Genomic DNA, 144,179 nt, shown 5'->3' on the forward strand with positions numbered 1-144,179 from the left:
CACACCTGGCGTGAGATTACCGCTGATTTAATAAATGGAGCAGACGCGGTGCTCGCTCTTAAGTCATTTGCCGCTGACCTAAAAAGTCTCGGATCGTCTATAGACCTTGATGTTCGTTTTCCGAAGGGATCATGTTGAAGTTTCGGGGAAACTCCTTAGAATATATTTTAAATTATCTACACATTATAGCTACTAAAACTTCATTTGTATCAGTAGAGTTTTTAAGGCAGTGTTATAGCCTTTGAAACAAACTTCGTATTTTGACCTAATACCATAAACTAACACCCGATTGAACGAAGGCGATTTTATGCTATAATTATGAAAGAATTTTTTAGAGGTTGACCTCAATATTTAAAAAGAGACAAATATATTATTTAGTTATTATCAAAAGAAATACACTTACTTACAAAACTTATTATCAAAACGAATACACTTAGGAATTACAAAACTACAAAAAAATCGATCATTTCCAAAACCACAACGTCCGGTCTCAATTTTAATCTATATAAAAGGTTAGGCACATCGAAGATTTTTTTATGCCGAGATAACAAAAGCGATCCCAGGCTAGATCTCCATTCTGACGAGAGAAACCAATAAAGATAACCGATGTAGGGTCCGGACGAACTTACATTTCTCTGTATCTCGATGTTTTCGTGCAATTTAGTAAATCATATCGACGTTTTTAGCCGCTTCTGCGTAATGGGAATTGCGTGTTTATATAAAATGTTCGTGAATGTTTCATTGAAATGCATTTAGTTTGAACGATTTTATTTGAACCTGTAAAACGCATTATTTAGATTCCGGCAATTGTTTGGTTTATATAAAATATACTCGACAGCAGTGGCGAAGCGTCCATTAACCCTATTGCTACCGGCTTCCCTTTTGTAAGCAAACTGTTTAATAAATTATATTATTAATAAATAAATAATATTTATAGCATAGTGTACTGAAGTCTAATTAGCATTAGTATTAGTACTTTATTCTGTGTCTTCACTTTCGCAAATTTTCACCCTTCGCCACTGCTTGACAGTTATTCCGATGTGATTATTTTTATTTAATTTTAAAATATTCGAGGACCTTGGCATTTTGCCTGTCATGCCACTCTATTACACCACTGTGCAGTACGAAGTCTTAGATATTCTTTTAGAAGCCATGCATTATTTGGGTTTTTAAAAAGTTCCAAATGTTCGGAAATTACTTTTGATTTCGGACTCTATCTACGGCTTACAATTCGATGAACAAAGCGGCAATGGATGCTTGTCTGATGGATTACGCAAAAAATTATCGAACATTCATCGCATGGAACTAATGAAATTGATCTTTGTGTTGAAACTTTTATGGTTATGTTTGCTTAGTGCTTAGACTTGTAGAATTGTAAGCTGCTTAAAATGCTGCTAAAAAGAAGATTCCGTCAAATTCCTTATGCAAAGTTTCTTATTAGTCAGGATATATTTTATATCCGCCCGGATAGCGACCACCGTACACAAGGTGTTAAAACCAGCTATAATGACCAACGTAAATGTGTCGCGCTCGGGATCAGCCTGTGTATATCTGGTTCCAGCAGGCCGGCATAATTGTGTCGACTGCCGAGGGGTAATCATCTCTCGTAAGTAGACATTATATTGAACCCACTCCACTTACCATCAGGGGATGCACAGGGGTCATATTGCTGCGCCCATTTAAAAAAATAAGATCATAAAATGTTTGAAGTGGATACCTAAGTTATGGTACTCCTCCATATGTGCTGTAATTATAATATCTGAATGTAGAATATCCTAGTTCTATGGTTAAACGTACCTAGAAGCCTGAGATACAAGTACAAAATACCTACATACGGAATACAACCAAAAATATATTCAAAGTATAAAATTGAATATATACAGCTATTTTTATTAAAAATTGATACAATTTCGGTGTATCATTTTGTGGGTTGTCATTCTTCTCTCTCGTGATATAAATATTTTTGAAATCATTTAATATCACACCACAATTTATTAAACGAATCGTGTATTTTGGATTCCATTAATTATAAAATACAGATGTTTTTAACATTTACAGCATTACAAACATCCACTCCGTACGCAGTCGCAAAATAAAACAAAAGAACTTTATTGACAAATCACTAGTCCCTAAGGCCTTACAAAAGCTTGTAACCTAAATTTTTCTTTGTCCTAAATAATTATTTTGCGCGGAACCCACGGGTCGTAGAGTAAACACAATTTGCACCCTAAGACAGAATGTTAATAAAAACGGTAAACAAAACTTAAGAAGAGAACTTTGCCGGCAATTAGGGCGGGTGCAGGAAAATCCGGCAAAGCTTAGGTCTTTTCGGTAGGACATATTGCAGACGTGGGTAACCTTGTTTGTGTAATGTGTAGGCAATATTAAGATGGATTTTCTGGGTGGAAGGTCTTTTTATGTTTGCTCATTCTTTAATAACAATAGTTTAATTTATTTATGTATTTAAAAAACAAGATTATTTGACTCTCATGCCTTGAAATCATTCACTGTCATATTACTTTTAATTTTATTTTATTTCGAGACAAGACTTTTACGTTAACAGAACGAAGTTATTTCATTAATTTATGATCAGAAACAATAAGTGCTATCTATTAATTTATAACTGAACCGAGTAATGCTAAAATAGAGCAACCAGTTATAACCAAAATATCAACCAAAATTTGGACTACAGCTGGTTTTTTTGGATGCCAGCTGGATTTTTTTAAGTTTAGAAACAATTTTTGTGGATAGTTAATACTTCTTTGTGTCTAATATAAATAGCTCTTGGCGTGTTTTGTTGAACAGTAAAGTATAACATTTGGATTGATTGGTTAAATATTAATAACTTATTTTTAGATTATTGTGTGTTAATACATTTTGTCCATAACTGGGTCCAATCATACCTTACCTAAAAGACTTCACATCAAATGCCTGTGAAAAAAACCATCTTTTTTTTCTGTTTTATTTTTTCATGGGTATAATCCTCTTGGAATCTCAACTACCACCTACCACAGTTAGTGGTAAGCAGGATCTACCGAATTTTTACCAGCTAAAAACCCCATGTTGGTCTCCATCTGCACTTGGTGAAGCAGCAACAAAATAACGTACATCACATTGAATATCGACACAATCGTTTTACAGTTTCCATTCACGCCTCAAACAGTTCAGATGCCGTAACAAAACGAGCATCTATCCCTCAGGAGTACAGCTCAAACATTTGATATGTCCGACAACTCCACAGATCCTTCCGGGGCTCGGGGACGTATTTCAATACAACTATTTGCCAGTTTTGTTTAGTTTTCATATTGGTTTTGAATTCTGAGATTGCTTTTTGGCATAGAATGGTATAAAACTCCAAAGAAATTAATATTATTTTGTCAGAAAAACTATAAAAATTGAACTAAATTCTCGAATATTCTAAAGATTTAAGTAGTTCTAGTTAATGAAGATGTTTATATAAAAACAGAAACTGATAAAGGCATTTGAATATAATCTAGCACAAATAAAGACTAAATCCTAATTTGTATTTATGTAGATATGTTTTATATTTCATAAATGTAACATCTTATTTATGTTTTATATTCTTACACCCACATTATATCAGTAAGCAATTGCTTGCCGAAATATATCGCGCAAAAACTTCCAAAAGCGTTGAATTGAAATTAAGTATTTTTGAAATAAATACCACTAGTGGGTTATATTTGCTTGTTAGGATATATTTTATGACTTAATAAAGGTCATAGGAACAGATACAGGCCGCTTTTGACAGGTCCGTCTGGAAATCCCTAGGGGAGACCTATGTTCAGCAGTGGACTTTAAGTGGCTGATGATGATGATATATTTTATATTCGTCTGGAGATCTATCTAAATAAAACAATTGAAATTAAATTCTCTCCCGACAATGCTGTGAGCTCATTCTGGATAACTGGACCGTCAACAGCTAAGAAATATGGGTAGATATTGTAACATTGACTTCTCGGACTACCAACATCTCAATCTCCCTGTGACTATGAAGGCTGCAAAGTCTTCGAAACGTCACGACAAATTATAATATAAAATACCGCGATAAAATCCAACAAATAGTTTTATTTCAACTTTCAAAAGACTGACTCGGCGGCGTAGTTGTACTGCCCACGCGGTACGGCAGCGCTCTGAGGTTTTGGGTTCGAATCCCGAACCAGGCAAAGTGCTATTTGGGTTTTTCTGCTCGGTACCAGCCCGTAGTCTGAAATTTGTGCCCGATATGCCGATAGGCACGTCCCCTATCACATCATGGGACGGAACACAATTGGCGAAAAGTAGGTGCCTTGGTTGCACCTCTGCATACCCTTCCGGAGATAAATGCGTGATTGTGTGTGTTAAAAAATCTTACGAAGTAGACTTTTACAAGTATTGTTGCTAATCTAACCCTCTCATAATGGAAAACTTCAGTATATTTTTCCAAATGGGACATCAAAAAAACTGTATGAGAAGAATGAGGATCATAAACACATTGTTAGGAAAATTGTTTGTTCAACTAAGCCACGAAAGAATGCCCACCTGACAAAATTAGGTCATTATTAGGTCAATGGCCACCTTGAACTTTGTGTTTGCGTAGTTTTCTACGTGAACACGGTGCCAAGATTTATATTTTTTTTTCTTTCAGTATCTACAGAAAGCTTGTTGTAATAGTCGTATTTGTTAAAAAATCGTTGTAAATATGATACAGAGATATTAAAAGAGTTATAATGGTCATGTGAATGTCACATATTGGATTTAAAAAGAGATAATTGGTGGCATTTGCCTTCCTGGAATGTCGCCTCTATCCTTCATAGGTAACGGTTCGTCACGGAGATGCCGACTGTTTCAACACTTTGACATTTATTGCCGAAAACTATAATAGTAGTAAAATGTAATTTCTCATGTCAAACTTATTGAATAGACTTTGAAGAAACCATAAAAGAATCTAAAACTTACTTTACAAAACTAATCCATATTTAACACTTAATACAGAACTTTAAATAAAAATAATTTTAACAAAAAATTAAACCGCCTTCAAAAACCACTCAAAACCAAAAAATAATTTCATTAACAGTTATATATTGGATACCAATTTTGGAGTCGGTGCCTAATTAAAATTGCTAGTTAGCTATATTTGTAGCATAGTCCATCTATGAGCTAAATTTCTTTCAAATCAATTAAAAGGAGTAGGTTTGCCTGTACTACTAACAAACATACACAGTGAAAGGTGTAATACTAAGCACATGTATGGTGTTTCATCTTTTTATTTCCTCTTTTTTCGAGGCAGGGAGTGTAATACACCCACATTTGACCAGCTACATGTAACAGGGGAAGAATTTGGGTAGTGTGCAGTTCACAAACTTAAATATTTCCTTAATAGCTTCCATTTGCTGTGCTGCGGCGGTGTGTTTATCTTCGGTGACGATCTGACTTGCTGACTTTGTACGCTGGCAGCACATTGTTTTCGTATATTCGTTAATGTATTTATCTAGCTTAACTAGCAATTTTAATTAGGCACCGACTCCAAAATTGGTATCCAATATATAACTGTTAATGAAATTATTTTTTGGTTTTGAGTGGTTTTTGAAGGCGGTTTAATTTTTTGTTAAAATTATTTTTATTTTTTGCTTTTTGTGTTAGTAAAAATAGACTGTCTTTAATGGCATAGTTGTGTTTCGCTCACGATACGACTATCGCGCTGTGGTGTTACACCTCTGCCTACCCCTGAAAAGGGGAAAAAGTGTGATGCTATATATATGTATGTATGTAAGAAATAGAGTCAACTAAACCCAACACAAAAACACAACTAATGTGTTTCGCTCGCAGTACGACTATCGCGCTGAAATGTTACACCTCTGTCTACCTCTGAAAAGGGTAAAAGGTGTGATGCTACATATATGTATGTATGTAAAAGTGGAGTCAACTACACCCAACGCAAAAACACAACTAATGTGTTTCGCACGCAGTACGACTATCGCGAAGAAATTATACGCCTCTGCCTACCCCTGACACGGGGAAAAAGTTTTATGCTATATATATTTATGTAAGAAGTAGATTCGAGGAAACCTAACGCAAAACCACAACTGATATCTTTGGCTCACAGTACAACTATCGCGCTGTGGTGTAACACCTCTGCCTACCCCTGAAAAGGGAAAAGGTGTGATGCTATATGTATGTATGTATGTAAGAAGTAGAGTCCACTAAACCCAACACAAAAACACAACTAATGTGTTTCGCACGCAGTACGACTATTGCGATGAAATAAGCCTCTGCCTACCCCTGACACGGGGAAAAGGTGTGATACTATATATATGTGTGTAAGAAGTAGATTCAAGGAAACCTAACGCAAAAACACAACTGATATATTTTGATCATAATATAACTATTGCGCTGTGGTGTTACATCTCTGCCTACCCCTAAAAAGGGGAAAAGGTGTGATGCTATATACATATATGTACGTATATAAGAAGTAGAGTCAATTAAACCCAACCCAAAAACACAACTGATATGTTTCACACACAGTACGACTATCGCGATGAAATGTTACGCCTCTGCCTACCCCTGACACGGGGAAAAGATGTTATGCTATATGTATAAGTATGTGAGAAGTACAGTCAACCAAATTCAATGCAAAAACATAACTAAATACGTCACAGGAAAGCTAAATTCGCGATTTCGTGTTCTTGGATGACATAATTATTCTAGTTTTTTTTATTTTAAAACCAAACTACCGAAGCGATCTTGAATAAAATTTTATGGGACCAATCTGGAGAGAAATTCTTTCGAATAAAAAAAGAATTTTCCAAATCGGTTCATAAATGAGCGAGTTCTGAGGTAACAAACATAACAACATAACAACTCCTCCTTTTTTTTGAAGTCGGTTAAAAAAATAACAAAATTCGAACTCATTTCTGAGACATTCATTTAAGTTTAATAAATTCCAAATTTGATTTTGACAGCTGACAGTTTGAAAACAATCGAGTGATGGACATTGGAATATAAAACATAATCGAAATTAAAGTTGAAACTATTCGATATAATTAAATTCAGAAATAAATTTACTATTTATTAATTTTAATAAGATTTAACTTTAACTTTGAAAGTAATTCGAGCGAAGAAATTTACTTGACAGATGAGGGTTGCGTAAAATATAGTGAAAAATATGGTATTAAATTATTAAAGAGTAGGTTAAGTATTTCTGTCAGTCATTCCTATTGGTCTGTGTCGATTTTGACAATAGGCGGCATAGGCTGCGGCCTAGGAGCAGCATAGTTCTTTTTATTGATCCTGCAAAATAGACAGAACACGGCACAAACTACAAATATTTAACGTAAGCATAAATTTGGCACTGATACAGAGATATTTTGGAGGAGTAATAAAATGAAGTACGCTGCTCCCTAGGCCGCGGCCCAAACCGCCTCTTGTCAAAATCAACACCACCCTGTAGGAATGATTGACAGCAGGGTGTCAATAGATAATAAACCGGGAAGCCTAAATACAGATAGAAAAATACGTGACATAATATTATCGTGTGGTTTCAGTTGTCTTTTTCTAGATTTCTGATTGGACTACGTCACAGACTTGCAGTAGCAGACTTTTAAATGTAGGTATTAAGAAACTAAGATGATTATACAGGAAAGTAGCAATTGAACCAATAAGGAAGTTGAATAGAAGTTGAAGAATATACAGAAGCCGGAAAGTAAGCTAATTTATATTAATTTAATTTAAAAAGTGAAATGAATTCGTGTAATCTTAATGGCTGGCACAGCTACAATATCTATTATAATTAGGCTTTCTTATCCGCAATTAATTTGGAACACAAAAAATATCTTTTGTGGTAAGTTCAAAATTAATAGGGTGGATAATCCACTGATCTTTGCCTACATTATCTTAATGCCTTAGTACTTTAGGTTGACTTCACTCATCGAGTTCACTGGACAGTAAAAAATCTATAAAACCTCATTCACAGTAAAGAAAGCTAAGTTTAAACGTAACTTAATATATGAAACTATATTGAGAATTAAAAAAAACTTCTACAAATAAATTAATAAATAGAGCATTTGCACACGAATTTGAAATACCGGAATGATACTGTCTCACAAAATTTATTATCACTGCGTATTGGTGTTCGAGTGTTACTTGTTACCTCAGAGCGGTATCTACGGTACTTCTTTGGCTCTCGACTTCGCCCGCGTGAAGGAGTTTTCCTGGATAAAAATCCCTCTTTACACAAAATCATTATAAATTATAGTCTTTGCATAATTCTGCTATATAACCAATATTACTGTAAACTTTCATCCAAATCCGTTCAATAGTTTTTACGTGAAAGAGGAACAAACATACATCCATCCTGACAAACTTTCGCATTCAAAATATTAGTAGGATTAGGTCTATTGTACCGTGTAATTCAATTTCACTAGTACCTATTAAATACTCAGTGATGTAACACTGACATATTTAAAGACCTTTTCACTTTCAGAATAAATTTTATAAAAGTTTGACTTCTAAAATAATCCAGATAATCTCAAATAACTACAAAGTTACGAAGTTTTTGATCCCTGACACACCTGCGTCACCCTAATTTTGAATTTCAAACTTTCAAAAATTAAAGTTGGTGAAATGATTTTCTATTTCATTGCTATTTTGTATTTTATGTCAATAGTATGTAGAAATTATGGTCTAAGGTGTTTGCTTCAGTATTTATTAGGCAAATAATTATTTTTGAGTATGAATACAATTCTACCTCGGTGGCGTCGTATTACAGTACAATTGCAGTACTGGGTTCGATACTCGGATTGGGTAAAGTGATAAATATTTGATTGATCCACTCAGTACCAACCCGGAGTCTAGAATTTGTGCCCATTGTGATAGATGGCTTTCATCACATCATGGGACGGAATACATAAATATTGTCGCGTAGAACTCCATGTCCGAGATAAAAAGTAGGTTATAACAAAGACAATCTCTAATGAGAGATTTTTTTGAATTTTACCAGCAGTTCCAGATTTCAAACAAACAACAGTGCCTTTAGGTTTACTTATTAAAATGCATGAACAATCCTTTAGCATATTAAGTCTCCGCCGTTTCTTTAAAATAATAATACATAATATTAATATCAGCCCTGTATTATATATTGCCCCACTGCTGAGCACGGGCCTCCTCTACCACTAAGAGAGATTAGGCCTTAGTCCACCACGCTGGCCTAGTGCAGATTGGTAGACTTCACACACCCTCAAAATTCCTATAGATAACTTCTCACGTATGCAGGTTTCCTTACGATGTTTAACTTCACTGTTAAAGCAAACAATAAACAACAAAGAATACACACATAATTTTAGAAAAGTCAGAGGTGTGTGCTCTTGTGTTCTGAACCTGCGGACATTCGTCTCAGCAGTCCGTTCGACACCCAACTAGACTGTCGCTGCTTTTTTTTTCATTATAAACAGACACAATTTTTATCCAAACAAGCTCCATCTTCCCTCATCTAATACCCATGAAACAGTTCTGTTTGTACATGTTTGGGCCAGCGTCTGCATTCATATTCATGAGCCGACGGCAGCCGCGCCGTTCTCTAACTAGAATCCGTCACGATAAAACGACCGAATCCCTTGTCTTGTAAAATAGCTTGGGATTCGGTGGTTTAAGGTTTGAAGGATTAGGGAGCTTAGGTTATTGATATCAGAGTTTAGTGGTGTCAATATTAATGGTTCAGGCTCAATTCCTTAGTGAAGGAATACAAATATAAAGAGTTTTTTAATTCCAAACACAAATATCCATATTTGGAATTTAATTGGAATGGAATCAAGTTGTTTAAATAGGATTAATTATTTCTTATGTTTATTTATTAACATTTGAAATAAAAGGTTTTTTCGGATTTTATCGCGGTTTTCTATATTATAATTTTCTTCTGACGTTTCGAAGACTTTGCAGCCTTCATGGTCACGGGTCGGGACGCCTGATTGATAAATGGGATTAAGTTTGGTCAAACTTGGGTACATTTGATTAATTTTTATGTACCATACGTGTTAGAATTTTTTCTTATAGTATACGTCAACAGACGAACTATGCGGTCAGATGATATGACGAGTAAATTATCCACACTACAATATCGGAGGATTCCTGGAAGGTCCAGGAATAGGGTTTAGAGAGACGAAGAAGGTCTTTGACCATCTAATGTGGACTATAATACTAACTGTTGAGTGCACTGAAAATTAAAAACAGATATATAAAGCTCACAAAATTTCGAACTCCGGGTACGCTAATCTTAAAAATATTTTTATTCTACCAAAGTTCAAGAAATATTTTCAATTCGGTCATCTTGTAACGCGCATTAATCTCAAGAGTCCGTAATCTACTACAGTTGAAAAAATATCTCCAATTCACTGGTGGTAGGTCTCTTATATGTGAGAGTCCGCCTGGGTAGGGACCATCGCAATGTCTATTTCTGTCGCCAAGCAAAAGTGTGTAGTCACGGTTTTGTTCCGGTTTGAAGGACATTGTAGCCAGTGTAACTATTGGACATAATAAGACTTAACATCTCATGTTTCAGGATGGCGAGCGCAGTGGAATACCATTCAATACTTTGTAATTCAAGGTGATAGTGTTCCTACTGTTTATGGGCGGTCGTATCGCTTACAATCACGCGAACTGAAAGTTCGTCTCGTCATTTAAAGCAAAAAAAATATATTAAATTCGGCCAATATACTTCAAATACAAAAGAGCAAAATAAAGCCAGATCTACATTTTCCATACGATTTGCACACTGATGGCGTTTATTAGTATTGTATAAGATCAGTACTTTGACGTTAAGATTGTCATTTGGCAGAGACGCAATACAAGCATATAAGGCCATGCACCGTCGCTTCCGACCGACATACACATCCAACTTAGTTGTGGTGAGGGTACGTTATAAGTGGTAGCGGGGGCGGGTATAAATTCTACGATTTACGTCTTATGAAATTCTTAACTCTAACTGATAGACAGCATGGCTGAAACTGGTGGTTGTGATGAAAATTTGAACAAGATTCGCCACGCAAGTATAAAATAAGGATTTTCTTTTTTTAATATTGTAATGCAAAACAACCCCACTGTAGCTGATGGTAGGTGAAGTGGAGTCCAGATAGACTGTCGAAGAATGAGATATGATTTCCCCTCTCACAATAATGCCGGCCTGTTTGCAGTTTGATATACACAAGCTGATCCCGGATCGCGACACTATCGCGACTATTTGATTAATTTCGTTGCAGGATAAAGACAAATTAGCGTTCCTTGAGACTCGCCGAGCTTCACGACTTGGTGTAATAAAATACGTGCTATTATTGATTTTGGCTCATAGGAGTTGTAGTGCTGGGTGTGAAGGCGGGAAAGTCTCTACCATTAAAGTAGTAGAACAGCTATTTACAATAATATGAAGTTGTAACCAAATTAGATAATACTGCAATGCAGCGAAGCGACGCGACATAACAGGGCCAAATATTCTTAAGAGTTCAATTTTAAGAGACATCGCACTACACGACAAAGGCGAAACGACGACGCAGCCAAATATTCTTTAAATGAAATCATAAGAGACATTTCATTTTACAAGGTAGAACGGCGAGGTCAAATACTGTAAATGGGTAATGGGTTGACGCTCTGCCTTCCCTAGTGTGTTTTTAAGTCTTATCGTGGAATTATTCTATTAGAAAAACACGAATTATCCAAATTTTACTTGATCAGTCCTTGTAAACTGAATGATGCTACAAAATTATTTAAATAAATGTATTATTCTATTTCAAAAAACGATTATATTTCAGGTGTTTTTGATATTTTTCACGATGGAACACCAAGCAAGTAATATTAAAAGAAACAACACCCACAACCAGAACATCCAATTTTTACCAAATGCGTTCCGTCCATAATGAGATACGGGGCGAGTCTGTTGCTATTTCGGCAATAAATTTCAGACTCCGGGCCGACAATGACAGAAAAAACCTATATCGATTTGCTCGACCTGAGATTTGAATCCAGGCCTTCAGAGCATTGACGTGCCACACACGCAAATCTACCACCGAGTCAGTTAAAATAAACACACATTTGTACCAACTATGAGACAAGAGAAAGCCATAATTACGAGAGAAAAGGATCCATTAAGACCCAAAATCATAATTACATTCAATGTATAAAACGCTACACCGCACAATATGGCTGTGTGCGTCGCCACATTGTAAGCGGGTCATGAATTTGAACCTCGGATCAACATCGGTAGTGGTACGTCTTCGGGCTTAGGCGAGTATATTCTATTTTACGTCGCCCATCAAGTTCCACCCTCCTGTATACTGCATATTGGTAACACATTTTGTTAAACAAATATAGAATGCGACAGCGCGATTTGGTTCCGAAAAATGAGTTTGTGCAGAAAGGTTGGTTTCAAATTATTATGTTTATATTATGAGTAGTATATAGTTAGGATATTTTAATATAAAATTATAATTAAAGATACTTTATAATCTAAAAGAAAAAAATATAGAACTTTAAGTACTAATTCAAATAATGTTATATTAATGTCACTAAATATTAGCGAAGTTTTACAGAAAAAACATCACGAGGAGGAAGCCTAAACCAGAGAGTTTACTGAGAGCTGTAGTAGACGAATCTCGTGACCAACAATGGGACAATGTATTATTGTATTAAACAGGGCTGATATTATATTTACAAAAAATCTCAGAAATAAATATGAAATCTCTTTTGAAGTAGATATACCTAACCAAGCATATTGCTTACAAAATAGTTAAAGCAGTAATTTTATTATATAGCAGCTCAGAAGGGATTTGTCACTATATTGACAAGACCAATATCCATCAATAGCCTATCACCGTCCACTGTTGAGGGTAGGCCACTCTTAACCTATTTCACACTCGCCATTATTTTAGTCTATAAGCGAGTATGTACAGGTTCATTTTGACATTGCGTTTCTAAATGAAACCACATACTTATCTACTTGGAAATGACACTTTACAATAAGTTACTTTAGCCGAAAATTTTAAATAAAAAGGTGTAAGTTTCGAACACAATAAATATTATTAAAACGTAATTTTAATTTTACGCGCCCTTAAACCACTCCTACTACTGTTAGAAGATTCGTTGCAGTGGCAACATCATACTATCAGTCAAAAATATACCCATGCACACGCCATATTCGCATTAAATTAGAAAATGATCAAAAAATCACAAAACTAAAACCAGGATTTTTCGTGAAAGTATTAGTTATTAATGGATGATTTTTGGCAATGTTAGCAAAGGTGAAGACAAGTATATGGTTTCATTTAGTAACGCAATGTCAAAATTACCCTGTATATATATAGATATATAGAGATCTATATAGATACACACTAAAAGAAACTGTAGTCACTGATATTTGACAAAATTTTCGATATTTAGACAGTTTCAGTTAATAAAGTACTCGCTCGAATAAAATACTAACAAAGTTTGAAATAGACTAAGTGAACGCCAACATCCGTCCGCTACCCATCGCTTTCAGACCAATATACATTCGTTTATCTGAGTGTACCTTCTGCCTAGCTTTTTTTACGTCGCATCGGGGATCTCGTTGTTTGACGTGTATTATATCGGATATAAATGTTGTTTTATGCACAAACTGGGCGATTGGATGGCGTGCGGGATCAGCTTTAAATTTATATCGTGTAAAAATCACGTCACGGCTCAAACTAATAAATAATGCGTTGCTTTGTTAAAGTTACTTAAACAAGGCTCGTGTGGATAGGGGTTTAGTTTTGAATACTTTTTAAAGTTTATGTTAATAGCTTTGTATTGCTGGTAATGCATGCAATGCGAAAGATTGTTTGATTGATTTGACGTTCGACTAAAGACAAATATGTTTGTCGGATTTACAATAATATAATTATTAACTAACAAGTTATTCTACGTATATAATTATAAATACGATAATATTTCTGACTTATGTTGTGTGACAGAAATGTGTATTTCCAATTCAAATTTAAGAAACCAAAACTACATTTGCTTAAACTATTTTGGAAGTAAAATGTATGAAGATTGCTACGTTATTGTTATCGATCTTCTCATCCTCAACTTAGTTGCTTAAGGCTTCAGATACTGGTGATATTATGGTATTAATATGTAAATTTTATCCCTCAAATGCTTTGAAATCCAGACATCCTTAGTATCCAATTGAGTACGAAGAAGGCGGGCTCAATTAGGGTCCCGCACGCTACGGGCTAGTCCCAATTAACTAAGCCGCACCCTAGGGAACAGTTCTCTGTATTCGCAGGGTCTTCGTTAATTTGTTTTGATGAAACCTATTATTCTTAACGAAAATGTTCTTATTGTTCCAAACCATTGTGCTGGAACAAAAGTTGTATTGAACTCGATTGAGGAAAAATGTTGAGGCTTATTTTTGGTTAATGAATTAGACCTAAATAAGTTCTTTGTAATCTAGTAATTGATGCTTTTAATGAATATTGAAAGTCTGTATTGTAGTTACTTATTTTAGGAATAACTATGAATAATATTCACCTGCAAAATACAATATTGTTAAATTTATTTCTTTATTAATTCTAGTTAATGATCACGCAAATAATATATACTTATAGAATTGAGCTATTTATGAAATAGAATGGCGAACTACGACTTAAATCCTGCAGTACGCCAATGATATTTTAGAATATTTGTGTTTTAGGGCGTTAGAAATCACAATGCATTAGTTGAATTTTACTTTATTGTCGATCTGGGCTATACCTAATCATTTCCTTATCTAGGGCACGGAAAAGGCTTTAGCAGAAATAAAGTGATGACCAAAAGAGTGGATGGAATGATTTTTGGGTGTTAGGGATTTTATCATTTAATTTAGTATAGAACAATCTGCAAGCATCAAATCTTTATTTTTATTCTTATTCTTGCATGAGCTTCTTTACAGGACTGGGGCCTTATTCTCGATCCCGCACGTTATTTTAAACAGTGTGTAACAAGCACGTAACACAACACGTGATTTGAGTATAGAAATTTCGCTTACAGAATACCATTCGACGCACATTTCTCGAAGATAACATGACACGACCGCGTTACGCGTTTACACTATCGTACAGAATAAGGGCCTGGATGCAAAAATTCAGCTCAAAGAAAATTTCGATTAGCAATTAGGATATTTCTATGCCTGCCTCAAAGGATAGTTGACTACTTATTTAGATACAATTTTCCAGAATTTATAATATCCAAAATCTAACGGAGTAAGAATTTTCTACATCCGCGCCATAATAGATAATGTATAAACCTTTAAAATTTGCTGGAAAAAATAGCTGTCAAAGGAGTGTAATAGCAAACTGTGACCTCATCGAGAATCACCGACCATAATCCTGCGTGCGTAAGAAACAGACAGCACGACAGCCAACACGTCCCCACTTTTGCTCACTATAATATTTCAAATATGGTTTTTTTTTTAACCAATTTTGTTGCAAATTTTACGGAAGAATTTCTCTTCAGTAATAGTTTCGGTAATATATAATATAATGTACAAAATCCGACATATGAAACTACATTATTGCTTTTTTAGATTTCGTTTAAAGGACTCAATGTCATAAGATGGTTGGAACATGTATGCTGGTTGGCTGTAAACGGACATTTAGAAAAACAAATAAGCACTAAATATTACTAAAAATACGGGTATCCGTAAAATACGGCTTTACTAATGGACTCATCTTAGTAGCAGATGCTATTCCAGTTCTATCTAGAATTTATTTCACTATTTAGGAAAGAAATATTGCATCCGCTCTTCAGCTTAAGTAAATACAAATTTATAGTTGTGAGAGCGAGGGTTCGAATGTCAAGTCTTGGATACTAATCTTGATAGAGGTAAATATTTACTTAAATATCCGTTCTATAGTTGCAATTCCAAGCATAAAGCGATTTGTTTAGAATTTAGGCAAGAGAATGTGTGATGTCAAAAAGCTATTAAAGTTAATTAGGCCATGTTCTTATCAACGGTGCGTTAACCGTATTTATAGAAGCTAAGTATTCGAAATTTATATTAAAAGAAAAGTACACAATAACAACACTAAATGACGCCTTTATCTCCGAAGGGATAAGCAGAGGTGCGACCAGGGCACCCACTTTATGCCGTGTGTGTTCCGTCCCATGATGTCATAGGAAGCGAATTACCAAATAACTAGTATTAGAAATAAAACTTTTAATCCGCATCCATAAAACACGATTCAAATAGATAGAAAATGGTAGAAACTGAATATTTTAACAGTTCACCTATAAAGGACTCAATAAGATCACGCGATTGCTGTTGACATCCGTGAAAGCCTTTTTGTCACACCCGGATATTAAATCACGGATTATCCGGAATCACGGGACCAATCTGGAACCGACTTGCCTGTAATCCGGACTTAACGATTGTGAAAAAATCCGGTCGCTTGACCCGGATAAAGTCAACTCATCGGAAGTTGGCGTCAGTTTAAAGTTATTTTTTATGCAAACGAGCGGCAGTTTTTTTATTCGGAATTACGGGTTTTAGCCGATCATTGGTCGATGTTGAGAGTTTTATATTGAAGGTTCGGTAAAGCGACTTCACTGTAATTACCTGCACCTGGTAACCTAAGAAAAATGTCAACTGGCCAGAGACTACGACTGGATCCTTTAAGCGTATTCAATCGGTGCTCCTGGCGAGACGAATTTCTGCAAGTTCGAGACCCAAGGGCACACACCTTTGACTTTTCTAAATATTATGTGTGTATTCCTTGTGAATTATCGCATTAACGGTGAAGGAAAACATCGTGAGGAACCTGCGTACTTGAGAAGTTCTCTATAGGGATATTGAGGGTGTGTGAAGTCTACCAATCCGCACTAGGCCAACGTGGTGGACTAAGGCCTAATCCCTTTCAGTAGTAGAAGCCGGTGGGACAGTATATAATACAGGGCTAATATTATTTATATTTTATTTAATCGGTGCCCTCAAATGCTACAAGATATAAATCTTACTCAAACAGTACAAGAATTACCATTACAGTAACACCTAAAATTATCAAAAATCTTTAATTAAAACTCTTGAAACTTAAGACCTACCTTTTAATTCCGTGGACCCTTAGACTTATTTATGGTCACCGATACCCATCGCGGGTTGTTTATTGACCTTATAAAGGTCTGGCGGGAACATTAGAAGGATCCCGACCTCCCGAGATAACGGATGGTGTAATGGATCAAGCTTGAAACGGGTTGCGTTTTATTTGTTGCCATAGATTTGTTTGAGATTTACAAGAATAGTGAATTGTTTGGTGCGATGGTTGAGAACGTTTGGTAAAATATAAATAAATAGACTGTCGGTGGCGTAGTTTTATTGCGTGCGCTCTGAGGTCACAAGTTCGAATCCTGGGTCAGGCAAAGTAGTCTTGTTTTTTTTTCAGTATCAGTTCGGACTCTGGAATTTATCCCTGATATGGCAAGAGGTCTGCCCCATATTGTAATAATTAAATGTTCTCATGTACCTTGACTTATCATAAGTGCAACCATGTTCGCCTACGTGATGAATAAAGCATTTTTATTTTTTTTATTTTTTATTTTTATCATGACGAAATTGGGTGCCTTGGTAGCACATTTGCTTACTGCTTCGGGGAAGGCGGTATGTGTCTTTTGTAATTAAATGTTAACCTTAAAATGTTGTGCATTTAATCCTATCATTACTGTTATGTTTTATTGGAGCTATTTATAATGTAACAACTACTGGTTGTCCTAATTATAAATAAATAAATAAATAAATGAATTTTGCTAATACTTTTATCGGTTTCTTATTAGCTACTTTGTCTGATCATTCTCGCAATAAAAAAATGCCTTTAGCACTCTGGGACATTGTAGGTTCCCGTGGTGAAAAATCAAGCCAATAATTCCAGAGATTATCGCTAAAGATTATTTTTACTAGGTTTAGCAAAATGGTGTATTATAATACTTCAATATCAACTTTAATAAGGCCCATTTTGAGTTTCCTAAGAAGCAGGCGCGCAACTGAAGCATATGCGATTTCTCGCACAAATTAATTATTGATTAATTTAATAATATTATGTCATGTTTACATTAAACATACATGACGATAATACACAGTATATAAATATATTGCTAAAGTACATAAAATATTGCTGGTGGTAAGGTATAGCAGTATTTTATATCCGCCCGTACAGCGACCACCTTACACAATGTGGTAAAACCTGCCATAGTGGCTCACGTAACTGTGTCGTGTTCCGGAATCAGGCTGTGTATATCCGGTTCCAACAGACCGGCATAATTGTGTCGACTGTCGAGGGATAATCATCTCTCGTCAGTCGACATTCTATTGGACTTCACTCCACTTACCATCAGATGCATTGGGATCACTTTGATGCGCCCTTATAAAAAAACAATAAACCTAATTATATTCGGGTCAAAATCCCTATTATGATCTGCAATATTTTATCTCAAGCACATTTTTTAAACTACACTCAGTCCAAACTCATTGCCCTTGATTAAAAATATGTCAGCGACCTAAAAATGAATCCAGATCCAATTAATTTAAGGTCCATTATACTACATACTCTCTTTAATACTATCACAATAAGTACATATCTATTTACTTTTTAGGGTTCACTATAGGATCACTATAGGGTTCACCTTATAGGATCTCTTTGTTGTCCGTCCGTCCGTCCTTCTGTCAAGACCCTTTTTCTGAGAAACGCGTGGAGGTATTAAGCTGAAATTTACATCAATACTCAAGTCTACTGTCCCTTGGAGCTGTGAAAACATCAAACTACTAAGCCAACGCAATCAAAAGATACAGCCGTTTATGTCGCAAATTTTCGAAACTCGCAAGCGAATCAAAACCTACAGGGTACTTCCTGTGAACTCAGAATCTTGAAATTTGGTACGAAGCAACGACTTATAGCACATATAAAGGAAAAATTCTGAAAACCTTAAATGTTTAGACCTATGTCTTTAATTGATGCTCCTCCAGCTTTCCATATTGTAATGTTATGGATTTCATTTTGCAATAAAAATACCATAACTATGACTCGATTGTCGCGATGAGTGAACTTTTACTTACCTACAGGCTTGTACGGAACCCTTGGTGTGCGAGTCCTACTCGCATTTGTTTCCCTCTGTATTATCTATATTTTTATTTATTTTTTTATTCTTCTAATACAATCCACTAGGTAAAGCCCAGCATTTAGTGTTGAACTGGAACCTATTCGGCAGTATCATGGGATGCACGTTGCCCGAACCCACTATGTTTGTTTTCTTGTTATAAATGTTTGTGAGCGTGCCAGAATATTGTGCGAATAAAACCTTTCTTTCTTTCTATAAGAACTTTTTCCATTCAACGTATTAATCAAGTCTTCACATAGGATCGTTATCTGCCTCCAGACGGTATTAATTGCTGGTTAATCTTTCATTGCGGGCTGTGTCAGTCGTCTATTGTAATCCTCTGGAAGCAGATCGAATGTAATTTGAAATTCGGTTTGCGGGGTTGAGACGTGATTGGGTGGACTTAGAATTGATTTTAGGTTAGTAAGATTATTTATATAAACTATAGCGTGAGGTCACTTTGTCAGCGGTTAGTTTCTGAAATTACATGGCAGTATCTATTAGTATATAAAATTTTAATGCCATGTATTATTATACTTATTAAATTAACTCTGATTCCCTTGAAATCAGAATACAATGATCTGCCACATTTTGTCGTCACACCTATACCATTTTTATATCAGACTACTTCAAACTTCATTTGGATTAATTTGAAACGAACTACACCAACCGGCTCACCATGCAACTCATATTTATTCTGCGGAGTATCGTTAAGTCAAGTAAAGTTGTGTGCAAACACTCCTTTCGAAAGGCAAATTCCGCAGATTAACTTCATGTTCCATTTGTCATACCTTTGTTCCGACGAATCTACAGCGGAACGTTTCTCGACATTTTTCGGGGCACACTTCGTGAGCTGAATTTTGTTACTTTGATCTATGCTTTGTCATGGACATTATGCTTTACTGCGTTCAGCTTCAGATGAAAGATGAATGTATTTTTAAGATAGACCCGTGCAGTTATTAAGTGACCTTTCATAGTTCTTGATATTTAAGACCAGATTTTGTTAATAGTTAAGGTTGGACTGCGGTATTAACTTAAAATAGTGTTAGTAAAACATCATAAGAATTTTGTATTGATAATGCCTCTATTTCATTTCTTCTAGCAATAAAAATTATCTTCATTTACTTTCGAAGTGCAAGTCTAGTGCAACATATGTGATTTTCGTTTAGGTATCTGTTAATTATTTATGTTACGTAATTGATAAATACAGATTAATATTCAAAATCCTTATAGATTAGGAAGATATCTCACATATTTGTCAAATTAAATACGATCGAAGACGCTCAGTCAATTAGGATTGAGGCAGTAACTGGATTATCACAAGACAAATAGACCGCCAACGGCAATTTATTTTACATAATCCATGTTTACAAATTCAGACTAAAATCATTAAAATCTGTTACATTAAAGCGAGCTCAACAAATGATTACAACGTTTATAAGTGGTTGGTTCAACCCCGACGATCGTGTCCTAGTAGAATAACAAATATATGGTATAGGAGTATGTTACTTACTTCCTCAGAAAATCTTAGTTCGGATAGAGAGAATTAAAAATATAAATTTGAATTTATTAATCTTTTTACAACAACATCGCAAATTTATTCCCGGAGGGGTATGCACAGGCGCAACCAACCCATGATGTGATACGAGCCTATCGCCATGTCGGGCACAAATTCCAGACTCCGGGCTGATACTGAGCAGAAAACCCAAATACCACTTTGCCCTACCCGGTATTCGAACCCAGGACCTCAGAGCGCTGCCGTATCCTGTATGCAGTACAACTACGCCACCGAGGCAGTCTTTTGATTTTTGCATCGAAAAACTCCTCTCGAAAGCCACTGGTTGCATCAAACGCATCAGCAAAACAGCTATTTAAATTGGTTCGCTATAAATCAGGCATTACACGTCTTATTTCTGTCTTCTCTGCCTTTTTCTTGCATTGCTAAGTCTTCCTTTTTTAATTTATTTATTGGCTCTCAAGTACTGAAGTTTAACCATCATAACTTATTAGTTTCTTAATAATCTTTGTTACTTCTATTACTCACATCCTAAAATATGTTTCCAATTTTTAACATCACCCAATATTTTTTATCCTTTGCTGGTATTGCTAAATATATCCACAAAGCATTCTGCTTCGACAATCAGTACTATATTCTGACTACTTACTCCGCCCTCTATCAGAAAAGTAAAAATATCAATTCAATGGCGTGCCCGCACCAGTGGCATGTTCTCATGCATTTATGCATTGTATTATCATAGATTTAGTGCCATCAGTATCTGTTCCATGACTGCGAGTCGCAAATAAATGTTTTATGGCTATAGAGGGATTTCGAGATATTCCGAATGTAAAATATAAATGTCAACGAATGCTTGGATTTCAGCTTTTGTTTGTTATGAGTTTGTTAACGTAGAGGATGGAGATTCGTGTTGATTTGCAAGTATTTGGATTTTAGTATATTTTTTAAACGGACTCGGCAATGTGTCTCCACTACATCTGATCTGTGAAGTGAGGTCCAATAGAATGGCGACTGACGAGAGATGATTACCCCTCGACAGTCGACAAAATTATGCCGGCCTGTTGGTAAGGGATATACACAGGCTAATTCCGGAACGCTACGCACTTACGTGAGTCACTAGCGAATCTTAACACCTTAAGTACGGTGGTCGTTACCCTGGCGGATATAAAATATATCCTACCACCAGCATAGGTATTGGTCCTTTAAGTGATAACGTGGTATGATTAGGTAAATAAATGTTTATACGAAATGCACATTACTTATTTTTTAATTAACCCAATGAAAAATTAAGCGAGATTTTCAGTCGTCTCATGATATGTATCAGAATACCACATAATAATTTTCGTTTTATTCGTTTTAAGCCGTTATCACGGGACAAATTATGCTTATTAATACTTATATTATTACAGTGCATAGTGATAAGCCAATGTGTATCTTTTTTTAATAAATAAAATAAATAAATTATAAATGCGAATATAATCTGTTTTAAACCGCTAAACCAATTGCAATGAAATTTAGCATGGGGCTTGTTTGGGTGCCTGGGAGGAATATAGACTACATTTGGTCCCAGAAAAGTACACAATAGCACTTTTTTCCCGAGAAAATTATTTCGCGAGCGGTCCGCGAGCAAACCCTAGTAAGTAATAAAATTAGACTTATGACATAAAAAGTCTTGTTTATAAACTTGTTTTAGCGTTAAGAGGTGATTAAGAATTGATTAAGTAGCTGTAAAAACATCACCGGCTTCCTAGTTTAAACCTTATTAAGAGGCAAGATGACGGGTTTTGACTTACAGCTGATCGACTAAATTTGTGTCGTAACTAATCATAGCTTTGCGATTTTTTTATAAGTCAGAGTTTAGGGTAATAATATATTAAATGACCTTGAACTTGGATTATTTAAGACAAAAGACCCAAATAAATTGATATCCTTTCAAAAGTTAACTACAGGCCTATCAAAGGGCAAATGCTGATGACATAAAAATTAATGGCCCGGAAGCTATAACGAATATAAAGAACTAATAAAATATATAACCATTCTCCGATTGAAGGAGCCGAATACATAGAAACTTTGGTGACGTTCTTTATATGAAACTTGGGTACGTCGATGATTTCCTATTTCGATAAAAAATATTCTGTGTATTTGGGGTATGGCATAATACAGCCCTGTATTATATACTCGCCCACTGCTGGGCACGGGCCTCCTCTACTACTGAGAGGGATTAGGCCTTAGTCCATCACGCTGGCCTAGTGCGGATTGGTAGACTTCACACACCTTCGAAATTATATTTATTTCGTTGTATAGCATAAATTATAATGTGGGCTGTGTGTCTCGGATGTATGCAGGGCGTGCGCAGGGGACTGCCACTGTTCTCGGTGCCGCGAGCTCGCACCAACTTATTACATGTACGCGAGCGCTGCGTGTACTCAATGCTTTGTCAAACCACATTGATATATTTTCATGTTCGTTGATGGCATTCACAACGGCCATTTAAGTAATAGTAAATAATAACAAAGTATTATATTTATTGCATTTGAATGACACGACGTGTATGACACTCTCCTGAATAGTAGCAACACCATACTTAATTTGAATAACAAAGTACTGCGTGACGTTCCACTGAGCTCGTAACCCTGAGAAATAAGATGTTAAGTCTCATAATGCACAGTAATTACGCTTGATACAATGTCCTTCACACCCGAACACAGCAGTGCATGCACTCTGCTGCTTGGTAGAAATAGACATTGCGGTAATAACTAACCCGACAGCCTCTTTCAGAGACCTACAACCAGTAGGACTTATTTACTCCTTTTATTTAAATGACGCGTGCACTCTGCTACTTGGTACAAAAAGACATTGCGGTGCTAACTACCCTGATAGCTTATCTGAGAGAACTACAACGAGTAGTACTTATTTACTTTTATTATTTGAATGACGCTGTGTCTCTTGCATTTCTGGTTCTAACATCCAGAGATGTCTTCCCTCAGTGCTTATTTCTCGTAGATAAAAGAAAGCATTAGCTACGTTGTAAACACTTATACAGTTAAATTTAAAATAGAAACAATTCTAATAATTCATTTCCCATAAATAAATCAGACTACAGACAGGTCTAAAATAATCACTGAAACAAATAAGCCGGAATATACCTACAGGCTCCATCGAAAGCAATTTATTCTCTTTCTTATACCCATATTCATAAAATCGAGATTCTGATAAACAATGTACAACACCTGTGCTTGTAAACAAATACGACAATAATCGTAGTTTTCCGCTCGCGGGAAATATATTACTTTATCTACAGGTGTTATTGTATCAAACTTATTTTTTATGAAAACTTCTTTTATTTTGCGGGGTTTAGGGTTTATTTTATGATATTGGTTCGGTTTTGTTCATAAATTATTTAGTCTGTTTAGAATATAGGTATATGTAATAGGTTATTGTATATAGATATGTTATTGACTAAATTAATATTCAGTTGAACAGCCAACTGCGCAGCTGTGTGTGTTAACATAGTATTACTTAGGTGTTGTATTGTTGCGATTTCCTATTGACGAATGCATTGGTATTTCCGATAACGCTAGCAATATGTTATATGGTTGCTTTTAATAACATTAGAGTAGAATAAAATATATTTTATTTAACATTAACGTATAATCTCATAGTTCTAAGTGGTCCCATCAAAATTATTTTTACTTTACCATTATTAATACAAAATGATTTAACTATATAAATTATTAGGAAAACACTAGTTAATGTTAAAATGCCATAAAATATATTCTTTTTTAGACGTAAAAATCTTTATTACATGAAATGGATAATAGTACAATGTCGCATGAAGGAAGCCACATTAAAAATATACGTAAAAATCTTAACAAATTGGTCATATGAAATAAATAATAGCATAATATCGCGTGACAGAAGCTGCGATAAAAATATATTTCGCTATGATTTCACGTCAGTTTGCATACAAATCACAACTACAGTTTACTATGATTCACATATAAAAAGAGAATGTATTTGGAACGCATTACAAGAGGCATTTACTCGAATACTATCAGTATAACCGTACGGAATATGCAGAGAAGTTTAAAACGAACATCAATGGGAGGGTTCTGTATAATTCTTTTTAACTGCATAGATAAAGAAACAAAGTATCCCATAAGATCCAAAGGTACACTTAGTGTTTTTTTAAAAAAAAAAATTATTGACTTAGTAGTGCAAATAATGCCAATATTATGAAGATGAGTGCAGTTTTCTGTCAGTATTTTACTATATATACTACAGTTTTTATAATGTCATACGGCCTACCATTACATGTACGATTCCTCGTTTTCACTCGACTTACTCTTATGATCGTTGTTAAAAAAGGTAAAAAAATATCCTTATTCTATCAGGTAGGCATAATAGTGTCGACTGGCGAGGGATAGTCATCTCTCGTTCACTATTAACCTATCAGTGGCGAGGGGTGAAAATATACAAAAGTTAACCTGAGAAAAAAAAATCCTTAACTAACATATCGCGGTCAATTTAAAAGAAAACAAAGACTAAGAGAAACGTACGTAAACCTTAAAGGGAAGCCGGTAGGAATTGAGTTTTATGGACGCTTCACCACTGTTACCTATCTCGCTGCTACTTTACTTTTAATTGCCGTAGTCACTGCCCATATAAAACACGTTACTGGCGGTAGGTGTCTCATATGTGAAAGTCCACCTGGGTAGGTATCACCGCAATGTCTATTTCTACCGCCAAGCGGCAGTGTGTAGTCACTGTTGTGTTCCGGTTTCAGACATTTTACTCTGTGTAGCTACTGGACATAATAAGACTTAACATCTCATGTCTCAGGATTGCGAGCGCAGTGAAATACCAGAGAAAAGTTTATAATAATTTAAGCTGTTGAAGGTATTTCTACTGTTTCTGGGCGGTCGTGTCGCTTACCATCAGGTGCACGGCAAGCTCGTCTCGTCATTCTACGTAACAAAAAATACTAAGCAAAAAAACATCATGTGGTTCCGTCCAAACGGTACCCTAGCACCATTGACGCACTCCACAGGATTTGAACGCCGCAATTTATTGGTTAGTAAAAATTTACGATGGTATTTCCTTTGAGCTGACTGCGATGTGTCAAGCCTTAATGTCGCACCGATGGTAATGACGAGCCTTGAATGCGGCTTGCAATATTTTTATAAAGAGCGGTTTCCACTGATTTTTGCTATTTTGTTTTATCAATTCTGTGTGTTGATAAAAGGCGTATTTAGACTTTTAATATAAATAGTAATATCAGTCGTGTATTATATACTGTTCCACTGCTGGGCACGGGCTTTTCTACTACTGAGAGGGATTAGGCCTTAGTCCACCACGCTGGCCTAGTGCGGATTGGTTCTTTTTTTTTTTTTTTTTGGGAACTGCCTCGGTTATCGCCGGGGGTACCCTGCTAAAGAGTGAGGATAGACTTCGCATTCTTATAGAGAACTGTTTATATATACAGGGTTTCTCACGAAGTTTTACTTCACCGTTAATATTATGTTAAAATATTATTATAAACATTCTGTTCAGATCGGGCATTAATACCAATAATATGTTAAAATATTTAAAAAAAGAAATATTCTAACTACAACGAATATCAATTCCAAAGTTTAATAATCGCCGTAAAGGTCTTTAAAAAGGTTTTAATCCTTCCTTAATTGTTTTCTTATCATTTAGTCAGAATAGAAATTGCTCTAAAATTTTTAAGCGATAGTTTTTCAAAAATAAAAAAGCATTTTTGTTCAATCTTGTCTGACATTTTGTATTTTACGCCCTTTGTAATATTCCATATTATTAGGAGAAGGTATTTGAACTTTATTGACAGTTTTCGGTTATAAATGACCTTTGTAGAAGACAATGTGAATGTAATAATGTCGTTGGACTTTCATAGGTCTATGGTGAGTTTCTGGATTTTTTTTAAACAACGAAATAAGCATAGCGCTGTTCTGATGGGTATAGAAAGAAATTACACTACAATACGGTACAAAATTATACGAAATATATATAACTAGTTATACCCGCGGCTTCGCCCGCGTGGAAATCAGTGTGTTACGAAATTTTTCGCGCGTAAATCGCGACCCATGAGATTTTTTACAACCACGTGACCTCTTCAATAGTAATCGTTATATTTCAATTATTAGAAGAAGAAAATAAATATTAGAAGCGGCGATAGCCTAGTTGGGTGTGGAACGCACTGCGAAGACGAATGTCCGCAGGTTCAAATCCCAAGGGCAGACACCTCTGACTTTTCTAAAATAATGTGTGTATTCTTTGTGAATTTATCGTTCGCTTTAACGGTGAAGGAAAACATCGTGAGGAAACCTGCACATCTAAGAAGTTCTTTATAGGAATTTCGAAGGTGAGTGAAGTCTACCAATCCGCACTAGGCCAGCGTGGTGGACTAAGGCCTAATCCCTCTCAGTAGTAGAGGAGGCCCGTGCTCAGCCGTGGGCAAGTATATAATACAGGGCTGATATTATTTTTATTATTTTATTATATTTCAATTTACGTAATGTACTATGAACCTAAACTTTACTCAAGAATTGCACTATGTTTTAGTAAAAATCGTACAAGAATCCGTTCAGTAGATTTTGAGAAAATCAATTACAAACAGAAAAAGGGACTTTGTTTTACAATAAGTATAGATGTTAAAGCCGAAGTTACCCAAGGTGATTTTCTCGCTTGCGGCTTATTATTTTGCTATGCAATAATCTATTACGTAATGTAAATAAACGGTGCGACTGTCGCCTCTCGAAAGCATTGCTCCATAAACTCTCGTTGGTGTGTAAATAAGGTTCAAATTTCAAAGTCACAGCTTGTAAATGGCTGTGGTCGCAACGCGTGCTTGTAGTTGCAGAGTCATGAGATTTTCAATACGAAAATAAAGAAAAGGAAGTGTTGGGTCAGAAAATGCATTCAGCGAAGTAATGGACATAAGACGCACAATCAGTTAGAAGAAATAAAAAAAAGGTCGTTAGTAAATATAATATTTATTTTTGTTACAACTTTAGTTTTTGTCTAAAGTAAAACATATAATAGTTACATGCAATGAAACACGCAAAAGTCTTTATTTAAATTAAAGTAGAGAAGATAATTGCTAGAGGTTCTCAAATTAGGCTGAGCTTGTGTTTTGAGAAATCAATTAAAATTATATAATATAATTAGTTAAGCGCAAGTTTCGGAGCGTCTATATTTTGTATCAATGTCTATGAAGGTATATGTTTATCAGATTTTTATTGCTTTGTATGACTAGTCCAGCTGGCCGTTCGCCTGATAGTACGACCGCCCATAAACAGTAGAATCACCATCCAACACCTTGAATTACAAAGTATTGTTTGGTATTCCACTGCGCTCGCCATCCTGAGACATTATGGTCTATGGTATTACAGGTCTTATTGTGTCCAGTAGCTACACCGGCTACAATGTCCTTAAAACCGAAACACAACAGTGACTACACTGCAGCTTGGCGGCAGAAATAAACATTGCGGTGGTACCTACCCAGGCGGACTCTCACATGTGAGAGACTTGTGGCGGTACAATCGATGCATACACCGCCATCTTGTCAACAGCGCCGGAACTGCAAGAGGATCGATGCAGTTACGCAACTACTGTGATATCACACAGCAATCACGATAGATGGCGACGTCGATCCTGAATCACGCTTGCACAATTTGAGCGACGTGTAGAATATATACCACCTCCGAATAGGAACTGTCGGAGGGGTCGCGGCCGGTCAGGCGCAACATCTGCCTGACTGGAAATTTTCCCCTTCCATAGAGGAACGTAACCATCTGTTCCTCTACAGTGGCGTCTACCTTTACGCCGCTAAAGACTTACCACCAGTAATCCTTATATAAAGTATTTCTAAATTTATTTCTATCCGTTAATATTAGCAAATCAAGAAAATACGTCTACATGTTGTAACATATGTTCAAAACTGTCCTCGAATTTCGCCCTTTATTTCTTAAATATTGAGGGTCATATTGAACTTCCGAGAAACCTTATACGAATTATTCCCCTGTACCTAGTCAACTCTTTACATTTCAGTACAATTCACAAATACGGCAGCCGTTTGATATCGGTCTCGGTGTTTGATCCTCAATTCTGCACCCTAAAGTGGAAGCAGTATAACTCAAAAGGCAAAATTATTGAATAATTTTTAAAACTCAATATTGGATTTCGATTTTCTTGTAGGTTGTATAATAAAATCGGTGTAAGATGTACAAAAGTCATTTGTAATATCGGGACGTATCCTTAAAGTGACCATTCATTACTATTTTTTTATCCCTATTTAAGGAGATTTGTCGTATGTTTGATGCTGATAATTTCAGAGTTGATTATATAAGATCTGCAGCAGTATGAATGAGTATCAGGTGTAATCCCACATGAGTAAAATCAGCATCCAATACACGTACATACGTATAATAATATACACGAAAACATTTTTCTCAAGTAAAAGCCATTGAGCCGTAAGACCGGTAAATCCAACATAACCTTTCCACTAATCTTTCAAGTGGATGTAGTGATAAGGTTCTTTTTTCCACAAAAAAATATTTAAACTGGCTATTTAAATATGTCAACTTAATATTTTTTTAGGGAAATGTTAGTTAACATTTTTTTTATTGATGTATTTATACCGATTTTACATTACAAATAAATTCTAGCAAATTAATATTTTTTCAGTTACATCATTTCAATCAAAGGTTCAAATGGTTACAATGGGACTGTTCGCAGGTGACGTGTTTCACGTCAGAAGACTTGTGTGGGACGTCGTCAATTGTTTGTTACATATTTATTTAGGTCTACTTTACGACGGATACGATTTAATATTGCCACAGGGGCCTTATTCTCTATCCCGCACGTTATTTTGACAGTACGTAACAAGCACGTAACACAACGCATCATGTTTAGGGCTATAGAAATTTGGCTTACAGAATACCATTCCACGCACATTTCTCGAAGATAACATGACACGGCCGCGTTACGCGTTTACACTATCATACAGAATAAGGGCCCTGTACGATGAAATCTGACAGCGTTCTTCATGAATTTATTGTTTTATAAAGGAATTATTGCTTACTATGTATTGTTAGTGGCTTCGGACTAAACAAACCGCTACAGAAATCTCTAAAAATACACCTAAAACACAATTGCGCCATCTTTTTAAAAAATCTACTTATAAAATTCCATTATTTTAAGATACAAGTTAACGAGATAAAAAGTAATGTGTTAATCCAGGACATATTGTATCCTTGTGCCCGTTCTTTTTTTTTTCTAGGTTAGGTGTTTCTACTTTTACCGCTTACAAATATGTAAATATCTAAACATACTAACATGTTCACTTTTCAAATTTATAATAACAGATTAACATACATTTATACTGGAAAGACACTATTAGCGATAGTCCGAAATTTATATTTGAATGTGAACCTGTTAGTGGATGTCCTGATTTGACAGTGAAGGAAGATTTATAAAACTAAATAAATATTAAAATAAACGAACAAACATCACGCATTTATCCCTGAAGGGGTACGCAGAAGCGTAACCAGGGCACCCACTTTTCGCCAAGTGCATTCCGTCCCATGATGTGATAGGGGGTGAGCCTATCTCCATATTGGGCACAAATTCCAAACTTCGGACTGATACTGAGCAGAAAAACTCAAATATAACTGTTACCGGCTCCGTGATTCGAACCCAAGACAAGTAACAGCATTGGGGTGATGGCCCTGTAATTAGTATTAGTTAGTTAATGAATAAATCAAATTTTGCGAATAATTCACGCCCGAATAATATGAATTAAGAGTATACCAAAAAAACCTGTTTATACAATCGTGTTCGTACGCATTCGTTTGTATTCGGTCAGTATCTAAATATGAGGTAAGTGTTGCCTCAGGGCGCGGGAGTAGGAGGGCTTCGTATCATGATGAAAAATAAATTAATGTTTTTTATATTCAATATTGTTTTAAATGTATCGGTATAATATTTTCATAATCCGATTTATTGGAATGTTTTTAAATGAATTTTCCAAAGAAACATTAATTAAATGAAAAACATTTTTCAGATTTAATATATATTTACATTTCCACGTACGTAATAAATATTTACCATCACATTGGTGCGAGTAAAATTAAAGCTATTATAATTATTTCCTTACAGTTTCATATTATTTTACATTCCTCGTATTATAATGTAGACCACAAAATATTAATAAAATACTCAAAATATTTTGTTGATAAAATAACTCTTCCCCGAAGCACATATCCAGTCAAACTATTCAGATCAAAGACCCTAAAAATTCCAATATTTAAGTATCATATGAATTATTATAGAAAATATAAGTTATGTAATAAGCAGTGATTTTAGTACATCATACTCCTTCAATAGAGCTGGGAATTTGCGTGTGGCACGCCAAACGTTCCATATATTGTGTACTCACGGGAAGATATTATGTCCCAAAACGCTGCGTTTAAAAAAACGCTGTTTGGGTACTTTAGGTTAAACGTAGATATTGTTATTGTTTTAAAATAATTACATATCATTCTTTTTGAAAAAAAACACATAAGTTGATGGACGATTTAGTAGTTCGCGTAAACATAAGAAATCATTATGATTTTGTAGTTGTAATTATTTTTGGTAAACTATTGGTGTAGAACTTCAACATTTTAGTTTCCATGATAATGCCTATAATATATTGTACTAATATAATTAATTTTCTGGAACTTATAAATTTATTCCAAAAATCATTAAGAAGCAGCAAGCATTATTATTATTAGATAACCTGTTGAACAAAACACATTTTTTATACTTGTTTTATTGCCCTAGTAGGCAAAGGAGCAAGAGATCCGCCTGATGGTAAGCAGCATCCGCCGCCCATGGACTTTATAATGCCAAAGGCACAGCCAAGACGTTGCGTACCGGGAGTTAAGCATTCTTCTTAAAACTCGTTTAAAGAAGGACAAGTTAGAGAACTCAGGAACACCGATCCTAGGAGTTCATTCCAAGGTTAAACTTTACTGCTCTTAGCGCCCTAACGTTTATAGTTGGTTTACCTAACCGTATGTTTGCAAGGGTATGCATGTAAAGGAATTTATCCAACTGAAGTTCAGTGCTAAGCGAGCTTTTGTGCGTGTACACGCGTTGATAATGTCACGAGAATGTTTCCATCCAATATACATTATGTGCTGGTAACTGGTATCCTCGAAGGTCAAATCGGTAGGGACCTTGAGGGCAAGAATTCTCTGTCTGAAGTACTTGGTTAATAATATATTACTTAAATATAAGAACGACAAGATCGTTACATGAATAGTTTTTGTATACAAAGGTTTGACTGTACCTCAAGGAACCCTTATTAGGATCACTTTGTTGCCTATTTGCCTTCTTGTCGCGTTTGTATGGTTTTTTATAGCCTTAGTAGGCAAACGAGTGTGTTCTCTGTTCGATGGTAGATAGTATCAAGGGAATCACCTAGGGGGGAGCGGGGTGACGGGAGAGGCAGCTCCCTCCCCAGAGATTCTAAAAAAGTTGCCAAATGTAAAGCAACCAAAGTCCTCTGACTTCATTTGCTTGATCGATCATTCCTGTACTTTGAAACTCGAATGAATTTACCAATTCCATTCCTAATATTCCGTACGCTCACACTCTTCTCTAATATTCCGTACCTTCTTTACTTACCCATTCTCCACATCAACTTGCACCCCTTGCCTCACCTGGGCCACCGGCTGGCGACACTCTTGGGCGGTATCCGACGCTTATGAACTTTAACCATACCAGGAGCATAGCCAATCCGCTTCTTACCACTATCATCTATACCTATACTTATAATAAATCTGTATAGAGATCAATTTTGTACATAAAATATATTTCCAAAATAACTATCAGGGGGTGATTAGGGATCGATACTGATGCCAAAAATGCAATTAGTAAAATTTTTGTTTGTCTGTCTGTCTGTCTGTCTGTCTGTCTGTATAACCGTTATAGAAACAAAAACTACTCGACGGATTTTAACGAAACTAGGTACAATTATTTTTCATACTTCTGAGCTGGTTATAGTATACTTTTCATCACGCTACAATTAATAGGAGCAGTGAAGGGAAATGTTGGGAAAACGGGAGAAGTTACTCCATTTTTTAAGCTTCCGTCGCGTGTGCAATCTTAATGGTTAAAAGTTCCTTCGATTTCACCAGGATCCCATCATCAGACCCTGACCGGACAATCGGACCACCTGCATACTACCATACATTAAAAAAACATCCCGAAAAATTGAGCACCTCCTCCATTTTTGAAGTCCGAAATCCACGCGGGCGAAGCTGCGGGCGGAAGCTAGTTGCTTAATATTTCTCTGATACCAAGCAGCAGTCTACAAGGACTGTTTGTGTTCCAGTATAAAGATCAAAATCACATGGTTCATCATATGGGTTTTATAACCAATATTGTTTGCTGTCTTGAAAGCTTCGGTGGCGTAGCTGTATTCCAGTACGACTGCAGTGTTGAGGTCTCGGATTCGATGCCGGGTCAGGTAAAGTGACATCGACTTTTTCTACACTGTATCAGTCAGAAGTTTAGAATTGTGCCGTATATGGCGATAGGCTCGCCTGCTATCACATCATGGGACGGGATATACACACAACTGAAACTACGTGCACCAGTTGCGCGTCAGCCTACACCTTCGGGGATAAAAGACGCGAGTATATATTATTTACCTAATGATGTTAATGGTATACCGAAAATTCTTCCGCAGGTACAATTGTCATAAACCATCTCTAACGTCACATAGCCTGCTTTTTTCGTGACCTCCTCCATATAACATAACAACAGTTCATGGGATTATAGAGGTACTTATCATTATACCCTATAAACCGTGCGGAATATCCACAAGTATTTGAAAGGGTCAACGTCAAACAACCAGATGGTCGTAAAGCTATTATGAAACTTTGTTGCGATATAAAAGCATGTTGCTATTCTCGTAGAAGTGCAGAAAAGAGCGTATAAGTAGATCTCTTGCATATATAGACTTTAGACTTGTAGATTTAGGGTTTAATTCACATTTCAGGAACTATTTTGTAATATTTTTTAATCAAGTTGTCTGGTGTTTAGTTTCTCAGAGAGGGTAGACGTCAGCACCTAATGAAAAAATATCTTTCTATAATCATTACGCGAATAGAATACAGTACTAGTCTATCCGCTAGTCATTCTCATTCAAGATGTAAACGTTAATGATTGGAAAAATTGATCTTGTTTACTATCCAACGTGTCGAAATCAATATTTGGCAAATTTTTTACCAAGCACATCATAGCTACTGCACTGCACTCGATGGTAAGTTCGATGTCCAAACAGAGTTTCGAATGGCAGTAGATGGCTATCTCTTACCATTTGACACAATCATGCCAGCCTTATTCTTCATACTACAGGAGGATCTAGGATTACAGAAAAGACGGAACACGTGTACAGACAAACTATTCCAAAGCCTCATGGCGCGGCAAAGAAAAGAGTTGGTGAACCTCAAGCTGACTTTCAGCATTGAGTTATAACTAGCAAGGTCCTCACTTAAAACGACAAGGAAAGAGAATCATTTACTTCATATCTTTGCATAATAAATAGCTATAGTTAAGTAATTTCATTGCAGTTATGTGCATGGATGCAACAGCGCGCTTGTATTATAGAGGCCAGCTGTGAACAGACACTCGTTAAGCTGATTATCCCACAGGTGGTTTGAATAATGTCATATCATCTTAAAAGCGTCTACGTAACAAGAGCCGCGTATGTGATCTAGCAGCAGGCACTTTACCTTATACAAATATGGTGTCGTTTTGTCTTATATGTCTGGTACCTTGACAACGTGTGCGCGGAGCCTTATTATTGTCTCTCTGTATTTAATGTACTGGTGGTAGGTCTCTCATATGTGAGAGTTTGCCTGGGTAGGTACCAACGCAATGTCTAATTCTGCCAAGCAGCAATGTATAGTCACTGTTGTGTTCCGGTTTGAAGAACATTTTAGCCAGTGTAACTACTGGACATAATTATGACTTAACATCTCATGTCTCAGGATGGCGAGCGCAGTGGAATACCAATAAATGCTTTGTAAGTCTGGGTGTCGGATGGTGTTTCTACTGTTTATGGGCGGTCGTATCGCTTACCATTAGGCGAACGGCAATGTCATCTCGTCATACAAAGTAATAAAAAAAAATATTTATGGAAAATAGTTGTCGAAGCGTTTATTCCTAGGTCAGTCAACACTTTTTTCATGCAGACACGGCAAAGTCTAAACCTGATAGTAAGCGAGAATGATCCACATAGCTTCGACTGATATGAGACAATTATCCCTTAGCATTTGACACCACTGTCGGCCTGTTTGAAACGGGGTATACACAGGCTGATCCCGGAACGCGACATACTGAAGTGGTCCGCTTTGGCGAGTTTTACACGTAGTGTACGGTGATCGCTATCCGAGCTTATATCAAATCGTATCGTAAATGTGTATTTAAAATGATTTGAACTAATCCCAGATTAATCGTAGAAACTAATCCAAATCGTGCACCTTGAAAACGTATGCATCCGCCTCCCATTTATTGCAGATCTTAATTCTATTCCAATCGCTATAAAAAAATAAAATAAAATACTTTATTAATCACGTAGGCGAACAAAGTTGCACTTATGATACGTCAAAACAATGGTTAAGAATAATAATTATTATTTATAGGTAACAATTAAAATTACTTATATAACTATGGATGTTTTAAAAGGGATATACGATAACTAACTATGACGTTATAGGAAGAATAAACCGAACAAAATAACTCATCTGTCAGCATCTCTATTTATTTAAACGTTTTTATATAATAAAGTACAATAAAGATATAAATAAATTAAAACTATTTTAGCTACATCATACTTACTATAATGAAGATTGTTGAGATTCAACGCTCGCCAGAGCTATAATGCACACCGGAAAATGCTGGAACGAATCCCCACACAGGTTTTTTACTAATGGACGTCATTATTGTTTCATCTTTGCATTACCCAAAGGTTGACTGATAGAAAATACCTCAGGCATTAAATCCACCTGAATACATATGTATATAAAGTTTAAATAAATAAATTATTCTATTCGGTACAAAATTATTAGGTAACCACGAAAATTTTGTTAAATTCTTCTCAGTTACTAACATAAACCTGGATCGTTTGTTTGTTCGCAAAAATCAATAAAATTACGACTACCAGTATTAAATTTTTTTCATTAAAAGAAAGTTACATTATCATTAGTTGCTATGAAGTATTTTTTAACTCAGGAATGGAATATATCATGGACGAAGCCAGCTAATTTAACTACTCATAAATGTTACGACAAAATTCTGAAACAAATGAATTTACTATTATTTTATTTTATAATTTCTTGTTGAAATTGCATAATTAGCGTCCACGGCCCGTAATAGCCTCCATAATTATATTTAATAAGACATTGTGGCAAAATTATGCACAGCGAGCAATATAAATGTCTTCCTGCGATGCAGTAAGCTTTAAATTTACTGGATATTAAGCAAAGTGAAATAGTGAACTTGGTATAAAATATAGGCGTAGGGTGTTTATATTTTCTTAAAATTTTTTGCTAGTTCGAAATCGTGTCTGCACTGAACCAATAAATGAAACAGTGGTTAAAGATACGTATGTCTGAGGGCACCACCACACATAAAAATAACATCAAAAATTTTAGAATCACAGAGCATTTCGGGGCAATATATTACGCTCGTCACCTTAAAATAAAATCTTACGGACAATATTTTATTATTGATTGCTTTATTAAATATGTTTTGTTACATATATAATTGGATGCCAGAATCCGCCACCAAAAGTTGGTGCTTATATTTTTGTGTTTATAGAGTAGTCTTTCATGAATTAGAGCATACGCCAAAGCTCACGAAGCCCGTTCCTTGGCTTCTTAACTGTTTACCGAGTTTCACAAAGCATTGTGTTGGATTTATGTAATTTATAAGCTAATTTTCTGATGCGTTATCTATTATAATAGTGTTAGGATTTTTTTAAATAATTTTAAAAAATCATGAAATTTCTTCATTTCAGTAAATAATATCAGTACAGTATTATATACTCTCGCACTGCTAGGCACGGCCCTATATCACTGAGACGGCTTAGGCCTTAGTCCACTACGCTGGCCTAGTGGTGGTAGCGACGGACTTTATATACCTTTAAAATTCTTGTGGATAACTTCTCAGGTATGCAGCTTTCCCCAAAATGTTTTCCTTCGTCTTCGTCGTCGACTTTGCTATTTACAATAACTGCTGTTAGATCTTACAATAAACTACATAATCACACCAAGAAGGAAGTTCAATGATTGTGTTAGAATATTCCAGCCGCCAGCATCGACTCTTAGCTATTCCTGATACAAATTCGTGAAAAACACATAAAGAATTTAAGTTTTTCTTCGTAATACTCCCACCCGTTCTTGCAAAGTAACTCAGTTTTCGAGAAAACAATATACCTGAACAATATGTATATATGTATATGTATATGTATAGCATTAACACCTGACTTCAGTTAATAAACACCCACGTGGTGAAAACAGTGGCGTTGACCTTTGTGGAATGAAATTGGTTTCTCAGGTTAATAATCTATTGAGTTTGAAAATTTCACCTTACAATATTATGTTTTAAGTTGGTTTTTGAATTTTTGCAGGATTAAGTAAGTGGGTCATTACTTGTTTCACACCACCTGTTCTTATGAATAAGCTACTTCATTATGAATGTCTAGCTTGCTTTCGTCCGCCGGTCTAGGATCCGTTTAGTGGTTTATGCGTTTAACGTTTGCGAATAACTTTACAATTTTGCATTTATACTTAGTATGATGGATAAGAGAAGGGTATTGTAGTTATTTTTTTGTAATTCAGTTCCTTATTAATTACTAATCTTTATTACGTAACGCTAACGTTTATTTTTCTATACTTTTCTCCAGTAATAGAAGAGGGAAATATATTTTTTTGTTATCGCAGAAACTGTCTGAAGTTAGCGAGTGTTTCTGACTTTTTATTAAATACAAATGCATAGGTAGCATTATTTTTTCTTTATAATTAAGCAAACATTTTATGGTTTAAATTATGAAGAAAATTATTGCTCAGAATACAAAATTATATACCTACCTAGGTGATTTGAAATTTTGAGTTCGTTCAGCTATTTTTATAACTGAAATAAAACTTAATGTTTGTATATGAAACCATGAAATCTCAAATATTATTTAAATTACCACCAATTCGTTTCTTCTTTCAAAATCAGTTCAAAGCTAGAAAGTAGATACAATATACAGGGTCATTTTGACATCGCTTTACTAAATGAAACCACATATTTATCTACTTGGAAATAACACTTTACAATAAGTTACTTGAGCCGTAGATGTAAAATAAAAGTGTAAGTTTTGAACAAAATAAATATTAATAAAAAGTAATTTTAATTTTACGCGTCCTAAAGCCACTACTACTACTCTAAGAGAATTCGTTGTAGTGGCAATATCATACTTTCATTCACAAAAAAACGAGCGAAACGGCGTGCAAAGATAGTTCTAGTTAAATTACCTTACACTTTCTAAGATACTCTGGGACTTTATAAAAGCCATCTGTTGCCAAAGACAAGACACCCACGCTCAGTAAACATGTAGGAGAAACAATTTTCTAAATTGCATGGCCACTAAGCGTAGGCCGTTTCATTGATATTATAAAAACAAGAAATTCAAAAGTCTGCTGCTAAAGTACTTACATTATATATTTGTGAAGTAGGTGAACCACGTTTCAACGTACGCTAGGACATGTCCTTGTGTGTAAATTAAATAAAGAATAAAAGAGATTTGGTATTTGGTTTCATTCAACCGCGCTAAATGGCGACGGCCGCGTTTTGTTTTGACTTACCTAGAGGACGATATCACTCTGGCCATTCGCCGTAAAAACGAGTTCCTGAAACTCCTACGCTCTACAAGGCCGCAGTTCCGTCCTCACCGCGTTTCCCGTCCCCCCCGACCCTTCTAATAGTTCCGGCCCGCGTGCCGACAAATACGACAAAGGACAGATTGTTAGTACGCTCTTCCCTAATCGATGATGTCTCCATCCTCTCTTAGTGGCCTTCCTGAGCATGGACACATAATTTTTCGAGAGTTGCGAGTGCCTAAAGCGCTCTATCGAATGACCGCTGTGTTAGTATGAGCCGATCTTTGTCGGGCTAAGAAACAAAAGCTAAGAAGCTAAGAAACGTATAATAAGTTAAAGAAAAAAAAATGTTAGTTCGTTGGGTATAAAATAATTATCATAAATATTCCTACTTTTTTACGTTCTATATACACGAGATTGTTACACAGGTGAATCCTACAGATACAGAGTTAAAGTTCAAAATGTCCCGTTTTGAAGAACTCCTGGCAACCCTATTCTGAAGTCAATTGGCTTATCTAGCTTTTTAGCTACATTAGTATTAGGACTTGAGAGGGAATGGTCTGATCTAGCAGATCTAATTTGAAATTATTTGAAAGCGAATTTTGGGTAATTTCATTCAGGTGGGCTCAGATCCTCTCAACTTGTACCAGGCACTGAGACCTTTTCACAGGTTTCAAGTAAATTTTATTTGACAGTTATCGTATTAAACAGCTAATGTAGATAATACTTATTTTATTACCATTTATTTCGGAGTATAGATAAGAACGTGACTTTTTTATTTAAATTTAGAGATAGAAAGAGACAAGAAAGATCATGCAAGAAAATTCCTTTATAGATCATCTAAACAGACACAAAATGACGGCGTGCGCATTATTTTGCAAATACTATGAACGGGACAGTTAGTTGATCTGAATTTCTAAAATAATTGAATTATAGAAATGTGAACTAATTAATCTTTGCTTCAAAAATTATCCTATTTTAATCATCTTTACATAAAAAACTATTGGAACTTTATATTGTAATTTGTACGCTAGTGAATGGACATTCAAACGAAAGTTTTTCCCTAGCCAATTACTTCTTGCTAGTAGATCAAGGAGTTCCCCACCGTCATAAATGAGTATAATTACACTAGATTTAACTTCAACTTTTGTAACCAGTGTCGAGTTAATTCCAGTTTTACATCTGTTAGTAAGTTCTGGAATATTTATGCGTCAAGAGAGTATATTAATCTTTGTTCGGAAAGTGTTGTTGCTTACTATCTTGAAAATAGTTTTATTGTTTTTTTCAAACTGCCATTAGATGTAAAGTGATTGAAGAAAGAATTCATTTGTAGGGTTCCGCAACTAAAAAGGAACCCATATTAAACTTTTTGTCTGTCTGTCGGTCTGACTATACTGTTATTCTCAGAAACGCGTAAAGCCATCAAGCTCAAATTTTCATTTATTTTCCTGTTGTAAATAGTAAATTACTTTACAGTTAAGCTCCTGCGTTTATGAAAGATATTTACTGGTATTAACTGAGTTATAGGAACTGCCCAATATTTAAAAAAAAAACAAGGAATTTGTTTCTCTCTCCGGTGCATAAAGTCTTATTTTCCTTTCATCTGCCTTTGTCTAATTATTATGTGGCATAAGAACAACTTAATTTTTCAAGTATATCGCCGAATCTACTCAGCTTAGTATTACGATCACCTGCTTTAAAGTCAACACTCACTAGGAAATCCTGATCAAAAACGAATTCCAAAATTTACGCCCTTGGTGGAGGAGAGGTAATTTCGGGGGGACTAAATATTTGGAAGGACTTTGGGGGTAAGAAAGTATCCAATGTAGAGCGAAAATACACTATATTACTAGTTTACCTTAAGATTTTTTTAAGTAGAAAATCAGTAAAAAATGGACTTTGGGGGTAAGAAATTATCAAATTTAGAGCGAAAATACATAGTAAAACTTGTTTACCTAAAGAACTTTTCACATAGAGAATCAGTAAAAAATCTTGTGTCCGGCACTCCATTATTTTGCTCTATGTTTGGGGGTTTCTTAACTTAATTTGGGGGATTAGAAAGCAGTCATTTGGCGATACTTTCTAACTAGACCATTCACTCATTACATAATATTTATAACATGGCTCTGTGTTGTACCCATAGCCAGCATACCAAGCACAACGGCCCGATCTACTACGGCCTAAGTGCAGAAAAAGGAGCCCCTGAATATAGAACATAAAACATGGCTCTATATTTAAGCATTTCGCTGTAGAAATCATCCATCGACAACAGCAGGCATACTCAACATGATGTGACCCACTTTTACTATAAAAACAATCTCGAATATTCTTACGTTGGGAGCTCGTTGTAATGATGAGCTGTAGCAGGTTGAATAAATTTTGTTTGACCTCCTTAGAAAGAATTTGCATTTTAAAGAGGAGTCAATTTGTATCACTGTTTTTATGGAAATTTTAATACTTAAATGCGATATTATTATAGTGAAAATATATAAACTATGGAATATAATTTGCTTACTTATTAGGTGAGAAATACCCTTCTATGTTCTATGTAGGTGTTGTTTGCAGCTTCGTTCACGAGCAAGATGTTGCCTGGAATTGTAGTCAAACTATGTATGATCCCAGATGTATAGCAGTGATAAGTAACCAAACAAACTAGTTTTCGTAATTAAAGTTATTGAAGACATTCTGCAACACGTTGTAAACTATTTTCTTTTTATTGCTTTAAATGACGATACGAGCTTGCTATTCACCTGATGTTAAGCGATACGACCGCTCATAAACAGTAGAAATACCATCCAAGATTATTTGGTATTCCCCTGCGCTCGCCATCCTGAGGTATGAGATGTTGGTCTTATGTTCAGTTGCACAGGCTACAATATAACTAACAACTATGAATATCTTAATTACATATATAAACTCACGCCTTTTTATAGCGTTTTACAAAAATATTACAAATAACTAACAAATGATGGTTATATATTTTGTAAGGAAACGTTCTTAAACATTATTTATCGCGGGATACAGTGACCTTTCCCAAGTAGCTCACGTATGAATGCGTGTTGTGCCCAGAATACAAATGTGTGAGATAGCGCACGCAATTTAATTCTACCATTTTGTCACTCGACGATATCTTAATAGCGGTTTGTGTAAAAATGGTTGTTTGTAAATGTTTACACGTGTGAATTGAAGTTAAATTACATATTTTTGTGAAAGTTTCTAGTAGAGATCATGAAGAATATTATTAATTTTATTAGCTTCAATAACTTGATTGTAACGTGTTTTTTTTAGATACCTCAAGGCATATTATTATGTCGTAATGGGGCCTTATGGTGAACTTACCTTATAATTAAAATAGTAATCACTGAATTTGGTCCACAAATCTCAGAGCAATTTGTGTAAATACATACACGAATTGAAAACCTCTTCTTTTTTATAGAAGTCAAACCAAGCATGCACCAAGGGAGAAATTGTAATAAAAAAATTATAATAATGGGTTAAACTGCACTATAAATTATAATAAAACATTATAATAATGTGTTAGTTTTCATACTCTAAATTTCCTTCGCCATCTTACGTAACACATTTCATAAAACATTGTTTGATTTAGGTTTACGTATCATCCAAAACAAAACAAATAAAACACTTAATATAATGAAATTTTATTTCCCAATAACTATATATTATCATAATCAATGTTATTTACACTATTATTTATCACGTCGGTAACAATACGACAAAATGCTCGTCTAGGAGACCTTGGGTCCAAGCGGCGCGCGCCGCGGCCGCTAAAAAAATCACAGTTGAAAATAACGGTGACTGTTCGGTTATCAGTATAACTGTTATTAATAACGTCGTTATCGTTATCGTCGACGGTTTTTGGAGGCAGTCGCCGCCAGCATGCAGTTCTGCGAGGCTTTCTGGAACAAACGGTTATTTGTTAGTTGATGTTTGGAATTGTTGGTGATTTATTTTCGATTTACACACACGCCTTTATCCCTGAAAAGGTAGCTGCAGGTGCAACTAAGGCAATCACTTTCACCATATCGGACACAAATTCGATTCCAGGCAGATACTGAGCTGAAAAACTCAATATTACTGCCCGTTCCGGAATTCGTACCTTGCACATCAGAGCGGTGTCACGCGTGCACGCTAACAACTACGACACCCGTTCAGCCTTTTTTTTTTAAATTTAAACAATCTACAATATGGTGCTATTAAATATACCTAATCTGTCTTAGAATTTGTTTTTGCTTTTAAAGATATTAGAAAGTCAATGGCATTTCTCAAAAAGTAATTATTTTAACTATATCGTTGACAATATTTAAGACTTTACTTCATGCATATTAATCATTCATATTTTAATTTAACAAAATTTTATAATTAGTTTTTCTCGCAATACATAATATCTTACGTTATCACGAAGAAAACTTACATAAATTATAATATATTTAAAAACGTAAAGACTTTCATTTGAGGGTCAAACAAAAAGGACGCTAATATAGTTTGTAAAAACCTAAATCGCACATCGTAGAAGTGTTCTACAAACATGACCTACGAACGTTAAGTGATGTAACTAAGGCTTCATTTATGAAGACGTGGGGAGTCGTGCATAGCGTTTTTATTGGATCCACCGCTGATAGCCTGACGCGAGTCGGCTTATTCAGCTACACCGGTCATCCAGGTGAACGCTTTAGGCGCTCCAATCCGTTAATTTAGACGACCATGCTGAGGGTATCCCCCTACGTGGGATACAAACCTCGGCTCGGGCGGTCGTTGAGAGAAGACAAAGATATCTTCGATTAGGTCGCAACGCGGGTCGTTTAGTGGTGCGTCAGACGTTTTTTTAAATCAGTGTGGCGACGCAGCCCTTTTTCGTACGCGTGAACAAAACCAAATGTCAATGGACTATGTTGTTTATAAAGATATGAAGTGTGAAACTGGCAGTGTCCGTTGGTGCGACCACGGCGGATTCTCTAACGTGCAAGATAGAACGCGATGGGTATTGCTGCGGCGCCCGCTGTGGTTATCGTTGTGGGCCACGCGAGGTGCTGCGGCAGGGGCCATTCAATCAAACCGAGTAGGAAGCGGTAGCGGGACGTGCGGCGATACGATACGTGCTGTGTAAAACGTGTCGGTGCCATCCGCAAGCTCTGCAGCGAATGACACTGCATTCCAAGCAACCGCGTGTAAAATGGCTTTTCCGTAAACATTTTTTTTATACGGTGGAGCATGGCAATGTGGCTCCACTGCACCTGGTAAGTGGAGGGGGGTTCAGTAGAATGTCGACTGACGAGAGATGATTACCCCTTGGCAGTCGACATAATTATGCCGGCCTGATGGAACAGGATATAACTCCATATGTTCGAATTCAGAGCTGACCGTGCTCCCCTACGCGACACTCGAAGCCCCGTGTCCGTAAACGAGGCCTAAGGAACAAAAACTTTCCTCCCATTATCTATTTTTTCTATTAAAATAAATGGCTAACACGTTTTTTGTCGACAAGTTAATGTAGCTCAAAAACTGGAACACTGGCCGGTGATAAACGATTATAGTCATTAGTTTAAATTCCAAGTCTAGTTGTAGTAGTTGGAAAAAAACTTTTTTGTGGCAACCTTTGTAATGACGTCATTTGTTATGCTGAATTTTCTGACGCGCTCGGAGGTGATAAATGTAGGCTGGGTTAATAAAGTCTGTCATACAGTAAATGTGATGCTAGTCTATTCAACTTTCTCTTTGGTTTCACCTTAGCTATCTTACATCCAAGCGTATCAAATCGTTCTTACTAGAATATTTGGTTACGTGATAATGATTTCGGAGAGGTAAATACTACGTTAGATCCAAGAGGGATATTACGTGCCAAATCTGGTAATATTGTTTCCAGTAGCGACTTGATTGAAGCTGGCTGTAATATTAATGATATTACCAAACATAATACTAATGATTTTGATATTGCAACATAACGGATAGCTGAGTGCTACTAGCTTTACCCGAATTTTGGTGGTTGTCGATATAATGCAAATGAGCACTAATTCTCATAGACTAATGCAGGAGATCACGTTTTTAGCGAAGGTACGGCAAAGCGGCTTTACTGTAGTGGTGAGAAGTTACTCCCAAAAACAAGGCCGGCAAGACAAAAATACTAAACTGTCGGCACAATTATGCCAATGCCTAATTCACTCTGCACGCTAGGCCTAGAAGAACCCCGAGTTGTAGAAAAGGGGGGACACGTATTCTGGCACACTGTTCCACAGCTTAATAGTGCGGCAAAAGAATGAGTTACTGAATGTTTTGCTTCGAGCCTTTGGATGAGAGACGAAGCGATGCTAATGACAATGAAGATAAAAATCTTGGCCCCAAGAATGTTTTACAGGATACACTACAAATATGTTGTTTGATTGAAACAACTCACGCGTTACGTCCTATCTCAATCAAACAACGATGTACATATCGCTTTTCGTGTGCCATATTCCAGATTTTTATGTTTGGAAATCTTTAGGGAAGATCTCTGTACAGCAGGGTCTGGAAATTTTCAGCAATGCACTTGGAAAGGCTTAAAAATCATGATGATGATTATGATGATGTAGACTACGAAGTCTAAGGGTTTTGACGTACCGTTGAGGACATGTACGGAAACGGTGTGTGCCCTCGCGCCGCGCACCGCGCATGTGTAGTTGCCTGCGTCACTGCTGTTGACGCGGGCGAGTCGCAGCAGGCTGTTCGCACCGCCAGGAACTTGCTCCGTCTTCACACTACAATAAGAATTATATTAGTCTTCTATTATATACGGTCCCACTGCTGAGCACGGGCTTCCTCTACTACTGAGAGAGATTACGCTTTAGTCAACCATGCTGGCCTCGTGTGGATTGGTAGATTTCATACATCCTCAAAATTGCTACAGAGAAATTCTCAAGTATGCAGGTTTCCTCACGACGATTTCCTTCACCGTTAAAACAAGTGATAATTCATAAAGAATACACAAATAATTTTAGAAGAGTCCGAAGTGAATGGCCTAGGGTTTTGAACCTGCGGACATTCGTCTCGCCAGTCCTTTCCATACCCAACTAGGCTAAGGGAAGATAGTATTATCAGAGAACAGAAATTTTAGACAACAACATGCTTTAGTATTGGAGGTTAAAGTCTAATTTAGGAACTAAATTTTCAGAATTAGTAGTTTGAGCTCCTAAAAATCCTATGCATCTTAGGATACGAATTATTAGGGTGTACCGTAAGGTCGTTTTTTGTATAAAACAAACGTACTGTTATAATGGAATTTATAGAAAATTGTCTATAGCTTTACTCTACAACATTAGCAGTAACTAACCATAATTTATGAGGAAAATAGAATCTTATTAAACGTGTATTTACATTATATCAGGCTTCCATTAAATTACGCCAGGAGGTAAGCTACAGGTTTTAAACTAATCCAGACGAGCGTCCGTGGAACGAGCGTGGGACGACCGCGAAGACAATGATTTAAAATTTCATAATTTAAAATTAATGCTTCTTCGTAACTTGTAATTCGTATTGGAAATTTCTTTCTATGTATATTGCTTACATATTATTAATATATTTGGTAATTTTATAATTGAGACATTTTTAATTGTGATAAGTGGCATTTCGTTCTATTTTGACAACTACAATGAGTAAATATATATAAATATGTGTATGAAAATATTTTACAATTTAGTATTCCTGCAAAGTCCTTGAGTTATCTACAACATAAAAAGTTATACGGCGTGAATAACTAAAAGTATTTGGTATACGAATTATAACTTCATTTATGAAATTAAAATCCGATTTGTCCATGAAAAAGGCAGTTAATTTTTAATTGCTTATGGAAGTACCTATTTTAACTTCATTAGTCCAGAACAACTAATAAAGATTACAATCATTTTCCACAATTAACGAAATCGCCCTTGGCTTATTATTTCTAGAAATTTATGATTACGTTGTAAGGTACAAAAGAACCTTCGCGAGTTGTTATGTAAATAAAGGCCCTAGTTCCGTGAAAACGTACCCTTTTAAAAATTCATAAATTACAAGTGTGTTCCTGGTTTTGAATTTCCTGATTTGTTACTTGATACGACGAGGACAACGAAAAAGTTTACTGCTGTTTTTTATTAAAGCAGTAGGTAGAGACTCAACTAAGGTACACTGTCGAGTTAGCGATCTTTGATAGTAGAATACCTATTTGCTGCAAAACGAATAAAAATACCGGTCAGTTAAGGTGATTTTTTTATTGAGAAACACACACTTTTTACTCGACTTAATGATCAAACTTTAAACTTTTATGCTCATGGCCAGATATTGTCAATTCTTCAAAGAAGCAAATAATAATATAAAATAATAATATCAGCCCTGTATTGCGTAGTGTCCCAGTGCTTGGTACGGACCTCCTCGACTATCAAAAGGGTTTAGGCCTTCGTCAATCACGCTGGTCTAGTGCGTGGCAGACTTCACATACCCTCAAAATTCTTGGAGAATTTCTCAGGTATGCAGGTTTCCACATGTTTTTCTTCTCAGTTAAAACAAGCGATAATTCACAAAGTGTACACACATAATTACGGCATGCACTATTGACGCGCGCGCTACGTGTGCTGAATGCTTTGTCGAACCAGATTGATATATTTTCATGCTCTTTGACGGAATTTACATCGGCCGCTTATGTAATAGTAAGTAATAATAAAATATTTTATTAACTATTGTACTACGCTATTGTATTGGATATTACCTGTAGAATAGTTGTATGTGGAAATAAATAAATAAAAATAAAAATAACTTTATAAAAGTCAAAGTTGCGTGACCTTGGGTTTTTAACTCGCGAACATTCATTTCGGCAGTCCGTTCCACTCCCAACTAGGCTATCTCAGCTACAAGAGGCTAATAGATAGGTAAAATAGTAAGTATTTTATCTTCGAATGTAGTTTTCACGCAAAACCTTATCTTAAGTTCGTTGAATTTGAATTTATAGGTGCTATCTTTTAAAGTTTTATGGCTTGTTCAGTAATCTCTAGTTGGCTACGTTATCTAACTTAAGACATGATTTTATTCAAAAGGAGTGAGATGAACAGCTGTTTTTTTAGTAGTTTACGATCACTTTTCGTAGGTATTCCATCTTATGATATCATAACGACCGAGCCTCTTATGGGAGATATTCTCCAGACTCCAGACTGACACTATGTAGAAAAACACAATTATAATTTTACGCGACTCGCGATCGAACCTGCTACCTCACCCCCTGAGGCAATTCTTGTGCGCTCGATTTACACATCAAGCACGCCTATACATGGGAGGACATTTGTCGCGGCCTTAAGCACATAGTCCAATATAAAGCAAGCGATAATTCACAAAAAACTCACACATACTTTTTTAAAAAGTCAGAGGTGTGTGCCCTTGGGATTTGAACCTGCGGACATTCGTCTCGGCAGTCCGTTCCACACCCAACTAGGTTATTTTAGATAGGTTCAATTGACTATATACTAATACATACTATACAATATTCTCTTTACAATATTATAATATGCGGAAAGGCGTTCACAAGGTCGCAAGCATGATACCTTGTTTAAAATTTCATAATTCTCTAACGTGCCTTCGTCCCACGTTGAAATCGGTATATAATCATTTATTTATAAGCAATCTGCTGAGTTTCCTCACACCTATTGTTACGTTCCGACAATAGTATTCACTATTTGTATGTATTTATACACTGTATTGATATTCCTTATTGGTATGGAATAATATAACAACATGTTACTAGGAGAAAGATGTATATCGGAATAAAAATTAAGCTATTATTTTTCAGGGATAAAGTAGCCTGCCTTGACATGGTACTAGAGAAAAATAATGGGTAAGAAAAATATTGAAATAGGCAACTGAAGATGAACAAAGAAACGGGCAGACCAAAAGAGCGACGGTAGGATGTTCATGTAAAGAAATGAAGAAGATTGCAGGACACGAACCAGGGGAAGAGAAAAATTGGAGTCAGAGGGGGGGAATCCAATAACCGGTTTATGTGTTACTAACGAAACATTTTGACAAACTTTTACATTTATGAGTAGAATATATTCAAGATGACTTGATTGGTTAAATAGTTTTGACAGTTTCAAACATTACTCAGACCTCCAAATAGAATTCGATTAGTTTGAAATGAGAAATGACTTTAAATTAAAGGCTGTACTTTATAATTGTTTAAATAAATTTTATAAACTTCGACCAATTTAATGTCTTCAAAGCGAAAGCTTTAAATAGATTAAATGAAAATTAACTTGTACCTTAAACGTAACTTATGTTTTGAAGTCTGTCATTAAAGTATGAATAGTTAAGTAGAACAGAACTGAAAACTGGTGATTATGGAGAATAAATAGTACATTTATTTCTGAACGAATAATATTTGTATCAAAGAAACTTATTTAAATTCTTTTTCATTAACGTCTGCGTTATTTTCAAGATTAATATTTTAGTTACAAAAGGTTCTTACTAATAAAATTAAATTCAGACCAAAATCACAGAATTCAAAGCTCCATTGACGATATTTGTAAAAATTAGCAGAATTCTTAAGGATATAATATTTGAGAATAGAGGCAACCAGGGGCGAAGGGTGGACTTTTCCGAAACGGTATCCGACATAACATAAACTTAGATACTAATATGCATGAATGCGTAGGCCGCATTAATCATTAGAAAATTATAATTAAATTTTACATAAATTACCAAAGGGAAGCCGACGAGAATCGGGTTATTGACTCTTCATCACAGCACACAGTGTTACCATGTTTCATCATCAGCCCGTTGCAGTCCACTGCTGGACATAGGCCTCTCCCAAGGTACGCCACAGAGCCCGGTCTGCTGCTTTATGCATCCAGTCGTTGTCGGCCTTCTTGTGCAAGTCGTCCCGCCATCTGGCCAGAGGGCGTCCCACGCTACGTTTGCCAAGACGTGGTCTCCACTCTAGAACACGCTTACTCCAGCGGTTATCAGTTCTGCGACATATGTGGCCAGCCCATTGCTACTTACTTTATTACCATGTTTGGTCGTCTCTTAAGACCTTTTTATTATAAGGAAGCTCTTTAAATCCCATAAACCTTTCACCACTGCAGATGACAGTGATATGTTTGGTTGTTTCTATAGGTTATTTTTTGCTTTCTGATTAAGGAAGCTCTTTAAATGCCATATACGAAAACAGCTTACCTTATTCCACCTCTAGTTGTATCAGTATTCAAGGCCCTGCCTTCATGGAGCCAGATGAGCACCGTGGGCGTCTCCACGTGCCGCGCTCTGCAGACCAGCGCGAGGGTCGATTCTGCTTCGTAGTACTTCTCTAGTAGTGGCGCCCCAGCTTCGTCCACCACCCATACTTGTAAATTTTCAGAATTAGTAGTTTGAGCTCCTAAAAATCCTATGCATCTTAGGATACGAATTATTAGGGTGTACCGTAAGGTCGTTTTTTGTATAAAACAAACGTACTGTTATAATGGAATTTATAGAAAATTGTCTATAGCTTTACTCTACAACATTAGCAGTAACTAACCATAATTTATGAGGAAAATAGAATCTTATTAAACGTGTATTTACATTATATCAGGCTTCCATTAAATTACGCCAGGAGGTAAGCTACAGGTTTTAAACTAATCCAGACGAGCGTCCGTGGAACGAGCGTGGGACGACCGCGAAGACAATGATTTAAAATTTCATAATTTAAAATTAATGCTTCTTCGTAACTTGTAATTCGTATTGGAAATTTCTTTCTATGTATATTGCTTACATATTATTAATATATTTGGTAATTTTATAATTGAGACATTTTTAATTGTGATAAGTGGCATTTCGTTCTATTTTGACAACTACAATGAGTAAATATATATAAATATGTGTATGAAAATATTTTACAATTTAGTATTCCTGCAAAGTCCTTGAGTTATCTACAACATAAAAGTTATACGGCGTGAATAACTAAAAGTATTTGGTATACGAATTATAACTTCATTTATGAAATTAAAATCCGATTTGTCCATGAAAAAGGCAGTTAATTTTTAATTGCTTATGGAAGTACCTATTTTAACTTCATTAGTCCAGAACAACTAATAAAGATTACAATCATTTTCCACAATTAACGAAATCGCCCTTGGCTTATTATTTCTAGAAATTTATGATTACGTTGTAAGGTACAAAAGAACCTTCGCGAGTTGTTATGTAAATAAAGGCCCTAGTTCCGTGAAAACGTACCCTTTTAAAAATTCATAAATTACAAGTGTGTTCCTGGTTTTGAATTTCCTGATTTGTTACTTGATACGACGAGGACAACGAAAAAGTTTACTGCTGTTTTTTTTATTAAAGCAGTAGGTAGAGACTCAACTAAGGTACACTGTCGAGTTAGCGATCTTTGATAGTAGAATACCTATTTGCTGCAAAACGAATAAAAATACCGGTCAGTTAAGGTGATTTTTTTATTGAGAAACACACACTTTTTACTCGACTTAATGATCAAACTTTAAACTTTTATGCTCATGGCCAGATATTGTCAATTCTTCAAAGAAGCAAATAATAATATAAAATAATAATATCAGCCCTGTATTGCGTAGTGTCCCAGTGCTTGGTACGGACCTCCTCGACTATCAAAAGGGTTTAGGCCTTCGTCAATCACGCTGGTCTAGTGCGTGGCAGACTTCACATACCCTCAAAATTCTTGGAGAATTTCTCAGGTATGCAGGTTTCCACATGTTTTTCTTCTCAGTTAAAACAAGCGATAATTCACAAAGTGTACACACATAATTACGGCATGCACTATTGACGCGCGCGCTACGTGTGCTGAATGCTTTGTCGAACCAGATTGATATATTTTCATGCTCTTTGACGGAATTTACATCGGCCGCTTATGTAATAGTAAGTAATAATAAAATATTTTATTAACTATTGTACTACGCTATTGTATTGGATATTACCTGTAGAATAGTTGTATGTGGAAATAAATAAATAAAAATAAAAATAACTTTATAAAAGTCAAAGTTGCGTGACCTTGGGTTTTTAACTCGCGAACATTCATTTCGGCAGTCCGTTCCACTCCCAACTAGGCTATCTCAGCTACAAGAGGCTAATAGATAGGTAAAATAGTAAGTATTTTATCTTCGAATGTAGTTTTCACGCAAAACCTTATCTTAAGTTCGTTGAATTTGAATTTATAGGTGCTATCTTTTAAAGTTTTATGGCTTGTTCAGTAATCTCTAGTTGGCTACGTTATCTAACTTAAGACATGATTTTATTCAAAAGGAGTGAGATGAACAGCTGTTTTTTTAGTAGTTTACGATCACTTTTCGTAGGTATTCCATCTTATGATATCATAACGACCGAGCCTCTTATGGGAGATATTCTCCAGACTCCAGACTGACACTATGTAGAAAAACACAATTATAATTTTACGCGACTCGCGATCGAACCTGCTACCTCACCCCCTGAGGCAATTCTTGTGCGCTCGATTTACACATCAAGCACGCCTATACATGGGAGGACATTTGTCGCGGCCTTAAGCACATAGTCCAATATAAAGCAAGCGATAATTCACAAAAAACTCACACATACTTTTTTAAAAAGTCAGAGGTGTGTGCCCTTGGGATTTGAACCTGCGGACATTCGTCTCGGCAGTCCGTTCCACACCCAACTAGGTTATTTTAGATAGGTTCAATTGACTATATACTAATACATACTATACAATATTCTCTTTACAATATTATAATATGCGGAAAGGCGTTCACAAGGTCGCAAGCATGATACCTTGTTTAAAATTTCATAATTCTCTAACGTGCCTTCGTCCCACGTTGAAATCGGTATATAATCATTTATTTATAAGCAATCTGCTGAGTTTCCTCACACCTATTGTTACGTTCCGACAATAGTATTCACTATTTGTATGTATTTATACACTGTATTGATATTCCTTATTGGTATGGAATAATATAACAACATGTTACTAGGAGAAAGATGTATATCGGAATAAAAATTAAGCTATTATTTTTCAGGGATAAAGTAGCCTGCCTTGACATGGTACTAGAGAAAAAATAATGGGTAAGAAAAATATTGAAATAGGCAACTGAAGATGAACAAAGAAACGGGCAGACCAAAAGAGCGACGGTAGGATGTTCATGTAAAGAAATGAAGAAGATTGCAGGACACGAACCAGGGGAAGAGAAAATTGGAGTCAGAGGGGGGGAATCCAATAACCGGTTTATGTGTTACTAACGAAACATTTTGACAAACTTTTACATTTATGAGTAGAATATATTCAAGATGACTTGATTGGTTAAATAGTTTTGACAGTTTCAAACATTACTCAGACCTCCAAATAGAATTCGATTAGTTTGAAATGAGAAATGACTTTAAATTAAAGGCTGTACTTTATAATTGTTTAAATAAATTTTATAAACTTCGACCAATTTAATGTCTTCAAAGCGAAAGCTTTAAATAGATTAAATGAAAATTAACTTGTACCTTAAACGTAACTTATGTTTTGAAGTCTGTCATTAAAGTATGAATAGTTAAGTAGAACAGAACTGAAAACTGGTGATTATGGAGAATAAATAGTACATTTATTTCTGAACGAATAATATTTGTATCAAAGAAACTTATTTAAATTCTTTTTCATTAACGTCTGCGTTATTTTTAGTTACAAAAGGTTCTTACTAATAAAATTAAATTCAGACCAAAATCACAGAATTCAAAGCTCCATTGACGATATTTGTAAAAATTAGCAGAATTCTTAAGGATATAATATTTGAGAATAGAGGCAACCAGGGGCGAAGGGTGGACTTTTCCGAAACGGTATCCGACATAACATAAACTTAGATACTAATATGCATGAATGCGTAGGCCGCATTAATCATTAGAAAATTATAATTAAATTTTACATAAATTACCAAAGGGAAGCCGACGAGAATCGGGTTATTGACTCTTCATCACAGCACACAGTGTTACCATGTTTCATCATCAGCCCGTTGCAGTCCACTGCTGGACATAGGCCTCTCCCAAGGTACGCCACAGAGCCCGGTCTGCTGCTTTATGCATCCAGTCGTTGTCGGCCTTCTTGTGCAAGTCGTCCCGCCATCTGGCCAGAGGGCGTCCCACGCTACGTTTGCCAAGACGTGGTCTCCACTCTAGAACACGCTTACTCCAGCGGTTATCAGTTCTGCGACATATGTGGCCAGCCCATTGCTACTTACTTTATTACCATGTTTGGTCGTCTCTTAAGACCTTTTTATTATAAGGAAGCTCTTTAAATCCCATAAACCTTTCACCACTGCAGATGACAGTGATATGTTTGGTTGTTTCTATAGGTTATTTTTTGCTTTCTGATTAAGGAAGCTCTTTAAATGCCATATACGAAAACAGCTTACCTTATTCCACCTCTAGTTGTATCAGTATTCAAGGCCCTGCCTTCATGGAGCCAGATGAGCACCGTGGGCGTCTCCACGTGCCGCGCTCTGCAGACCAGCGCGAGGGTCGATTCTGCTTCGTAGTACTTCTCTAGTAGTGGCGCCCCAGCTTCGTCCACCACCCATACTTGTGGAGCTGGTGGGATTAGGATGTTTTAGTATGCAAGTAGAATTGTGTTAGTGCTGTTGTCACAGGTGGAAGGATCTTTCATGTTAGATATAATAATAAATAATATGATATCAGCCCTGTATTATATGCTGTCCCACTATTGGGCACGGGCCTCCTCTATTACTAACAGGGATTAGGCTAAGTCTTAGTACACCATGCTGGCCTAGTGCGGATCGGTAGAGTTTACACACCTTAAAAATTCCTAGAGAAAATTTGATTTTTGTACCTGCGGACATTCGTCTCGGCATTCTGTGTCACACCGAACCATGCTATCGCCGCTTATGTTATGTTAGATATGTTATCGTAAAATTACCTTCGCAGTTTAATTTCATTACTAGTGTTGTAATGTTACTAGCTAAGTAAGGAGTAATTCTATAATAATATTATACCAGCACTTTCGATTTGTCAGTCTTCGCAGTGCGTAAACACAGGGTCGCAGCGATTGGTGGATTTGAGATACAACTATCAGATCCAGTAGGGGCTATTTGTCGTGTCCCTAAAAAAATATCGTATTTTATACGATTGATATTGAAGACTAAAAGGAATATCCATTTTACAGGGCTGATCTTTACAATTTCTTAGCAGAGGCATATTCTACGTAAATCACTTAAATTTTCTCAAAGTTCTTGTAGAAAGATCCAATGTGATTTAGGCGCGAGCACTTAAAATTTACATTTTAAATGAACTCATAAATACGTTGTTTTTCTTTCAACATCTTAGAAAAATATTTCTTTGTAGTATTTCATTTGGCTTTTGCCTTTGCTATTTTTATATATTATGATAAATATTATGTTTATATTTTATTTAGCTCATCTATTTTACATTGATATTTATTTTATATACACACACATGCTTTTTATTCCTGAAAGGGTAGGCAGAGGCGCAACTGGTACATATTCCGCCTTGTATATTCTGCCTCACGATGTGATAGAGGTAAGCCTTTTTCCATATCGGACACAAATTTCAGACCCCGGGCTGATACTAATTAGAGATACTACTTTATCACTTTGGCCGACCCGGGGATCGAACCCGAAGCCTCAGCACTGCAGCCGTAATACAACTAAGCCACCTTGGCAATCAATCAGTCTGTTATTTAGTATGATATTTTGAAATCCCTTTTTTTGTTCATTTAATGTAAAATGAGGCAAACATGTCCATTGATAGTATTATGTCTACTCATTACAAATGCGCCGTGGATGGTATAACACCGCGTACTTAACAAAAAAAGTGTAGTATTATCAAAGTTTATGATACTAAGAGTTGTTTCACAACTTCTAAGTAAATGCTATTATAAATGTATAAGGTGAACAAATACAAATTCACGCTCTATGCTCCCAAATAAATGGTAATAAAATGAGTACTATCTCCATTACCTGTTATTATAACTTTCAGATAACATTTATTTGAAACCTGTGAAACAGGCCTAAAGTCTCAATATCAATTTGTAATCTTTGTTTCTTACAAGTTATTGCACTTTCTCCGCCGATTCACAACATAAAAATGCAACGCACATGACTTTATAACTATATATGTTTATAACTCGGAGGCCTTAGGTGTCTTAAATTGCTCAATGAATGTATTAAAACTACAATACAATCCGGAACTCAATACTTCAAAGTTTTCTTTTATACCTTTTTTCTTTTGGTCGCGGTAGCTTACGCGAGGTCAACAGTGGTCGAAATTGGATTTAAGAGAGGGCTTACGGGATCTCTGGAAGGAATACAATCAGTATTCCAGTGTTCTATTTGTTCAACGCTATCATGGCTGAGTAAAATGCACAGAAAAAGATTACGCCTTTACAAGATAAACCTCTTTTATACGATAGCATATAAGCAATAGCCTTGATACTGAAGCCAATTTTGTAATATTTTTTTTATTGTCTGCGAAAACAGTTGAAATTCTGCCGCTTTATGTTGATTGATCGTTTGAATACTAGCAAGTGACGACTATATTAACATCTGCCTACAAAATTAATTTCAATAGATATTATAGTTGAGGAAACTATTAATAAATATTATTTTATAATTAATAGTTGCAAATCCCAACACAAAGTAAGATCTACAGCTAACATTCCATTTACAATAAAAAAAAAAAAAGATCTGTATCATGCCCTCCAGGACCCGTTTTGTCTATCCAAGTATCCACTTTTTAGCGACTTTTTTTATAACCCAACTATGTTTTTGTGACGTGCCACCACTGACACGTTTGCCACTAGTTCGCCATTCCTGATCTAGAGAATGTCGTCGAATCCGCAATTCCGTTTTTTTTTTGTTGATAACAAACCCAAAATATCTACCCGTATTTTCAGACGACGCAAACAAATATTAGGATTTACTTCTTTAAAAAACAACAAGTTCACAACTTACTATTAACATGTAAATAAGTTCTGCTGACTCTTGGAGGATGTGTGGATATCTGGCATTCGTAGACCCCCTCATCATCAGGTTTCACCTCCCTGATGAGCAGCCTCCAGTTGCCAGGGTATCTCCTGGCGACCGTCACTCTGTGATCAGCCGCGTAGGTCACCGCTCCGAATGTCAGCAATTCAGGAATCTCGTCCTTGCCTCTGCGTCGGACCCAGGAGACCTAGGAATTGAAATAAAAAAATAAAAACATTTATATTAAAATCTTAGATATCGAAATAAAATTTTACTGGTCGTAGGTCTCTGACATGTGAGCGTTCGCCTTGGTAGGTACCACCACAATGTCTATTTCTGCTGCCAAGCAACAGTGTGTAGTCACAGTGCTCCGGTTTAAAGGACATTGCATTCAGTGTAACTACTGCACATATTGATCGTCTCAGCTCTCAAACAATACTTGGTAATTCAAGGTGTTGAATGGTGTTTCTACTGTTTATGGATGGTCGTATCGCTTACCATTAGGCAAACGGCAAACTCGTCTCGTCATTCAAAGCAATAAAAAAAACTTGTACTCGGATTTTATCGCGGTTTTATATTAAATTTTACTACCGACGTTTCGAAGACTGCAGCTTTGATGGTTACCGCAAACTGAGCTGTTGGTCAACCGAAACATTAATGTAAAATACTACTTTAATTAAGTAATAATTGATTTCATTTTGCAATAGACTGTGATAATGGTTTATCAACTCACTGAAAGCCAACTGAGACAATCGCGAATTTATCACATTGTTTGTTTAACCAAGGCAACTTAAGAAACACTTTATTTAATTACTTTTTTTTTTGCTTTTTAATAAATATCTTCCCGGGATCTATCCTATAGCATTAAGAAGTAATATAGCTTCCTATTAGTAAAGAAAGAATCAAAACCAATTTAGTAGTTCTGAAATTAGCCCGTTCCAACAAACTCTGTTCTTTACATTAGTATAGATAAAATGGAAAGCATAGGTAAAAGGGTAGCTAATTATTACTTAAGTAATAAGGGTATCTCTAATACCATCTAAATGTTTTTTCATTCCAGTTAATTGTAACCCTTACCTTACCAATGAAAGAAAAGTAATAAATCCACGATATTGTAAGTATGTAGCTGCGTGTTTGCTGTTTTGAATTTCTTTTATATCTTAACTTATTTATGTTCTTTAGCTTTATGTTTGTTTTGTATTAAAATTCTGTTACAGTAGAAGCGTCTCGTTATTTGTTCAAGTATGTTTGTTTGTAGTTTGTGTACTCTATGCAAAGTGTACACATTGAATTGCTAACTTTATATTGTACGAGTGCGACTTATATGTTTCATCTAGAAGTTTCTGGCTGTAATTAAGGGTTTTGACTTCACTCTCAACTGGTAAGCAAACGAACGTGGTAGTTAGTAAGTTAGCCATTGTCGGTAGAAATAGACATCGCGATGTTACCTAATCAGACGGCCAGTTGCATACGAAAGACCCGCCATCATACATGTATACTTTTGTCACTAGCCAGCCGTTTAAAAATATATCCACTAACCATTATAATTAAAATTGTCCTTCGTATTAAAACCTTCGAAGATTTACTATGCATATTTCTTTTATACGAATACAGGAAAGTGCACGACGCCACTGCACGATAATAATTGGAATGGCGTCCAAAAGAATGTCGACTTACGAGAGATGATTACCCCTAGTCAGTCGACACAATTATGCCGGCTGTTGGAACCAGATATACACAGACTGATGTCGAAACGCGACACACTTACGTTCCAGATTCTCGTGACTGCAATATATTTTGTTTGGCAGCTTTAAAAACCGATCGAACGACCGCGCATGTATACACAATATTTTTCTTTCATTTTATTACCCAGTACTGCTATAATTTTAATAAAACCACGTGTATATTTTAGCGCTAATGTAGTTTAAAATTCATAATTTTTCCTCAGCCAGGAGTTATGAATTAAACAGTGTTTTTGTGTTATTTTTAGCGTGAATTTTTTATATTCATCTCGTTGTTACCAGTTTATGGTGAGGTTCTGAGATTTTATTCTAGGTTTTGTGATTTCTTATTTGAAATTTTGAAAACACCTAGTTGAATCTGAGATTTATAAATAATAATAAGAATAGACGGATATGTTTCGGCACTTCGTACTAGTTAACACTGCTTTGTACATATTAAAGTTATGGACCTGTTTCTGCTTCAACAATCATCTAAACATGTTCAAACATGTTGCTCAAGTTTAAGCTTGTTAAGCAAGTTTAGTTGATAGGATTTATTTTATAACCGCCCAGGTAGCGACCACAAGGTGTCAAAACCAGCCATAGTGGCTCAGGTAAGTGTGTCAGTTCCATCAGGCCGGCATAATTGTGTCGACTGTCGAGAGGTAATCATCACTTGTAAGTCGACATTTTATTGGACCCAATCCACTTACCATCAGGTTCAGCTGGTTTATTTTGCCGTGCAAGTATTGAAGAAAACTTTTTACCAATTAAAATATCTATTTTATATAATGTTCTAGAATTTTCCAAGACCTCAAAATAACAGATGTTTTAAGGTAACTATAGTCAGCGGAATATAGTGTAAACGTTGAAGCCGCTATTTCCAAGAGATAATACACCGTGACAGCAAAGCTTACAACTCAAATACGAAGTGAAAGTGAAATGTTTAAGGTAGTCAGGCCCTATTCAATCTACACGTGCGAATCCGTCCTTTCGAAATTACGTCGTAATCAAAGTACAGATTTGATAGCCATATAATAATATCAGCCCTGTATTATATACTGTCCCACTGTTTGGCACGGGCCTCCTCTCCTACTGAGGGGGATTAGGCCTTAGTCCATCACGCTGGCCTAGTGCGGACTGGTAGACTTCAGGCACCTTCGAAATTCCTATAGAGAACTTCTCAGGTGTGCAGGTTTCCTCACGATGTTTTCTTTCACCGTTAAGGAAAGCGACAATTCACAAATACACACATAGTTTTAGAAAAGTCAGAGGTGTGTGCCGTTGGGATTTGAAGCTGCGGACATTCGTCTCGGCAGTCCGTTCCACAACCAACTAGGCTATCGTCGCTATGATAGCCATGTAAGTCAAAAAATCCCATATTTATCTATACAGCTTTCAAAGGCGTCCATTGATTAGGACGCGCGTAATTGCGACAAGACGAATTCGCCCCTGTAGAGGGAATAGGGCCCCCTGACTATTATTAAGGAGCATTTCACCTTTTAATCATTCTCGCGTATTTTCTAACTTAGTTATTTATTTAATGGTATAATTTATACTGTGAACAACTTATGCACTCCTCCTCCTCCTCCTTGCGTCGATTAACCTCAATGCTGAGGGTCGTGACCTTGCTGAAGAACTTTTGTTCGGACTATGTTTCGCCACCTTGTCCTATCTTCGGCGGCGCGAAAGGCTTCGCAAACTGTGGTGTCTAACGTGGACCGGAACTGGTCAGACCAACGCATTGGGTTTCTGCCCCGGGGTCGTTTGCCAGCCACCTTGCCAGTCAGCAGCAATTTTTCAAAATTGTCTCCACTTTTCCTGGCAATGTGGCCGAAGTATTCGAAACTTCTCCGTAGGCAGGTGGTAGTGAGTCTCAAGGGGACTTTGAGTTCCGCGATGATGGATGCGTTGGTCCTATGCTCCGTCCAGTGAGTGCCGAGTAGTTTTCTCCAGCACCACATCTCAAACGCGTCAATACGAAGTCGGTCAGCTTTTTTGAGGGTCCAGGTTTCCGCGCCGTACAAGAAGATGGAGAAGACAAGCGTGGTGACTAGTTGTTTTTTTGTCTTACGTGAGATGTTCCTGTCAGCCCAGATGTGTTTCAGTTGGGTGATAGCGTTTTTTGCCATGCCAATTCTTCTTCTCACATCCGGCTCACATGACTCGTTGTTTGTCACAATAGAACCTAAGTATACAAAGTTGTCAACCACTTCTAATGCACTTATGCACTCACGTATCACAAAATAAGTAGAACGAGTGCATCCATAACTCCTCCATACATGATTGCATAGGAGCGAGCCTTTTTAATAATATACAATTTACCTCAGATAAGAAACGACGGTGGGTATGATCCAATTAGCTATACTGTGTGCTTATTGTGTCGTTTTATTGGACTTGGTTGAAAGACTTATAACGCGTTTACATTAAGCCATTTCTGTCTCTTGTTTTGCTGTAAATATTTCCGGAAATTGCTGTGGTAACGTCAACGGAAATTAGTATTTATACCACTTCATATCTATTTTCAATTCGAATCTGGGCATGAATGTTGTGGCTGTGGTTGTCTGCTGTCTAAAATAGAATCTATGATAATAAAAAAATTAAGTTCAGAATACCCATACCATCGCTCGCATTGTCCGTAAGAAAAGCCGCCAAATGGGAGATAGCAGGGCAATAAGAACGGCCACGTCAAAGGCAATGGAAATTACCAGATTTAAAATAGATGCAACAATGAATATAAGCAATTTCTGAGTTAGGACATAATGGGTAGTTTTAATTAGCAAGGTTCTGGTGTCGTCGGTGTACCTAATATCTATTTGTTAGTATTATGCCTAAGGACAGCTTATTAAGGTCTCCAACCTTCAATGATTAAACATATTTGGAACCCTCTCTAGACTAATATAGGACAATAACATTTGTCTACGTAACTAACGCAAATTTCATGTAGAGATTATATTCACTAATTAAGGACCTGGCACAAAAAAATCATACACTTTCCTATCTATTATTAATATTTATAAATATATGTATATTGTACGCATAAACATACAGGTCATATTAACTTAAATTTCAGAGAGTAACGTCCAAGTTTACTACCTTTCCACCAACAGCCAGAGCCGTAAAACACCATAAAAACATAAAACTAAACACCAGCCTTAACTGACGGACATTAATAATAAAATGTCCCTTTTGAGACAGATTAACAAAAATGTACCGGGAGTTAATATCACAAAATGGAGACATCATTTTGTTAAATGAGAAATCGTCTAACATAACTCATTCGGTTTGAGCAATCCTTCTGAATCGGTCCCAGCGGTGCTACAGAATTAAACAAAGGCTGTAACCGATCCAATAATTACCATAACCAAGGGTCCAGGAGTTCGAAGGGTCCAATTTAGGGACCTAATTGAATATAACCCGTATCCCTTTAGAATAAATTACTAATAGCTAGATAATTTGAGTTTAATATCGTTATTGAATTGACAGTAGTTGGTTTTTTAAGTGATGCAAGAATTAGGCAATTCTACAAATACTCGTTAAAAGATGTAATAAAATTCATATAACTAATTGAACTATAAAGGAGACCACAATTATCTCTGCTAGAGCCGGGCGTATACAATATCGATTGTAATTGTGGCCTCTCTTAATTCGGCTGAACAAAAATGAATGTAGGGACACTCGTAAAAGAACATATAGCTGACGTGAACCACCGACGCTCTACGAAGTCTGCAGTTGCTAAACACTCGGGAGAAGGCTCCAATAATTACCTGCGACTAGTCAAGCCACAAATTCTTCCGATTCCTACGTATGATGATGCGCGAGGCTATAGAAATCAAAAAAACTAAATATCCTTTTCAATAGAGAAGATTGTTGGAAGCCTGTACAAACGTGAGATTTGGTTCTACTGATGACGACATAAAAGACTGGCTTTCAGTCTTTAAGACACTGTGAGCTCATTCAATGTAAATCAGACCGTCAACAACGAAAAAAAAGAAAAAGAAATATTATTGTAAAATGTAGGTAGATATTTCAACTTTGACTTTTCATCAGCACCGAACACGCATCCCCCCCTCTCCCTTATCCGTGATGGCTGCAAAGTCTTCGAAACGTCGGAAAAAAAATATATAAAAAACCGCTATAAAATAGTTTCATATAAATATTTACCATCTTACGTAGTGTATTACTTATTCTATGGTCTAACATAACAAATCATTATGAACTGATACTTCTACTCACACAGGTTACAAAAGAAAAAAAATAACAAAAGAAAATTGAGCACTTCATTAAAATGAAAGCAGATGTTTCTGATATTTCTTATTACTCATTCCTCAGATTATAAATCGCAATTGTATTTTATACTTCTGTTTACAACATTTATATTAATTGCTATTCTGATTTAATCACAAGGGTATTGTAATCTCTATAAAGAGCCTGATCGTCATCACAAAGATATTCTTTTGTGAAATCTCTAGAAATATTCTTGAGCTCATTTTCCTCCCTATTGCGTTGCTGGTAAGTTAGGCCGAGAGCTTTTAAGACGATTAACAAATTCCAAGCCATTCTTATCTCGATCACTCCATTAATTGTTAAATTAATTGCAAAGTTTCACTATGACAGTGGAGTTTTGTTTTGCAAGCCCAAGTTATGGATGAAAGTTTCAAAAGATTTGCGATTAAAGAGGCCAATTTTGTTCCAAATTGTTTTAACAAAGTAGAGTGATCAAGCGTTGTCTACAAATAATCCAATTTGTAATTATTGGATTGTGTTTTGAGGGCACAGACGTTTTCGGTGCTTTACATAATGTCAAGAATATTAAAAAGTTTTATTGAGAATGTCAATCGTAAATATACATAAAATATTATTAAACCGTCAATGCTCAAACGATACATAAACACATATTAATGTCTGGCTTTATTTCAGGAAATAAGAAACACTTAAAATTACATCTAAATGCATGTTACTTCGAATTTTAGCTCTTTGAGATTTTTAATGTTTTTTTTTTTATTTATTACTTTCTTTATTCTGGCATGGTAAAGTGACTGCACTGTACTTGTTGGTAAGGGCGATATCGTCCAGAGAAAGTATCGAATGGTAACAGATGGCTATCTCATACCAATCGACACAATCTTGCGGGCCTACAATGATGCTTCTTCACGCTGTGGCGAATTAAAGGAAGGAGGGAATACGCACCCAGGCAAACTATTCCAAAGCTTGATAGTGCGGTAAAGAAAATATTTTGAAAACCTAGAGGTTCGAGCCGTGATGGTATTAGCCATCAAGCTGTAGTGTGTGTACTTAGTATATAAGCTATCTTTATACTAACTTATTACAATACGTTACATAGCTTATATACTAAGTACACACACTACAAAGCTTCGCATGCCAGCATGCGTGGTTCTGCTGGAGAAAGGAGAGGAGAGGAGATATTTACTGATCATAAGCTTGAGAATGAAATAACTCACCGTCTTATCTTGCAGAAGACTGATTCTACAGTTTAAATGAGCATCCTCTCCCAACTGGACCGTAATTCTTGTAATATTCCCTTCGACAGCATCTTCAAAAGTGGGTCCGTATTTTCTATCATGATCGAAATACGTATTCTTGGCTGGCACAACATGGGGTATCATGTCGATCTTCAGGACCTCAGTTGTCGACCCAGGAGGTTCCTGTGAAGGATTTCTGGTGGGTTCCGCGGGGTTCTGTGTAGGTTGTGGGACTTTAAAAGATTTGGTGCTATCGATTGTCGAGTTTCCGAGTTTGAGCATAACTGGGGCTGGAGCGATGCCTGTACTGAATGCGTAGAATGACGTCACCGTTTGGCTTTCTTCTGTCGTTGTTGATGAGTTATCTGCGAAAAACAAGAACTATTAAACAAAGGTGAAAACCAAATTGAAGAAGTAGTAGTACCGTTTGCTGTTGGATATGTTTTGTAACCGCACGGATAGCGACCACCGTACACAAGATTTTAAAACCCATCATAATGGCCCACGGAAGTGTGTCCCGTTCCGGGATCAGCCTGTGTATATCCGAATATAACAGGTCGGCCTTATTGCGGCGACGGCGGCGGGGTAATTATGTCTAGGCAGTCGACATTCATTTGGACCCCATTCCACGTACCATCATCACATAACAGTGTTCATATGAAAAAAAGTCTCATAACAACCTTATACAACTTATATATAATAAAATTTTACGTTATAAGCTTTTAGTTCCCATTTTTCATATAACCATCATTTACAAGAACTTATGCAAGAAATAACAAGGACAGACATTTCAAAAACTAAAGATTAAAGAATCATATCAGATGCTGATGCTAACAGTCACACTCCATACACATCCTCAAACAGCTGATAAACTTTTATGTCATTTGACAGAGTGGCAATATTCAAGTTCGCTCACGTGCCGGATATTTATAGTTTAAACGAACTTGGACAGTTGCAGTTTCGAAACTAGCCGTGATGGCGTTGGTTTTAGAAACTTTCCTCGACCATTGCCAGAGGAAAACGTTAACTGCACCGAGTTGATAAATGTCGCGAGATACGATTACATCAATTGCTTTTGTATTTATTGGTATAACTGTCATTGTTTCGGATTGAGCTGAACGTTCTTTATCTTATACCTTTCTTGTTTTTTTTTATTTTTAGGAATTATCGCTTGCTTTAATGGAGGAAAATATTATGATGAACCTGCATACCATAAGTTCTGTCTAAGAATTTTGAGGGTATGTGAAGTCTGCCAATTCTCACTAGGCCAGCGTCGTGGACTAAGGCCTTCTCAGTAGTAGGAAGGCCCGTACCCTGCTGGGATTGTATATGATACAGGGTATATATTATTATACCTAAATGCCAATATTTGCGAAAATGTTTGTTGGAAGTTAACGCAGTAACTACCCAAAGGATTTGAATGAAATTTAACACACGGATCGACTATGTGCTCGAATAACATATAGGCTACTTTTATTTTGCGTAATTTGCTCCCGTGAAAAAATATTTTTCTATATTTTATCTTCTTTTAAGCAGATGCCGCTGGCACCGCCCTGATAACGATATAGATCGCTACAATATATTAGAGATTATTGTACCGAGAAATAATTTGTACGCAGACGAAGCTATGAGCTACAGATATTTAAATTCTAATGCGCAATTACAGTAAGGCTTAGGTATTGAAATTTTGGGACCGATATCTTTATGGAGATTGCGGTAGGCATAAAAATCCATATTAAGTTGATCATTATCTTTATAGCCTTAGGGCTACACTAAAGTTATTGTTAACGTCCAATATCCAAATATATGGCATATATTGAGCGTTCCTTTTATTATTATTAAAAGTTATGACGCTTTAATAATATCAAATTATTGCGATAATGTGTTGGATTGTGTTTGTACTGTTTATGGGCGGACGTATCGCTTACCATCAGGTGAACGGCAAGCTAGTCTCGTCATTCAAAAATAAAAAAAAACGATCACCTACGCTTTGTCACTAATAATGATATCTTATGTTTACGCGAATGTGAGACATTGAAATTAAACTAATTTTCGGATTCTATCGCGGTTTTTTATATTTTATTTTTCTCCCGACGTTTCGAAGACTTTGCAGCCTTCATGGTCACGGGGGGGCTGAGGTGTTGTTCATCCGTAAAGTCAAAGTTACGTCGGGAGAAAACTAAAATATAAAAAACCGCGATAGAATCCGAAAATTAGTTTAATTTCTTTGTCACTAATATATAAAATTTTGCGAGTTCACTGTTACAAGGTATGTTATATTGCACAAATTAAATTATAGCATACTATATGTATGTCGTTTTCAGCAAAAAAAAATATTCCCGAAAGAGAAATAAAAGGAGAACCACAATTATCGTCTTTACATATTTTTACCGATATTAAAATTTTACATCTCGTTTTTGCAGATAAATAAAAAATTATATCGGACTTTGTGAACCAGCAATTTGAAATCAAACTGTAAATTATTGTCGTTTAAAATTTTTAGCGATGTGAAAATTTTAAATCTAGTTTTTCAAGATAAATAAAAAATAATATAGGACATTTTGAACCTTCGTAACCTTAGCATAAGACACTTAAACTTATTAAGCCGCCATTCTTATTTAATAAGATGGAAAATAGATAATAATTCATAAAGGAGATTGCTAAAAAATAGACGAAGAGCAATACAAGAACACTAGAGCTAATTTACACGTAATAGAGCGTAGGTGAGAAGACGTGAGCCCAATGTACGAACACGAGCTGCGTGTGGTTTCTTTGGGATATGGGGCTATTTGGTAAAAGAAATCAATTAATGCATGGGTCGGGTCGATTAAATTTGTTTTAATTTTAATACTTGGTGTAGGAAATTTTATGTTGTATACTACGTATACTCATAATAAGTAAGATTTTAACAAATATAGTATTTAGCAAATATGAAAATTAACGTGAAATGTGCAAAACTTTGTAATTCAAAATATTCTAAGAGAGTATTTTGACGTGGGTAAAGTCGGAATGAAATGCATTAAATGAATGCAATATTCGTATTTACTATTCATATTAGCCTCAGTGGTGTAGTTGCGAGCGCGGATGAAGCCGCTAAGGTCCCAGGTTCGAATACCGGTCAGACAGTAATATTAAATTATTTTGCTCATTATTTTATTGCTCAGCTGGTGGGTCAGTGAATCTGCCGCTGTTTTGTCTTGTTATTTGAGTTCTATTGTATAACTGTATGCACTAACATTTAATATAATTATTGTAATTTAATTATGGGTGTATACAATCCTGAAATAAATGTATTATTATATTATTATGTTGTATCTTTCCTGCGGGAAATCACGGCATAAAGGCCGGTCCTTTTGGAAGGCTTGCGTGGGGACATGGATCCAACACGTAGAGGCCCCTTTAAGATACATTACTCTAGTTGGGGTTTATACACCTTGCGAGTACTCTCTCTAATATTATTATTATTATTATCTGTCTGGAATTTGTGTTCGATGTGGAAACTAGAACGTACCTGAAGTAAATTGACACACAACTATCTGTGTAAGGAAAAACACGCCTGCCCTCCACATAGCGCCTTCACGAGGCTGCGCCCCGTCCAGGGCTTCATAATCTGGAACAAACAACACGTTATAATATTTTATATGCGTATAAGCTAATAATGTCTATTTCATTTACTTTAGAAGGGATTGAAAAGTAAGGATATGTTTAATAATAATATCAGCCCTGTATTATATACTGTCCCACTGTTGGGCACGGGCCTTAGTCCACCACGCTGGCCTAGTGCGGGTTGGTAGACTTCACACACCCTCGAAAATTCCTAATAGAGAATTTCTCAGGTATGCAGGTTTCCTCGCGATGTTTTTCTTCACCGTTAAAGCAAGCGATAATTCACAAAGAATATTTTTTAGAAAAGTCAGAAGTGTGTGCCCTTGGGATTTGAACCTGCGGACATTCGTCTCGGCAGTCCGTTCCACAACCAACTAGGCTATCGCCGCTTTTTTGCGGATATGTTTAAATACGTTCAAATATTAAACCTTATGAAGTAAATATTTTGGACATTTTGGGTTTCTTCTAAACAGAACGAATTAAAAAAGTTTATAAACGTACTCGGTTCGTAGAAAGGATAACTAAGTTTTTAGTTTATCTTGAAATTATTTATAATTAAATATTAAATGTTACCAAGAATTTATGCTCGTGTAAGCAAAATTCAAGTCTCAGCCAAGAGTTTACAACGTTCCAATTAGGGGTTGAACAAAACAGAACATCGAGCCGTGGAAACGTCATCTTGTTGGAAATGTTTTCAACAACTACGAAGGAGTTAGTTATTAACAACTAGCATGGGTACTACAAAGGATAATTTGAACGGTAGAAAAATGTGACGTTAAAATTCATTGTTTTAAAAATGTTTCGACAATTGTTTTGCAGAATGATTTGTTATGTTTACGCGAATGTTAGACATTGAAAATAAAAGTACTTAACGGACTTCGGGAGAAAATAATAATATAAAAACCGCGAATCCGTTAAATACTTTTATTTTCCATTGTTTTGAAGGTTTTTTTCTTTATACATAACCGTCAAGGTGATCCCACTGTATCTGATGGTAAGTAGAGTTCATTGGAATGTTGACAGACGAGAGATGATGACCCCTCGGCGGTCGCCATAATTATACCACCCTGTGGGAACCGGATATACACAGGCTGATCCCGGAACGCGCACACTTACATGGACCATTATAGCGGATTTTGCCCACTTGTTTACGGTGATCGCTATCCAGGCGGACATACAATATATTTTAACACCCAATTTAGATTCTTTATTATTATAAACAAAAAACCAAGAAATAGTTTAAAAGTAAACAATATTACTCCACGATAATGTAGCTTTTGGGTAAAATAATTATCAACATCGGAATAGTTCCAGAGGTGCATGTTATAAAAAAAATTATTGTAGTCAATAATTTTAGTGTGATTTAATTCTGACTTTTTAAACAAAACATAAAAATAATAATATCAGCCATGTATTATATACCGTCCCTCTGTGCAGGGGTTTTCTCTGCTACTAAGAGGGCTCAGGTCTTAGTCCACGCTGGCCTAGTACGGGTTAGCAGATTTTGCACACCTTCAAAATTCCTATACCGAACTTTTTAGATATGCAGGTTTCCTCATCAACAGAAAGCATGCGATAATGCACAAAGAATATACCATAAACTTAAATGAATCAAAGGTGCTCTTAGGTTTTGAGTTTGCGGATTGACTCGGCAATCCATTCCACTCCCAACTAGACTACTGCCGCTTAAACAAATAACATACACATAAATAAATGAAATTGCATATGCCGAGAACAGAATGGGGCGTCAGAAACAATTACTAAATTGCGTCTACAGGCGTATTAACATAAAGGAAACATTGCGCTCCCTAACGAACTAATTACTTCTGTACACGCTGTAAACGCCTTGCAGCGGAAGCTTTTTAAATTTATACGTTTACACAAAGAATTCTTGGAATATTTTTGATGTTTTGATTTTAGTTTTTATTGTTTTGTTCCAGGGCTGTAATTTGATTGCACTAGATTGTCAGGGCTGAATGCGACAATTCTTCTGGATGTATTGCTTACATAACAATCTATCCTGCAGCTATCATTTCCGCCTTCAAGTAATTGCCCTACGACCTGAATATTAACGACGACTAGGAACATAAAAAACCTGCTTAGAAAAATCACTTTTGCATTTTCTTAATATGGCAAAGTTTTTTCAGAATTTATTCCTCGTTACGCTATAGGCGTTAGTACAATCGCAAAAACCATCATAAATATATCACAATGGATAAAATTTCGCAAATCAGATGTAATATTCAGTTTTGCATTCCAAACATTGTCGTTTGTAAACCTGCATAAGCGCATTAATTAAAGGTTAACTGTATCGAGCTCTGCTATCGTCATTAAATCTATCAACTGCAAGAGGATTATCCCTATTTATTTACTTGTGTTATGTTTAGTCATGTCAGTTTAGTTTAATTAAACTGCATGTTCGGGTTTTCATTTTATTAATAGTTTAGGAGAAAAGAAAATTCTTTCATGACAGCCTGATTTGGATAAAGAATTACAGATTTAGACAAAGATTAGACAGTTTTGGTAGTTTACTTAAATTGCGTGTGTGGTACGTTTCGGGGTCCCGGGTTCCAATCTCAGGTAGTGATATTGGGTTTTTCTGTTTAGCATCAGCCCGGAGTTTGGAAGTTGATATGGCGTTTAGCTCACCTCCTATCACGTAATAGGACGGTAAATGAAAGGTGAAAAGTGGCTGTCCTGGTTGCAGCTATCTGCCTACTCCTTTGAGGATAAAGGCGTAATGAGTTTTGTGTGTTTTGTATAGATGAATTAAAGGACTGTTTAACCTTTTTCTGGTATTGCCCATCCTCAGCTTCCAGTATGAGACTTTAGATAACCCGATCCAACTATTTACCATAATATAGTAGAAATATCAACCCCCAAAGGAAACGCGCCGTAAACAAGCACTAAGTAAGACCAATTCCAGCAAAATTCGTATATATTGCTGAAAACCTGACTATGAAATACATTCCAGCAAAAGAAGTGTTCCGAAACAGAAGTACTAGATCAAAAGGTTCGAAGTCAAGCATTATCGCTCATCAGTCAGTAAAGGTACCTTCAATCAAGATTTTTAATTCAGAATCAGAAGAAACCGCATTATAAAAGCTCCATAAGGTACATGGCATAATATGTTATCCAATAAGATAATCTCAAGAGACCCTCAATCCATCAGGAAGCAGTAATATCCGAATACTTCATAGTTTTTGCGTACTTCATTAATCAAACCTATCGAGTGGTATCGACGTATTGCAAACCATTAATATGCCAATGATCCCTTCCGCTATCGAGGTTACGTAATTGGGAACGTCGGGATACTGGATCGGGATCCAAAACCGGTTAAGTTGCGGTAAACGTTTGTTAATTAATATTGAGTAATTTGAAAACGTTATCAGATATTGGTTGTGGAATATATTTTTAGTTAGCATTTCCAGTTTGCTACTTACTTGATAGGATATGGAATGGTCTTTTTGGTTTATGGAAAGACTGTTTCAGTGAGATTTTGATTTTGAGCATGTGTGATTGTGTGTTTGTTGTTGTGTTCTTTTGATTTGATATTATACATCAGTTGCCTACGCTTAGAATTTATTTCTAATGTGCTGGTATATTACTCGACTGTCTCGGTGGTATAGTTGTACTGCATGAGTTGTACTGTACGGCATCGTTCTGAAGTCTTGGGTTCGAATCCTGGGTCGGGCAAGGTGATATTTGGGTTTTTCTACTCAGTATCAGCCCGGAGTCTGGAATATGTGCCCGATATGGCGATAGGCTCGCCCTCTATCACATCATGGTCGGAACACACTTGGCGAAAAGTGGGTGCTCTGGTTGCGCCTCTGTATACGACTTCGGGGATTAATGCGTGATGTGTGTGCTGGTATATCAGAGAAAAGTATTTATTGTAACTGGTTACAAAATGAAATTCTAAAAACGTACCAATTAATGCCACATGTAAAACACGCAAATTAAATTCCTAATCCAAAAACTTTAATCATAATAAACATCCCAAAATTCCCACACCCAAATTTGGATTCAAGAAAAAATCTCACAGGAAAACTTCAACAAGTTAACAGTCCCCTCGGCGGCCACACCTCGAATTATCCCGGCAACACGACACTGGATTACATTCCTAATTGTTGCTCGTTTTAACTCCGGAGCCTCTACCTTCCTTTGTTACCCTTTAGGGCCTGAGGGTGGAGGCCGTGAGCGACGGCGATTTGGTTTCGAAACTTGTTTAAATTTAGGATAACTATCTCTCGTACAAGCTAACTCTATATAAACTAACTCTAGGTTTTTTCTGTTGTCAATTGTATGATATTGTTTACAAAAGTGTTATATAGATAATTTATTTAGTATATAATCGTTACTCATTGATTTCATATTTTAGTACTTCATAATATTATCCGTTAACTTCACATTATTATGTTTCAGATTTCAATTAGATATTATGTTGTTAGTAGTAAATGCTGCTTTCACCTATTAGTAGCACACATATTCCTTATTGTTCTATTGTATTGAATGATGTAATAGTATGTAGTGTTGTCGGTGTACCTTATTCCAAATTAATAAATAAAAATTTATGAAATGTCTTCAAATAATTTTACATGATCGTTAAGATTTTTTGTACTATATATTAATAATAACGTTTGCATATAGATCATAGATTACCCAATGGTATAACATACCACGAAAAGACGAAATACTTATCAGTAAATATATTACTTTGTTAAAATTAAAAACCTTTGTAATTGAGATAACTACGTAATATGTAAAACTATAAATAAATATACATTGCAAAACTTAAAACAAAATCAAATTACAGGTGTGATCTCTATCGCTTGTAAATTCCGCCGTGGAGTTAATTGTGTTAACCTTTAATTTCTTCAGGAAACCTAGTATTTTATTCACGAATGTTTCAGGATTCATCCGGCGCAGATCCTGAATTAACAAATTTTTGCAAACACAGCAACAGAAAGCTTTTTCAAGTACTTCCCAGCCGGCACGAAGTAGAGAATGTTTTGCGACAGCAAACATTGACTCGATAAATATGTTTATTTAACCAATGTTTTGAGTAAAGAAACAAATTGGAATTTATTTGACTGATATAATCCAAATCAAGTTAGGTTGCTCATATTTTTTTGTCTCGATAGAATACTATTATTTCTCCAATAAACAGTGGGGGTTAGTGTTCTAAATAATAACAAAAATATAAGGCCTACATCAAAATATGATGTATAAATGATATTAGCTACATTCATTGTTAAGGTGTAGTAATATATTTATTCTTCATTTTTTTTAAATAATATTCAACTAGGTTTTCGTTAACATTTCCTTCTTGATATATTTACCTTGCATAAATTATAATTAATCCTTTTCATAATATTTATCATTCATATATTCAACGCAATCATGCTCCTAGTCACCCAGTAAATATGAAATAAAATCAACTGTACTAAAGCACAAAACTATCTCACAAAAGAAACTTATCACGTTTTCCATAAACCTCAAACGACGTTGTTGATACAGCTAACAAAGTAAATAGAGGACCCTCAGCAAAATGTGACAAATGAATTTTAATATAACTGCGTCAAGTGAAAAGATACGTACCACATGCTAACAGGGCGCCAGAGAGCACTCGCTCGCAAGCATAAATAACTCATATCTGCATAGGAATAAAAGTGAAATATGAATGGTTTAAAAGATTCAGTGTTGCTGAGCTTCAAGTTCTAACATTAAAATTGCAGCGTTTGAAATTTTAGATGTATACCACAAGACTATGGAGTGGAATACTTTGATATTTTAGCTTCATATTTCTTTGCGTATGACCGCCGATTATATTTAACATCTGAAACAGTAGACTATTTTAAAATGACATTGTAGTTATCATAAATTATTTTAATTACACATCTAGAAAAACACAACTTGATCCTAATAAATGTACTGTAGAATACGATGAGAACTAAATAAAATTAGAATAAGGTATCAAACATATTTTTGATAGTAATAAGTGTTGGTACTAAAAAAAACAGTCCTTATTTAGCCGAAGAATATGAAAGAACCTCTGATATTTGTTATACGTCATTCTGTAAAACGTAAAAGTTCAAAATAAAGTCACATATTTGATCTTAAAGATTTAATAACCAAACCTGTTTCGACAATAAACCGATACCTTATAATTAAATGTTTTAAACAGTAAAAGGCCTACAATTTAAGTTTCGCAACAGCACATGCCAGTAAATACTAAAGACTCGTAAATATAACTTTGTTCGCCTTTTGAAATCTGCGTTTTGCAAAATGCTCGTCGGCTACAGTAAACAAAAGCGTCCGCCTGTTGAACTGTGAAATAAAGTTTTGAAATCTGTGTAAACTAAGGATTTCGCTGTTCTTTTTATCGGTTCAATTGGTTTGATGTGGATTTTTGGTGTTGTCTGTTAACTAACAAAGTATTGGTAGGCCGACGAGTTAGTTCCAAATATTTTTAAGATTATATAAAACGGAGATTGTGAAGATTAATAAATTTTGCGCTTTTGCGACGGTTAGTCAATTTACCAATACTTTATAGTTTTTCCATATCATTTGCACATTTTTAATGTGCATAGTAGCATACTTTCTGTAAATATGATATTTTATATTAACATCTAAGGATGCTGTGACATTGTCACGCAAACATTTCAAATAAGACAACGACTTATTAACAATAGGCAATAACTTTTAAAGCACAAATGATCATGATGTCCAGTCTACAATGTTTAATGTCTTTGATTAGTTCCTTAGAAACGGTTTTATGTCTTTGATTAGTTCCTTAGAAACGGTTCTATGCCTTTTAAAAAAAAAAAGCTTTAGATCTAACATAGAAAATCATTATGGTTTGTCTGAAGTTAGGAGAAATGTGAGATAGAAATTAAAGACTGACAGAAGGGGCAGAAAGTAAGTTTAGTGAATCAATAGTATATCGACGGATGAGTAAATACGATATGTATAGCAGTTTATAGCTTGCAAGAAGCATATAGTTATTTAAGATTTAACCTTATTTGTAAAATTAGCCGTAAGGTCCCGAAATATATCAAAACTCTCCTTAACCTAATTTTATTAAAAAATAATCCAAATACAATTGTCGATAATATAAGTGAAAACATAAACAATATAATCCCCAATGCTCTTCGCAACGTTATATAATATGCTCTCATAGAGGTATAAGCAATAACGAGAATGAAAATGGAAGCTGTTAACTTAATGACATTTTCAAAACACAGCTGCTAGAATCATTTAGCCGCTCCATAAATCAAGGGTAAGGTATTGATATAACTTGGATCAGTCTTTTGGGAATAAATAAATCTTTTAATTGCAGTGTTCCATTAAGGTGCTTTACATCAATTCATAAAGAATTATACATCATTTTAGAAAGGTCTGAAGTGTGTGCTCTTGGTTTTTGAACCTGCGGACATTAATCTCGTCAGTCCATTCCGCTCCGAACTAGGCTATCTCCGATATAGATTACAAGAAACCGAGTGCTAATCTTGATAACTATCAACATATTTGTGTCCCCAGACGGTCTTGTAAAACTCTGTCCATTATCAGACTGAAGTTGTATCCATTGTATTGACAAGTTATTGTTCTATGATTGGTTCATTTATCAATAAATTGATTAATTCATCTTGTATAATGAATATTATTTTAAATAAAACTAGTTTCCGGATTTTGTATATTTTTATTTTATCCCGACGTTTTGGAGACTTTGCAGGCTTTATAGTCACAGAGATGTTGGTCGTCCAAATAGTCAGACACATTATCCATCTACATTTTACAATTATATATTTTTTTTATTTTAGCTGTTGACGGAAAATTAGTTTACTTTGATATCTACCACTCGCGTAAACATAGAATTAAGTCATTTTATTATCAACTTCGGCATATAAACAGGTCAAGTTACCGGATTAGCTGTAAATTAGTTTGGTCAAACCTTAATTAGAATCTACAGATCTTTTGTTAAATAAATCTCACTTGCACAAGGAAATGCGTATTGTCGAGTATGTACTACAAGTATATCGACGTCGAGACATGTTTGGCAGCCAGCCATATGCTGTTCAAAGCGGTTAAATAACTCTGTTTTTAAATGAGCTTTTGACCTCCATTACCTTTATACCGTCAGAGCTTCATTTTTGGCAGCTGGCTTGAATCGTAGTGACCTTGAATTAAATCTGGGTAAGAATGGTCAAAAGCGGCGACAGCCTAGTTGGTTGTGGACGGACTACCGAGACGAATGTCCGAAGCTTCAAATTCCAAGGGCACACACCTCTGACTTTTCTAAAATATTATGTGTGTATTCTTTGTGAATTGTCGCTTGCTATAACGGTGAAGGAAAACATCGTGAGGTAACCTGCATACCTGAGAAATTCTCTATAGGAATTTTCGAGGGTGTGTGAAGTCTACCAATCCACACTCGGCCGGTTTGGTGGATTAAGGCCTAATCCCTCTCAGTAGTAGAGGAGGCCCGTGCCCAACAGTGGGACAGTATAATAAAGGCCTGATATTATTATATTATTAATATGAACACGGATAAAATCAATGTTACATCTCTTCTACACTCTCAGTTCAACGAAGGTAAAACCAAATACAGTAATAAGTTAAAATAAATGTAACCTTTACAGCTAAGTATAAAACTAAATAACATTAGTGCAAGCTTTAATTATTTTAAATAATTACACATTCGCATGCGCGTGGATTAATTGTTTAAACCAATTAACCATGTTTTAATTTGTGCACGTATTATCAAATATTCCATTTGGAGAGCCATTTCATTATAACAGAATATTTAATTGTGAACACGTATCATTATTTGGATAGTTTAAAATGTTAATATTTTAACGCTAATTAAGCATGCTTCTATGATTTACTAGGATCTAGGTTTCTTGTCTGCAAGGGTTGCCTATGTGGATTCTGGTGTCAAGTAGATAATATTCTAGTTGGAAATATATTAATACCAAAAAAGTACTGGAATTATAACTTCTTCTAGTTTATCAAGTGTAAGAATACTATAAGTTCCATGTAGTATTTCATTATTCAAAGTTTAAATTGAATTAAAGTGTCATACAGCTTATTTTTTATATTTTTTATTAGGGCTTGACAATGTGAACCTACTGCACCTGAAAGTTAGTGTTGACTGACAAGATATGTTTACCCCGCGACAGTCGATACAATAATGTCGGCCTGTTTAAAATCAGTTCTATACAGAATGATCCCAGAACGCGACACTTATGTGGCTCATTACGGCCACCATGTATCACACAAACTCATTTAATATTGTGACTTGCTAAGTCCTACTAATATTATAAATGCGAAAGTTTGTGAGGAAGGATGTATGCATGTATGTATGTTTGTTCTTTTTTCACGAAAAAAGTACTGAACGGATTTGGATGAAACTTTACAGTTATATCGTTTATACACCAGATTAACACATAGGCTGCAATTTATAATGATTTTGTGTAATTTGGTCACAATATAAAGATAAATATCAAGTAAGTCGAAAAACATATCTCGGAAATCTCCTTCAGGGGGGCAAAGCCGCGAGCAAAAGCTAGTATAATATAATTTAGATGGCAAAAAAGCTTATCGTTCCCAACAAGGGAAAAAGTTCAAGGACAAGCAGCAAATAAACAGAAAGCCGGAAGACATATTAATATTATTCATAGAAATGTACGGCGGGGAATGGAACGCGGGACGCTTATTCATTTTTATTGTTTCTAAGGAGCTTTTCGTCGTAAAAAGCTGCGGATGGACCGTTGGAAGCTTATGTTGGTTGTGTAGATAGTTGTAGTTTAGATAAACTGTGTTTTGTGAGGGTTTGAGATTGTTTCAATGCTGCATTCGGTGTTGGATAACCAGTTGAGAAAATATACATATTTTAATAAAAGAAAATACTATTTTGGGTGATAAAAAAAATATTAAACTTTTTTTTGTATTTATAAAAAATCAGGTTATCAAAGGACGTGACAAAGATCATGATCCAATTATTACACTCCAGGACCCTATAAATTTGTGGCGAACATTCAAATTCAACTGCTATTAAATTTATTTTTAACAGACATCTTTACAATAAAAGAAAACTGACTAACAGTAAACACACTTTAAATTATAACAATCCTCACAAGATTAAACCTTCATAAATAAATTAGGAAGACAACAACCAAATCAACTTACCCTCTTAAATCTTAACACGGTGAATTATACATGAAAGGTGAGTACATTGCGTACCGCGGTTTCCAATTAGTATAAAATTACTTCTTTAATAAATTAAAATTGCGGGGGCCGTATCAACCCAGTGTACGAATTGTTGGCGCGTTTTAAATTATTCAGCGGTGCGAGTGAGATGGTGGTCTGTGTTTTTTAGTTTTGATGAGAAAGTGTTTGACGTCAAGTCAAATGGAAGAGTGAGAGGAAAGTACGACCTCTTGCATTAGACATACGGTGCAAAATAGCTTTGCTTTTTAATCATTTAGGGACTCTTGCAGCGGGAAAGCCATTTCACACAGACAAAGCCGCGAGCGACGCGTACTATAAAATAACATAAACACACTCACATCACGCATTTATCCCCGAAGGGATATGCAGAGGCGCAACCAGGGCACCCACTTTTCGCTAAGTGTGTTCCGTCCCATGATGTGAGGAGCGAGCATATCGCCATATCGGGCACAAATTCCAGACTCCAGGCTGATACTGACAAGAAAACCCCATATATCACTTTGTCCGACCCGGGATTCCAACACACGATCTCAGAGCGCTGCCGTACCGCGCATGCAGTACAACTACGCCACTGAGTCAAAATAAATTATAGCTAATTGCTTATTACCCATGATTACTTAAAGTAAACCATTAGAACACTAATTTATTATTTAACGACATTGTTTTATGGGGAATGGCTTTCGTCAGTCGGCCCCTCATTACTGAGGATCGTGATCCCGTCAATCAGCAGCCTTTCCACGAGGCGCGTTCTTCGGCTTTAGGGATTGTAGACGCCATGTAACTCCTCAAACTCATATTTGGGTGTCCTTAGTCTTTAGGGACCCTCATCATTTCGTCACTCCCGTTCATTATGCTGTTTAATTATACAATATTTAATAACATTGACCCACGGAATCTTAGAGATAATTTATTAAACTCCCTCAACGTTGGCAACTCATATTTCTAAGAGATTTTCCTTTGTGCTTCTTTCTTTTTTTTAAGACGAGCTAAGAAAACCCTGTTAGCTTCGCAAAGCGCTAATTATGATATTTTAATTGTTATAAAAACTTGTATCTTAGTTGACAAGGTAAAATTTCCTTTGTATATTTTTTATACCAGTTTTAATCCGTCGCTTCAGCTATGATAGTCTTTTTGTTGTGCTATTAAATTTACTTCTAATTGAAAATAGTTTTAAAATAATTTTATAATCTTCTTTCTAATGGATCTTTGTTAGAAGTAAACGTAGCCACAAATGAACGGATTTGGATGGAGTTTGACACATGGCTAGACCATATCTTGGATTATCCCGATAATATGCTCCCATACGAAATAATGGACTTTGTAAATCTGATTTTAAATAGATGGCGCATGTGTTGTACAGAGTTTAAAGGACTTTTGTAGTGGGAAAGGATTTTCTCGTGGATAAAACCGCGAGCACCACCTAGTTTGACAATAAAAAATAATTAAATATAGGTAGTATCTAAGTCGACCTATCGTTAACGGATACGTGGTCTAGAGATATAATTCAAAATTCAAGGTGCGTAGAGAAACGTAATTCAGATTCAAATTATAACACAACAAACCGATCAATAGTCTAATTCGCTTGTAAGAGAATATTTATATCCGCCCGGATAGCGACCACCATACACAAGGTGTTAAAACCCGCCATAGCTGCTCACGCAAGTTGCGCTCCGCGAGCAGGCTGTGTATACCCGGCTCCACCCGGATAGCGGTCTCCGTACACAAGAGTGAAAACACAAGGTGTTAAAACCCGCCATAGTGACACACGTAAGTGTGTCACGCTCCGGGATCAGCCAAGTATATGGTTCGCACAGGCCGGCATAATTGTGCCGACTGCCAAGGGGTACCACCTCTTGTCGGCCGACATTATATATGGACCCCAATCCTCTTACCATCAGGTGTAGTGGAGTTGCTGTGCCCGTATGGAAACAAAAAAAATCTTTCTTAGCTTAAATTAAACAAATTCATGTATTTAAAGAGGCTTGTTAAGACTATAACATAAGAGACTCGATAGTTTTTGCTTCTATGGAATAAAGGCGTGAGAGTGTATGTATATAAGTTCGATACTCCATTCCATTTGTTTATATATTCTGTATTGTTTCTAATGTTGGAATCCTTGGAGCGGGACATAAAAATATAGTATTTTCTTCAAACCGTGACCATCGCATATAATGTATCGCCAAAGAGGTCCTTAAATTGATATATTATGCAGTATACATTTTATGTGGCTCTTTGCGCTATGAAACTTTCCCATAAGGAAATTAAGTGTTATTTTTGAAGCCATCTTATATAAAAATTTCCTTAATATGACGGTCAAGAGAGTTTTTTATGACTAACATAAATACCTTAGTATTAAAATTATTACTTCGGCGGCGTATTGTGTGCGCGGTACGACAATCGCACTAAAGTTTTGGATTCGAATCCCGAGTCGAGCAAAATGGTATGCAGTTTTTATACACAGTATCAGCCTGGAGTTTGGAAATGTACTCGGTAAAAGGCAATAGGCCCGCCCTATTTACATGCGATTTAACCCAGCTGACGAATTTTGATGTTTTATACTTCTGCCTGCTCTTAAAAGGGAAAAGGCTTGAGTCTATGTATATATATTAAAGTCAAATTCTTCAAACTATCTATGTATTACTGAAATTATTTGTCGCCTCTTTATACTAGTGTATACAAACTGCCAACTCAGGTATTCTGGGCTCGAACCCTGGGTCAGAGAAACAGAGTAAGTTTTTCAAATTGCTCCTAACCGACAGAGGGTCGACGTCACGTGGTCATACAAAATTATTAAAATGCATAATGTAATGGTCAGTTGTAGACTTTGATATTGCTCTCATATGCTTTAATCTGTCTGGATACCTCTACTCCTTTTTTTTTCTTTTTTTTTGTCACGGATTAAGTCTTTTATTACTACCGCCCCGCCTTCTTGGAGGGCGACTGAGCAGCTATGTTGGGGTAACCGTTGCCTTACGGCCGACGAATACCTCTACTCCTCTATAAGTTGGATTTTCCCTTTTCGCATTCAATTTCAGTCCATAATTGCGCTTTTCCAACACTTTAACGTAGTAAAATTAACTTTCAATCTCGAACCGTGCAACGTGTTTCGTAAAAATAAAATCACGTTAAGAGAAGTTTTTAAGTGAAGTTCAAAAACATTTTCGGTATAACACGACAAATTTTCAAGTGACTCGTGTAAAACTCGGAAGTTGAAATGTAATATTGAGGCAGGTTGGGAAATGAATGAGCTGATTTTTCGTTGTAACATTCAACGTTATTCTCACTTTGAAAACTAAAACTTTAATGCAATGTTCGTTTCAAATGAAACAACTGAGTTGATACGTAAGTTCAAAGCGGTGTTCAAATCAGCGGTTGAAACCTGTTCAAAATTTAATATTTTTGTTCGTTTTAAATTGTAATTTGTTTGTAATATTATTTTTTTTAAATAAGCAGCGATAGCCTAGTTGGTTGTGGAACGGACTGTCGAGACGAATGTCCGCTAGTTCAAATCCCAAGGGCACAAACCATTTATCTAAAAAATGATGTGTGTATTCTTTGTCACTTATCGCTCGCTTTAACGGTGAAGGAAAACATCGTAAGGAAACCTGCACATCTGAGAAATTCTCTATAGGAATTTTCGAGGGTGTGTGAAGTCTTCCAATCGGCACTAGGCCAGCGTGGTGGACTAAGGCCTAATCCCTCCCAGTAGTAGAGGAGGCCCGTGCCCAACAGTGGGACAGTATATAATACAGGGCTGATATTATTATTATTATAATTTTACATACACACTCACGCCTTTTATATCCGAAGAGGTAGACAGAGGCGCAACAGGTGCACCCACTTTCCAGGATCATTTATTGAAATTTCCAGATAATGATGAATATAAGAGTTTATTAGCTTATATCCTTGCTTTTCTTTGTTATCTATAATATTATATCGATTTTTTCAAACCCAATTTAATTTTAAAATTCCATCAGAACTCACCCAGTCTTCTGATTAAAATACCGTATCGAATAAATAATATCATTTGAAAGACGGAAACAAAATCTCACAGCTGATCCAATCTTGTTCTTTTTGCATTCGGACACTTATAAATGTCGCCTTTGGTGCGATAGCATCGAGAAACTTATTTAGAAGGCAAAAGATTACTCAGATTTGAATTCAAATCTGCATTGCTGGCATTTGATATTTGCATTAGCTTTGGAATCAGGTTTGCGTTTAGATGTTTGTATTTCTTGAAATTTATTTCATGGGTACGAAGGTTTGGGGTTTTATTAGTATTAGTAAGAAAACCGTACGATGCTAGGCATGGATTGATCAGGGATTGTAGCCAAGACTCCTTTATACAATCATTGTGTTCCCGTTTGAAGGACATTGTAGCCAGTGTAACTACTAGACATAATAAGACTTAACATCTCATGTCTTAGAATGGCGAGCGCTGTGGAATACCAAACAATACTTTGTTATTTAAGGTGTTGAATGGTGTTTCTACTGTTTATGGGCGGTCGTATCGCTTACCATCAGGCGAAACCCAAGCTCGTACAAATACAATTACTTGTAATATGTCTTTACATACTTAATGTCAGCTAACAATACTAATTAATTAAAACAAGCATAATAATAATAACAATAATATCAGCACTGTATTATATACTGTCCCACTGTTGGGCACGGGCCTCCTCTACTACTGAGAAAGATTGCTAAACAAGCATAAATGCATAATAAAATCACAAAACACTCAAATCGACTTTATCCACTTAGACTCCTCCTCCACTTATCCTTTACACGAAACCTAATCAACTGCCAATTCAGCTGGACGGATGACGGTTTAAAAGCGACGCCGATTACCATTACACACGCGCCCGGACGTCCGCTCCGATCTGAGCAGCTCTTTCGATCCTGAAGGCTAGGAAACAGGCGGTTATAGACGCTTTTTTAACGTTGTTACTTGTGACTACAGTTTAAATACCTATTGAATTAGTTGTGGTACGATCTGCAGGACTGTGCTTCTTTTATATGTGCTCGACAAAGTCCCCACTGCACCTGATGGTAAGTGGAATGCAGTCCAATAGAATGTCGCCTGACGAGAGGTGATTATCCATCAACTGCTGTCACAATTATGTCAGTCTTTTGGAACCGGATGTACACAGGCTAATCGCTGAACCCGACACAAGTGTGTTGGGTTCCGTAAGTACGTGGAGCAGTATGGTAGATTTTGATACCTTGTGTACGTTTGGGTGTAATTGTGGTATCCTTCCCTCAGATACCCTTTGATACTAAAGACTAAGAAATAAGCCGTTTTAGTCGTTCTTCTATCGTTTACAAACACTGGTAATTAGAGGAAAGTTTAATTGCCTATTTCAGTACTTAAAATGCAATATAAGGGACTGCCCATTCGATATTAGATGCTAAATGAGTGGTCATTGGATGGTATTTTTATTGTACTGTAGTACAGTGAAACTCGAATGCTTATTTTGTCATCTGTTTTATGTGAATAGTTTATATCAGTCACGTTATACTGTCCCAATGCTGGGCACGGCCTTCTTTTCTATGGAGAGGGTTTTGATCTTTGTCTAAATTGGTGTAATGCGTCAGAAATGTCGTACTGGCATTAAGTAAACATAAATAGGTTTAATTTTAAAAAAAAGTTATTTTCAACACAATTTACGTACAAAAACTTACGTTAAAAAGTTTTTCATGCCAGTTACCCATATTCCATTTTTAAAAAGTATAACAAAGTTTTCGCTTACTATGTTCAGAATATTAGATACTCCTTTGTCAGTTAAACAATAACTGTCAGACCAAAAAAGAAGTTACATGCTCCCTATGCCGGGGTTCCAATTTCCATATTTTTTTACGATCATAATAGTTTGTGGGCGTCGCTTGTAGTGTGTTTGTTATTTTTTAAAGATATTAAATTATTCTTAGAATTACTTTTAGAGCATAAAGTTTTTTATTTGTAGTCCCCAAGGCAATGTTAAGTTGACAAAATACGAGCTATGCTCGTGAGAATTTCACACCTGCTATGAACAGGTTTGTACGGAAAACTAAAAAAATAGCTCAAACATGGCTGAATGGAATGGTAACTAAACTCATTCTCACGCAAAAAAATGCTAAACGCACATCAAAGTACCCTCATGCCTTTTCTGTAAGTATCATTCCATATCTTTAAAAGCCAAAAGAGTCCAATAATGAATCAGCAACCTTAACCTTATCTAAACTATTACTGAATTTCTCTTAGAAACCTCGTATTTTCGTTGCCTTTAGACATAAATCCACTTGTTCCTCGTGGATTTGTAAGACTTAGCTTCAGGATTCTCAATAAAGCCTACCGAGATAATAGATTATCAAAATAACTCAAACCCCTACGGTATCAAAATGGCTTATCTTTAGGTTAACGATACAAAATAAATCTTAGAATAATTATAATCTTAATTTAGTAATAACATCACGCCTTTATCCATGAAAGGATAGTCAGAGACGCAACTAGGGCATTCATTAGTCGGCAAGTGAGTTGTGTCCCATGATGTGATAAGAGACATGTCTATCGCGATTTCGGGCACTATTTTTAAAATCTGGGCTAATAGTGAGCAGAAAACTTATATATCCGCCCGACCCGCGATTTGAACCCAAGACTTCAAAGCAGTAGTCGTACCAAGGACATAATACAACTACGTCAACGAGACAATCAAATAACAATAAAAAATGTACAATATTAGTAGAATATAATAAAATACTAATGTATTTCTTGATGCAATATTTGTATTTCATATGCAGTGGATTGTTGGGCTGAGGTCCCTGGTTTAATACCGTGACCAAAGAAAGTGTTTCTTTGAGATCAGCCCGGAATCTAGAATTGAACCTAGTAAATGACAAAACTTGATTTATAGCTGTCAAAAATAGGTCAGCACATCTGCCTTCCACAAAAGGTAAAAAGACATGATGAAAATAAACCGAAATATATTATCCTACTACAGAAATAAAGAAACAAACAAGACAGACATGTTTATCAATTCCCAAAAATATTTCGACGTCCTCCAATATCTCGAATTTAGCGTAATTAGGTCCCAAAGCGATAACTTCGTCCTATTTACAAGATATTCGACGTGACCTATTTAGGTATAGATCGCTGCGGAAATTAACTTACTCCAGTTAGTTCTCGGCGACACAACTGCAACATTTGCAAACAAATTAACCATCATCGTCCTCCAAATATGGAAATTTCTAGAAATTAGGACAATTTGTATTGTCAGAATTTCTTAAATTTTCTGGTGTTCAAGGAGATCTAGTAAGCCTGCGGCTACAATAATGTTAGGGTTCGCATTTGTTTTTAAAAGTTTTATAAACACTACGTGAATGTATTACTTTGGTTTTTTCATCTATTGCTTAGTTTGATATATTCTTTAAACAGAAAAGCTTTGTATTTTAAAGTGATAATCTACTACTCCTACTACCATTTTAGCCATATCCGGCTCCTCATTTGCTGAGGCCTTGCATGTAGGCCTTGCACCCTTTGAACTGCTTGTCACCGACACTCGCATGAGCCTTAGTCTCGGCTTTATTTGATTTCAATAGCTTTTGTTTACAATAAAGCCACTCAAACTTCCATTTTTGTTACCCAGCATTAAAACACACAATCACACCAGTTTCAGAAACACCTAGTAAAATGACTCTCGCATTTTCCCTGGCCCGATGTTATAGAGCATTCCTCATTTGCCGAGAGTGCGCGTCACACTCGCCACGTTTATTGTGCCACAAGCATGGGCCTCTGCCCTTTGCCCTCCGTGTCGCCGGCACTCGTCTGAGCGTGGAGTCTCGGCTTGATTTTTAATCTTTATACTAGCTATTGTTTAGAGTAATTAGTTTTTTTTATGGCTGAGAAAGATCTTTTTTAAATTTATAAGGTTAATAGTCTTGTGTTAAACTATATTGTGTACGGGATAGTATACAATATATTACATACGTATGGACTATATTATACCATTTTGAAAGATCGGATATGTGATTTTATGCATCATATAAGTTAATCTAGGTTTAAGTAAGGTTAATGTATGTTATGTAAAAACTTATAATAAATGATAATAAAAATTAAAATATTTATAACAATTTCCATTGAGTTTCTACTTTATTTCTAAGGTAATATTGTTTCGTATTTAAGTAAAGGTAATGTATTGAATTAATTACAGTTCGCTTGTCGCATCTTTTTGTTCCACCCTCTTACGGATGATTTAGAGTGTTGGCATCCGCTTAGAATTTTTCTATTCTATATTGTATGGCGACGGGTCCATAATCCGATTCCTCTCAGCTTCTCTTTATGTAGAATTTGCACACCACATTCATGCATATTAGTACCTGTTGTGTCGGGTTCCCATTAGGAATATTTCACCTTTCGCTATTAATAGACTGGCCATTATAATTCTAGCATTTATCGATGGACCCACATTATTCAATAGTAAAGTATAGACTAAACAGCAGCTATCGGCAAATGCAGGCGCGGCTGTGGATGTAGACTTAGACATTTCCGTCAGAGGAAGCTCGCAGTCGTCCCTAATGTGCCGAAGAGGGCCACCGCGGAGTTTTAGTTGGTATGCCGTGCGTTGTATATAGGTTAGGGACTCGGCTCGGCGGTCGCCTGAAGGTCGAGGCACGATGACCCAACATAACCGCTCAGTTGCTTCCCACGAAGGCTGAGCGCTAGTCATAAGACACTTTCTCCGCGAAAACAAAAAAAAAGCTATAGGCAAATAAAATAGCGTTGTTGACAATAAAAACAATCTAAAATCCACTCTAATCTGTCGAAATAGGATTGTAAATGCCTCATCTCACGAACACAAACCTAGAGTTTCAAGTGTTAGCGATTACGCCATGCTGATACATTACACGTCAAAGGAGTCTTATTAAACTCGTTATGGATAGCAACACACTGTCGAAGGAAGTTCGATCTATCTCAATTAACACATATGAGATGGATCGGCACTCGGTAATGGAAAAAGTTTTAATGTAAAAATTCTGGTACGGTGCGCCTATATTTAGTACAATGCTATTAAATGTTCTTGAGATGATTATCCGTTAGCAGTCGACTCGATTATGCCGGCCTGCTTGTCACCGATTATACATATTGATCCTTGAACGCCAGACTTTTATATGCCACTATAGCGAGTGTCATGCTTTGTGCACGTTGCTCGCTATACGGGTTGAAAAATATCTTACCAAGTAAAAAAGTACCATATTTTTAAATGAAAGATGTAAGTTGATTCGTTCTTCTTTAAGATGACAATAAAACTGTATTTTGTAGTTTTCCGGATTTTAAATGATTTCCATTGCATCCATTAACGCAATATCAAAAGAATCTGGCGGGCAGTTTAAGAAAGGATTTAGGGATGTTAGCACACACACACATCACGCATTTATTCCTGAAGGGGTATGCAAAGGCGCAAGCACTTCCTTTTCGCCAAGTGTGTTCCGTCCCATGATGTGAAAGGGATGTTAGAATTTATAAAAATATGTTCTGATGCATCTAAGGCACAAGCTACCTCTTACTGTTAAAATTCTGATTGTATAATTCAACTCTAATATCATCAAGATATAGTTGATATTCGCTGCAGAAATTGCAAACATTTTACTAGGCTTAACAGTGAATTCTAATAAGTCGTAAATAACGCTAAACTCAATAAATAACAACGTTTTAATTAATTTATTTAACATAATGGATAAAAGTTGAAACGTTTGAAACGAAAACTTGGATATCGTTAACTTTGTTTCGAGTTTCGATACGAATGTTATTGTTAGAGCATTTTGTGCGTTGTGTACTTGCGTGAAAGTTATAAAGTTATTTCGGTGGTAAATACTTGATAGTATAAACCACCTGGTAAATATTTCTGAATAACGAGTGTAATCGAAACAGCTGTTCAAGCTTCGAAGTCTTGAAATAAAACTATTTTACGGTTTTTATCGTGGTTATTTATATTATAATTTTCTGTTCGTTTCGAAGACTTTGCTGCCTTCATGGTACGGTCAGCTTTAAAGTAGGTCAGAAGGCGCAAAGGAAAATTATCAAAAAAGGTTATAAAACACCAGGTGTTGAAATGTTATTTTTGTCACAAAAAGTGCAATAATCGTATTTAGAATAGAGGGTTGCGGACGGTTTTATATTATATAATTATAACATTGGCCCTTATATACTTTTCCACTGCTGGGCACGGGCCTCCTCTATTAATGAGAGGGATTAGGCCTTAGTCCACCACGCTGGCCTAGTGCGGATTGGTAGACTTCACACACCCTAAAAATTCCTGTAGAGAATTTCTAAGTTAACGTTATGTACGTTTCCTCACGATGATTTCCTTCACTGTTAAAGAAAGCGATAATTTAAAAAATACACACAATTTTTTTGAAAAGTCAGAGGTTGTGCCTTTGGGATTTAAACCCATGGATATTCGGCTTGGCAGCCCGTTTCACACCCAACTAGGCAATCGCATCAATTTCGAATGTATGTGAAATTTGCCAACCTCCACTAGGCTAGCATTGTTGACTAAAGCTTAAACCCTCTTAGTAGTAGAAGAGGACCTTGCTTAGCAGTGGGACAGTATATAACATAGGACTGGTATTATAATATGGCGCTAATGACAGATTCCTTTGTCACCATAATAATAAGAATAAAGTCTACATTCAACATCAGCGCTCAGAACGAATACGGATCCAAACAAAAATATATGTCATTTTCCACGCTACAAAAGATAGGTAAATCGACGGCCAATAAATATTCAATCCCTTTGAATACCATTCCATCATTCCTGTTCACATGCTTTGGAGTGAAATTCTAGATATTCTTTACAGGAATATTACGCTTTGCAGTAAATAAAACGATAAAGTAATGACATTTCACAAAATGTTATTATTGATTTTATTTAATATTGTTTCAATTTTAGTTAATATAATTTAAATTTGTTAAATATGTAATTGAATTGACAAGAAATAAAAGGATCTTTAATGTCATTTATTTGTTATTGTGTCGCATTATATTTCAAAAAACATTACGCATTACAGGAGGTATACAAAATTGTATTTATCAAATCGAACTTACATACAAAATGCCTGGAATCCTACATTCAAACACCATTTAACAGCGGCCGCATAAAACGTTTCGGCCGATCCCTTTCTTAATATCTGCCGTAATCGTATTTGTCCCTTCAATTAATACCACACTTGGTAAACGGCGTGTGCTGTCTCTTTCTCTCTTACTAAGTTCGAAAAGGACAAAATTATATTATCCGGAGCCGGCAGGGTAATATCGTTGGAGTGGTGAAGTGTTTGAATGTGTTACAGGCTTTATATTGAATAAAAATGTTCTTGTAAACGCGTCAAAATATGCTTTTAAGTTGCTCTGTTGTATTTTGAACACAATATTTCATTAGAGTTTTAACTACTAGCTTTTGCTCGCGGCTTCGCTCGCGTGAAGAACTTTTCCGGGATATTTTTTTTCCAACTTACTTGATGCATTGTTATATTATGACCAAATTACACAAAATTATTATAAATTGTAGCCTTTGTGTTATTCTTATGTATAACCAATATTAGTGTAGTTTCATCCAAATCCGTTCAGTAGTTTTCTTCGTGAAAGTGGAACAAACATACATACATTCATCCATCCATCCATCCTCACAAACTTTCGCATTTATAATATTAGTAGGATTTGCTTTTATAACTTTATTCATAGAGTCGTACTGGCACTAAACCAGTGAGTGCCTTAAACAGCCTAGGTTCAATTTCCAGGTCGAGCAATCTTAATTCTATAAACCCTCAAACGATGCCTTGGAATAGAAAGTAGCCCATACCATAGCATAAGATCGAAACATCAATAAGCCTGTGTATATCCAGTTCCAACAGGCCGGCACAATTATATCGACTGACAAGGGGTTCATCTCTCGTTAGTCGACATTTTATTGGACTCCACTCCACTTACCATCAGGTGCAGTGTAGGTACCAGTGGGGTCTCTTTGCCCTGCCATATAAGAAAAAACAGCATAACGAAATGTTAGTCGCGTCTGCCTATCTCAATGATACAAGTGTGTTATCAATACACCGAAACAAATAGAATACAAGGAAAAAGAAACCCAATTGAGTAAATATCGAGAATCTCTTTCGAAAGATTGATTATGATTGACATAAAAAGAGGAAGGAAGGTGGGGATGGATGGTTGCCAATAATGTAATGTTTGATGGTTGTTTTCCGTTTTTTTATTCGATAAACGATATCTTGGTGGATTGAAAGTAGATAATCTTTCATTTTTATATTCTTACTATAATAAAAATGACAAAGTTTGATCGTTTGTTGGAAGTAAACGTATACAATTTTGCAAAGTGACTCCACAGCATCTGATAGACGAGAGGCCCGTCGTCAGTCGACATAATTATGCTGGCCTGTTGGAACCGAATATGTATAGGGTGATCCCGTAACGACACATTTATTTGGGCCATTATAGTGTGTTTTAACACCTTGTGTACGGTAATCGCTATCCTAGCGAATATAAAATATATCCTACCATTAACAAAGGTGAATGTATTTGGATGAACTTAACACATAGATAGATTGAGTCCTTAATTTACATGGTAGACTGCTTTTTATCCCAAAAGGGTACACTCTTGAACTTATTTGGAGGTGAATGTCCTTTCTTAAAACATGAATCCGAAGTTGCGGGCGGAGTGACAAAAACTAGTTTAACATATTATCTTTCAACTATATATTTCAAATGGTACCAATGGTAAACATTTGCAATTCTGGCTGTTCCTGACCAGTTGCTTTTAGATAAAAAGCAACTGGTCAATATAATTTGCATTAAGCCAGATCGGTATAATCTCTATTAATATTACGAAGCCGAAGAATTTGTTTGTTTGTTTGAACGCGCTAATCTCAGGAACTACTAAACCGATTTTGATTTTTTTTCACTAATAGAAAGCTAGATTACTCCTCAGTGCTATAGGCTACTTCTTATCCCGGAAAAACTATCACACGGGTGGAGCCGTAGGCAAAAGCTAGTATTATATATTCTTAGTATCATTCTATTTTGGAGTAGACTAATATCCAATAAGATAAGTCAGCATAAATCTAACGACCACCTAGAACAATTTTTCTCATCGGTTAACATTATGTAGAAAAGTGGAAATTTGGGAATATTTCTTTGTTCACGTCAGTAATTCGAAAATTTACGAAGGATAGTTTTTGATCAGGTATACTAGTTTTGGAGATGTGAACGTCACTGCTTTAGCTGGATTTAGCGTCTTTTCAAAACGGTTAAGCTAGCGGGAATTTTGCTTACAACTGCTCTAAAAATTAAATGTTACTTAATTGTAAAATACTTTGTGTTAAAACATTACTCGCAAAGTCTCACTGACTAAATACCGGTCTTACATCTTTTCGACCACGTATTTAATGCCATGCCACGTAGAATAATTTTACTAACTGAAATATTTATAATAGTACCTACACTGAGATCATGATATACATATTTTTAAACTATGTCTACAGAGAAAACGGGCCGGTTTAACCGGATTGCGTCCAGTGTCTTACAAAAAGCATACTAATAAGATGGAAGATTTTAGTTTTGCGTAAAGAAGATAGGAGTGATCTTCAAAAGCCTAATAAATGTCCATTTCCTAAACATTAACAACGTCGACACCGTTCCTTTGTCTCACGAAGGCTAGTGGCCACTTATAATTATTTATTGACCAACTTGTTCGCCTTCTACTAAAACTCCTTTCATAATTCCCAACGACACCAAGATTATTTTACATTGAAATCCAAAATAACGTATGCAAATTTAACGATCTCCATTTAGAATGGTTTTAATTCAGAGTATGAAACTATTTCTACGCGCCTCGAATTTTGTTTTAAGTTTGCATTCTAATTGCATGAAACTTTTCAGTGTCTCTTTAAATACATTTTGTTTAGTAGGGACTAAATAGGACTTGAGTAGTCAACAATACTGTTTGGTATAAAAGCCAGAAAATGCAGCTACGTTTTATATGGCTTATTTGAAGACACAATGTTATCATACTCCTCGGTTAAAATGAGGTGACAGATGCTGTTTTATAGAAAACTCCAGCTTTGCCATAAATGCAATTGAATAACTCCATTACTAAATATTTTTTTATTGTTTTGAATGACGAGACGAGCTTTCCTTTCGCCTGATGGTAAGCGATTCCATCGTCCATAAATAGTAGAAACAACATCCAACACCTTGAATTATAAAGTATTGTATGGTATTCTACTGCGCTTGCCATCCTGAGACCTGCGATGTTGAGTCTTGTTATATTCAGTCGGTACACTGGCTACAATGCTCTTCAAACCGGGACAAAACAGAGGCTATACACTCCTAATTGGTGGCAGAAATAGACATTACACAAGTCATATGTTATAATCTACAAAAAACACTTCTTATTTTTATACATATTTATGCTCTTTATTGCCAATGTAAAATATCCTTTATTCTCCTTTCTATTTCATACGGTTAGGAAGTCCCCAATAAAACTGCAAATAAGTATTTGTCAGAGAAATGCTAGAACAAGAATCAAACCGTAAGCATGTCGTATCAGACATTTTTACCGCATTCGAGGTAACAGAACGTCCATTTTTAAAAGAAAATGTTCGAAGTGGTAGCTGTATTGAAACCTCACGATATTTTATCGGTGTAGGTAAAAATCAATATAGTGCAGCTGAGCTCAGAATACAGAAGTTGTTTCTATATTCTAAGCTGGATAATTGTACTTACTCAGTCGTATTTTTAGGGGATAGACAGCGTTGTAAATAATACAAGGGTTTCTGATGTTATTCTAGCCTATGATATTAGGAGGCTAATTAATCGCCATCATCAGGCACAGAAATTTACTGCTAAACTGCCTCCATTAATGTTTTATGATATGATGTCATAAGAGACTAATTAATTTCCATCACAATTATCATCAGGCACAGGACGTCTACTGTTGAACTAGCTTGCTTGAAGACTATAGCATATGATGCATAAATTTTAGTTTCATCGCCAACAATTATAGATTTTATTACAGTTATTCTCCGCTGTTGAACTACCTCCATTAAAGACTATAGCCATATGATGCATACATTTCATTTTAATCTTAAACAATTCTAGGTTTTATTAAAAAAAAATTCAGAGCATTGGTAAAAGAAACCTAGATACTCCCAAAATATTTTTTTAATATCGTATCCAGGTCCCAGAACTTTAAGAATTTCGCAACCTAAGTCCCCGGCCTTTGTATCAATAAGGTAAGATAGGAACACTTCAGAAACATCCCTTTATTGAATTTATACGTTATGAAATATCTGAAAGTTGTCACAAACTAGTCCACCCAAACTAAACCTTACACACAAGTTTTAAGGTCAGAACTGTAATGGCATCTATTGTTTGCCGTCTTCAGAGGTTTTGAAATGTCCTCTTTTCGAATACAAAGGGTCCGTTAAGGGTTTATTGGGGGTTGATTCTTTTATTGTCCCCTGATTAGTGAATGATATGAAGGTTTTACGACGTTGATAAGTTTGTGTACAAAGGAATTCATAGTATTAAGTAAAGGTTCATTGCGTATAGCCATCATAAAAGTAGGGATTGCAAAATGGCTCCCGAAATAACGGAGGTCGTTTGACAAGTACTTAATTTATCATGATTGTATTGAAACTAAAGCTATTGAATTTGTTATCTTAATATTAATGGCTTGAGGGTTATTATTTTTAATGTGGTATTTTAAAGAATCACACCTCACGCCTTTTATCTCTGAAGTGGTAGGCAGAGGTGTGATTTGTGTACGCTCTTTGAAATAGAACTATTTTACCGGATATAATCTAGGTTTTTTATATTATAGTTTTCTTCCAACGTTTTGAAGACTGTAGCCTTCATGGTCACAGGTGAGACTCAGTATTCAGACTCAGGGTACACAGCAGTGTCCCTCTTTTCACCATAATATGATTTCCGTCTCATGATTCTATAGGAATAGCCTTTCGCTATATCGGGCACAAATTGTGTTATTTCAAATGTAATTGTATATTGGTTACGATAGTATGAACAGTAATAGGTTAGTAGCTCAGTGATTTTTTTTATTACGATGTTTATTGTTCCAAATTGGTCAATGGCAAAACTTTTTATATACGTGCACCGTAAAGTAACCCCACTGGACTTGATGGTAAGTGGAGTGGGGTCCAACATAATGTCGACTGACGAGAGATGATTACCCCTCGACAGTCGACACAATAATGCTGGCATGTTGGAACCGGATACACACAGGCTGATCACGAACACGACACTTACGTGAGCCACTTTAGCGGGTTTTAACACCTTGTACGGTGTTCGCTATCCGGGCGGATATAAAATGTCCAAACACCAGCGAATGTATGTAATAAGTATGGACATGACATAAATAGCATGTCCGTCGATAAAATCGATTCAACGGTCAACGTCCTTGGAGTATCATCGCTTCTTTATCTAACCTAAGGAGGTAGTAAGAGACGCTTGTTACTTCTTTATTTATATTGTCGAAGAAAGACCCGAAAGGAAAACAATGTTCTGTTGGTAATGTATCTGTGAATAACATTCGTGCAGTATACAGGGTAATTTTAGCATTGTTATTACTAAATGGAACTATATACTTAATAATATCAGCCCTGCGGTATGTAATTTTAGCATTGCCCTACTAAATAGAACCACATATTTAATATCAGCCCTGTATTATATACTGTTCCATGCCGCCCACGGGCCTCCTCTACTACTGAGAGGGATTTGGCCTTAGTCTACCACCCTGGCCTGGTGCGGCGTGGTAGACTTCACACACCCAAAAAAGTTCATATAAACTTCTCAGCTATGCAGATTAGCGTACAGTGTTTTCCTTCACTGTTAAAACAAGCGATAACTCACAAAGAATACACACATAATTTTAGAAGTCAGAGGTGTGTAGGTACCCTTAAAATTTGAAACTGCGGACATTCGTCTCGGCAGTCCGTTCCACACACAACTAGGCTATCGCTGCTCAGACTATATACTTATCTTCTTGAAAATAATATTACAATGAGTTACTCAAACAGTAGATGTAATATAATAATGTAAGTTTTGAACAAAGTAAATTTAATTTTACACTCCTAATACCACTTCTACTACTCTTAGAGAATTCGCGGCAACATCAGACTTTCAGTCAGAAATACACTCACGCACACGCCATATTCGCACTAAACTGCAAAATGATCAAATAATCAGAAAAATAAAACTGGGATTATTGTTGAAAATATGCGTCATTCATGGATGATTTTTAGCATAGCGTTAGCAGATAAAGACGAATGCCTATGTATCATTTATTAACGCAATGTCTGAATGACTCTCCATATTGAATCTTATATCAAGTAGTGTAAGTCTTCATATTCAATATACCATGAGTTCGTAATTGATTCAGGCTAGTTTAACTTGGAGATGGGGTGAGCGCAGGATCAGCCAATGTATATCAAGTAACTTTGTCCTGAATAGGCGTCATCGAACGTCAGATTTCTGCCAGGTCTTTGAAGTGTCATAGCGAATAGCTACAAGATATATAGATTAGTGAAATATAAGAAAAGTGGTGGAAGATTATTTATTGGACTCGAGTTTTTTTTATCCTTTACTAGCTTTTGCTCGCGGCTTCACCCGCGTGAAGGAATTTTCCGGGATAAAAGTCCCACCATATATTTTCCCGGGATAGTAGCCTATAACCTTCCCAGGGTTTTATACTATCTCAATACTAAATTTTGCTTTCTTATACCACGTTTTATGTCATAAAAAGTATCCCATGTCCGTCTCCTGGTTCTAAGCTACCTCTCCACCAAATTTCAGCCAAATCGGTTCATCCGTTCTTGAGTTATAAATAGTGTAACTAACACCACTTTCTTTTATATATATAGATTTCGTTCGGAATTTTTATTGAACCCTATGTTATGTTATAACCGAGTTAAAACTTGTAATATTTTGGTCCATAAACGTAAAAATTTTACATACACTCTCACACCTTTTATCCCTCTCTCCGCCGTACGTATGCCGTCCCATGATAAGAGGCGAGCCTATCGCCAGGCCTGACACAAATTCCAGACTCCGTGCTGATAATGAGTAACCCCAATATCACTTTGCTTGACCCGGGGATTGAACCGGAGACCTCAGCATTGCAATAATAACAGGCACCACCGAGGCAGTCCAAAAAATCCTTATCCAGCGGAAAGGAGCCCCGACTTGGTAACTGTTCTAAAAAATTTGTAGACTACTGGCCTGGTTCACAAGTTTCAAGTATTGATTTCATATGTTTTACACGACTGTTAGACATTAAAATTAAACTATTTTTCAGATTTTATCGCGGGACCGAGTCCCCTCGATGGCGACGAAGGCTGCAAAGTCTTCGAAACGTTGGGAGAAAACTAAAACATTAAAACCGCGATAAAATCCGAAAAATAGTTTGATTTTAAATTTTCAATTAAGTCTTGTCAGTTATCGTATAAAGCAGGTAATATAGATAGTACTTTTTTGCAATTCATCTGGTACCATGGATGTGTGTTTTGTACTTGGCTTTATACATTTGTGTGACTAGCTTTTACTCAGAAATTGTGACACAAGCACTGAAGTAGAGGTATCGATCTCGGCAATTTCCTGTGACATCGCCTTTACCTCTTGCTAGCCTATATTGCTGAAGTCTACTGGGAGGGAGTAGATTAAATACTTCAACAACAACGTTTTGTTTTGAAGTAAGTTTGTGAAAAGTTTTTAATATACATTTACCTTTTACCGACTTCCAGAAAAGGAGGAGGTTATCTATTGGACGTGTATTTTTTATTTATTTTTGTTACATCAGAACACGCTCATTTCTGATCCGATTTGGAAAATTATTTTTCCATTCGAAAGAATATACCTCCACATTGGTCCCATATTTTTTTAAATCGCTCCAGTAGCTTGGTTGTAAAACTAAAAACGATTGAATAATTACCTATGTAGTCCAAGTAAACGAAATTGCGAATTTTCTTTTCTTGTGACGTTTTAAGTTATGTTTTTGCATTGGGTTTAGTTATGTTCGGTTTGATGGAGTCTATTTTTTACATATATAAACATATTATGTAAACAGTATATACCTGTTATGTGAAATCATCTTTCGGTTTTAAGTGGTTTTTGAAGGCGGCTTAATCTTTTGTAATTTTTTTCTTATTCTTTCATAATATCTATCTCATTGCAATTCAAATATTAATGCATTAAGCAAAAGACAATTTCAAAAAGACAATAAAACCGATTCATATCATCAATCATACAAAAACCAATAAAAGAACAATCTCCAATCTTTAACAACTCAAAAGGCAAACGCAGAAAAAACGATTGATCCAATAATCGAAATGAAAATAGCAAAATAAAGAAACGAGAAGTTGAATTCGTTTTAAATGCGACGCTGACACGCGATCTCAGTATAGACTGAGCTTGGGATTAAGGCTTGACCTACACTCAACTTTTAACAACTACCCTCTTCGAATTATTTGGTTTGAAGTCAAGTTTAGTACAGTATTCAATAATTATTCAATATGATACAAGCTTGCTTTTATCTTACTAATATTTACTTAATACTTACTTACTAATTCATAATTTCAAAAGTTTATGTTTGGATGTTTGTGAGAAATAAACACCGCTGATCTTTCTGGCCCACAGGTACACCATGTTCTGGAACATAGGCTACTTTTTATTAAAATAATTTGCTCCCATGGGAAATGGTGGAATTTTATTACAGCGATTTTGTGGCGAGAATGGATTTTAACGTAGGCAAAGATTCGATGAACACCTAGATTATGTGAACAACTACGGAATAGGAGCATAGTAAGATTACAACGCATACAATTAAGTAGTCTAAGCTGGAACCAGGATACCCACTATTCGCATTGTCTCATCCCATGATGTTATAGGCATCGCCATATCGAGCATAAATAACCAGACTGGAACTAAGCAGAAAAATCCAATACCACTATTTTAAATTGGGATTCGAAACCGGGCTAACCCCACTGAGGCAATCAGATAATAGGATTAGTGTTTTGTAATTGTTTGCTTCTTGGATTTTAGATTGAAATTTAAAGGTATCGTCAACCCAATACCCATCTTGCCTACACGAAAAGGTATATTGATTTATTACCATTTTATTTAAACCGAGAAAGTCACCGGTGTCGCAACATACAATATTATGAATAACATCATGCTGTAGACTCAGAGGTTTCCACTCTTTTTTCTCATAGACCACTTTCAAAATTTTGGTGTATCCGGTAAACCCCTTGCAGTTAAATTTCTACCATATTCTCCAAGAATATGCAATTTTTACATGTTACATTTGCATATTATCTGCTTACATTGATAGGTGAAGTCAAGTCAACATTTTAGTTCATTACTATCAAAACCAAACAAACTTTCACCACCGCTTACGAATTGTAAACCCTTAATTTTAGGTCACTCCAACGTAGTCTCCCGTCGAATCTTCCGTGGACCCCTGGGGGTTCACCTGGATCACTGCGAATCATTGCAGTAAAGATAATAATAAAATAAAACTAAATGTATTCTTTTTTATGCATTATAATTTGTGTCTTCAATTGATTTTTACAAGAGTACTAGAGATTCTTGCCCATTCTACTCAGGTGAGAATTGCTTTCCGAAATATTGGTAGAGTTTATTGACGGAATTTAAATAATGTTAAACATTTTACAGGTTCAACCGTTTCATTTCATCAAACGTTCAATTTAAATCCGATAATAAAACGTAAAGCATTGCTTTACTGACAATTTACACGATGCATCAACATCCGATCGTCAGTTACGTATTTCTCTCCATAACATTTCTCTTTTATGAGAAAATGTTCAATATACCAAATAGCATTATTTGAATAAAGCTTGATGTATTTGTTTTTTCTGGTTTTAAATTAACTAAATATTTAGTATATACACATCCTCGTCTTTATAAAATTGCAGAAACAGAAAAATTTACTATATTGTGAGAAACATCCAAAATATACTAGGTATTGAATATTGTTGTTATATTACCTGGGTAGGTACTACCGCAATGTCTTTTTCTGCCGTCAAGTAGCAGGGTGTAGTCACTATTGTGTTCCGGTTTGGGGAACATTGTAGCCAACTGCTGTACATAATAAGACTTAACATCTCATGTCTCAGAATGGCGAGCGCAATGGAATACCAAACAATACTTTGTAATTGAAGATGTTGGATGGTGTTTTTATTGTGTATGGGCGGTCGTATCGCTTATCATCATGCGAACGGAAAGCTCATCTCGTCATGCTAAGCAATATTTTTTTTAGAATATACACAATTACAACTATTTATATTTGATATATTGGCAACACTGTCATTGATGTTTTTTTTTTTAAACTGGTATCTCTCTTGGCTGTTCTCAACTGTGATGGTACTATGTCGTGAAAAAATGTTGATAAAAAAAGTATTTAACAGATATTTTTTTTTCACTGCAATCCAAAAAATATTAGATAGGATTTAAAAAGAGATAACGAGTAATTTTTGACATCGTATAGCGCTGTCTCTGTCATTGGCATCTATCTGACCGTGTGTATACCTTACCAATTCTCTTTTTATACCTTAATGTAACATTTACTGCCTACTGTAATTGTAATTTAAAACATTTCTTTCGTTCCGTTCAGAATAATAAAAAGCGTATTATCATTAATGTTTCCCTGGCGTGTTGTGAAGTGAAGCATTGCTCATGCCCTATCACGCATGCATTAAACAAGAAATGTAGATTTAAATACGTTTTTGATTTCTTTAATGATCTAGGGTATTAATATTAATAATAAAATTGAATAAATTCATACTAAAGATATTATTGATTGTAGAAATGAATAAAAAAAGGTGTCATTATTAAAAACTATTATAACCAATGACATTTGACAAATAACGTTTTAAAAATGTACTTAATAAAAACAGATTATAACGAGTTGGTAGGTACACGGGCATCGGTGCGGCCGCTTGTAGGTACTACTACGTCGCGAGCGCGCCATTACCCCCGCTCTCCGCCAACTCTCCCCTTACGACGCCGTGCCGACCCACGCCACTGGCCAGTCGAGCGAGGACTTTCGTGCGCGCGCCTACGTCGCGTAGATTCACCACCGCGACTCGCGCGCAGTCCCTATTTACTTGCCAAATATTGTTTTAATAGGCATTGTATGTGCCCAATTATATTGTTTAATAAATATAAACTAACTGAATACCCGGTTATACTATTCATAAACAAAAGCAATACTGCCCTGGTAAGGGATATAGCAGAAATCAAAAAAGGCGGTCTTGGCTCTATTACGTGGGTAACTTGATTATATTATCGTTCTTACTGCTGTTTATCAAACAACTGCATTTATAATTTACGTAGGTGTATGAACCCTAGATAGGAAGTAAGTTCGTTTAACGAACACTTCAAATCAATAATAAGAAATTGGCCGACTTTGACTTACTGCCATCTCCATTATCACAGTCGAATAGAAGATCTATAAATTATCAGTCATACTTATAAAAATTTCGCAAAGCTATGCTTAGTTAAAACACAAATTAACTCGATCAGCTGTAAGTCAAAACCCGCCATCTTGCCTCTTAATAAGGTTTAAACTAGGAAACCGGTGATGTGTTTGACAGCTATTTAAGCAATTCTTAACCACTTCTTAACGCTAAAACAAGATTATAAGTAAGTCTGAATATGTTATTTTTTTTAAATGGTGACCTGATTTTATAGTCACATTTTGTTTTGTATCGGCTATAATTACTGGACATTGGCAAAGGCACCGATTAATAAACGGTGACAACCATGATATAAAAGAAGTACATCTTATAAAATTATAATCTGAAAGGACTTATTTGTAAACATTTTCATCAATTTTAGGCCTAATTTGTTAAATTATTTCGGTGCGTAAAACATTTACAAGCGAATTCTTTAAACTAAATCTCCGTGTAGTAATTTAAATTCTCTGTAGTGTGCAACTTTTAAAGGTTACCCAATTGTCAATATCAAATCGCTGAGATAATAGAAACCACACGCAGCTAGTGTTCGTCCATTCGGGTCACGTCTCCTCTCACCCGCTCTATTACGTGTAAATTAGCTCTAGTGTTCCTTGTATTGCTCTGCCTATTTCCTAACAATCACTTTTGTCTATTTTCTATTTTTTACCTTACGTGAGATGATCGTTTTAAGTCAATTAAATATGTTTCGTGTATCCTTATGATTACAACTAAGATATTGATTAATTGGATATTAGTAGCGTATTAAAAATGAATATCTGCAATTCGAATTCTGATCATGGCGGCCAATCGATATTATAGTGCAAAAGTGCGCAATACACAAGTTCACTCTGTGTTCCATCACTCTTATAGTCCAGTGAGACGGCATGGCCGGAGAGAGATCAGATGCAGGACTATTGACTAACGGCTTTACGCGCTTTCCGAGGCACGGGGGTATCACCTCGCTAACTTCATGACTCCGAGTTGCGACTAAGTAATTTTTAAAATGGAAAAATCTAGTTAGAATTATTTATAACCGGACCCGGAATTCGACCCCAAGACCTCAGCGCGATAGTCGTACTTCTGCCACGTACACATTACAGCTACGCCACCGAGACAGTCAAAGCGCTACCACCTATAATATAGTACGAACTGCCGAAATAATATATACGAAATACCGCACAATTTCCTGTAGCCCCGTAAAATGCACTCCTGCATTAAAGCATAGTTTCATAAAGATTTCAAAGGCTCTTAATATAAACAAGGAGATGAAAATGTGAGTAATACACCCAACATTTGTTACCAAACTCATATAAAGTTTAAGTAGGAGTTAACAGCAAGGCAGGTGCGTTCAATAGCTTCCTCGGGCTTTTAGCGAAACTGCCTCCAATTCTGCGCCTACGTATAGTGAGCGAGTTTGTAGTTCATTGTTTCGTATTTAGGATTCCGTATTTCAAAAGGAATCCCTGTAAGAACCCTTTGTTGTCCGTCTGTTTGTCAAAAATCTTTTTTTCGGGAACGCGTAAAGGTATTCATTGTTTATATCAAAGATTCTACGGCTTCTTGGATGTGTACAAATCAAACTTGTAAGTCAACGCGATCAAAAGATATGTCCATTTATGTAACATATTTTCGCATATTTTTCGATTTCATAAGGAAATGAAAACCTATAAAGTACTTCCCGTTTAACTATGATCATGAAATATAGAAAGAAACTATATCTTACAGCACACGTAAAAGAAAAAACTGAAAGCTGTATGTATTTACTTAAAAACCTTATGTACAAGTTAGTGCGGAACCCTCGGTGCGCAATAACTCGCATTAGTTTTTTATTAAAAGCTTCTTCAATATGCAGTTATTGCTCTTAGAAATGGGTTTTTATTCTTTTTCAATTTTTTTTGTGATTTTTGTAAAAGATAATACGAGGGACAATTTTTAAAATATCTGTAGATATTGAAATGTATGTATATTTAACCAACTGCTTAATATTATCGAATGATAACCCAACAAACAGCCCAACGGAAGATCAGCGCTGGCTTCACTGTCAGTATATTGCTGAGTTGGTGCCTTTTCTCTGACAAACATAGTTTTAAGTTTTTTTTGTCTGTTTCGCTTGTTTGTTTGTTATGTGTATGTAACTTGCGTTTGTTGCAAAATAAATTTATTTTCTTTTTTTCTTTCTTCAACATTTTTGTGTAATTTTCAATCCATAAATAATATTCATTTACGTTAAAATACACTAGCGAAAGAAATATTACACCCGCATGAATAAAACAGGTTAATTGCTTACTCCGAACATTTGTTTAAAGCGAATACACACAGATCGTTATTTCACTTTGCATTATACTTTTTGCAAGTATTTTCTGCATATTGTACCTTAAGGTATTATTAACTTACGGTATATAATCAGATGCAGCATACCATTATATTCGAGCAAAAGCAAGCGATGAAAACGTAGCGTCTTCTTGTAATATTCTGTATATTATTAGTTTTTAATAATTCCTCCATATTATACATTTTTTGTATGGGCATGGCAAGTGTCTCAACCTGATGGTAAGTGGAGTGGGGTCCACTAGAATGTCACTGACGAGAGATGATTACTCCTTGACAGTCGACACAATAATGCCAGCCTGATGGAACTGCATATACATAGAGACTTTCCCGCCCTCACACCCACCACTACAACTCCTGTAAGCCAGGATCAGCAGTGGCACGCATTTTATGACACCGAGCAGTGAAGCTTGGCGAGTCTCAGGGAAAACTAATATGTCATTATCCCGCAACGAAATTAATCAAATAGAAAGATAGGGAGGAGTTGGAAATATTAATTTTCCACTATACACAGGCAGATCCCGGAACGCGACACTTACGTGCGCCACATTGGTAGGTTTTAACACCTTGTGTACTGTCGTTATCCTAGCGGATATAAAATACATCCTACCATCAGCATCACATTCATATACCAACAGATATGTTAATTATTTGAAATACATATATTTTAAATACAAAATACCTATTTTTATTTTACATTTTAAATACTTTTTTCGAAATTTATTTAGTATTTTTATTTGAAATACTGTATATGAATATTTATATTTGTAAGATACAAAATAGTTTCGTTACATTTTTAATTCATTGTTTTAATTATTCATTCTTAAAATTCAAAATTAGTTTATTTATGAACGTACTGATTGTAATCCTTAATGTGATCACCATTGTCACCAAGAACAATAATATGCCAACATTGCGTCTAATACAAATTTGAGGTCAATGGCGATGACTACATTAGATCTGGAAACACTACAATATTTAAAAGATGAAAACAATGCTTTAGAATCCTTGTACAAATATCCAAATATAAAAAAAAATTAATACCAGTTTATCAAGTTCTGCATCTTTGAACAAATACTAGTATTAAAATCACTTAAATAAGTACTAAGCTATTTTATTTGGAAAACCTATTTTGAAATTACGTATTTTGCATTTTGTATTTAAATACTTTTACTAAAATATTTTTCACCTCTCTGCATACTTGTAAGGTCGCATGAATATGTTGCATCATACTTAGAGTATCGACAAAGTGATTAAGGAATCCGAAATTATGTCATATTACAAGGAAATAAAGATTGAAGTTGACCTACTTGATCAACGACGCTTAAATAACTACCCTGCTAGTAGAACGCAGAGTTGGTCTTTAGCTATATTTTAAAATGGATATAACTGCTTGGAACGCATAGGTCATTAGTTTGAGTAATCACCCATAAATAAGTGAAAGCCGTTTCAAGTTATTGAAATAGAAGCCCCAGTAAATGTGCTTCCGAGCAGCAGTGTGTAGTCACTGTTGTGTTCCAGTTTAAAGGACATTGTAACCAGTGTAACTACTGGATATGATAAGACTTAACATCTCACGTATCGGGATGACGAGCGTAGTTATATACCAAATAATACTTTGTAATTAAAGATGTAGGATGGTGTTTCTGTTGTTTATGGGCAGTCGTATCGCTTACCATCAGGCGAACGGCAATCTCGTCTCGTCATTCAAGGCAATGCAAAAACGTCCCAATAACACGACTTGTAGGTCAATGTAATGTAATTTTGATGTTTGTGATTAATGGAGAAACCAATGCAACAGCCACGTGTTGGGCACGCCACGATAGCGGCGGTAAGTCCCCTCTTCGAGGTGTGGCTGACGAGACGTCACGGCGTCCTCTCATTCCGGACGACGCAGGTACTGACCGGTCACGGCTGCTTCGGCAGGTACCTGTATCGGATCCGGGTGGAAGATACGCCCGCGTGTTTGTACTGTGCGGATCGGCCGGAGGACACGGTGGAGCATACGGTGAAGGTGTGCCCAGCTTGGGCTGAGCACCGCCGTGTTCTCGCAACGGCCATCGGTGGCGGAGACCTCTCGCGTCGGGGCCTGGTAGAAGCCATGCTCCGGGGCGAGAGAGAGTGGGATGCAGTCACCTCCTTCTGCGAGGACGTGATGCTCGCAAAGGAGGTGGCGGGACGGCAACGGCGCCAAAGCGCCCAACGTCCCATCCGCCACGGCAGACGTACAAGACGCGGGCGTCGAACGTCTGCTGAGGATCGTCAGCCTCCGTAGGCGCGGAACGTCGGGTGACGAGCATTGGGTAGCTCGTCGCCCGAAACACCCCAACGGCCCGTGTGTACGGCGCGTAGTGTTCCACGCGCGCCTCGAAGAGCAGTGTCAGTGTCATTGACGGGGCCCTTTAGGGCCGGTACCTGCCTAGGTTTCAATGCCATCGGATCTTGGACCTAGGCACATAAGCAAAGGATGGGAACACCGTAGGTTTTTAGTCAGTAGAAGTCTGACACGCCCTCCCGCCCATCCCAAGGCGGGAGATAGTCATCTGATGATTTACCTACGTTAAAAAAAAAAAAAAAAAAAAAAAACAGCCACGTGTTAGTCTCTCAACCAATTCCAATAAAACGACACAGTCTTGTATTTTTTGGCACATTCTAAGGGCAATTTTTAATTGTGTTAATTGATTTTGAATATTATTTCAATAAAGACAATGTCGATAATAGTTTGACAGCAAAAAAAACTCGGCGCTGCACCCCGCCACTTAGCGCCGGCACTAAGAGTACTGTACAACTAACAAAACCGTATATGAAACATCGCGCTAAAATGATCACACTGATAAAAACATCAAGGATTCAATTTGAATATCGAACATCAATATACCAAACATATTTCAATCAGATAAACTTGAAGACATGTTTCACCTGTGCGCCCAAGAAAGGAGAAAAACATTTCATTTATGTTTTCCGTGCGAAGAACCAATTTGTTTGGAATGCAGTACGAAAATTTCCCGTTTCTGCTGCGAAAAATTGTAAATGCTTACGTTACAAATTATGTTGTTTTATAATATAGTTTATTCACTAAACGTTTATGAAAACAGAACGAATACTTGCAACAATTAGTTTTTAATATAAAAATACCATATTTTAAATGTAAGTTAAGGTAAAGTGGAAAGCGCAGCGTCGGACGTCCACCCACGAGGTGGACAGATCACCTAATGAAAGTCGCAGGACGTCGATGAATGTGGATTGCTTCCTATAGGCCACGTTCAGCAGTGGACATCCTGCGATTTATGATGATGATGATGATGATGATGTTAATGGTAATGTTTGTTTAAAAATTTTAATCATGACGTGTTTGTTATTAGTTAGATTACATGTATGATAAATTTCTGTCTTTAATATAAAGTTTAGCATGTTACAAATAAATGTTTAACAATTCTAAATAAAATTCAGTACATCTACCAGAAAATCATTTTGAAGCTTGTTTATATTAAAGAACCAAATCGCTATTTATGTCGACTATTGCATTCATGATGTTTCTGATAATTTCGAAGTTTATAGGCTATAGAAATCTTAACATTAGCTAGCTCACGTACATTTGTTGATCTATGTCCTAAAAACAAAGAGTTCTAAGATTATATAGAGCGGACATTGGCCAGATTTTCTTACAAAACTTTAGCGTATGCGATGATTACTCGATATACTGTTAAATAGTAAAACACCAATGTAAATTACTTCATAATGCTTCCATGTTGTGATTTGCACGTTTTTAATGCGCATATTAGTATATTTCCTATAAATAAGTTTCATATTAATATCCACGGACACTGTGACATCTTGTGACACATTTCAAATATAACAACGACATAAAATCTAATATATATATAAAACAAAGTGGTGTTAGTTAAACTATTTATAACTCAAGAACGGGTGAACCGATTTGGCTGAAAATTGGTGGAGAGGTAGCTTAGAACCAGGAGACGGACATAGGATTTTTTATCCCGTTCCCACGGGATCGGGACGTGACATAAGACGTGGTATAAGAAAGCAAAATTTGGTATGGAGATAGTATAAGACCCTGGGAAGGTTATATGCTACTATCCCGGGAAAATATATACTGGGACTTTTATTCCGAAAACTCCTTCACGCGGGCGAAGCCGCGAGCAAAAGCTAGTTAGTAATAACTTTAGGAGCACAAATTTGGTCGCAATTTCCGGACTATAACTAACTATAAAGTTTAATGTCTGCCTAAAATGCTCATACAGCAAACAGTATTTTTATTTTTTATATTCTAGTCTTTCGTTATTAAACTGGTTTCATCTAGCGAACTGAATTTAGGAGCCGCAAGTAATTCGGTGTGTGGCAAACGATCTCATTTCAGCTTAATGTTTGCGGTAATCTGGTACGGATTGAGACACATACTACGGGGCTCGTGACCCCCTATGGATATATTGCTTTATATAAAGCTAGATATTATTTACTGATAATAGGTTTCACAAAAGTCGTTCTTAGAAATTAATGTAAAGCGATCGACTTAATTTTCCTTGAAAATTATGTCGAGATCTAGACGTTTTTTACTAAAAATAAGTTTCACAAAAGTGATAGTACTTAGAAATTAACGTAAAGGAATCACTTTAATTCTCTCTGATAATTATGTGACATGGCGGACACTCAACGGCAACATTTTCCGAGTATAATTGTATGTCCAGGACACTTAACTTTCTTGGAATACCAAATTAAGCAATGGTTTATAAAGTAAATATTTTGAAGTTACAAAAATGTCAGAATCTTCATTAACGTCATCATTCCCAACTCTATCATAAAAATCAAAACCACGTCTAAGGTTATAAGGACTCTTTACATACCCTAAATTGCCTATACGATTCAGATAGCAGTGTACAGGAAATATTTCCATCAAATTATATTATAAAATGCAATATGTGTAGTAGGACCCATGCCGCCAGGAATAAACCCCTAAATCCGTACCTGTTCGCAATCGTGGGGGAGCGGAGATGTCATCGGGTTTATTAACCATTTCTCAGGAACGAGACAACAGACTGAGCTATTATGTAGATCCTAATAATTAGAAATGCCTATATATATTATTTATTACGGGAATAAATCTAAGATACCTGGAATGGATTTTGATTACGCTTTATTAGAGGCTTTATTAGAACGGTTATTATTATTTTACCGACTAAATTAAGAGGAATGCTCATTCAGATGACTAAATCATACACTTATCATGAAATCTCTATACATAGTAGTCGTAGTAGTAAATCTGGTTATAAAATACTGTTAAATTATGAAGTAGTGCTAATTTCGTTAATTTGTGATAATGTTAGCTAATTACTATACACAGACTCTTGTAAATATCGTGTAAATAGTGATAGTCAAATAAACATTTTTACATAGTGTTATAACAATAAATAAATAGACTTAAATAAATATAATATTTAGTGATGTTTTTTAGTTATAAAACTGTCTTTATAAAATGATATTGTTTTTTTTTATACTTCTACAGAAAATTTATTGCACTACTTACCTTTTTTATTCGTGCGATTTATATACAAATGAATATACGCGGTGTTAACCCCAGAAACATAAACGTAAATATTATAAAAATCATATTATATCGTCAGCTAACTAATTTAGAAGCTAACTAGGAGATGGGGGTAAAATAAAACACGTCTATTTTGTTTGAAAGGAAATTATAAGAGAGTAAGTCTTTATCCAACGTGGCCAGATAAAAAAAATATACACTTTAAATTACTGCATATTAAGGTATGACTTTTTTTTTATATTTGCAACAGAAGGCTTGCGCCTCTGTCTGCCTAACTCAAAACATTTTATATAGTTGATCCAGACACGCAATTCATCTAGAAGGGTTTATTTCGGATGTTTTTACCAATAGAATGTTGGAGTCCAATACCAGATAGAATATTTTTGAATAAGCATAATCTTATTTCTTACTATACAATATTATAAAGGTGAAAATTTGTGAATATATTTGGATGTTTGTTAAAAGTAAACGCAGAAACAGCTGAACGGATTTGGGTGAAATTTGCTACATGGGTAGACGGTGTCCTGAATTATATTGTATACGTTTTGTCCCGGTAATTCCCTCTTGTAGGAAATAATTATTCTGATTTTCCAATAGATTTAGAGAATTTTGTAACGGGAAAGGTTTATACTCGGGCGAAGCCACGATAAACTCCTAGCACAAAATTCCTATACCCAAACAACAAACTATCAGATTTTGTTTTATCAACATATCCGTGCATCCAAATTTAACGTGCAGTTTTCCATCCATTACTTTTAACAAGGCTCGTAAATCTTGTACAACATCCGCCCACGAGGGACCGTGATATGCAAAACGAAACAAAAAAATGACGATTCTGTTGCAAAAGTAGCATGGAAAGTAGGTCACCAATTCGATGCTAGTAGAGGTCTGTAAAAAATATTAGTTATCCTTACTAATAATGCAAGATTATGTTAGTTTGTTCTTGTGTATGAAATTATAGAATAGGTGAATATGACTTTTGTAGATATAGTTTAAAAGATACAGATCGAATGAAGCTGTAGTTTTTTATAACTGCCTAGGTGGCGTAGTTGTAATGCGTACGCGGTCATGGGTTCGAATCCCAAGTCAGACCAAAGATAATTGTGGCTGGGTCTTGGATCTTAAAAATGACTCAGTCGCAGCTTGGAGTCAGGTAATTGGCAGTGTGATACCCCCTTGCCTCGGAAAATACGTAAAGCCGTTGATACTGCGCCTGATCGTTCTCCGGTCATGTCGAATTGTTGTCTCAACGGATTATGAAAGTAAAGGAACAGAGAGTGCACCTATGTATTGCACACACACTTGTGCACTATAATAGCTACTGCGTACCTGGCCGATCTCCGTTGATACTGGCCATTGTGACAGAAATTCGATTAGGTGGGATCCATAACGTTGTATATGCTAGATTTTTTTTTTATAATACTTTTCTTATAGAAACCTAATGTAAAAACGTGGTAGCACTTCCTAGAAACCTAATATTCCAGTAGGATTTGGTTTTTATAAAACAACGCCACCAATCTTGGCTGGCAGGAGCTATAAGCTTGTGTATTAAAATAAATATAATTTCATTACATAATATTTATCAATTTGTTCAGAAACACAATTACAAACTGAAGTCTTACAAACTGGAAGTACAAATAAACTTCTGTTCAATGAAATATTATTTTTGTGATTGTTCCCAAGTTATTAAAGGAAGATAATTGTTTTCGCGGATCACAGTCAGATGGGCGGGGCGTGCAGCGTGGCGTGCTAAAGTAACTGCAGCGGATAATGAAGTGATGCGTTTTCTTAAGCGTGCACGCTACATTAAATACGTAATTTTAAATCCCGACCATCAAGAGATACATTATCTCTTGCTTGACGACAATTTCTTGGACTTCACTACACTTAACGCCAGGTACGATAATTTTACTGTCGTAAATATAAAAAAGCAAAATAATAGTTATTTTCAGGAAGTATTAGTAACTATGTACAGATTTGTATTGAAATATTTTCGGTATATTGTTTATAACGTGTATATAAAGTTATGCACTATGCTATAATACAAGCTAAAAATTCCACGCTATAATATCCGCTAATCCGACCGTAGCTTAAAGATCAAGCCACGAAGTCGCCGCCCGAACACGACGGCACGACGAGCGGCTTTCCGACAGCAGCGGTGAGTGAGCGAGATAAATATACGGGGAAATAGAAAGGATGCCTAACACAGAGCAGTGCGGATAGAGCCGTCGTGGCGCTTGCCGTGCGGCTCGCCAGTTAGCCCGTTTTTGTGACTTGGTCTTAAGGTTAGGTAATGATTTCTTGTTTATGCAAATATTAGAAATTAAAATGAAATTATTTTTCTGTCCGTCAGTCAGTCCGATCCGGACTGCCAGTCTATCCCTTGACCGCGAAGGCTGCTAAGACTGTGAAACGTCGGCAAAAAATTTAAAAATAAAACTGCGATAAAATCCGAAAAAAATGTTTAATTTTTGATCTTAAGGCTTTATATATAACTTCACGCTTTAATTTTTCCGTTCCAAGACAGCTTATTTCAAATGTAATTACTTAAAATTTATCATAATACCGTGTACCCACAATGTGATAATGAAAAAGACAAAATGGTGTTTTTAATTCCCACAACGCCTTACAGACAGCCTTTGGAAGCCATGAAAAAAACAACGAATACTCATTATTGTAGAAGCATGTCCGACTTGAAATATTGGTTTAAAAACAATAAGTACTAGAGTAAATTAGTTACGACCATATTTTTTTTAATATGAAATCAAAATGAACAATCTATTATTTAGTATAAACCGGAACACAACAGTGACTACACACTGCTGCTTGGCGGCAGAAATAGACATTGCGGTGATACCTACCCAGGTAGACTCTCACACATGACAGACCTACCACCAGTAAAAATCTACAAAATCCTTTAATAATATGAACCAACACCGTTAAGATTTATAAACGATAAAACCTTTAAAATCCTTATTTAAATATATTCTAAACATGCAACCCTCGTCCCACGAGGTTGTGTGATTTTTATTTTTAAAACGATTTCTCGTGTGCGTTGTTTGTCTACATTTGAATGTCTCTTGTGTCCTGTATTTGTCCAGCTTCTATTTATGTTTCGGATGTTAGCCAACGTTATGTATATAAATAAGTAACGGAATAAAGTAAATAACTTGATGTTTTTTTCATGGGATTTCAGTAATAAATGGTTTGTTTTTTGTTGGAAACGCGTATGGACTTATTATGGATTCAGAATTAAAGTTTTTTTAGCTTCACTAGTAATATTAACATAGTGAACATCGACACTTAAGAGTTATAATATATAAAAATCGAGTCTTTAGATGTGTAAAATTTAATATCGATTTCCGTAGACATGGATGTGTGAATATCTGAAAATCCGTGATCTTTTTGTTTTTCATTTTGTCTTTTCATTTTGTCAACGTGCTAAAGTTCATAATCGCTTTTTTATTGCCTTTAACAGTTAAGTCGCTCTCGATTTAATGTAGATTTTGATAGTTAATTCAGGTATAATTTGATTAGTAGCACTTTACCATGACTTAAATTGTTAACTTGTGTCTTTCATATCTTGCACTACGAAACGCAGTAACAAAACCATCGTATCACAGTTGTTTTCAATAAGATAGTACGATCGAGCCCTAGAGAAAATAGAATATCGTAAGTTATTTACTGCTTTGATATATGGGATCAAATGCCGGCACGTGCAGTAATATAGGGTTTTGCTTCAGGATAAGCTGGTTTGAAATTTGTGCTTGATGTTCTGAGAGGCTCGCTATCACATCATGGGACGGAATACATACAGTAGGAAGTAGGTACGTTGCCTATACCTTCAGGATTAAAAGTCGTAAGTGTGTGTGTATGTATGTGAGTGTATGTTTTCATAAAACCTCATTATCTCTCCATAATAGAAACATCGTGAAATTTCTGAACAAACATTTGTTCTCAACTAAGATTCTATAGCTTCACGCTCGCTGAACCGCGGCGCTCGTCACGTTTTACATCTATATTCTCTATTATCTAGGTTAGTGTTATCATATGAGACCTAGGTCATGTAGTATGACCTCAGTTACATGCAGCGCGACCCGTCGACATTGCTGTAACATTCCGTAACATAAACCGTGCTTAAGCTAAATGGCTTTGCGTGGATTATAATAAAAAATAACGGTTTAACAGAAATTGTAAATTGTGAATATTTTGTTGTTGTTTTGTGAAGCATTTGTTAATAAATACAGTTGGAAAGTACTACGATATGTACACGTATGGAGTATTGAAAAAACTAAGGTCTTTTGATCTGTTAAAATGATACTATTGTCCTATATATATTATTTAAATAGTAGATAATTATAAATGAAATTTATAGAGTAAATACTCCTTAAATCTAGGGTTGGCAAAACACTTATAGACATATTGCAAACATTATGTTACTTCTTTTATACGGGTTGATTCATAATCTATCTAATCAACCCGTATCCACCTATTGCTGAGTAAAGGCCCCTTCTTTATCACACCATTCTTTTCTGTCTAGTGCGAGGTTTAGCCACTTTAACGGTTTTAATTTCAAACATTAATTTATGCACAATTAATTTTGAATTAAATTCATTCAATTTCGACAAAAACCCAATAACGCTACACAGGTTTCATTTTCTCAGAAACCCGGAAGCAATGCCGCAGCCCCCTCCGAAGGCCACACCTGAGTAATAAGATCGAAAGCAATGGGACCATCAAAACCTTTATTGCAGACAATCCTGTGACTCTACCGCATACAATATTTACACCACGACTCCCAATTCTAGTTCTTATTGTGAAGTATTATAGCATTTAAACTGCTTTGAGATTAAATAATACCTCAACCAATTGTATTTAACGTTATTCCCTGAATATTTTAGAGACGTTTGTATCGTTTATATCTTGTAGAGTCGGTCATATTGTGTTATTCTAGAGCGCCTAGATTAAGGACAAAATCGCAGTTTCAATCATAATATTAAACCATTGTTTCCAACATTCGCATGATTGATGTTGGCTGTATACGCTGACCCTTTGGCTACAATACATAAAAAGCATTTGTTAGAAACTCTACATAGAGTACAGTGGGATCAGAAGCATGATTATAAAAATTATATTAAGCTACATTTGATAAAAAATTATTAATTGCTGATGGGAAGGCTATAATACCTTATACTCGACTGTCTATGCAAATTAAGAGCGAAACTATTCTCTCTCTACTCTACAAACTTATCATGAGGTGCACCGTGCATAACTTTACTGAACCGAAACAATATAACACGAATTATGATATGCCTGCGTGAATGTCTATGAATAAGGGAGTAATACTTCATTAAAGATAGTTGTACTGTATAATACCCAACAGTGTTTCGAAATAAAAATAAAGAGTTTTTCCGGAATAAAAGCCCCAGTACAACATGTATTTACCCGGGATAAAATTAGCCTGTGTCCTTTTGGTCGAAAACTTTAAACTTCATCGAAACCTCATTGTTTTTAAATTTATCACATTCTAATAGACGTGTTGGGGGACTTTGTATTATAATATGTAAGGATAAAGACGATTTCGCTTTACAAAGATCTAGGTCAGTAGACTAAACGGAATGTCAATAGCATACACATTTCCTTTGTAAAAAGAGAGAGAAATTTCGTATTGTGTTCCTCCGAGGACACCTCTATAATAACGGACGGAGCAATGGCTTTCTCAAAGCCTTTATTATAGAGTCGAGTCCCCGTGTTCGTTACCTGCGAGAATTTTTTTAATCTCACGAAAGCCGTTTTTCAACCCTTGCTCGTTTATGTTAAATAATATGCTCTTTGGATTTTCTTAAGAAATTTTTTAAGTGGAAAATTTGAATTTTGGCACGGTAGAGTTGTCTTGTTGCTATCTATGTGTAATGTATTTTAGTAGTGTAGGTACGTACCAAGTGTTATGCTAGTATATACGTAGGTATATAAACTAGCTGGGATTCATATTATTTTTATTATGCATTGTACGGTTTTCGTTAATTACTTTTCCACTTCAATTGTTATTGATTTATTTACGATATATACTATCGCTTCTTTAAGACCTGATCAAAATGATATATTATTTCTTATATTTTTAATACTACATCATAAACATTGAAAAGTTAATCAATCTATTTATTTGACTTTCAAAAATTCAAACAAAATCTCTTCGCTAACAATAATTTCTGAGGATGAAAGTCAATCAAACAAGTTGTTTGTACAGGAAGTTGGGTTTTATCGAAACCGCTTGTTGTCAAAACAAATCAAATAATAAACAGTGCTCATTGAGGGTGGGAATAAATGGAATGTGAGCAGTAGACATAATAAATTCTCGTAGAGTCATCAAATAAATTTGAAGTGTTTATCGAAATAGAGCTTTATTTCTAAGGTCATATTGTGGGTGTTTGTAACAATCTTTCAATTAAATAAAGTATTCTTTAAAAAGCTAGCTCTACATTTTATGAGGATTAAAACTCTACACACAGATGATAAAACTACGACAATATTTAGAACAGAAACATTGTTACTAACAAATTACCAATAATAAATAAAAAGCATGCCGTGGCCGCTAAAGGTAATGAATTTAAAATATTGTTAGTAATTTGTTAGGTTCAATTGATTTAATATTTACCACTGTTTGTCCTTAAATAAATAAAAGGGTAAACGAATAATAATAATGGTATACAATCAAAAACAATGTTATAACCAATATCCAAAATTGTTAAAAAACCTCCACTAATAGAAACACTGGTGACATGCGATGACACTTAAAAAGTAACTTGAAAATCCCACTGCATTTTCCGCCTCTCCCGCAACAACGTAGTCAAGGAGCGACTTAGCTCGGTCGGAATTTTAAATTCCGCTCCGAGGTCGAGCAAAACTTATTCATAGAGATAGTTACCTAACCAGTTTCAGAGCATTATCTTTCAACTTTGTTATTAAGGACGGATTTCGTGTTTTATTTATGATTTTGGAATACTATGTAAATATACGAGTTGTAAATAATTTGTGGAATCGTTTGGTTCCAATGGTTGGAGAAGAGTTGGATTATTTTGTGGGTAAAATTTTTGGGTAAATATTTAATGATTTTATGATTTCGGCATTCTTATGCTCTTCTAGGAAAAAAAATTATGCCTCATCAAATGTATTCTACTTTATATTATTTAATAAAATAAAAATAGTATTATAAATCTTGGAAGTAATTATTGAAATATCATTAAGACACGTGAAAACATCGTTTAATATTTTTTTTTCGTACATTAAATATTTTTATTTATTAGTCAGTTGTCTCGGTGGCGTAGTTGTATTACGGTACGACTGCTGTACTGAGGTCTCGGGTTCGATCCCCAAACTGGGAAAATTGATATTGGATTTCTCTACTTAGTATCAGCGCAAAGTCTGGAATTTGTCTAAATGTCGATCTGTCAAACACTCGGTGTTTATAAAAACAAATGCAGATCACATTCTATATATCATTACAAAAAGTATTTAAGTGCAAACAATATTATTAAATTAAATAAATTAAAATCTTACCACCTTCATTATAAATCATGTCTTTAAAATACATTAAAATAGTGTTTACTATAACTTTATTAACTATCAAACAACATATTGAAAAGTCGCAATCCACAGCCTCTATCTTCCCCTATGGAATAAATATGATACAACGTAATCAGATTCCCAACAACATCAGTAAATAAACAAATGAAAACACAATATAAATCCAACAAATGAAAATCAACCGTAGCGAAATGAAAACATTGTCGAAAAACCTATTTTCATATTCAGAAACGTTTCGAGACGTCCTCTACGTATTGGCAATTGGTAGAGGCGAATTGCGAATATAAGTTCTCTATGCACCGAGTGTCTTCTATCTCTGTATTCCTGATATAAGGTTAGGAACAGATTTGGGAAAGTTGCCGCTGTACCAATATATAAATTTGCTTGCTGTGGTCTAGGTTATCCTTTTTTTTTGAAGTCGGTTAAAAATAAAACTGTAAACATATACATACAAAATACATAAACAATTCGAATCACTTTGGTGATAACCAAAACCTAGCACGCGCATTAAATGCTATAAAACTCTTAGATTATGTTTGCTACAACTAATCTTTTAGGCCCGAAGCGTTGAAAGTGGGAAGGATCGGCGAAAAACGTAATTCTTACGATCCTGAAGAATCATTTCTTTTTAACCGACTTCAAAAAAAGGAGGAGATTATCAATTCGACGTGATTTTTTTTTGTATGTTTGTTACCTCAGAACTCGCTCATTTATGAACCGATTTGGAAAATTCTTTTTTTATTCGAAAGAATTTCTCTCCAGATTGGTCCCATACATTTTTTTTTTCAACATCGCTTCGGTAGTTTGCTTTTAAAATTAAAAACTAGAATAATTATGTTGTCCAAGAATCTGACGGTGACGATCTGACTTGCTGACTTTGTACGCTGGCAGCACATTGTTTTCGTATATTTGTTAATGTATTTATCTAACTTAACTAGCAATTTTAATTAGGCACCGACTCCAAAATTGGTATCCAATATATAACTGTTATGTGAAATATTTTTTTGGTTTTGAGTGGTTTTTGAAGGCGGTTTAATTTTTTGTTAAAATTATTTTTTATCACATTGATGTCTATTTTAGAGTCCGTTGGGTCTCACAAACTTTTTCTGCCTAAACAACAATACGTACGAAGATTTAAAAACCACACTTTTTATATGGGTATAGTAAAGTGACCTCTATACTGCACTGAAATAGGGTTCAATAGAATGTCGACTGACGAGAGATGATTACCCCTCGCCAGTCGAAACAATTATGCCGGCCTGTTGGAACCGGATATACACAGGCTGATCTCGGATCACTTACGTGGGCCATTATGGTGGGTTTTAACACCTTGTTTACGGTGGTCACTAACCGGGCGGATATAAAATATATCCTACCTACAGCACAATACTATAAGGAATAATGCTGAAATCCATACTGCATCAAACAGTTCGGCATAATTCGATCATACCGTGAAGTTTCTTCTTGGTCAGCATCTTTCTGGCTGTTGCTTGTTTGTTCGCATGGAATTCGTGACAAATTTCAAAAAGTTATCTTTTTCAGGGCTCGAGCCGATAAAATCGAATCCATACACCATTAACATGACCTTGAATCTTCTAACAGCTGCTCCTTACAAACTCATTTACAATTGTTTCGAAACAGACCTAGCACAATGTCACGTCAAACTCTGAACATCTTTGGAACAGCGGTTAAAGAGCATCGTTAAATCCTGTCCTAGTCATTAAGGTCCAAATTGCACGAGCTACAGCTTGCGCAACTGTGACCGCAAAATTCAATCGTGCGGGACATAAAACTCTAGGTCTGAGCTAAGTCTGGCCTGCGGCGCATTAATGAACGCTAGGAATTCGGCTGTCAAGAACAGGATTAAATGTTGCAAATAATTCCACAAAGATTCAAGTAATGCTGCTTTGAATGGTTGAGACGAGGCTTAGTTGGTTTAACGAAGTATCTACTAATTTATATAACTGAAGAGTTTGTTTGATCGCGCTACTCTCAGGAACTAAGCTGATTTTGTTTTTTTTATTCACTTATATGAAACTACATTACTCGTAACTGCTGAAGGCTACTTTTTATCTATGTTATGTATTATATACAAAAACAGAAAGCGGCGATATCCTACTTGGGTATGGAACGGACTGCCAAGACGAATGTGCGCAGGTTCAAAACCCAAAGGCACACACCTCTGACTTTTCTAAAATCATGTGTGTATTCTTTGTGAATTTATCATTCGCTTTAACGGTGAAGGAAAACATCGTGAGGAAACCTGCACATCTGAGAAGTTCTCTATAAGGAATTTCGAAGGTGTGTGAAGTCTATCAAATCCGCACTAGGCCAGCGTGGTGGACTAAGGCCTAATCCCTCTCAGTAGTAGAGGAGGCCCGTGCTCAGCAGTGGGCAAGTATATAATACAGGGCTGATATTATTATTATTATTTATGTATTATATGTTTATTTAGACAGCATAGTTAATGTGTCTAACGAAGAGTTTGATTTTTTGAATGCGCTAATGTCAGCAATTATTAAACTGATTTTAAATAATTTTCTCACTAATAGAAAGCTACATCACTCCTTAGTTCTATAGACAACTTTTTATCCCAGGGAAATATAAAACGCGATTTTTATCCTGGAAAAGTTTCAGACGGTGCCGCGAGTAAAAGCTAGTTTTATATAAAGAAAGCACTTATGACTCACACTATATTCAGTATTAGACTGAATGCAGCGACGATACCATACTAGAGTGGGATAGGTGTAAGACGAAAGAAGGAGCAAATCTTCGAATTAGTTGACTTTCAGAAGCCATTTACTTATATCCAGAGTTGGAAATATTTAAACGAAAAAAAATGTCTTGTCATATTGAATGCCATCTTTTTTTTATTTTTTAAGTATCAGATTTTAATGGGATTATGCATTGACATATATTCTATAGACACGAACATCCATCTAAACTATTGGTTCAAAATCTGAACTAAAATGGCAACCAAAACGTCACTGTTATAACCTATTCATTCACTTGAACAACAAATAATTTTACTTATTAACTAATATTTTTTATTCAAATCCAGGTTTGCACTTATACTCGCGTTTTTATATTATGAGCACCACTCCATACACAACCAAAAGCATCAATATTGACACTATGCTAAAATCAGTTTACATGGATGACAATTCAATTCAGTTGAACACAGTGAATGTTCAAAACGCCAGATCTAGTAGGTAGTACATATATATCGATGGGAATATGCAGCAATAAGCCTTGGGTTTGAAGCTGTGATTACCTTCCACCTCCCTTGCTTATTTGCTTCTACTACAAAAATCTTAAACTACCAACGATCCCACTCACGCCGCTTCTACACCAAATATGTGAAATTGCGGTATATGTTGATTACACCGGTGGAATCTGGATGGTGTATGCCCGGGGCACGGAATTTTGATAGGCATGGCGAAATGGAACATATTTGAGCTATTGACGTTTATTTCAAAATACCTCCGGCCACGTACAAAGTAAAAATGTATGATCTCTTGGGAAATTTACGGTCCAAACTTGTAGTTACGGGTATCATGTTTGATTCGGGAATGTGGTGTATAGTTGACATAAACTCATCAATGTTTTAGGGTTTAATGGTAAATATTTTTATACGTAAGGAACACGTTAAATCCTTACGATAGTAGTCGGACCGATATGTCGTAACTGGTAATTGTAGTTATGTTGCTGCAATCATTTTTTTGTCCTAAATTGTTATTATCGCATTTGGTTAGCTTAGCTTCATCACACAATATCTTCGTAATAACTTTCAATGATTCTACCTGATAGTCTAACCCTGGCTCTAGAAAAAATTACTGATAAATTTTTGTACCATATCGCGGTATATTAAGAGCTAAATTTGCTCGTATCGATTTCTCATGTGGACTGCATTACACAATTTTTGGCTCGTAATGTGGACTAGCCGCCGCGCTGTCGCCATTCTTCTTGGCCATTTTACTTACTGGATACCTGCCACAAAATTATTGAACAAAGAACTTTGTGATCTCGATCAGATGATACAAAGTTAAGTAACGTACTAACCGATTCTAAACTATCCCAATCTCTATCCACGCGTTAATGGTAGATAACCCAATCAAAATAACTCAGCCGTAAGCATGTTAAAAAAACGCGGCGATAGTTGGGAATGGAAGGGACTGCCGAGACGAACGTCCGCAGGTTAAAAACCAAAGGGCACACCTTTGACATTACTAAATTTTTAATGTGTGCATTTTTTTGGGAATTATGCCTTGCTTTGGCGCTGAAAGAAAGAAAAATCGCAACCTGAGAAGTTAAATATAGTCATTTTGAGGGTGTTTGAAGTTCACCAAACCGTTAGCTGACCTAGTAGCCAGCGTGGTGGACTAAGGCCTAATACCTTTCACTAGTTTAGGATGCCAGTGTTCAGTAGTGGCACATTATATAATAAATTGCAAACTTCACCTTTTTTTGTTTTTATTTTAAATAAGTCTTTAGTAAGTATTAGTATATCGTATATGTTGTAAGCTGTGACAAATAAATGTGTTTTCTTTCTTTCTTCTTTCTATTTAGGGATTGTTATTTATCTTTATTTTTAAAACTCTTTTCCCCGTCTAGCTATTGCCGACTTAGCACAAAAACTCAGTTAGGGGAGGACGATTTGCTGAATTGTGCCTAATTGTTGGATCAATTAGACAATAGAATCTCGCCAAGGTTTTGTAGTTATTAACGTGTCAGAACTAAGACAAAAACTTGTACCCTGATGTCAATGATGGAGCTGAAACACAGGCTTAATTGTTACAAAAACAAACTGGCTTGTATTAATTTATGGAATGGCTGTGGTTTCAAGATTGTAGTTACAGAATGTCTTTTGGTGAATATAGGCTTCCCTAGGATTCCCAGACCGACTTATTGAAAGCCCTCTTCACGCGCTGGATCAAATTGTGTTCTGATGAGGACATTGTAGATTATGTATTCAGTCGTCATGGGGAAAAGGGGTGTTCTACCTTAATATTATCCTTATTTGCAAAGTGCAAAGTGTTGGTGGCATTATTCTATGAATTTATATCGAATGAAAATACTCAGATGTTTACCAGGACTTGTTCTTTTGGGCATATCTTATCCAAATTTTGCAAATTATGCGCTCAAGTAAATAACATCGAATAATCTTCACAAATTTCCTCAATTACAGCTTAAGTAGAAAATAGGCAGTCGTAAGCTTAGTATGAGGTCAACGATCTCTCGTTCAGTTGTATGAAACTATCGTATCAGTTCTGTTTCTGCCATTTCCTGCGTTGATTTCCCACGCTGCGAATGATTGATGCACGAAATCTACAGGGAAATTCATAACCGATATTGTTGATGCCTATTGATTTTGGCAGTTTCAACTTTAAATCTATACAAATAAAATTGAGTGTGATTTAAAGACTTTTCCAAGCTGATATAGTACGATTTCTTGAATGTTAATCTACCAATTTTCGTCAATTTTTTTGACAATTTTGACAAAGTTTTTGACAAATCTACCAATTTGTGACAAAGCTGAGTGCTGTGGCGAATGTTATGTACGCCGTACTTGTACGTATCAGTGACTATGATTATTGTCTAAAACTAGTGTAATTATGTGTAACTGCTATTATCTGTACAATGTGGCAATGCTAATATGTGTGTATGTGCCTTCTTATACAAGAAATTAAAACGTTTTTGGCAGAGTTTTTTCTTTTGAGATAGGATGCATGAGCGCGTGCCTACTAATACAGGGTTAAGGTTAGGTTTAACATTGCGTTAATAAATTAAACCACATATTCATCTTGACCTCTGCTAATATTGTGCCAAAATCATCTATGAATAACAATTATTTTGACCAAAAATCACAGTTTTTTTTAATGATTTTGGTGTTTAATGCGAATATGGCGTGTGTGTGAGAGGATTTCGAACTGAATGTGTGATGTCGCTGCGACGTATGCTCTTAAAGCAGTAGTAGTGGCATTAGGGCGCAAAATTAAAGTTATTTTTGGTTGATATTTTGTACGAAAGTAACCCTTTTTATTTTACATCTACGGTTCGAGTATCTTATTGTAATGTTACTTTAAAGAAGATAAGCATGTAGTTTAATTAAGTAACGGTATGTTAAAATCATCCTGCATATAATATTTATAAAACGAGTGATTTTAACTATGCATTACTTATATTAATAAGTAACGTATAGTTAAAATCACTTGCTTTATAAATATTATAAGGCCTCGTCTATTTTTGGAGAATTCGTTACCTTTTGTTTTATATTTAATAGCTAATACCTGAAACATGTTAAACACGAGTATCTTGTTAAAGTTCTAGACTTTGTCTTGTTAACAATGTAAAACTTAGTAAGTTAACCTTTGTTATTTAATATTTAGATATGGCTACACATGATATTAAGAAACAAGATTTGTCTGACATAACGCTATCCGTAAAATAAAAAAAAAACAAATGGAGTCAGTTATATTCCCACATAAATTCTATGTGGGTGGACTAAGGCCTAATCCCTCTCAGTAGTCGAGGAGGGCCGTGTCTAGCAGTGGGACAGTATATAATACGGGGCTCATATTATTATATATTTAAGAATCAATCAGCACATATAGTAAGACGAGTTACTTCTAACAATTATAATGAAACCCAATATCGGTCAAAATCAATTGGACTTTATGATAGATAACATAAGTATCACTTTACCGTACTCAGAAAAAACGCAATTTCGATCAACATTTGTGACGACTTCAATCTCTATTACCTTGAACTATAAAATATATTTTCCAACGTTTCAATTTATCGTAGTCCAGTGAAACTGTGAGTGAGATTCGTTCGGAAACCCGATCAAATATTGACAAGGTTGTAACTTTGCAGTTTTATTAACCAAGCCGGCCACTGAGTACGGGACCGACGTACTCACTTGCCTGAAGCTAGTAAATGTCCATTACTATGAGATACAACGTTTCAATACGGTTGTAGATACATCTGTTTACTGCGGACGATGTATTAGGTTTTAAGTTGACTTTTTTGTTTGAAATTTTGTATAAATATATAGGAGACGTAGGAAATTAGTAATTATGCTATATAACTTTAAGTTCTCTTTACCCTGATTTGTAGTAGTATTAGCACATTGCCTCTCGACAGTCGCTAAATTAATGCAGGCCAATCTGAATGTACATTGCACTGTTTACCTTCATGGTCGTTTCTCACGAGCGCATGCAATACCAAGTAATGCTTTGTACCTATTTTTAAGTGTATATTGCCTTGATACTCTCTATCGGCAGTAATATCGCTTGTCATCAAGCGAGTACCTTGCTCGTTCAGTCATTCAAGCGTATTAGAAATTAATCCCTCCTAACCGAATGTCAACCACGGCGACCAATCTCAGCAGAGATCAGCCAGGTACGCAGAGGTATTACAGTTCACAAGTGTATGCGCAATACACAGATGCACGCTCTGTTCCTTCACTCCATTAGTCCAGTGACACAAAGATTCGATATGACCGGAGAGTGATCAGGCGCAAGACCACTGCTTTATACGCTTTCTGATGCACGGGGGTATAACACCGCTTACTACCTGACTTCGAACTGCTGCTAAATAAGTTTTTCAAATGAAAATACTCATTCATCATTATTTCTGGACCGGATTCCAACCCAGGACCTCAGCGCGATAGTCTTACTAAAACCGCGTAGACATTACAACTACGCCCATATTCCAAAAACTACACACATTCCGAATTTTATTTTAGCTACTTTTTCAATTAAACATTCTATTGAAATACAAATTTGTAACAAGCGCAATTAAGAACAAAACTGTATGAAATTATCTATAGTGGCTGGACTTCACGCCAGCGGTCGTCTGGGGATACCAGGCGAGCAGAAGAGGCGAGAACTATAACTAACTTTATTTAATTCGTAGTCAGCTGTACCTTGGCGCCGAGGGATCTACTAGCGCTTAACTATTTCAGTATCGACGTTTATTCGAAATATTACTTGTTTTAAGTTTTTTTTTATTGCTTTAACTGATGAGCTAGCCGTTCGCCTGATGGTAAGCGATACGACCGCCCATAAACAGTAGAAACACCAACAACTTGAATTACAAAGTGTTCTTTGGTATTCCACTGCGTTCGCCATTCTGATCATGAGTTGTTAATTCTTATTATGTCCAGTAGTTACACCGGCTACAATGTCCTTTAAACGGAACACAACAGTAACTACACACTGCTGCTTGGTGGCAGAGTTAGACATTGCGGTGTCTACCCATGCCAACTCTCCCATATGAGACACCTACCACCAATAAGTCCCATTTTTGTAAAGAAATGAAGCGAAAGTGTTTGCATTTACGGATTACATCATGTGGTCCATTTAAAAGTTATCAATAACACACCACTCGCTGGCATCACCGTTATTTTATGTTGATACCAGTTATTGATACCGATCTATGCCTTATCTATACTATTATATAAAGCTGAAGAGTTTGTTTGTTTGTTTGTTTGAACGCGCTAATCTCAGGAACTACCCGTCCAAACTGAAAAATTCTTTTTGCGTTGGATAGCCCTATGTTTGTGGAGTGCTATAGGCTATATATCATCACGCTATACCCAATAGGAGCGGAGCAGTAATGCCTAATCTCAGGAACTACCGGTCCGAACTGAAAAAATCTCTTTGCGTTGGATAGACCTTTGTTCGTGGAGTGCTATAGGCTATATATCATCATGCTATACCCAATAGGAGCGGAGCAGTAATGGCTAATCTCAGGAACTACCGATCCAAACTGAAAAATTCTTTTTGCGTTGGATAGCCTTTTGTTCGTGGAGTGCTATAGGCTATATATCATCACGCTATACACAATAGGAGCAGAGCAGTAATGGCTAATCTCAAGAGCTACCGGTTCGAACTAAAAAAAACATTTTGTATTGGATAGCCCTTTGTTCGTGAAGTGCTATAGGCTATATATCATCACGCTATGACCAATAGGAGCAGAGCAGTAATGGCTAATCTCAGAAACTAGGAGTTTGAACTGAATAATTCTTTTGTGTTGGATAGCCCTTTGTTCCTGGAATGCTATAGGCTATATATATCATCACGCTATGCCCAATAGGAGCGGAGCAGTAATCGCTAATCTCAGGAACTACCGGTTCGAACTGAAAAAATATTTTTGTGTTGGATAGCCCTTTGTTCCTGGAGTGCTATAGGTTATATATCGTCACGCTATGACCAATAGGAGCGGAGCAGTAATGAAACATGATGCAAAAACGGGGACAATTTATTAGTTTTGAGAGCTTCTGTTGCGTGCGCTGCGTAAACGGTTAAAGTTATGCAACAATAATGTATGACGGGATTGTTGCTCTTAAAAAGTTCTACAAAAATATATCATAAAACAAAGTCCCCCGCTGCATCGGTCTGCCCGAACGTGTTAAACTCAAAAACTACCCAACATATTAGGATAAAATTTGGTAAGGAGACAGTTTGAGACCCTGGGAAGAACATAGGCTCCCGGGAAAATATATAGCGTGACTTTAATAACGGAAAACTTTAGCCCGAAAAACTTTATAACGCGGGGGGAGCTGCGGGCAAAAGCTAGTGTATGATATTCATTGCCGTCAACTTTTTTACGTACAGTGGCGAAGAGCGGAATTTTTCAAAAGGTAACCCGAGGCAAACAAAAATTCTTTAGGTAACATATCGTCACCAATTTAACAAAATAAAAAACTTAACCAAACGTAAGTAAACATAAAAGGGAAGCCGGTAGGAATCTGGTTTTATGAACGCTTTGCCACTGATGTAATATTTACTGTCGAGTACAATATTGCTAGTCACGATACTTTTTCCTTCCTATACCTAAGCTCTTTCCGGATAATCCATAAGAGTTACAACCGAGTTTTTTTTACATTAAAGCATGCCATCGACTGTTGATTTACGAGCTATCGTAAAGCAAGACTGTCTGGTGCCAGCCGCGAGGGTCGCGGCCTTCCTGCTTGATACGTCACGCACGAATTTCACGTTATTTTCGGGTTTGCATGTGAGATAATAATACGTTTAGTGTTTTTCAGATTTAAATATAAGGGCGCTGACGCTCAGCTGTTGTTAATGAATGTGACTTCTATAGTAACTGAACGAAATAGTGACAAGATGTTTTATTTGATATCTAGGTCCATAGCCAAGATGGCTTATAACAATCGTTAACGATAATAGAAACCAACAAAAACGTCTGAGAATGACATTCTATCGGTAAGTCTATTGCTAGCATATCGTTGGCTTTAATTACAAGGTTCTATGTTAATTATCAAAAAATACTCTCTGTAATACAATGTGTATGGTTTTAACTTTTAACATGTTCATTTATTTGGTATACAAATAGAACATATTGTGACTTGGGGTCGCAATACCGGACCATTTTTCAAAACCAGTATTTTCGGTATTGACCTAAAATAAATTCCGGTATTCCGGTATTTTAGGTATTTCCGGTATTTGAAGAAATATTAGAAAAATAGGGAATATACATTTAAGTTAGTAATTAAATGGCAAATTTTAATCACAGCTTAGTGGTTAGTTAAAGACTAAATGAAAAAGAGATTATTTTCGTAAGCCAACGTTCATTCTGATTTCTGAGAGCTGGCTCAAACCTCACCTACCTTCTACTCTTTACCCCCTCCCTGGTTTCATTTGATTAGAAATGATCGAGTTGACAGGAGAGGGGACATTTACGTAGCGACCTGAAATATTAAACTGTAATATCTTCCTCTGCTTCTTATTCTGCTTATGTGAAATTTCTGTTTCTTGAAGTTTGGGTCAAGAGAGTGAAAACCTTACTAGGTGTTGTTTACTGTCCCCCATCTCTTGATTACTTCTCCAGTCTGGAAACAGTTCTCGGATCTATAGATCAGAATATGCTCATCACATCATCATGGGTGATTTAAATACTGATCTCCTTGCCAGCCACTCTTCCTGATGTCGTAAACTCCTTACTATCCTGGACTCTGATAAACTGCATGTCCTACCACTGCAAGCTAACCACCATAAAATGGATGGTCACGACACTTGGCTTCACATTATCTTCACCTCTGCTCCTTCCCTTGTTTTCTCCCACGGTCAATTTCCCGCTCCTGGCTTCTCTCACCGTGATCTCAACTACATATCTTACGCCCTAAAACTTCCCAAGTTCCCCTCAAAGATATTGCACTTGCGTAGTTTTGGTCGCATTGATGCGGATAAGCTGAAAGGAGACGCTGCTAACTTTAACTGGGATCACCTATTGGCAGCCACATCTGTTGATGATGAAGTCGCAATTTTTAACCGCGCTGTCACTTCACGCTTTGATACCCATGCCCCTTTAAAGAAAATTAAAACGTCCTTCTACACCATGGATTACATATGGGGTTAGGATGGCGATGAGACGAAGGGATCGGGCTTTTCGCCAGTACAGAAGGGATCGTTCGGAGGAGAACTGGTGCCTTTTAAGGCTGCAAGGATTCGGTGTAACCAGATGGTACGTAATGCTAAACGCCGACACATTCTCAGTAATATTTCTTCTTCCTCGCCAGCCAGTATCTGGAGATTCCTCGGAACTCTGGGTATTGGCAAAGTTATAAACATAGATCTCCACGGTGCGACTATTGGTTTGGATGACATTAATAAACATTTCACATCTGTTACCATGATTGATCACTAAACTAGGCGTCGTACCACGGATTTCTTAGCGGGTCTATCCAGGCCTAACATTAAAACTTTTCATTTTTCTTCTGTGCCGTTGGGTGAAATTAAAAATTATCCTGTCCATTAAATCCAATGCCACTGGCTGTGACAACGTCAGTCGTCGCATGATAATCCCTATCCTGGACCAACTTTTACCAATCATGTCCCATATCATTAACGCCTCCCGCAGCACTGATATCTTTCCGTCTTTGTGGCGGAAAGCTGTTGTTATCCCTCTTCCTAAAATCCCTAACCCATCACTTGCTAAGCTTTTCCGTCCCATATCCATTCTTCCTTTTCTCTCGAAAGTGCTCGAGGCCTGTGCTCACAAGCAATTGTCTGAGCATGTGCACCGAAACAACCTACTGTGCCCACTCCAGTCTGGCTTCAAGCCTGGCCATGGCACTATTACTGCACTCCTCAAAGTGACTGGCGATATTAGGGCGGGCATGGAGGATTCCAAAGTCATTGTTTTGGCATTGGTTGATTTCTCCAACGCTTTCAATATAGTCAGTCACGACATTCTTCTTGCAAACCTTTCCCACCTTATGATCTCGTCCACGGCACTGAATTGGTTCTCGTCATATCTTCAGGGACGCCAACAGTTGGTGCGCCTAGACGATTCTTCGTCTAGCTGACATGATATAGACTGTGGCGTCCCTCAAGGCGGCATACTCTCCCCATTATTGTTCTCTATCTTCATAAACCTCTTAACACAAAATCTTTAATGTGCGTACCATCTGTATGCTGATTACTTTCAAATTTATTCTCAGAAGCAAGTCGATTGTGTGTCCGCAGCTGTGGATAGGATAAATAAGGACAATTTCGGCCTTTCGGTAAACCCCGCGAAATTACCATGAAATACCAGGCCATTATTGTAGGCAGCTCAAGGCTTTTAAACAGTTTGTATTTTACATCTATACCCTCTGTTATGTTTCTCAGCTTTGTTTATCTGACAGCTTGTTGTTTGTTCAGCTTTGTTAATCTGACAGCCAACTAGATTCAAGTTGTATCACAATATTAGCCAATCACAACGGCCCTACGTCTACGCACTGCGAAGACTGCCATGCCGCCAGCACTGAAAAACAGACTTGTTATCACAGCAATGCTCCGTCCTTAGATAAATAACGTCAATGAATAATGAGGATAGACTTTAAAGAACAAAAAATATTTCTAATAAGTTGTAATAAGTTCTAATAATAAGTTCTAAGGTTGTCTGGAAGAAATCGCCGATAGCGATAAGACCGCCATTTGTATTTCCTGTTGTTTCATAATCTCTGTTGTATATTTATTTTTCCCTACGGTGTTGATGTACAATAAAGTGTTTAAATAAATAAATAAAAATAACAATTAACAGTTAACACCTCTATGCTTAGAACAAATCAAAAGTAGAAATATAGCCATAAGCCATGTATTTTGCTCGCTCTTTATAGAATATACGCCTATACGAATGAATGAAATTGCAAGCAGCTTAAATTTTTGCGATTTAAAACTCGAGAAATTAATAATTATACACACATTTTGTACCGAATTTTATTTTTATAAAATACCGAAAATCCCGGTTTTTGTAAAATCAATACCGGTATTTTGAAGTTCTTAATTTGGTCCGATATTCCGGTATTATCGAAATCCGGGATACCGGTTTGCGACCCCTAATTGTGACTAAAAATAAATGTTACCATTAATAGATACTACAAACATAAAATAGAATAGACGGAAATTAATAACAATATTACAAATTAAAAATTGCAAAACACAAACAAACTCAATCAAATAAAGTAAATAATTCAATATTATTTCTTCAAGTGTGTTGCTCATCAACTTGCTATAGGCCCTCATGTAACGTTTATTTTACAGGAAGTTTCATGACGCGTTAAACTTGTTGGCCAATATGCCAGGTGACATGTGAAATGTACACAAAATAACGCACATTGCGAAATAAATGCTTGACGCACGAAATGTGTTTGTCATTTGTTTATTTTGAGGCCGTTTGTTGTGGGATGGTATGGTAATTTGTCCTTTATTTATAGCTCTAAACAGGTTTAGAATTAGAGACTTATGGCATTCATGGATTATTATTAAACTATCGCTTCGCTTTTATTTCCGTTTAAAAAATGTAATTTTAATGCATATATTCACATATATATTATCCCCCTTATTCATAGACGTTTTTTATCTAAAGACGGAGCTTTGCTGTGATAACAAGTCTGTTTCTCAGCTTTGTTTATCTGACAGCCAACTAGATTCAAGCTGTATCTCAATATTAGCCAATCACAACGGCCCTATGTCTACGCACTACGAAGGCTGCCACGCCGTCAGCACTGAGAAACAGACTTGTTATCATAGCAATGCTCCGTTCTTAGATAAATAACGTCTATGAATAAGAGGGTATGTATATAAAACTGAATCTCTGTTTCCCTTGGATATGTAAAAATAAATCTCTATTTCCCTAGGTCATCGCATCACGCGTGAACGAATGGAACAATTTCGAACATTTTTTGTTGTTTTAATTATTATCAGGAGAAGGTTCTTATAAAAGATGAAAATTTAGGAAGTTAAGCGGAACATTAGAAAAATTAAAAAAACTTAACAAAATTAATTTTACATAACTGTCAGTTTGAAATAACTGTCAGCAATTAACAAAATGCTCGCTGCAAATTCATAGTTAATAAAGGACAACGTATGTCAGGTGTTAAAGGTGATTTTAAAAAAAATATGTCAATATTTTAAACTCGACTAAGTGGGTACTCGACATTGGCAAAATCACTGATGAAATGATGGAGCCATTTTTAAAAGAAGAAGAAGAACGTCTGTCGGCTGAGCTAGTCTAAATTATACATTATACAGTGCTTTAGTTCGTGTGAACTGATAACAGAGGAATAATGTTCAATTACCCTTTGGTGGTGTTAATTAACATATAAAATTAAGTCGCGATGGCACTTTGATAGTGTCGGTAATTGTCTCCGTAATGAGAAGTAAATAACCGCTTTGTGTTTAACACATAGTAATATACATGCAAAACTGGTAATTCAACGGTTTTTTAACAGAGGTAACACTCCGGTTGAACTAGTAAATCTGGTTATATTATGTAGTAGGTCTGATATCACAACATTGTCTATTTCAAGTATTCTATGTTGTATTATTATATTTCACGTGTGACGTTATAGTCAGTAATTATAGGGTAACAGAGACTTAATAAAGCCATTTCTTCCTATAACTTGAGGTCTCTCAAGTGTAGCGGAACGTAAAAAAGCGATTAGGTAAGCCGGCAAACTGTGCCGACTGTCTAGAGATTTTCTATCTTTTGCCAGTTGACATATTAATGTCGGCTTCACTTATAACCAGATGTAGTGAAGTCACTTTGCTTGCTTGCGATAAAAGAGAAGCAACTATATTCCATTTGATATTATTATCTATTTTACAACAGAATTAAAAGCATAAACACAAACATTTTAATACAATCTCGTCATGCCGGGATAACACGAGATTTCACAACACCGGTACCGTAATACCGTTAAGCCATATTCCGGATTATGGTTATGTTTAGCTGTAAAGTCTAACACTAGACCGAGCATTATAATAATGAGCATCCACGCAGGCTAGCGCGTCAGACTATGGAAATATATTTATTAATATCCTTTTGTGGTATGTACAACTAATTCTATTTGATGTGTTTGCTACTTAGAAATAAAAGTTGTTTGCTAAACTACGGCTTCACCTTATATAAATATCTTTGAAATTAAACTAATTTTCCGAATTTTTTCGCGGTTTTTATATTATAATTTTCGGCCGACGTTTGGAAAACTTTGCAGCCTTCATAGTCAAGGGAGGGACTGAGGTGTTGGTCGTCCGAAAAATGAAAGTTACAAAATCTACATTTTATAATAATTATATATTTTTTTATTATTTCAATGTCTAACATTCGCGTAAATATAAGAAATCTTTAAATACAAACTTACTATATATTTTTACCGGTATAGAAGGTCTGGTATGTGTTCCTGGCTAAAAAATAGTCAATGTCCTTCCCAGAGACTTAAACTAACTCCATACTGAATTTTATCGAAATCCGTACAGTGTTTAAGCCATGAAAGCGTAACAAACATACAGATTTACTTTCGGCTGTATAAGTACGGAAGTATAAATTGTCCTACTTAGTACATCGTTCAGATTTTTTTAGAGCTAGCAGGTCTCTCATATGTGACAGTCCGCCTGGGTAGGTACCACCGTAATGTCTATTTCTGCTGCTAAGCAGCAGTGTGTAGTCACTGTTGTGACCCGGTTTCAAGAACATTGTAGTCAGTGATAATAAAACTTAACATCTCATGTCTCAGGATGGCGAGTGCAATGAAATACCAAACAAAACTTTATTATTCAAGCTGTCGGATGGGGTTTCTAATATTTATGGGCGGTCTTATCGCTTACCATTAGGAGAACGGCAAGCTCATCTCATCATTCAAAGCAATAAATAAAAAAAAGTTATAATCAACACTGCTTATCTCTCGACTATTCCAATATATTCAAAGATTATAAAAATCCCTAATAACCAACACCAGGATTGCATTTCTGTTTTTCTACATGGATATTGTACTTTTTAGCTTACTTTAGGTAAAGTAAATAATTGTATATTTCTTATACATTCACTCCATACACCTTCCGTTAGATACACAATAAAAACGAACGAGCCATGTAGTCTGCAGTACTTAGGCGTAATGAGATCTAGATGGTCTAGCCTTCATGCGTACTGTTTTTAGGTCGTTTGATACAGGCTTTGTTTCTTCTTAGAGATTGTGGGTAATTGCCGGTATACTTGTCAAGTGGCTTATTCCGTCCACTTCAGTCTCCTATTTATAATGATTTCTTATGTTTACGCGAATGTTAGTCATTATCAGTCTTACTTATAAACTTGTTTTAGCGTTAAGAGGTGATTTAGAATTGCTTAAATAACTGTTAAAAATATCACCGCTTTCCGAGTTCAAACCTTATTAAGAGGCAAGATTTGACTTACAGTTGATCGTGTAAATAAGAGCAAAAAATTTTAAAAAAATGTTATAATTGTAAAATGCAGGTAAATATTGTAACTGGCTTTTCGTGATAATTAAGCCTAGAAAATCTTCGAAACGTCGAGAGAAAATAATAATATAAATAACCACGATAAAATCCGTAAAACAATTTTATTTCAATGAAAGTAGGTACTCCTTTTAAAAATAAATATATAAATAATAGTTAATATCAAAAGATATATTGAAGTAGTAGCAATGTAACTGGAAGAAACTAACATTTCAGTTCACCGAAGCCTTGTGGAACAAAGGGAATCTCGCTTTGTATTTTTCTTCATTTCTAGCGAACACTGTTAATTCTTTTGTTGTGAAATATGGTTTGCGGCTTAATCTTGGATTACAGGAAGAATAACCAAGGAACAAATATAATACAGGCGTGTTTATCTTAAAAGCGACGATAGTTGGGTGTGGAACGGACTGCTGAGACGAATGTCCTCAGAATGTGTCAAGGGCACCTTTGACTTTCCTAAGATTATGTATGTGTGTATTCTTTGTGAATTATCGCTTGCTTTATCGGTGAAGGAAAACATCGTGAGGAAATCTGCATACCTGAGAAATTCTCTATGGGAATTTTGAAGGTGTGTGAAGTCTCCCAATCCGCACTAGGCCATTGTGGTGGACTAAGGCCTAATCCCTCTCAATAGTTAGAGGAGGCTCGTGCCCAGCAGTGGGACAGTATATAATACAGGGCTGATGTTGTTATCTTAATAGTTATATGTTCTCTTTAACTGGAGGGGGTAAACAATTAGCCACTAGAATTTGAGGTAATTCCCGTCTAAAATATAATAGGTAGTATATAAGAGATCACTCATACACTTTTACAATACGAAGAATAATCGATATGTAACCAGGCTTTAAATAATCGGCTGTTAATTAAAACAGGCTTCTTTTGAAAATTAGGTCAAATGTCAGAAAGTGACCCAAAACATGTTGAAAATAGGACGTGTTTAAGTTAATTGTAGACCGCAATGGCCTCTCGGGTCTCCGGAACTCTGACATATCCTTCCGAGCATGGAGGGAACAGGATTTCCCCACGATAAAAAAGGGTCGGGCATTAAGAATTATCTAAAAATAAACACTATATTTTCAGGGTAGGAAGAGAGTGTAAATAACTGACTAAAAATGCTATGGTAGGATAAGAGTGTAAATAACGAAAAATAAATATATACATTTAGCATTACGCTTTTTTCCACTCCAGGGGTGGGCAGTAGTGTAACTTATCCAAATTTGCTCTTTATTGAGTCCATGTAATAAGCGGCTATGTTGCTATAATATAGGACATGAATTCCAAAATCTCCACTGATACTGGATATAATATCAATTTACGCGACTCAGAGCTCGAACACCAAACCTTAAACGTTAATGCCACAGCATAACTACACCACAACGCAGTCATAATTTTCAAAGAAAGAGAATGTTATATCTACCCTTTCCAAATATCGCTACAATATTTTATGTAATTGACGGACAAGAACAAGAGGTTTATTTGAAAAAATAGCTCATTTTTACTGATTGTAGGATATATTTTATAGTGGCCCACGTAAGTGTGTCGCGTCCGCGATCAACATGTTTATTTCCGGTTCCAACTGGGCGATATAATTGTGGCAACTGTTGAAGAGTAATCATCTCTCGTCAGTTGACATTCTATTGGACCCCACTTCACTTATCATTAGGTGCAGTGGGGACCCACAGATATTTGTCTCGGTAATGCGTTCCACTTATAACTAAGCTGCCGTCATATTTCTTTTACACAATATATAATTAAGTACCTCAAATAATATTATAATGCAAAGTCCCCCGTCGCGTCTATATGTCTGAACGAGATAAACTCAAAAACTAGCAAAGGGATTCCGATAAAATTTGGTATGGGGATAGTTTGAGATTGGGGAGGACATAGGCTACTTTTTGTTCTGGGAAAATATATAGCGCGGCTTTTATGTGAAAAAACTTCCACGCGGGCGAAAACACGAGCAAAAGCCAGTAATTACTATACTATTAAACCTAACATTACTTTGGCAGTTTATGATAGGACCTTAATATCATAAATACCTGTCATTCGACAGATTAATACCAAACTAACCCTCTCAAAATTTCCAGAAAAGCCATTATTTTTTTATCAAAAACATTTACGTTAACTTTAATGTTTTCCAATACTTTTTGATATTCCTCCAAGCTCCGACTTTGAGACGTGTTGTTGAGTACGAATGAAATGGCATTTTCTCAACAATAAATTCTGTCAAGTCTCAGGTGTTTTTACGACGGGTTTTATGTGACAGCATTTGAAATATGAAATTATTATTCACTCGTTTCAACACTCGAATTTGCCCGAATATGATACTAATAGATGAGTGATGTAATGTTTATTTTTTAGTAATAGTTTTAAATGACCAATAACTGAGACTGTCGTGGTGGCGTAGTTGTATTGCTTGGTACGAGGTTGCGGATTCGAATCCGGGGTGCATTCCAAATTAAAATTACAAAACACTGCGTTGCAATGAATGGCGTACCTGAGAAATTAGATAGGTATTAATATAATTGATATTACAATTTATAATGCCTAATACGTATACTGGCTGCGACATTTTTTAAGCAGGAATACAATATGAGGGTACCTATTGCACGTTCCTGCATTTCATAAGTCATAAATAGCATGAAATCTGTTTCCTTCTCAGGTATAGGCAGAAGTGTAACACGCCAGGTATGTTAGATTCCACGTAATAAGGGCTATATTGCAATTACCTGACAATTTCCATGCTCCAGCCTGATACTGAAAAAAAAAAACAATATCACTTTGCCCGACCCGGGATTCTAACCTAGTCCTGAGTGCGATAGTCACACCGCGCACGTTATATATATACGCCACCAAATAAATGAGCCTGGGTTTTTCCATCTTAAAAATTACAATGTCGCAGTTCGGAGTCAGGAAGTTGGCGGTGTGATACCTCGCACTTCGGAAAGCACGTAAAGCCTGCGCCTGATCTCTCTCCGAGATCATGTCGGATTGCCGTCTCACCGGACTATGAAAGTGAAGGAACAGAGAGCACCTGTGTATTTTCACAATTGTGCACCAAAATCAGCTCTTTGGAACGATTATTGGTGGGAAGAGTAGAAAGTAAACCGCCTCGCAGCCGAATACCCACCAAATGCACAGACGTCATTAAATCGTTTTCAAAGTGTTCTCTTACTGAATGAAGACGCAGTGCCATGAGATGGAGAAGTCTCGCAAAATTCGCAATCAACTTTCCAGACGATCCATAACCACGACCGCTTCGTCAGGAGTGTACGACTGAGAAGAAGAACTATAATCAGTTCACGTATCTGGATGATCTCCGATTTACCTACAGATTCATTCTGCTCGGTTACAGATTCATTCATTCACCACCTAAATAAAGTTATCGTCAATCATAACTATACCTCAAGCAATTACTATACCGCTATCTCGGAGCAAGTGTCGGTAAATCAGAATGTAACCCCGTACTTTCATAACTGCTATTATCATAAACATATATCATTGTCAGACAATTTGCTTCTATTGCTTGTACTGGCGCAGTTTGAGGGCTTTCTTATTATACGTGTTTGGTTCTTGTTTAATTTATGAACTACTAGGGGTAGTTTGCGGTTTTGCTTGCGTGGAAATCCTTTACTGCTACAAAGAATACGAAAACACTAGCGGCGTTTATTGTAAAAATCATTAAAAAAATCTATTATGATTCATGGGAGCAATTTTCAGAATAAAATGTAGTCTATGTATTAAATCCCGGTTGTTTTAGCTACTATGGCTCTAATAAAGACCAAATTAATGTATTTATACGTGAAAAGAAATTTTTTTATCCATTTCTAAGTTCATTGCACGCTAGGTGAGAGATTTGGGATAATGAAAATTATATAGAGGAGAGCAAAAAAATTATATTTAATATGTGTTACAAATATACTAAACTTAACGGTCGAATTTCGTCCGCTGGACGACTAATATAATTATTTATATGAATATCAAGCTACATTTTATCTAGGATGGTCATTGAAGATCATTGAGGAAAACCTACCACTAGCTGTGGGTAGTGATAAGTTGACTGATTGATTATAATTATCTAAGAGAAATATACAGCGATGTCTCGCTGTTTAAATAAATTATGAAAAATAATAGTGTGTAAGCGGCGATAGCCTAGTTGGGTGTGGAACGGACTGCCAAGACGAATGTCCGCAGGTTCAAATCCTAAGGGCACACACCTCTGACTTTTCTAAAATCATGTGTGTATTCTTTGTGAATTTATCGTTCGCTTTAACGGTGAAGGAAAACATCGTGAGGAAACCTGCACATTCGAGAAGTTCTCTATAGGAATTTCGAAGGTGTGTGAAGTCTACCAATCCGCACTAGGCCAGCGTGGTGGACTAAGGCCTAATTCCTCTCAGTAGTAGAGGAGGCCCGTGCTCAGCAGTGGGCAAGTATATAATACAGGGCTGATATTATTATTATTATTAATAGTGTGTAATTTTTTTTTATTTACTTTCCCAGACACTTTTATTCCCACTGCACAACAGAATAAATTATTAGTAATAGTCAATAAGCGGTAAATCCATCAAAACGGTCCAGTAATAGCCGGAAAAGGGTTTGATTGAGGTCTCGTGCCCATGGAAATTACGGAACTGACCCATCTTTCCCTTCATCTACTTTGTCTATGGCCTGTCATTTCCATCCACAACAAATGTTACAAACTACCCACGTAATCAATCCGGTGTACCTTTATGATAAACGTAGATTTTTATTGAGATCTTTTTGGATGATTGCTAGTGTAATATCGGGTACATTTTGTATTTCGATAGCATTCATGGTAAATATAGACTAATATAAAAGATTGGATGTTCGTTATTCAATCACGCCAGAATGGTTGTACGGATTTACATACAATTTGGTATAAAGATAGATTACAGTCTCGAATAGGACATACGCAAATTTTTATCTCGGAAAACTAATCACACGGGTGGAGTAATCAGCAAAAAGAAGCTAGTCTGCTATACACGTCGGATTTGAAGTGCAACTGGTTTACATCCACCAAGCTGAATCAACATAATTCCAGCAATAAAATAGTCATCATTATGTCGTTTATCGAATAAAAAGAAATATTCATTTAATGTATTATAAAAATCTATTTTTATATATTTTTTTTTATTTCCAGACTTTGTGTGCGTTTTTAATCCTTTTTGCTTGGAACTGGACCCTCCAAGGGACATTGACATCGCATAAAATTGTGTCGCGATCCGGGATCAGCCTATGTATATTCGGTTCCAACAGGTCAGCTTAATTGTGTAGACTGCCTAGAGGTAGTCATCTCTCGTCAGTCGACTTTCGATTTGACCCCACTCCATTTACCATCAAGTGCAGTGGGGTCTGTAATGAACCAGTATAAAAAAAAACCTAGAGTTCAAAGTATAGAAGCTGTGACCCCACATTGCAGCGGTATAGCGGTAGCAGTATTCCATACATATCCTTGCAAATGGTACATGATGATTTACAAAACCTTCAACAAAATATAAAAATAAAACTACAGTTAGAAGTCATCAGATGTTCGATTTGCTTCACCTTAAATATGGAAGAGGAAAGTTATGTAAAAAGTCTTCTCCGAGACAGTATGATGAAATAATAGATAAAGTTCTCCGTGCGTGGACTTGATAGTGAAATATTGCAGTTGGACCGACTAATAATAGAAGGTTTGAAGAGGCCATTACATCGTAGTTTTATGAATAAGTAAATTATTTTATTATTATATTGACGGTGTAGCTAGAGATGTATTCAATTCTCACAGCATTTTTTGTCATAGGGGATAGATTATTGACATATTTGTCAAAAATAAAAACTCCAAGGTTAGAATTGAGAAAAGCCCAATATCGATTTGCATATTAATATTTGCATACAAAAGATCTGTGTGGTTAACTAGTAAAAAGAATATTTAGCCTTTATTTCGATGCCTACATCAATTGCCTGTGATAAGACATTACTGTCAATCCCTTACGATTCCAATAAAATCGATTTAAATTTAGTCGATTATCGTAAATTTCTAGATTAGGATCAAGTTTGATCGATAAAGTTCTCTAAGATTAGAACTGCAAAAACCTCAACTTCAATTTACATATTTATATTTAAATAGAAAAGCTTGGTCTCATAAAGTAAACTAGTAAAAATAACGTGTAGTCTTTATTTGGATGCACACATCAATCGCTTGTAATTAGACATTACTGTCAATCCCTTACGATTCCAATAAAATCGATTTCAATTTAGTCGATTATCGTAAATTCCTAGATAAAGATCAAGTTTGATCGATAAAGTTTTCGCGTAGGCACTTTACTTGTTAAATAAAGTAATAAACTTCAGTTAAATGTTTCTACGCCGACGTTTTCTAAATTATATTATTGGTTCAATTGTTCTTTCTTAAATTGCTTTAATCAGTGACTGGGTATTAAAGTTAAAGCTATTTAAGATTTACCAAGGATTATCGTAAATTTCATTATTTTTACCCAGGCGGACTCTCACACACGAGAAACCGACCACCAGGTTATGCCAAAAATTAAAACTAACCAGACCCGCAGACAATTACTGTAATAACCTAAAATCGATTGTAATCGAAACTTTCCTTCCAAACCTCGAAACACATAAAACATAGGTGAACTTCCAAGAAGCGATTAAACTAATGGGGCGACTCCAATGAGTTCCACAACTCTTCCCACTCTGGTAAAACCCATTGTGTGCAATGGGCCTGCTTATAGTTCCCGATATTATGCTGCTACTCAAACTTTGCGGAGTATGGAGTTTTTTACTTTTATATAATAGAAGGCCTTCAATCAAGTGTGTTAAGTAAACTATGTCCAGAGTTAAATATTATAACACAGAGAAATTTTTGCGTGGTAAATTTTTAAAGGAAAGGTAGATTTTTCGGCTGGTGGGGAAATCAGCGAATTTTTTATATTATACTAGTAAAATGACTGACCAGTATCATTTGCTTATTTACGTAAGACGAAACTTTACATTGTAACTTGTTTCAGCCATTTTTTTAAACTTTAACAATAATGTATTTCTGATTCTATTCAAAGTATCTTCAAATTAAATCACCAATACTTATGAACAATGTATTTAATTTTATAACATAATGTTGTTGGTGGTAGGATATATTTTATATTCGCCTGGATAGCGAGGTCCGTACACAAGGTGGTAAAACCCGCCACAGCGGCCATATAAGTATGTCGTGTTCCGGGATCAACCTGTGTATATCCGGTTCCAACAGGCCGGCATAATTGTGTCGACTGTCGAGGGGTAATCATCTGTCGTCAGTCGACATTCTATTGGACCTGTCATTTACCATCAGATGCAGTGTGGTCATTTTACCATGCACATATAAAAATTATAAAAAAAAACAGTGGAAAATAATATCATTAAATCCACGCAAAAATAAATCTAGTTTCCATTAACTGAGCCTTTATTTGAACTAGATTATTCCTAATCTAGGTTCACTGGTAAACCGTCTACCTATTAACCACCCGAATGGACCTTCTACATTGAGTGAACACCGTTTGTCATTCATAGAAAATGTCTTGAAAGCTCCTTTCAACCATAATGCAAGCCATTTAAAGATTCCTTCAAATCCAATGGATATTTGGGTCAATTGAAATGTAACTCAATGTAGTTATTGTTATGGTTGCTATTGTACTGTAAATGTGATTAAAAGTCATTTTGAATAAGTATTTTGTCTCAGAGCACAGATTAAATAGTTAGAAAAAGGAATTTGATGAAAAAGAAACTTTATTTAGAATATATTAGGGCAGAATATAACAATTTTGCTCCTCTCTTATCCGGAAACGATTTAATAACTCGAAAAAGCGTTGTAAAACACAAGTGAATTTTACTATGCAGGCAAATTAAATTTTCCACTGGTATGTCCTTCGTAATTTTTAATCAAATCCTATATTCAAAGGAAATATTATTAACTATACATACTGCGTTTCCACAAATATCGATAAAATACTGAATTATCGTATATAATATGAGTTATTTTTCATTTGTAACTAGCTGACCCGGCGAAATTCGTCCCGCTTAACAGTCGACATATTGACATTAATATTTATACGATACTAACGTCACTCAATTATTTTGCCTTCCCGCAACCCCTTCACTACATTTAAACCTAATGGTATGGTATTAAAGTTCAAATTGAATTTTAAGTATTATTACGAATCTTTTGTATGAGAATATAGAAAAGTGTTGCTTTTAGACTTTTTCAAGCAATTTTTTATTTTTTCTCTCCGTAGAAACTATCCTCGTACTTAAAGGAATATTATAAAAAAAGAATTAGCGAAAGCAGTTCAGCTGCTCTCGAGATTTGCGCTGAGCAAGACATTCAGCGATTCTTTTTTATATTATAGATTACACGAGTTGAAGAATGAAAGACAATGCATACAATATTTTGTTTAAAGAACCAAAACTAAGCAGTCATAATAAATTACATTAGAAAGAAGGTTGGGTTCATATTTCTTCAAATATTCTAAAAAATCTTTTACGTTCCATTCTTCAATCTTCCATTTTTTTCTCTATCACACTCGGTATACATTTTAATATCATTTTGACGCGAAAATAAGGAAAATAAATGTGTAAGTGGCTGTCTCTATTAGATGCCTCAGCACTTTCGCAATGCTTGTCTGAATTCGCTGAGAGTTTACTGAGAAAGATGAGAATATTTCCATTGCTGATTGTAGTGAACGAAGTGATTTTTTTATTCGATCACGGCAAAGTAGCACTACTGCACCTGATGGTAAATGATTTGGAATTATTTATAAAAATTAAGGATTCAAAAGTATCTTTCCTTCGCCTGTTTACATATTAAAAACGTCGTATTTAATTGACGGTAAAAATATACAGAATTTGAATGCATAGTTGGTTTTATTTTTGGAATTATTACTTCATGCACCAAAGCGGAATGGAGTCGATGCGGCAGAGTTTTAGTTACGGTAATAGCTTATTTTATGGTGGTAGGATATAAGTATGTTATATCCACCCATCCAGGATGCTAAAACCCGCCATAGTGGCCCATGTAAGTGTGTCGTATTCTGGGATTAGCCTATGTATATATTTCAACAGGCCGGCATAATTGTGTCGACTGCCGACGCGTAACCATCTCTCGTCAGTCGATATTCTATTAGATCCCGCTCCACGTACCATCAGACGCAGTGGGTCACATTTTCGTGTCCGTACAAAAAATCAATTCGGTATGTAACAAAATAAATTTACAAATCAACAAACTTATAGTTACCTAATATACACTGTTGAGTTACCTGTAACAAAAAGTTTTGACAATAAATATTACTAACACTTCGAGTTTGGTAATAAATAAGTTTTGGGCATTAGAAAACAATGTTACATTGATAAAGATTTATAGTTGAATATCTTACAATAAGTTGTAATATTTTTTATTTTTAGAATGGGTGAAATGTATTTCCTTTTCCAATATCAATTCTATAACAATAATTATTCAGTTTTTTGGGAATTGTAAATTAAGTAGCATGCACTTCTTTAGGCTTTAATGATATAATAATTGTAATATTTATTGTCTTTAATCAACTTAAATAAACTTTAAAACTATAATTACAAAAAATACATAAGTAAACCATTTCAATATTCCAACAATAAATTCAAATTAGCCCATTTCTAACCTAGCTTGGTTCCAACCAAACCTTAGAACTAAAAAAAAGAAATAACTTCCGTGGTTATTCAGTATAATTCCTTTAATACCCAACCGAGCCTACTTAATCGACTTTCAAAGAATCCATCCAGAGAATAAAAGATTTATTACATCCAACAAATCAAAAAACTTTTTATCAAACTCATTGTTAATCTAAGAAAATAAAACCGGACTAAGTGACGCGGCTATTCCCGTCCATTTTCATTAAGCAAGATCGTTGGGTATCCTTAGGGATTGGCACGAATTTCCTGGAGATGGATGGTCATTTTTTACCTACGCGTAATAGGGACTATTAACTTAACAGCATCGGAAATGGTTTTAACTTGCTGATTGGATTTCTGTTTCGAAACGTTTGTGCTTCCTAAGATTACTGTTCATCAGGTTATCAGTTAATTAAGATAATTTACTAAGCGATTTTACGATTTTCTGAATAAAGTTACGTCAAATATGATCTATTTATTTATACTCTTTATTGTACCAAACAAAATAAATAATACACATAAGAAAAGCGAGATAAAAGGCACATGTAAATGACAGTCTTATCGCTCTAGGCAATGTCTTCAAGACAACCATGGGAAGGATATAAAAACAAGAAGAGAAAGAGAGGGTAATGCAGTGCACTCGATACGAATAGCTGAAGAGTTCGTTTGTTTGAATGCGCTAATATCAGCAACTACTAAAACAATTTTAATTTTTCACTCAAAAGAAACTACAGTACTCGTGAGTGCTATAGGTTTCTTTTATCCCGGGAAAATATAAAGTGGGACTTTTATTCCGGAAAAACATTTCATGCGGGGGAAGCCGTGAGTAAAAGCTAGTCCAAAATATAAGATACATTGTAAACTATGTTCGCAAATTATAATTTATGACAGCCAAATTAATACTAGCGGCGATAGCCTAGTTGGTTGTGGAACGGACTGCCGAGACGAATGTCCGCAGGTTGAAATACCAAGGGCACACACTTCCGACTTTTTTATAAAAAAAATTATGTGTGTATTCTTTGTGAATTATCGCTCGCTTTAACGGTGAAGGAAAACATCGTGAGGAAACCTGCATACCTGAGAAATTCTATACAGGAATTTTCGAGGGTGTGTGAAGTCTACCAATCCGCACTAGGCCAGCGTGGTGGACTATGGCCTAATATCTCTCAGTAGTACAGGAGGCCCGTGCCCAACAATGGGACAGTATATAATACAGGGCTGCTATTATTATTATATTATTATAAATTAATACTAAACATTACTTTTCTAGTACGATAACTGGCGTATAGCATTTATAGACATTGTAAGACAGTTCCTAAATCAAATTGCTAAAGTTCGATATTCTTTAATATAGTTTCTCTTGTCAATTTGTTATGTTCTTATTTGTTACTTAAATAAAATTCATCTAATTCTGAAAGAAATCTAGTACATAGCATTTTTTGCCAGAAAAGTTGACAATCAGATAAAAATTGTCTTTGAACTTTGATTATTTATATTCGCTATTTGCTTTACTTGTCTGTGCCTTTGTAAAATAAATTTAAATCAATTTAAGTTTTTTCTACGATTATTCTATCTTGTACTAAATTATAAATCTGAAAGTTTGTAAACATTTAATGTTTTTGAATATAATCGCAAGACTGATTTTAATGAATGTAGCCAAACAAAACTTTTTGAAGGTTAATCATTATTATAGGCGATTTCTTATCCCAGTAAAATACACAGGACATTTAAAAATGTTCAACATTTTAATCTTTTTTTAAACGTCAGCTTAACTATTACAAATTCTCCAAATTTATTTGCTAATGATCATCATTATCAGATTTTACGGAACTAAAAATAAAATAAAATGCTTTATTCACGTAAGCAAACATAGTTACGCTTATGATAAGTCAATGTACATGAGAATATTTAATTATTACTCAAATTAAGTTTCTTTTTTGTATTGCTTTGAATAACGAGACGAGCTTGCCGTTCGCGTGATAGTAAGCGATACAACCGCCCATAAACAGTAGAAACATCATCCAACACAATTACAAAGTATTGTTTGGTATTCCACTGCGCTCGCCATCCAGAGACACGAGATGTTAATTCTCATTATGTCCAGTAGTTACACTGGCTACAATGTTCTTCAAACC

At 35.8% G+C, this 144,179-nt stretch overlaps 1 protein-coding gene across 1 annotated transcript; it reads right to left on the reverse strand.

Moving 5' to 3' along the window:
• Positions 1-42,289: 42,289 nt before the first annotated feature.
• Positions 42,290-109,361, reverse strand: LOC115440889. The gene is made up of 7 exons (XM_037436576.1): positions 109,334-109,361; positions 67,259-67,357; positions 63,727-64,112; positions 56,532-56,751; positions 53,958-54,132; positions 45,190-45,326; positions 42,290-42,494 (listed from the first exon to the last, which is right to left on the reverse strand). The coding sequence occupies exons 1-7, from the start codon at positions 109,359-109,361 to the stop codon at positions 42,292-42,294; spliced, it is 1,248 nt and encodes a 415-aa protein (XP_037292473.1). The 3' UTR covers positions 42,290-42,291.
• Positions 109,362-144,179: the final 34,818 nt, after the last annotated feature.

The sequence above is a fragment of the Manduca sexta genome, chromosome 8, assembly GCF_014839805.1.
Source record: "Manduca sexta isolate Smith_Timp_Sample1 chromosome 8, JHU_Msex_v1.0, whole genome shotgun sequence".
In the NCBI taxonomy this organism is placed as follows: Eukaryota; Metazoa; Arthropoda; class Insecta; order Lepidoptera; family Sphingidae; genus Manduca; species Manduca sexta.

Bases quoted from the DNA above. Each gene is read 5' to 3' on its own strand.
- LOC115440889 (XM_037436576.1), bottom strand. From the start codon at position 109,361: ATGGCCAGTATCAACGGAGATCGGCCAG. The intron at 56,752-63,726 runs GTGAGTTATTTC...TTCAATTCCTAG, and splicing joins GTCTTCTGCAAGATAAGACG to GTCTCCTGGGTCCGACGCAG. The intron at 42,495-45,189 runs GTACGTCAAAAC...CGTTTGTTCCAG, and splicing joins TTCCGTACATGTCCTCAACG to AAAGCCTCGCAGAACTGCAT.